The following is a 118,243-nucleotide window of genomic DNA, read 5'->3' on the forward strand; positions in this document are numbered from 1 at the left end:
CCCCCCCCCCCTCGTGCATCTCACTAACCCCCTGAGCCTCAGTTCCCTCATCAGTTCCAGGGGACTAATCATTCTAACCTCTTAAGATCATTACAAGGATGAAGTGAGAAAAATCTGTTTTAAGGGGCTGAAATCCATGCCTGACATACAATATGGGCAACTACTTTTGTTAGTGAGAATTTCTAGTGATGCTATAAAAATAGTGATATGTAAAATAAAAATAAAATGGACATCTGTTTGGGTTTCCTTTGCTTACAGTTATAAAGCTCCTGCTAACCTGAAACCATGGTGGCAATTGAGTTCTGTTTTCATTTTGGTTTTTTTTTTGTGATACCTCTGCCCACCTCCTGATAAGGCAAAGGCAATTATTTTTCTGTATGTTCTAAAATTTATTTTTAATGTTTGGTATAAAATTATTCAGGCGCTTACCCTTCCTCTCCCTCCAAGCATCAGTGAGCATCAGACTGAACAAATTCCTCTCTTATAAATTCTTCTGATAAGGCCTTTCTGTGCCTTTTAGTCTCACCTACAACCTTAACAGTCTTCTCTACTTCCATGGATCAGATTTTCAGTAAATAAAGTGGGAAATGATATTTAAAATGCACACAAATTTAAGTGACAAGTAACAGATTTTCTCCTCCTGAGAAAATGTCCGAGGCACCCCAGGGGGCTCACGGCACATCCTCATGCCCTGAACCAACAGGGAAAACTCAACATTCATCATAATGGATTTTTAACCTATTTGTAAATTTTAATCAAGTTGTTTTTCAGGCAGGTTTAGTAAATATTTGATTGGTGAGACTGCACATAACAAAAGACATCTATAAGCCCAGAGTCCAATGGTAGGTGGAAAATTAAATGATTCTCTAAGAAAATGGAAAGAATTCTGTTGGAGCCAATTAATACCAAAGAATGCAGAGGTCTGATGAAGGGGGAGGCTGAGTAGAGAGAGAGAGAGAGAGTGAGAGAGAGGCCAGAACAGATGTCCGAAGAGAGCCACAGAGAAAAGTGAACTGCGGAAGAGACCAGCTGTGCTCTGCCCACATCCCTAACTGGAGGCTGATGCAGGCACCGCCACAGAGCCCTCCCTGACGGTGACCCCCGTCCTCGGGAGCCCAGTCAGTGGGCCCACGGTGCTGGCCGTCAACACTGTTGGAGCAAGTCTTCACCGATGAGAGGAGGGAACTGGTGGATAAATGCTCCAGGTGCTCACCTGGAGAGGCTACTCAGAATTGTGTCCCACATGCTCTCAGAGCACAGCCGGCGTAACTGAGCGCCCTTTAGCAACCACAGTAACCACCCCAATCAGGCTCCTTCCTTCAGCGGTCCTCCCTTTCTCATCTGATCACCTCACTACCCACTCGCTGCTTTCTGGGCCACCCTCCAAGGAAACTAGTAACCCACAAATCCTTGTCTAAGGGGAAACCCGAAATAAAGATCTACCGATTTCCTAGAAGCAGGTGCAGGCAAATGGCTTTAAGGACCATCAGTAGTTACCTTCCATGTTAGGTCGGTTTCTCTAACAGTTCCAGCCCCTCTGTTACATCGAAAGTCCAGTGAAAACCTTTGAGACCCCACTGCCTCTGCAGAGTATATTTGGTGAAATAAGAACAAAAAAGGCCAACGTTCCCCCATAGAGGCATGTGAACAAAGAGAGAAGAGACGAACAAAGGGGCTGGGACACGAATGAGAGATTTCAGAGGATGCAGGCCTTGGAGTGGGTGGTGAGCAGAAGGAACAACAGTGTCCAAGATACCCCAAGATACACAGGGGATTGATGGAGGTTTCTCCTCATGTGGAGGATACTTGCTCAGACCCTTTCACTTTTCAGATGGAGGACTTGGGAACACACAGGTGGCCTCCATGTGGGCCTCATTCATCAGTCTATCAGAGTTTGTTTTCTCAAAATGGAAGAAGGAAGAAGGAGGTCCAGACACAAACACGAATCCCTTTCCTGTCAAGCAGAAGTCTAGAGGTAGCATTAGTGAGACAGAGGGCAAGTGCATGGAGGTTGGGTAAAGGGCAGGACTCCCTTCAAATGGGGAGAATGGACCAGGATTTGGAGGTGTGTTGACATTTAATCTAAGTACTGAAGACCTGGGGGATTTGCACATGTGGACGTGTGCAGTGAGGCAATCCGGGGAGATGCTTTGCTGTGAGCCCACGTCCATGTCCAAGGCCCTTACAGTAAAGGAAATGCACTAACTTTATGTAATGGGTGTGTTTAGGGACCTCATTAAGGACAGACCACAAAGACAAAATCATTTTTGATACATACGTTTTTACTTGAAAAAAAAATGTACATTTTGTGTCCAGAAAAGCAAAATCATCAGCTACAAGATAATCAATAATTCTACAGTCACAAAGCACTAAATGTGAACAAATTATCCTTTCTAGACATTTATTACCATGAATGATGGTGCAAAAGGGACAGTAGAGTTGGTAAGCTGAAGTGATCTGTATTGTATTGAAGGTGGCACATTTTTCTCCCCCTGTTGGGGGAAATTATAGTGGTCACTCCATCGTATGTTTCTTTGCCTTGTCTCTCTGTAGTTCCAGTAGTTCAATCTCCAAAGACAATTTATACAGCTCCATGGCCATTTTCACATCTGCTGGGTTAGGGAGACACTGCATGGCCGTTCTGCCTTTCTGGACATGTTCACAGCCTTCAGGGATCACCTGAAAGATATGAAGGTGCTGGGTGTGGTTGGGTGGCTTCTCTCCAAATCAAGAAGGAGCAGGGTTGGAGGGGGAAGGGGACCTCCTGACAATGACAGGACTACAGCTCAAAGCCAAGACCAAGCACAGGACTGCCCGGTAAGCAGGAAAACCAGAAAACACCTTGGGTCCCACCATAGTCCTTCCCAGAGAGATAAGGACCTGTTCTGAGACAGCTTCACAGAGGGCCTCTGTGAGGACAGAGGCTGTTTCTGAGACCATCCAGAAATGGAACACAGTATATTATGTAGTCTAGAAAAAGTCCCAGGTATCTGAGTCCCTCTTTTCCCTAAGGGGCTCGATTATTCCTTGTTCTCCAGTGAGAGAGGAGAGCTTGTCACTCCTACCTGACCACAGCACTTCAAGAAAGAAGAGAATTCCTTTGAAGGACTCAGAAATGACTCCTGACAAGTCAGATCGCACCACTGTGAGCTGGGACAGTGCTTGGGGGGAGGCCCCATTTTTAGGGTTGGCTAGCACAGGAGCTTTTCTTGAATCGTGCAACTTACCCACTCGCAGTTGGGCACCCCAGGGTACCAGGTTCTGTCCTCTAAGCAAGTGATATTTTGGGGACCAACCAGTTTATAGTTAGAGTCACACTGGATGGTAAGATTTGCAGTTTGAAGATATTGATCCTTATCCACGGACAGCTTTGCATGGGCTATTTCTGGTTTTGGACACAGAGCTACAATGGAAACACAGTTTTAAGCAATATGTGAATCTAAGGAAAAAGACAGGAAAATAGGCCAGGATTATAAGAATTAACTATCATAGGTGCTGCTAATTGTTTTATCTTTTGTTTTTATAACAGTAATATTTGTTAGCATTTTGGTTGAGCATTGGCCACAATTATATATCAGACTCAGGCTAAGCATTTTTTTTTAATTTTTTTATTTTTATGTTAATCACCATATATTACATCATTAGTTTTTGGTGCAGTGTTCCATGATTCATTGTTTGTTCATAACACCCAGTGCTCCATGCAGAACGTGCCCTCCTCAATACCCATCACCAGGATAACCCATCCCCCTCCCCCCCTCCCCTCTAAAACCCTCAGTTTGTTTTTCAGAGTCCATCGTCTCTCATGGTTCGTCTCCCCCTCTGACATACTCCCCTTTTCTTCCTCTCCTGTTATCTTCTTCTTTTTCTTTTTTCTTAAAATATGTTGCGTTATTTGTTTCAGAAGTACAGATCTGTGATTCAACAGTCTTGCACAATTCACAGCGCTCACCGTAGCACATACCCTCCCCAATGTCTATCACCCAGCCACCCCATCCCTCCCACCCCCAACCTCTCCAGTAACACTCAGTTTGTTTCCTGAGATTAAGAATTCCTATGCCCATCGACAGATGAATGGATAAAGAAGATGTGGTATATACACACAATGGAATATTATGCAGCCATCAAAAGGAATGAGATCTTGCCATTTGCAACGATGTGGATGGAACTGGAGGGTGTTATGCTGAGTGAAATAAGTCAATCAGGCTAAGCATTTTATGTGATTCAGCTTTGTGAGGCAATGACTGTTAGTTATCACTCCCATTTTTCTAGGAGAAATTTGAGATACAGACAGGTGAAGAAACTTGTCCTAGGTCTTCATACTTTTGAAGAACATGATAGGATATAAAAAAGGCATGTGATCCCAGGTTCTTAGCTATCAAAGCAAGTCTCCCGCATCTCTTGATCCCAGCCAGACACTGGCTGTGAAATGTTCCCTCCTGCTGGTTGGCTCCTATATGTAATAGAGACTATGGTGGCAAATAATCCCCAGAGTTGCTGATGGCAAAATGCTATTAACCTGTGTGCCTGTAAAAGTCAGACCTGACCTTGACTTGTCCTGTCCCCACAACACAGTAGGAGCCCCCCCATCCCCAGCCTGTAGCATGGGTAGCATGGCGCCTTGCACGAGGCTGTGATGGAAGTATCTACCACTTCGTGAGGTTTGGAATTAGCCCTTGAGAGCCCACATTCATGCTAAAGCAAGCTTGCATGAAAATTTTGCTACAGGCCGTAAATGAAATGGGCCACCTGCAGAATTTTTCTGGAAATATACAGGAGAGTGGGCATAGGGGTTGAATTTTATGACTGGGAGAAAGAAGAAGGGAGGTTGATGTTTATGTATTCCCTTTGTACTGTTTGCATCCTGAACATAGTCATGATTTCAAATAAATCAAATCAAATCAAATGCTTCCGTGCTTTTGTGACATTTCCACCCACCTGACTGAAAAGGGAGTTGGAGTTACCTTTACATTGAGGGACTGCAGGTGTCCAGTGTGAAGAACTGCAAGAGAGTTTGGACTCTCCAACCAGAGTATATCCTTTGTCACATTTATATATCACTTCATTTTGTATGAATACACGGAATCTTTCAACTTCTTCATAATATCCGTGGGCAACATCAGGAGGAAAATCACAATCTTGATGGTGAGAGATAAAAGTGAAAGAGCATGAGCTTGTAGAATGTAAAAAAATAACTCATCCCCGAATCTGTGTGTTTTGTAGGAGGCTCCATTCTGTCCTGTCATCTTCTCTGCTCAGAGGATCACTTAGCCAAACCCAAGACCTGGGCTGCCCTCCTGTAAGCCTCAGGCTGAGGAACCATCATGGCCCCATCATTAGACCACTTGGTGGTCATCTCTAATATCTTCAAAAGTATAAGGGGAATGGATAAAATTAATACTTTGTTCAACCCCCACATTGAGTTCTTGGCCTAGGGGGTAAAACCTGTCATATCCCAGAAGTCAAGTAGAAGCCATTGATCCTGCCTATCCCCATCCCCCTAGAAGCAAAGACAGCATATTAAAAAATATTAAAAGGCATATTAAAAAGTTAAAAGTGGCAGGGGAAATGGGGGCATTGTGCCACTCTTACAGAACTAAAACTGCCTCCCCATTATACTGCCATTTACTTCCCCAGTCTGTCTAAAAGAGAAGTTAGGATTCTGGGGAATGACAGTCGACTATGGAAAATTCAACATTTTAGTTCTCATTTCAGATGTGGTGTCTTTGGTAGAGTAGATTTTTGTTTCTTCGGGTAAGTGGGGGCCACTGGTTTAGCAGATGCCTTCTTCTCATCCCTATCACAAAAGAGGGTCAGAAAGTTTGCATACACACAGAAGGCTAAAATCCACACATGTGTAGCTTTAGCCCTGCAGTATGATAACTCACTTGCCCCTGTCATAATACAGTCTGGTGATACGATGATTATCTGGACACCCACACTGATCCAGTATGTCAATGGCCTCAGGTTAATTCTACTGAATGAGCAAGAAGAAAATAGCATGTTGAGATAGATAGATAGATGATAGATGATAGATAGACAGATAGATAATAGATAGATAGATAATCCATCTGGGTTTCTGGCGCAGATCTCCTAAACCCTTGTAAATTCCTACGTGCCTAGAACACTAAGAACATCTTTTGTTCTATTGAGGCAATTTTCAGTGGCTCCTGGATTAGAGTTGGCCACCAGAAAGATCAAGTCATGATGAAAAACCTAGAAGCTTAGAAATTTTCAGGCCTGCTCTCCTCTTCAAAGAGAGGAGAGAAGTAGGAAACAGTGTTAGTAATTGAGCATGCCTATAGTGAGCAAGCCTTCATAAAATCTCAGTAGTATATTGTTCAGGGGGTTGCCAGGTGGGTGAACACATCCACGTCCTGGAGGATGATGTACCCCGAATCCACAGGTACTTGGGACCCTCCCAGACTTCACGTTATGTATCTCTTCGTTTGTGTCCTTCATCATATCCTTTAACAAACTGGTATATATAAGTTAGTGTCCCCTGAGTTCTGTGAGCCCTTCTAGCAAATTAATGGAACTCCACAAGGAGATCATGGGAACCTCCAATTTGTAGCTAAGTTGAACAGACTTTGGTAGAAGCCCGAGGACCTACTACCCACAATTGGCATCTAATGTGGGGGGCAGTTTCGTGAGACTGAGACTTTACCCTGTGGAATCTGCCACTCTCTTCAGGTAGATAGTGCTGGAACTGTGGCAAATTATAGGACACCCAGTTGGTGTTGCAGAGAATTCTTTGTTGGAAGAAGAAAAAGAAAAACACACACACACACACACACACACATTTGGTCACCTGAAATGTTGTGAGTGTTCCGTGTGAGCAGTAAGAGAGACATACAAGAGAAACGCAGGAAGTGAAGGGGAAGACTGGGTTTTTCTAATTCCCATACTGACGCTCCAGATATAGAAGGTAAAGATTCAAGGGTTTGCCATATCAATACAATCTTCAGAGGTCCAGGGTTCAGGGCTTGTTAGGCTATCCCATCTAAACTAATGGGACATGCACATCACACCACAAAAAATGATGCATAACACCAAGTAGAACTTTCTAGACTCTAGAGGCAGTACATTCCATACTTGGGAATACTATTCCAGCTCATATGCTAGGTGATATAAAAGATAGCTGGGTTTGAGTGGGGCCCATGTTGGGAAAAGCCTCGGCAGCAAGTCCAGTTGCAGTGAAATTGTCCTGTTGCTTGAAACTTAGGACGCAGCAGAGCCTAGTATATTGAAGGTGGCTATAGTCAGAAAGCATGCAAGTATCAATGGGACTATCACAGCATATACCCTTGAGATCCTGAGGCAAGGCCATGCACTGCTGCAGAGAATTATGTGCTGTTTGAGATATAACTCTTGACATGCTGTTTGGTCCTGATAGAAACTGTGCCTGATATTGGGTCATGAAGTGAGCATGTGCCAAAAATCATGATCTTGGTCTATCAGAACCAAGTTATAAGGCCAGGCAGACAACAAACAATTCATTATAAGATGGAAGTTGTCATCTGGGATTGAACATGGGCAGATGACACAAGCAGCCCACACAAATAGGGAGCCTAGATCCTACTTGTGCCCATCCACTGCTGCACAAGTGCCTCTTTAGCTCATGCTTACGGCTATGTGGAGTATCCATTATAACGAACTGACAGAACAGAGGGAAGCCAAGCCTCATTCACAGATATGTATTTTGGGTATGTGTGTGCAAGTTACAATGAACGGAAGCTGCATTAGAGCCTGATCAGGGAAAGAGAGTAGTAAGGAAAAATCTTAGGTAATCTTGCCATTCACTTTTTTGGAAAAAGAAATGGGCTAAGGATAGATTAAATTAGCCTGGAATGCCCCAAAACGAATGGCTTATTTGTCTGCGGCCTTAAGGACAAAGATTGGAAGATTGGGCCCAAGGAGATCTGCGGTAGGTAGAAGCAGGTGAGTGGACGTATGGGAATGACAGGAAGTGCAAAGTTTTTATTTTGCGTGTTAATAGCAGCAGAGCATCCCCAGTAGAGTAGGCATTAAAAAATCAAATAGAAAACAATGTCTCAGCCAGTTGAAGGCAGCCATCCTCTGTCTTTGGCCTGACCAGTGCTGTCACAAGAGGAAGAGGAGCAAAGTGGTGGTATGGATGAAGAACAAGCATGGTAGGCACAACATGGACTCCCGCTTACCGAGGCTGTCACTGAATCTTCAAACTGCCAGCCACAATTCTGAGTCCCTAATATGATACCATCCCTTGAGATAACCACAAAGCCACTTGGTAGCAAGTTGACTATATCACATCCCTTCTCCCTGGAAGGGACAAATAAGTATTTTGACAGAAATACACAAGTATTCCAGGTATGGGTTTACCTTTTCTGCTTGTGGGACTTCAGTCAGCACTGTTAATCTGAAGACTATAGAGTGTTTAAATAATTGGCATAGAATTACACTATGTGCGACTAGAAGACCCACTCATAGCAAAAGAGGTGTGGTACTAAGACCGTGGCCATGGAATGTACCACTCACATTACAGACTGCATCATCCAGAACCTGTAGGCCTGTTTGGACATTGGAATGGCCTGTTAAAGGCACAGCTGAAGTGCCAGTTGAGAGGCAATATTTTACAGTGATAACACTTCACAATATTACTTTACAATATCTTCTGGAACACAGCACTCTGAACCACTTTAGGGCTCCTTTGGGCTCCTTCTTACACACTAGGCAAGAAGAAGCATCACTATCCAGCAGGGGTAATTGTTCTTGGTCATCAATAGATAGGACCACGGAAAAACAATGGGAGAGGTAGGATTGTATTTAGCACTTAAGTGCTCTTGGGGAGGGAGAGGTAGGCATTTCACACTGGGGGACAGTCTGAAGGAGAACTTAGAGACAGCAGAAGGAAGGGAGGAAGTTTGAGGAAGAAAGGAAGCAAGTTGTGAAAGATGGGTTCAAATAGATTTGGGTGGGTCTTGAAATGCAGATTAAGGCATATGGACAGAAAGAAGAGAAGAAAAGACAATAAATACCAAGAAACAGAAGACAATAATTGATAAGTTCAGCTGATCTATTAGATGTGGCCTATTTTTACTGATTTCAGAAAAGAAAAGAAAAGCAGGAAGGTCAAGGGAATGGGAATAAACAATGAGGAAGGAAACGAAAGTTGGACTGGGGGCTGGGCAATGCTTTTTAACGAATTTATCCACTCCAAAAATCATGAAGGGTATACAAATTCTTCCTAATTTGAAACCTTCCCTTAATAATCTCCATCACTTTGATATGAAGAAACATCAAACAAACTGCGGGTTGCTGGAGGGGAGGGCTGTGGGGGGATGGGGTAACTGGGTGATGGGCACTGAAAGGGCACTTGATAGAAGGAGCACTGGGTATCATATGCAACTAATGAATCACTAAATTCTACGCCAGAACCAATAATACAGTATATGTTAACTAACCTGAATGTAAATTTAAAAAAAAGAAAAGAAAAAATAACATAAAAGTCCATAAGCTCTCACCCTCATCACATGATGGTGTTTTGGGATTCCACGTGCCATCTTCTTGGCACCTAGCTTCAAACCGGTATTTCTTATAACACATATAAAAAACTCTGTCTCTGTAGAAATAAGCACAGCTATTCACAGATCTAGTGTTCTTTGAAATGATTTCACCATTCTCCAGGTCTGGTATTGGGCAACACATCTCTGAAAAATAGAAAGTGAGGTGAATCACTAGTAATCACTGCAATGAGGCACCTATGGATAATAAATTCGTTTCTGCTTGCGAAGATTTCACCACTGAAGAGAGACGGGAAACAGGAAAAGGACATTCTGGGTCTGCTTTCCCTGTCCCTGATGGTTAAAGTACTCCAACCTAGTCATTTCCCTTCAACTAAAGGATTTCGTTAGGAGCCTCCAAAATGAGACCCTGGATGAAACCTGCATGAAAATGTAAATTTTCAAAAGTATTCAAAAGTAATGACAAATAACATCCATTGCGTATGGTTTCATTAAGGTTACATCATTATTAACCTCTCTAATACCTTACACTTCCTCAGCCACAAAAGGAAAAATGTCCTCAAAAGTTTATATCCACCTGACAGCTAACACAGAGAAATAAATTTAAATTACTGCATATGGCCAAGATCTTTTTTGATGCCACATTTAAGAGAAATAGCAACTCAAATTCTTTCATTTTTAATGCAGTAAGAGCTGATAAAAAGAGACTTTTTATTCATTAGTAGAAATAGTTTCAGGTAGAACATATTGATATTGCTTGATGTAAGAGAAAATATCAGAGCAGATTAAAATGCCCTATTCTTCACATCAGGAGCTTGACTAGAACTACAATGGTTTTTTGGGCATACCTAAACACTCTCACCACTCACTTATTTATGAATAACAATAAAAATACCCAACATTCATGTTTCTAAATTATAATATTAATATTTATGTAATACTGTAGAAAATACTTAAATCATAATATTTAAGTCATAAGTCCAAATCCACACTGTATCAGATTTTCTGATAACTAGGATAAATATCATTTCACTTCTGCTTTTTAAATGGTTAAATATATCTTTATTAAATAATTAAATCAATGCCACTATAGTGGGTAACAAAAATATAATTTTAAAGTAGGTTTTTAAATTCCCAACAAACAAAAGTCCAGGGCCAAATGGCTTCACTATTCACAGGTGAATTCTACCAAACGTTTAAAGAAGAGTTAATACCTATTCCTCTCAAATTGTTCCAAAAGTAGGAGAGGAAGGAAAACTTCCAAATTTATTCTACAAGGTCAGTACTAGCTTGATACCAAAACCAGACAAAGACCCACACAAAAGAAAACTGTAGGCAGTATTCCTGATGAACAAAGATGCAAAAATCCTTAACCAAATATTAGCTAATCGAATGCAACAATACATTAAAAGGACCATTCAATCAAGTGGGATATTCACCAGGGATGGAAGTACGGTTCAATATTTGCAAATCAGTGAATGTAATACATCAAATTAACAAAAGGAAAAAATTTTAAAAACATATGATCATTTCAAAAGATGCAGAAAAAGCATTTGACAAAATACGCCATCCGTTCATGACAAAATGTCTCAACAAAGTGGGTGTAGAGGAACCATACCTTAACATGATAAAGGCCACATATGAAAAACCCATAGCTAACATCTTATTCAATGGTGAAAAGCTGAAATCTTTTCCTCTAAGATCAGAACCAAAGATGCCCACTTTGCCACTTTTATTCAACATAGTACTCAAAGTCCTAGCTGTAGCAATCAGACAAGAAAAAGAAATAGAAGGGATTCAAACTGGTAAGGAAGAAGTAAAACTGTCACTATTTGCAGATGACATGATACTATACATATAACACCCTAAAGACTCCACCAAAAAACTATTAGAACTAATAAATTCAGAACCGCTGCAGGATATACAATTAATATGTAATATTATATAGATTATATATAATATTAATTAATATGTAGAAATCTATTGTATAGATATATACAATATACCTATATCATGTATAGGTAGCAGAAAGAGGAATTAAGAAAAGAACCCCATTTACAATTATACCAAGAAGAATAAAATATAAATTTAACCAAGGAAGTAAAGGACCTCCTCTCTGAAAACTATAAGATATTGATGAAAGAAATTGAAGATGACACAAAAAAAGGAGAGATATACCATGCTCATAGACTGGAAGAATTAATATTATGAAATGTCTATACTACCCAAAACAATCTACACATTTAATGCAATCCCTATCAAAATGCCAATAGCATTTTTCACAGAATTAGAACAAATAATCATGTGGAACCACAAAGACCTCTAATAGCCAAAGCAATCCTTAGAAGAACAAAGCTGGAAGTATCACAATCCCAGATTTTAAGACATACTACAAAGCTATAGTAATTAAAACAGTATGGTACTTGAACAGACATTTTTCCAAAGAAGACATCCAAATGGCCAACAGACACATGAAAAAGTGCTCAACATCGCTTGGCATCAGGGAAATCCAAATCAAAACCTAGGTGAGATATCACCTCACACCAGTCAGAATGGCTAAAATTAACAAGTCAGGAAACGACAGATGTTGGCGGGGATGTGGAGAAAGGGGAACCCTCCTACACTGTTGGTGGGAATGCAAGCTGGTGCAGCCACTCTGGAAAACGGTATGGAGGCTCCTCAAAAAGTTGAAAATAGAGCTACCATACAACCCAGCAATTGCACTCCTGGGTATTTACCCCAAAGATTCAAATGTAGGGATCCGAAGGGGTATGTGCACCCCGATGTTTATAGCAGCAATGTCCACAATAGCCAAACTGTGGAAAGAGCCAAGATGTCCATCGACAGATGAATGGATAAAGAAGAAGTGGTATATATACACAATGGAATATTATGCAGCCATCAAAAGGAATGAGATCTTGCCATTTGCAACGACGTGGATGGAACTGGAGGGTATTATGCTGAGCGAAATAAGTCAATCAGAGGAAGACATGTATCATAGGACCTCACTGATATGAGGAATTCTTAATCTCAGGAAACAAACTGAGGGTTGCTGGAGTGGTGGGGGGTGGGAGGGATGGGGTGGCTGGGTGATAGACATTGGGGAGGGTATGTGCTATGGTGAGCGCTGTGAATTGTGTGAGACTGTTGAATCACAGCTCTGTACTTCTGCAACAAATAATGCAACATATGTTAAGAAAAAAGAAAAAGAAGAAGATAGCAGGAGGGGAAGAATGAAGGGGGAGAATAGGAGGGGGAGACGAACCATGAGAGACGATGGACTCTGAGAAACGAAGTGAGGGTTCTAGAGGGGAGGGGTGTTGGGGATGGGTTAGCCTGGTGATGGGTATTAAGGAGGGCACGTTCTGCATGGAGCACTGGGAATTATATGCAAACGATGAATCATGGGACACTACATCAAAAACTAATGATGTAATGTATGGTGATTAACATAACATAATAATAAAAATAAACAGTATGGTACTAGCACAAAAATAGACTCAGAGATCAATAGAACAGAATAGTGAGCCCCAAAATAAAGCCATGCTTATATAGTCAAGTAATCTATGACAAAGGAGGCAAGAATATACAATGGGGAAAACACAGTCTTTTCAATAAATGGTATTGAGAAAACCAGACAGCTATGTGCAGAAGAATGAAACTGGACCACTTTCTTACACCATACACAAAAATAAACTCAAAATGGACTAAAAACCTAAATGTGAGACCTGAAGCCATAAAACTCCTAAAAGGAAACATAGGCAGTAATCTCTTGGACGTTAGCATTTTTATGGATCTGTTTCCTCAGGCAAGGGAAGCAAAAGCAAAAATAAACTATTGGGATTACACCAAAATAAAACACTTTTGCACAGTGAAGAAAATCATCAACAAAACAAAAAGGCAACCTACTGAATGGGAGAAGATATCTGTAAACAATATATTCAACAAAGGGTGAATATCCAAAATATATAAAGAACTTATCAAACTCAACACTGAAAAATCAAGTAATCTGGTTAAAGAATGGGCAGAGTACCTGAATAGACTCTTTTCTAAAGAAAACAGACCTGTACCTCTGAAACAAATAATACATTATATGTTAAAAAAAAAAAAAAGATAGTAGGAAGGGAAAAATGAAGGGGGGTAAATCGGAGGGGGAGATGAACAATGAGAGACTGTGGACTCTGAGAAACAAACTAAAGGTTTTAGGGGGGTGGGGGGATGGGTTAGCCTGGTGATGGGTATTAAGGAGGGCATGTATTGAATGCAGCACTGGGTGTTATACACAAACAATGAATCATGGAACACTACATCAAAAACTAATGATGTATGGTGATTAACATAACATAATAAATAAAGAAAGAAAAAAGAAAACATACAGGTGGCCAACAGACACATGAAAAGATGCTCAACATCACTCACCATCAGGGAAATGCAAATCAAAACCACAATGAGATATCACCTCACACCTGTCAAAATGGCTAGTGTCAGAAAGAAGAGAAATAGCACGTGTTGGCAAGGATGCAATAGAAAGGGAATCCTTGTGCTCTACCAGTGGGAATGTAAATTGGTGCATCTAAGATATGTGGTAACCCAAGTGTCCATAGACAGATGAATGGATAAAGAAGATGTGGTGTATATATGTGTGTGTGTGTTATACACACACACACATACATACACCCACAATTGAATATTAGTCAGAAAAAATAATGATCTTGCCATTTGTGAGACACATGGATGGGCCCAGAAGGCCCACGATGGCTACATCAGACAGAGAAAAACAAATACTATATGGTTTCACTTATATGTGGAATCTAAAAACCAAACCAAACCAAACCAATAAACAAACAAACTTTTAAATGCAGAGAACAAACTGGTGGTTACCAGAGGGAGGAAACTGGAGGATGGATGAAATAGGTGAAGGGGATTAAGAGGTACAAACTTCCAGTTATAAAATAAATAGGTCACAGAGATTAAAAGTACAGCACAGGGAATATAGTCACAATAATGTAATAATATATGGTCGCAGATGGTGACTATACTTCTTGTGGTGGGCACTGAGTAATGCACAGAACTGTTGAATTACATTGTACACCTGAAACTAATATAACATTGTGTGTTGACTATACCTCAATAATAAGACAAAGAAGAAGAGAAAAAGATGGAGAAAAATAGAAGTTGGTTTTTAGATACGTATAAATAAACATTTATATAGAAAGAATTAGTGTATTAATTACAAGTCACTATTTTGTATTCATCAAGGAGAATCCTCAAAGGCTTGTATTTACCAATACTTTGTTATTTAAGTGGTGGCCATCATTGTTAAATATATTTTAATTCGGTAATTTTGTTAAAACTTTTCATTTTACTGCCCCCAAATGAGTCTAAATAACTGTAATTAAACTTGAAGTCTTAATCTTCCAATTGGTTGAACTACCATTTTTCATTACTTGTTCACTTTACACATTTTTCCAATTCCAGTCTGTAGAAAAAAGTTCCCTATATCCTGGGCCTCTGTGTCTTCACCTCTAAAATGGCAAGATTCTGATGTGCGCAAGGAAGCATTTTCTCCCTCTATTGTCAATTCCACTGAAGCCCGTAAACCTGCATCTGCCTGTCTCTCAGCTCCTCACATTCTCTCAAAGAGAAAAGACATCTTGAGATTGCAGAAAGTCTCCTTTTTATCCCTCTGAGGCCAGAGTACTGGGTCGGGGGTCAGGGTCTGTCTTCTAGGGCAGGTCACAAGACCCGGCTCCTGCAGTCCGCAGTCCCTTGGCTCAAAGACATGAGACACAAGTCACTTTGCAGCTGGTTAAGTTCACGACTGTTTCACAGACTTTCCTTCTACTAAGCACCCCAAAGTCGACACTGGGGAGGAAATGGCTGTGACAGAGGTCTGACTCTGGTAAATGTTGAGCCGTATTCTCCATGCTACTTTCACCAGTGATGAGGCTAATACTCAATCTGACTAACGCTTCACTTCTGTGTCTCTTCCGTGTCCACATCTCATTTGATTTTGAAATGGGATAAGGAAAGTTATAGTCATAGTTTCTCAGCTCCTCCAAGACTTCCATGATCCCTTCTGACAATAATACTTAACTCCTCTGTTGAATTATTATAATCCTAAATTTATCTTGAAAGATAAAACTGCATTCATTTTAAGATTAAAAAAAAAAAAGCCTAGCACATGCTGGGTGTCTAATTTACAAAAAGATTTAAAAAGCAGATACTCACCCTTACATCCTATGTGTGGGGTCCAAGTCAGATTTCTCTGACAAGTCACAGTGGTAGGCCCATCCGAAGCAGGTTCATAGCCAGAATAACACTTGTACCTCAACACAGTTCCAATATTATATATTCGCTCTTTTGTCGGCACGTGGTTGTTGTATGTTTCCCAGTAGGCATTTGGGATGTTCGGTAAGTCAGTACAACTATCTGCTCATAAAGGGAGAACATGGGGAAAAGACACTGGTCCTAGGGATGCAACAGTGATCATCAACAAGCCTGTCCTATCAGAGGATGCCATGCGTTCATTCAGCCAGGAACGGTCTTGCCATGGCTGATGCATCAGCCACATCAGAAAACAAACTAGCACCAAGTTCTCAATATTATTATTAACATAATTTTTCATGATCCACATGAGTTTATAGTTTCAGAGTGTCAAAATCGTAGTTAGTCTGTATAATATTTTTGTGGAAGTTGGAAAAAGGCATTCCTCCCCCCACAGGACCCTTTACTATTTATCTTTCAAGTCAATTATCGTAATGTAATGATTTTGTTAGAACAAAACAAGTTTCCTACCAACTGCAAGAAAATTGTTGAAATAAATACACAAATCCACAATGCCTACAATGTTAATGTCTCCCTTTAGGGTTGAAGTGTCCACAACCTGCACAACTGTATATGGCAGCCTTTTGTATAAGGCTTGCCTAGTGTACAGTAATCTTTCTTTTTTCCAACAACTAGAAAAAATAAAGACAATTATTGAACTAAATTTAAAATTTACTGCAGTTCAAGTGGCTTTAGGCATACAAATATGCCCCCACCAACATTTCTGGGTAATTTAGATGCCAAACATTGAACTTCCTTCATGGTCCATACTTACTGAGCTCACAAATGGGAGGAGGAGGATCCCAGTCATTATTTTCTCCACAATGGATTAAACTGCTTCCTTTGAGAATAAAACCTTCTTTGCAGTCAAATACCATGGAGTTTTGGTAAGTATAGATGGTTCTAAATCCAGAGATTACGTTTCCATTTTTAACCTCTGGCTTAGGACAGATGATTTCTAAAGAATCACAAGAAAAGACAAGTGAGTTGTAAAAGAGAAAAATGGCAATAAGGATATTACTTGCTATTGCTAATCCAGTTTCAACTATGACACAAAAGCCTAATACAGTGTACGTCAAGCAGATACAAGGAAGACATTTTAAAGTGAATATAATTTCAACTTTAAAAAGCCTCAGTAAGAGGAGGTCCCATCCTATCGGTTCTGTTATATGATCGTGAGTAACTCCGGCTTACTCAAGCAAAACCAGCCATCTACAACACATCTCTCAATGTCCCCATGACCCTCCCCTGACGGTGGCCTACTTTCCTGCATGATTTCAGTATGGGTCAGGGGCCAATGATGATGATACAGTGGTCAGGAGGAAGAGGCAGCCAGGCATCAGAGCTCTGTCCTCTCCCAAAGAACGAACTGCCCCCACCACCCCAACCCCACAGCAGTCAGTCATCCCGCCCCCATGTCAGTCCTGTCACCTTGATGACTCATGGCTATGGCTGAAGCTACCTTCGCCACTTGGCTGGTTGGTTGCAACAGGTGCCTATGGGTTGAGTTTTGTCCCACTTCCTTTGTTGTCCCTTCTGGAGCCAGACTTGTGTTTCTGAAATGCAACACTTTTACTTCCCTGGTTAAAGCTTTTCAATGTTTCCCTTTCACCTTTGCTCTGAACTCCTCAGAGGGACACATGAGGCCCTTCGTAACCTGGCTCTGCTGACTTTCTGTCCTCAGTCTCTGCCATTTCCACCTCTTGCTGTCTGGACTCCTGGCATTTTGAATTGCTTGTGGTATCATGCTTTTTCATCCCCTGATTTGACTGTGTTCTATGGTGAGTCAGAATACTAAGTGATACAGTGTAGGCACTTAGTCACAAAGGAAGGTCCCTCAGATTAGCCAACTAACAATACACAGTAGATTTTCTGATTTTTGGGTTTTTTTTTTTTTTTTGCTCTGTCCTGTAGGCACTTGGGGTGAACGTTGTAAGTGCTAACCAATATTTCCACTTGCTCTCCCTGAACAGACAAAAGGCAATATTCCTCAGTTCCCTCAAGGTAGGGTCCACATTACTAGATTGGGACAAAAGGCTGTAAAGCAACATGTGGTCACTTCAGACCAAAGCTCTTTTCAAAAATCAGGGCATAATTTGCTTTTCTCTCTTCACCTACTGAACAGTTTGAAAGGACATTTTGATGTAGAAGTACTACAAGATCAAAGCAACCCAGACTGCTAGGCTTATTGCTAAATTTACACCTAGACTACAGTTGCCCTAGAGTCCCCTGGACTTACAGCAGACTCTGTATGAATGAACATCAACTTTTACTTCACAAAGCCAACGAGATATCGGTGCTGTTTGTTACTGCACACTGGGCCATCATACATAAATATTGGTTGAGCAAATAAATGACTGCATTGTTACAGTGGTTGGTCTTGGAATCATTCCCGTTCCCCCAACAAATTCACCTACCTTTTTCTTTTAAACAAACCATTCAAGCCAAAATTCATCACTGTGACTTACTTTTACAAGTAGGAGGACTTGGGTTCCAGACACCTATTGTCTTATTTTCCACTGTGCAAGAAATGGAGGCTTTGCCTATCATTGAGAAGTTGGGGTCACATTTGTAGGTGACAGAAGAGCCATATGTGTAGAAATCTTCATGTCCACCGCTGTGCCTCCCATTGCTGATGTCTGGAGGAGGCTTGCATTTAGCAACTGGGAGTGAGTGAAGAAAAAGAAATAATCAGGGAAGGTACTTTTGCAAATCTACCATTCATGATGCATATTCTAATGGAGGGTACAAGAAGCAGCAAAGCTGCACAAGAGTTTTATTTTCTAGCATGGTTTAGGTTTGCCATCAAGCCAGAAAAGTCTTTACTTACTTATACATTGTGGGAGAGGATCACTCCAATCAACTCCTTTATCTTGGATCTCACAATAACTAGTGGCTGGGCCAATTAAAATATATCTGAATGAGATAGGAATCAAAGAGTTTAATGAAATTCTTCTTACCTTAAATTAAGCTGGATAAAGGGGTCTGAACAAATAAACTGGTTACTCAATAGTAAAAATGAAGAAATAATGTTTTCCAGATAACACTTCCCATTGAGCCTTCCATTCAGTAAAACTTTCATCACTGCAAAGAGATGTGTGTGTTTGTTCATTCGTTCTTTTATTCTGGACTCTATTATTGGGCATCAACTATATGGGGCATGGCATTCATCCAGAGCTCAACCAGGACAATGTAAGGTAAAAGACTCATTTGAGTGTGTTCTGCAATTTTGTCTAGATGACAGTATCAGCCAGGTTACTGGCCCCAAACTCTCAGGCCTCTGATATGCAGCCCCCTTCTGACTTTTGGGTGCTTACCCTCTCCAATACACCATTAACTTCCCCGTTCACGATCCCCATTTTTTATGGCTCTTGACAAATTCTAAGCTTTCTTTAGTTTGTCTTACTGCCCTCTGGGTATTATGGTAACAGAAAGAAAAAGCATTGTTAGTATGTCTTGTCTTAAAACGGTACTATCATCAAGGAATAAATGTACACTGTGGTTGAACACTAATGGAAATGTTAGCTTTGGCAAACTAGAGCCCCTGGGACTTATTTAATACTAGCTCAAAGAAAAATGAATCTTTTAATAAGATAAAAGACAAGGAGAATTAAACATTTCTTTATTTTGAAATTTCTAGGAAATGTAAGTTTCCTAAGCTACCCAGGAAACAAAGGGGAAAATATGGTTTCCAGTTATTCCAGTAGGAACCCTTTAGCATTCCAACGGCACCTCCCTTCTGAATCTTCGTGCTTTCCATCTCAGGAGCCATATGCCATAAGGGATAAATAAGGATACATGTGCGAAAATCAAACAAAAGGAAACATTAGAGGAAAATGTTAAACACAGGGGACAAGCAAAGGAGAATCAACACATACTTAGTTGGAGAACCTGAAGAAGGAACACAAAACAGAACAAAATAGCTATTTTAAAATGTATTTCAGGGCGCCTGGGTGGCTCAGTCGTTAAGCGTCTGCCTTCGGCTCAGGTCATGATCCCGAGGTCCTGGGATCGAGCCCCGCATCGGGCTCCCTGCTCAGCGGGAAGCCTGCTTCTCCCTTTCCCGCTCTCTCTGCTTGTGTTCCCTCTCTCACTGTGTCTCCCTCTCTCTCTGTCAAATAAATAAATAAAATCTTTAAAACAAATAAATAAAATAAAATGTATTTCAAATAAGTATTGCAGAAATAAAATAATACTTAATCTACATTTTAAAAGAGCAGCACATAGCAACAAAATGTTGAAGTAAATGGTCTGTAACAAAACAACTAAGAGTAAAATTACTAAAGATTATTTTGAGTTAAAGGCACTTGAAATAGACAAAGGAAGGCATTCTGACTTCTCTTTTCTTCCTGAAAGCAGGAGATAAAACTCATATGAAAGATGCTTTCCCCACAACAGAAGAAAAAGAATAATCTTATCACCAGAGATGGGGAGGTGAAGCCAGGAGAGATCTGTACAAACAGACCTTGTCAAAATAACTCTTATCTTCCTGCAACCTTCCATAGATTTTTGTTACTTTTCCACAATGGCTACTTTTTGTTCAACCTAGTATATAAGCAGAGGCCTACGAACACACGATATATACACATGAACCTATGCATATTAGGCTTTAGACCTTGTTTCTTATAGAAGCTGCAACTTTCCCCCCCAAGTATATTATTTTTCTTTTGACTTGGCTATTCTTTCTTCTTAAGGAAAAACTGTTTTAATGCTTCAAATTTATCAAACTCTCTTTTTAAAATGGTTTCTGGATTTTAGGTCTTCATTTCAAAGCCCTTCTCCAATACAAGATTTTAAACTATTTGCCTAGATTTCTTCTGCTACTTTTATGTTTTCCTATTTTTTAATGTTTAAAGCTTTGATCCATTTGGAGGCAATATACAATATACAGTGCAAGATATATATCCGAGGCTATATTTTCCCATATAACTTTCCTGTTATTCCAAAAGTCCATCTTTAGTTTACTGATTTGAGAGTGCTTTTTAACACTATATTAAATTCTCATATGTATCTTGTATCTGCATATGTTTCTAGTCAACACCATTGTTTTGCCTACATATTCATACACACATTTCATAGTGACATACTATCAAGGCTTTATAATATATTTTAATAACCTCTATGAGTAGGTTTGATATATTTAATAACCTCTATAAGTATATACTATATACATATATATATATATGAATATATATATAGGTTCATGTATGTATCTATCCTAGAAATTAAGAATACAAATTTCAAGAAATTAATTTTAAAAAAATAAGCAAAGGATATGCCAAATAGTTCACAGATCAATACCACTATCTCTTGAACACATAAAAATATGCTCAATCTCACTCATAAGAGAAATATACATTGAAACTATAGTAAGATTTCATTTTTACTTCTTAAATTGGAAAATTTTCAAAAATTTCACAAGTTTTCAAAAGATTGACAACACAGTTGGAAAGTCTATGAAGAGACAGACATTTACATACTCTGCAAAACATGTAACCTCTAAGGAGAGCAATTAGGCAATATCTTCCAAATTTTCAAATAGGTATACTCTGACACAGAAATCCCACTCTGGAAATTTACCCTACAGACATAATTACATCTGTACAAAATTATATATGTACAAAGTGATGCATCAGAGCACTGTTCAGAATAGCAAAACATTGGAAATATCTATGGATACGTCAAAAAGACTGCTAATCCATGATACATCACACAATCACATTCTATGAAGTTGTAAAGACAAATCAATGATGAACTTCTATGCACAAACGTGGAACTATGTTCTGTATATATTGATGAGTAAAAAATAAAGCAAGATTCAAAGCTACATTTGTTATTGGAAAGGTGTAAAATAAAAATATATACTAATTTTTAGCTTGTATTTGTAAAAGTAAACACTAGAAAGATACAAAAGAAACCAATAAATGTGGATCCCTGTTTAAGGACACACACACAAAAATGAGGTGGATGGCAAGAAGTAGAAGTGAGAATTCTCAGTGCATGTGGTTTTACATCATTTTTACTTTTGAAATATATCAGCTATTTATTAAAAATTAATTTAAAAGAATTGTTTCTAGATTGCTTCACACTCACCCTTCTGAACAAACGAATTCTAATTGTGATCCAAAGAAATGATCTGTCTTAGATATCACTTTCCCATTTTGTAATTCTCCTGGGTTTCTGCATCGTTTCTCTGACAGAAAAATTAAAAAGATAATTAGTGATTCCAACAACTCACAGATAAGGCATTAGAAGACTGATACGCTTTGACCTATGCTTCCGGAAAGATCCAGAGGCTGAGATCCAAACTTATTTCTGAACCTGACTCACTAAATTTTTACTTTGGAGGTTAAATGAATACAAAATTTGATCTCATATTTTTCTGGTACATTTCACCAATAGAGAAAAATACTCAGTTAAATCACTATGGTCATGGAGTCCGCAGTCCAGGATAGCTATTGACCAGGGAGCTATGCTCCGTTCTAGCTCGGTGGCATGTACTTTGTATGCAGGCCACTCAAAAATACATGTCCTTGGTCACAAAAGGGACAATGGAAAGTGTAGATATCCTCACTGTTGGAAGAACATTACAGAATTTATTCTCAACTATAAGTGAATCACAGAATCTTCTTCCAAACACAGCAGATATTTTGGTTGAGGTTTCTTTGGAAACTGCATTACCTCTCTTTAGCCACATAATACTTTATAACTTTGTAAAGAATGAATCTGGTTTTCAAAATATTAAAATTGAATTTGTAGTTCACTTACAAAAGAAGTGTTTGCTGAATTACAGGGTAAAGGATAAGCTTATCTTTCACTACAACCAGGTAGTTCCTAATTTCTCTTTTATTTGTTTTTTTGTTTACGCTTTTCAAAAAGTAGCACACGTATGTACATTGAAATCAGTGACTTGACAACTGGATGGTTTCTTAGTGACCAAAGATTCTCATTTGTACTCAGAAAACTTAATTCTTGAGACAAATTTGCAAAGAAGGGAAAAGCATAGATAAGAAAAATAAATGTTCATACTTACTGACACAGAATTCATTGTATCTCCATGTGTTACGTTGACAGGTAACAACCTGACTTGCAAAATTAACCTTACTGTAGCCAGGACGGCAGGTGTATTTCAGGATAGTTCCAGTGTTGAAGTGTGTCTCATTCAATTCAGTTGTTAAAGAAGCAAAGTATAGATTCGGTGGGGGACCACAACCTCCTGGACACCAAAATGACAAAGAGCGCCAGAAGTTATAGCTTGAAACACAGCATCTTAATGTTTCAGTAGTATGATTTTTAGAACAAGGACCATTCCTTTCTCCTCTAATCAAGAAAAATAATAACTCTTATTGTCCCCATTGTTCAATGAATCCAGTGAGTTATCAGTAATACACAACTGCTGATAAATGATAAAAGGCAGAAATTTTTCATCCCCTTTCTACTGTTTATGAGATAATTTATCGAAAGGATGGCAGATGTGATTTTATTCACCTATCAGATTCCTCATATCTGCTGACTCAGAGATATCTGAGCAAAGCCAACGGTTCCTACAATTTTCCTCAACAGAAACATAGTATTTCATCAAGAAAACCATATGTAAGATTGCCTGTCTCAGGAAAGGGAAACCGGGTGGCTGGGAGATGGGTAAGAACCACATTCTTAATTTGCACCTTTTTGCACATGTTGGATTTTGAATGATGCAAAGGAAGAAGCATGGAGTCCTTGAAACATAAAAATGTTAATCCTGCTTTCCTTGCAAGAATTAAATAGGGGACAAATTTACCTTTCAGGAGCCCTAAGAGAAGTCTATACTTACTTCTCCTCTCTCTTCTGGATAGACACAGAGGCAGTGAAAATTGTTCAGTCAGGCAGATAGATCACACTGACTTGTGTCGAGTCATGTTTGGGAGACAAATTGTTTTGGAAAATTCCTGGAGGAGAAAGGCTAGGGGAACGTGCCCAGAAAACTGCCTCTTCTATGGACAAAACAAATTCCCCCTAAATCCCAAATAATTCCAAATCCCCTTTAACTCCAAAATTCCAAATTCCTGGTCAAACCAACCCTTGTTGTGGCAGGTGGCTTTCTGCTAGAAGCTGAATCATCTGCTAGTGTTAAGAGCGAATGAGTGGATGATCTTGAATATTTGTCGCCAATCTGAACTTATCTCTCTAGTACTCACCAAGAACAGGAGCCATGAGAGTAGCGACCAAGGTCATTTGGAACAGAATTGGATCAGAGACTCTCCACAGCCTAGAGAAGGGCTGGGTTGCCATTTTCTCTTTTCTATGAAGGATCCCGTTTGGAGCTCTGGAGTTCATGACCTGATGATTCTTCCAGATTTTTCTGCCAAGAGACCTCAATTTAATAAGTAGTCATTGAATTCCTAGTTGTCATAAAGCACTAGGATAAATACTACGGGGTCCACATCTTCAAGGAAATTATGCCCTACGGTAGTAAAGCACATGCACACAAATGTTACAACATGACACAGGGAGTGTTAGCCTCTGCTCAGAGGAGAGATGGGGAGGTGGTTGCTTATAGAATTGTCCAAATCGGATATAAGGGTCAAGTTTAGGAATTTATAGATTCTACTCTTTAGGGAATAAAGAACCATTATTTTTCATTTTGGATTTTGTTTCCCCTTTGTTTACTTTTAGGCTAAGGAGTGATTCATTATTTTGCTTTTATTTTTATTTATTTATTTATTCATTTATTTATTTGTTATGTTCTGTTAGCCAACCTATAGCACATCATTAGTTTTTGATGTAGTGTTCAACGATTCATCAGTTGCATATAACACCCAGTGCTTGTACTTTTAAAAGATCACTGTGGCAGATGCGTACATGATAGACCGAAGTGAACAAAGAGAGGAGACAGGAAGGTTGAGGAAGAAGACCATTGTACCTGGCCAGGTGAGCCACAGAAATGGTCTGACCAAGGAAATGGCTGAGTTGGAGAAGAGGGAACAAATGTAAGACAAAATAATACTAAAAGGCAGGAAAAGGATGAGATAGAGAAAAGGAGTCAGATCTGTGTAGTATTGAGAGTTCCTCATGACAACTTGCAACAGAGGCAATAAACCATCAAGCCATTTGCAGTTTTAAAAGAATGGTTTATGGAGAGATATGTGTGTCTGTATGTATAGACATACATATATAGCTATACAAAGAAAAAGAAAAATATATGTGACTAATTGTACTTTCATATTTGATCTGACTATTTGAAGACTTCTTTAAAGAAAAATCATGAAGGACACTTTTCACCACCACTCCTGTTCCCTTTGGGAAAAACAATATATCTTAAATCTTAAATTTACTTTAGAAATATTCCTTGTCCTCAAAGGAATATATGAAGTTAACTCCCAAAGAAATACTGAATTTCATGATGATTTTATTCTGATACCTGTTAGATCCAGATGATTCTATATGCCCCAGGTGTTCATAATTCATACTATGCACATATCTGTTGAGTGCCGTCGATGTTTCCCTCAAAGATGTTTCTGTCCCACTTTACAGGAAGAGACAAATTTATAACGACCCTTCACACTACGTGGAGAGACCTAACTTCCTAACTGAGTAATGACTCATTTGATCTTATCTTTCCAAAATTCAGTTCTGATGAAGCCATTCTTCCACCTGCCATCAGTCGTGGGCCATCCCACCTGACAGACATCCTGGCCCCTGAGCTCTGGACACAGCCACTAGGACAATTCTGCTGAAAAGTAAATTCAATGTGATGATCCACTTACCAAATGTATTCGCTTACTAAAATATGTTTACAGAATTTGTACTGAATACACTGATGTGGTCTAAAGAGGTGTGAAGGAGCCAGGACCAGCATTTGGGGCCCTTACACATCCCTTTTCTTTTTTGTTTGCCTGCCCCTCCACTCCAGATCTCTAGGCTGTTCCTCTTGCCCTAACAATCTGGATGAGAAAGGAGACAGGTGGGGGTAAGTTTCATTCCACGTAGTGAAAACCAGTCCACTAAATCATCCATGAAATTTGCAAAATATGAAGTTTCTCCCATCCAATGAAAACTGTTATGAACTGTAAAAACTACAGAAATGAGTTTCTTTAATTTTTGATGAGTTCATAGACTTGGTTGAATTTCAGTGAAATTGAAGAAAGAGGTTTAAAAATACCAATATGCATTTTAAAATTTTGAAAAAATAAGCTGGAAATTGTTTTTAATTTTTAAAAAATGAAATAAAGTAAAATAAAATAAAAATACCAATACATTGGCAAAATAGAATTTAACTATAAAAACTCAAGAAGCTGACAGTATAAAGTGCAAATTCCCCATATGAATTGTTGCAGTTATTATGTTCACAATGAAAATATATACATTGGATATACTCCAGAAAATATTCTGAGTATATTTATAAAAACAGAGCCATAAAATTAAATCCTTACTTTTAAGAAATTCAACATAAATACTTAAAATGCTGCTACAAAGAATGCATTCATTAGCTGCGTTCAACAAGAAGATATTTATAATCACTGAGTATATTCAAAATGAATATTTAAAACGCTGTTCAGTAAATTGATCATTCAACGAACTTAGCAAATAGATTTCAGCGAACTGATCCTTCAGGAAAGAAGCTTTTCCATCATTTGGTCTGAGTCCCCGTGCTTTGATTGACCTGGACAATCTGGATCCCTGACAGCCCCAGACATTTTCCTATAACGTACCCCTGCCCATGTCACTTGCCCTCTTGTCTTTCTTCCTTCGTTGATTCCTACTCATTCTGCCAGTCCTTTCTCCAATGTCCCCTCCTTGCCTCCAGGCCAGTCTCCATATTCTAATTACAACTCGATGTTTATAATTTTGATTCAGATGTGGCTTATAACTGACATCTGAAGTCTGTCTTCAACACTAGACCACAAGGTCCTTGAAGTCAGAGGTGGGTTCTTACTTGCCTCTGCCCCACCTGGTACCTAGCATTGCACCTCACACAGTTAAAGCACTCAATAAATGTTTGTTCAAGTTACATTCAAAAGCACCTAGTGATAAAATGTTTTAAAGAGAAATAACACTGCTCCACATCCATATCTACTCTTAGAGTGTTACTATTGTCAAGGTCAGATTTTAATTGATTTTATTTATTTTTAAAGATTTTATTTATTTATTTAGTTGACAGAGAGAGAGAGAGACAGACAGGGAACACAAGCAGGGTGAGTGGGAGAGGGAGAAGCAGGCTTCTGGCCGAGCAGGGAGTCCGATGCGGGGCTCCATCCCAGGACCCTGGGATCATGACCTGAGCTGAAGGCAGTCGCTTAACCAACTGAGCCACCCAGGTGCCCCAGATTTTAATTGATTTTAAAGTTCTTAATGAGAACAGAGCCTAGTGACTTTACCCTAGGCTCTTCCCCATCCTTAACCTGAAGTCATCATATCCTCAACCATTCAACAGAGGACAGTGAGGAGTGAAGGAATGAACAAAACGAGTCTCCTCCCTCCACAGATTAGGACAGGAGATAAAAGGCAGCCATACATACAGACCCTACACTGGGCTGAGGAATTCCTATCACTCAGCTTCATGCTGAGGCCACAAACACACTGCTGGGGAACACAGGAGGACAGTATGTAGCCAGACCCTGGGGCATGGGCTCTGGAGTCAGATCCAGGCTATGTGGATTGAATCCTGGCTCCACCAGATGGGAACTGTGTGTCCCCGGGCAGGATACTCCACTCCTGTAAGCTTCAATTTCCTCTTTTATAAAGTAGGAATGATAACTATACACGTCTCTCAGAATTGCTGAGAGGTAGCTTGGCTTGGTGCACAGCCGGCACACAGAAAACATTTGAAAGAAATGTCAGAGAAGAAGGTGTTGGGATTGGGGTTGGCATGTGACCTTGATAGGACCAGAACTCCTGGAGTAAAAACACCATTATAATAATGATGTGTAATTGGGGTTGGGGCACCTGGGTAGCTCAATCAGTTAAGCGTCTGACTCTTGATTTTGGCTGAGGTTATGATCTCGGGGTCCTGGGATCAAGCCCTGAGTTGGGCTCCATGCTCAGTGCAAAGTCTGCTTGTCCCTCTCCCTCTGCTCCTTCCCCAGCTCTCCCGCTCTCTCTCTCTCATAAATAAAAATAAAATTTAAATAAAAATAAAATTTAAGAATGTATGTATAATTACAACGGCATTTCGCTGCATCACCAGGGTACTTCAATTAAACCCCAGTGCAGAGGAGAGCCCACTGGATTTAGATCAGAATCCATTGGTTGGGTCTTCACTGTGGCCTTTGGTGATGGTGAGACCCAGTGCCACACCCAGAACAGAGACTCTGGTGCCCACAGGGGACTGTCCTGGGCTTTCTTCTTCCCCTAGTTTTCACTGTCTTCCAGAGAGCCACTCACCTACTCCCATGACTTTGACCATCACCCGTGAATCACTCACAGACCTCTGGGCAGAACTATCTCCTTGTACAGTGTATAAAAACTTACATGCTTCATAAACTCAGTTGTTAATAAAAATCTTGTTCTGCCCTATTCAGTCCCATACATAAATTTTGAGTCTTTGAGCCTACCTCCTTTGCTCTTGTCACTAACTAGTGGAATTCCAGTGCTTAGCCTTAAAACTGTGAACATTTCTAAGAAACTATTCTGTCTTCCCCTGTAGCTGCGCAAAAGCAGATATCTGCATCCTAAAGATGACCTTGCATATGTTATTTCTGTACTTTAGAGATAATTACTCTGCCACTTGAACAAAACCTTTAACTCTGGAAAAGTCTATAATTCTAACTGGTGATCTTCACAAATTATTTTTTGTCCAGGATAACATGTAAATTACATTTCTGTTTTTGAGTGTGATAAATACCTGTGAGTTTTCTTTGCAAATCCAAAAATAAATTATTACACTTTTCACTTGTAATCCTGAAAGTAAACTCAAACTTTGCATGTTGGATTTCTCTCTATTTTTGAAAATATTTTATCTATTTATTTATTTATTTAGAGAGCCATGCAAGCAGGAGGAGGGATACAGGGAGAGGGAGAAAGAAAATCTCAAGCAGATTCGACTTGGGGATCGATCCCACGATAGTGAGATCATGACTTGAGCCAAAATCAAGAGTTGGGTGCTTAACCAGCTAAGCCACTTGTCAGATTTTTTTTTTTTTAATATCAGCTTTCTTGAGATGTAAGTGACTAAGTTGTAAGATACTTAAAGTGTGTATCATGGTGATTTGACATAGGTACACTTTATGAAAGGACTGTCCCCCCACCCCCCCACCACCCATCTTGTTAATGAACACATCCATCAGCTCACATATTTATCTTTTTCTTTTTGGTGAGAACATTTAAGTTCTACTCTCTTAGCAAATTTCAATTATACAAAAAGGTGTTATCAAATATAGTCACCCTGTTTTACATTAGATCCTCAGAACTTCTTTATCTTACAGATGAAAATTTATATCCTTTTACCAAGCTCTTCCTATTTCCCCCATCTCCTGCAACTGATTGTTAGATTTCTTATTTAAGCAAAAATCCTTTTTTTTTTTCAAGTTTAAGGTATAATTCCCAAGGTTCAGATCAGCTTTCCAGCTGCTTCCTTTGTGTCTCCCATGTACCTTGAATCCAACATATCCCCAATGAAACCCACTATCTTCTCTCCAACACACGTGACCTCTGTGTTTTCTGTCTCAGCTAAGGTAATCATCTCTATCCAGACTCCCAGACTAGAAACATGAGTCATCCTAGGCTCCTCTCTCTTGTCCCTTCCCATATTCAGTCTCCAGGTCCTGTCACGTTGGCCATAGCAGCACTAGAATCTGTCACTCTCTCCTACACCCCATTTCCATAGTCCTGGTTTACATTCTCATAATTCCCTTCACCCACCCTAGACCACTGCAAACGCCTCCAAACACTTGTAAGCCAGCTTCTTAGTTGACACTGCCATATTCCTAAAAAGCAATCTACTTAAAAACTCTGATGGTTCCAAATTTACTAGGTTTTCACACCTCTACTAACCCTCCTTCTGCTTCTACTCACTTAAAACACTGGGCTTCAGGTCGGAAGGAAAGATGGCAGAGGAGTAAGGGACCCTATTTCAACAGGTCCCCAGAATTGAGCTGGATATCTACCAGACCACTCTTGAGCACCCACGAAACCAGCCTGAGATGTAAGAAGATCTGGATCTCTACAAACAGAATATCTCAGGCAGTTGGTTTCGAGGTACGAAGCGGGGAGCCATGATTCCCTGGGCAGATATCCGAGGATAAACGGCAGTGGGAGGGAGCCTGGCCGTGGGGATCCTACACCACTGGTGATAGACAGCCTCGCTCGCTGGGGACAGGGCACAGACGCACAGGCCGGTAGGGGCGGGGAAAGGACTTTAGGGCAGCCCCCGGGGCAGAAACCCGGAGCAGCGGAGTCGTGTGGGCGAACTGGGAGCGGCTGGTGGTTTTAGAAGCACAAAGGGCAGAGACGTGCCCCCGACCCGGAGGCAGGACTGGGGGCCCTGCAGAGGGGCTCACAACCCAGGACGCTGCAGTTTATAGCAGCACAGACAGAAACAGAGATGGTGTGGCCTGGAGAGCTCACTGAAGAACAGACTGTGGTCTCTCTGCTCTGAGGCAGAGGGTTGGAAACGGTCTCTTCTGCTCTGACTCACGGAAGAGAGGCAGAAAGCTGCCAGGGAAAGCCGCCAGAGAACAAAAGCCCCCAAAACTGATTCCCGCTGAGCCCATCCCCCTCCACAGGTGGGCAGGGCAACTCCGCCCAAACAGGGTTGCCTGAGTAACAGCGCGGCAGGCCCCTCCCCCAGAAGACAGGCTGGGAAAACAAGAGGTCAGCAACCCTAAGGTCCCAAGAAAACAGGTGCATCTTGCTTGGGTTCTGGTCAATAATTTGGACTCTGTACATTCCCTCAAACACCCATCAACAGAATGACTAGGAGGAGGAGCCCCCAAAATAGAAAAGACTCAGAGATTATAACTTACGCTGCAGATTTACAAGTGGATGCAGATATACCCAAGATGTCAGAGATGGAATTCAGGCTAGCAATTGTGAAGACAATGGCTAGAATGGAGAAATCAATTAATGGCAACATAGAGTCTCTAATGGCAGAAATGAAAGCTGAATTGGCAGAACTTAAAAATGCTATCAATGAGATCCAATCCAATCTAGATAATCTAACAGCCAGGGTAACTGAGGCAGAAGAACGAATAAGCGACCTGGAAGACAATATAATAGATAAAAAGGGAAAAGAGGAGGCCAGGGAAAAACAACTCAGAATCCATGAAAATAGAATCAGAGAAATAAGTGACACCATGAAGCATTCCAATGTCAGAATAATTGGAATCCCGGAGGGAGTGGAGAGAGAGAGAGAGAGGGGACTAGAAGATATATTTGAGCAAATCGTAGCTGAGAACCTACCTAATCTGGGGAACGAAACAAACATTCACATCCTAGAGGCAGAGAGGACCCCTCCCAAGATCAAGGAAAACAGACCAACACCCCAGCATGCAATAGTAAAACTTGCAAATCTTAGAACCAAAGAAACCATCTTAAGGGCAGTTACGGGGAAGAGATTCCTTATGTACAGAGGGAGGAACATCAGAATAACGTCAGACCTATCCACAGAGACCTGGCAAGCCAAAAAGGCCTAGCAAGACATATTCAGGGTACTAAATGAGAAGAACATGCAGCCAAGAAGACTTTATCTGGCAAGGCTTTCATTTAGAATGGATGGAGAGATGCAGAGCTTCCACAACTGGCAGAAACTGAAAGAATATGTGACCACTAAGCCGGCCCTGCAAGAAATATTAAGGGGGGTTCTATAAAAGGAGAAAGACCCCAAGAGTGATATACAACAGAAATTTACAGGGACAATCTATAAAAACAACGTCTTCACAGGCAACATGATGACAATTAATTCATATCTTTCAATAATCACTCTCAACGTGAATGGCCTAAATGCTCCCATAAAATGGCACTGGGTTGCAGATTGGATAAAAAGACAGGATCCATCCATATGCTGCCTACAAGAGACTCATTTTGAACCTAAAGATACATCCAGACTGAAAGTGAAGGGATGGAGATCCATCTTCCATGCCAGCGGACCTCAAAAGAAAGCTGGGGTAGCAATTCTTATATCAGACAAATTAGATTTTAAAGTCTGTAATTAGAGACACAGAAGGACACTATAACATTCTTAAAGGGTCTATCCAACAAGAAGATCTAACAATTGTAAATATCTATGCCCCCAACATGGGAGCAGCCATCTACATAAGCCAACTGTTAACCAAAATAAAGAGTCATATTGATAACAATATGTTAATTGTAGGAGATCTCAATACTCCACTCTCAGCAATAGACAGATCATCGAAGCAGAAAATCAACAAGGAAACAAGAGCTTTGGATGATACATTGGACCAGATGAACCTCATAGATATTTACAGAACATTCCACCCTAAAACAACAGAATACTCATTCTTCTCGAGCGCACATGGAACTTTCTCCAGAATAGACCACATACTGGGTCACAAATCAGGTCTCAACCAATACCAAAAGATTGAGATTATTCCCTGCATATTCTCAGACCACAATGCTTTAAAACTGGAACTCAATCACAAGAAAAAATTTGGCAGAAATTCAAACACTTGGAAGCTAAAGACCACTCTGCTCAAGAATGTTTGGGTCAACCAGGAAATCAAAGAAGAACTTAAACAATTCATGGAAATCAACGAGAACGAAAACACATCAGTCCAAAACCTATGGGATACGGCAAAGGCGGTCCTAAGGGGGAAATACATAGCCATCCAAGCCTCACTCAAAAAAATAAAAAAATCTCAAATTCACCAACTAACTCTACACCTTAAAGAACTAGAGAAAAAGCAACAAATGGTGCCTAAGCCACACATTAGAAGAGAAACAATTAAAATTAAAGCAGAGATCAATGAATTAGAAACCAGAAACACCGTAGATCAGATCAACGAAACTAAAAGTCGGTTCTTTGAAAGAATTGATAAGATCAATAAACCACTGGCCAGACTTATCCAAAAAGAAAAGAGAGAGGGCCCAAATCAATAAAAATATGAATGAAAGGGGAGAGATCACAACTAACACCAAGGAAATAGAAACAATTATTAGAAATTATTATCAACAACTATATGCCAATAAACTGAGCAATCTGGATGAAATGGAGGCCTTCTTGGAAACCTATAAGCTGCCAAGACTGAAACAGGAAGAAATTGACAACCTGAATCGGCCAATAACCAGTAACGAGATTGAAGCAGTGATTAAAAACCTCCCAAAAAACAAGAGTCCAGGGCCTGATGGATTCCCTGGGGAATTCTACCAAACAAAGAAGAAATAATACCTATTCTACTGAAGCTGTTTCGAAAAATAGAAACAGAAGGAAAACTTCCAAACTCATTCTATGAGGCCAGCATTACTTTAATCCCCAAACCAGGCAAAGACCCTATCAAAAAGGAGAATTTCAGACTGATATCCCTGATTAATATGGATTCCAAAATCCTCAACAAAATCCTAGCTAATAGGATCCAACAATACATTAAAAGGATCATCCACCATGACCAAGTGGGATTTATCCCCGGGATGCTGGGGTGGTTCAACATTCGCAAATCAATCAGTGTGATAGAACACCTTAATAAGAGGAGGGAGAAGAACCATATGGTCCTCTCAATTGGTGCAGAAAAAGCATTTGACAAAATACAACATCTCTTCCTGATTAAAACTCTTCAGAGTATAGGGATAGAGGGAACATTCCTCAAGTTCATAAAATCCATCTATGAAAAACCCACAATGAATATTATCCTCAATGGGGAAAAGCTGAGAGCCTTTCCCTTAAGATCAGGAACACGTCAAGGATGCCCACTCTCGCCACTATTGTTCAACATAGTACTAGAAGTCCTAGCAACAGCAATCAGACAACAAAAAGAAATAAGAAGTATTCAAATTGGCAAAGAAGAAGTCAAACTCTCTCTTTTCGCAGACGACATGATACTTTATGTGGAAAACCCAAAAGACTCCACCCCCAAATTACTAGAACTCATACAGCAATTCAGTAATGTGGGCAGGATACAAAATCAATGCACAGAAATCAGTTGCTTTCTTATACACTAACAATGCAAGTATAGAAAGAGAAATTAGAGAAATGATTCCATTTACAATAGCACCAAAAACCATAAGATACCTTGGAATAAACCTAACCAAAGAGGTAAAGGATCTATACTCTAGGAACTACAAAACACTCATGAAAGAAATTGAAGACACAAAAAGATGGAAAAATATTCCATGCTCATGGATCAGAAGAATAAACATTGTTAAAATGTCTATGCTACCCAGAGCAATCTATACCTTCAATGCCATCCCGATCAAAATTCCAATGACATTTTTCAAAGTGCTGGAACAAACAATCCTAAAATTTGTATGGAATCAGAAAAGACCCCGAATTGCCAAGGAAATGTTGAAAAAGAAAAACAAAGCTGGGGGCATCACATTGCCTGATTTCAAGCTATATTACAAAGCTGTGATCACCAAGACAGCATGGTACTGGCACAAAAACAGACATATAGACCAATGGAACAGAATAGAGAACCCAGATATGGACCACCAACTCTATGGTCAAATAATCTTTGACAAAGCAGGAAAAAACATGCAATGGAAAAAAGATAGTCTCTTCAATAAATGGTGCTGGGAAAATTGGACAGCCACATGCAGAAGAATGAAATTCGACCATTCTCTAACACCGTTCACAAAGATAAACTCAAAGTGAATGAAAGACCTCAATGTGAGACAGGAATCCATCAAAATCCTAGAGGAGAACATAGGCAGTAACCTCTTTGACATCGCCCACAGCAACTTCTTTCAAGATACATCTCCAAAGGCTAGTGAAACAAAAGCAAAAATGAACTTTTGGGACTTCGTCAAGAAAAAAAGCTTCTGTACAGCAAAGGAAACAGTCAACAAAACAAAGAGGCAACCCACAGAACGGGAGAAGATATTTGCAAATGACACTACAGGTAAAGGGCTGGTATCCATGATCTATAAAGAACTTCTCAAACTCAACACCCAAAAAACAATAATCAAGTCAAAAAGTGGGCAGAAGATCTGAAAAGACACTTCTCTGAAGAAGACATACAAATGGCTAACAGACACATGAAAAAATGTTCATCATCATTAGCCATCAGGGAAATTCAAATCAAAACCACATTGAGATACCACCTTACACCAGTTAGAATGGCAAAAATTGACAAGGCAAGAAACAACAAATGTTGGAGAGGTTGTGGAGAAAGGGGACCCCACTTACACTATTGGCCGGAATGCAAGTTGGTACAGCCACTTTGGAAAACAGTGTGGAGGTGCCTCAAAAATTTGAAAATAGAGCTACCCTATGACCCAGCAATTGCACTACTGGGTATTTACCCCAAAGACACAGATGGAGTGAAAAGAAGGGCCATATGCACCCCAATGTTCATAGTAGCAATGTCCGCAATAGCCAAACTGTGGAAAGAGCTGAGATGCCCTTCAACAGATGAATGGATAAAGAAGATGTGGTCCATATATACAATGGACTATTACTCAGCCATCAGAAAGGGTGAATACCCAGCTTTTACATCAACGTGGATGGGACTGGAGGAGATGATGCTAAGTGAAATAAGCCAAGCAGAGAAAGTCAATTATCATATGGTTTCACTTATTTGTGGAACGTAAGGAATAGCATGGAGGACATTAGGAGAAGGAAGGGAGAAATGGGGGGAGGGGGAATTGGAGGGAGAGATGAACTATGAGGGAATATGGACTCTGAGAAACAAACACGGTTTTAGAGGGGAGTGGGGGTGGGGGGAGTGGTTAGCCTGGTGATGGGTATTAAGGAGGGCACGTACTGCATGGAGCACTGGGTGTTATACGAAAACAATGGATCGCGGATCACCACATCAAAAACGAATAATGTATTGTGTGGTGACTAACATAACATAATAAAATTAAAACAAAACAAAACAAAAAAAACACTGGGCTTCAACTTCATGAAGGTGCTTACCTTTCCCAAAATACATCCTGGATTTTAAAGATTTTATTTATTCAGACAAATTTAAATTAGAAGATTTTATTTATTTATTTGAGAGAGAGAGCAAGAGAGAGAGAGTGCAGAAGTGGGGGTAGGGGCAGAGGGAGAGGGATAAGCAGGGAGCCCAATACGGTGCTCAATCCCAAGACCCTGGGATCATGACCTAGCTGAAGGCAGACACTTAACCAACTGAGCAACCCACCCACCCCATCCTGGATTTTTTTAAACACTTGAAAGCATTTGCATATAATATCTCTTATGACAGATGCTCCTACCTCCAACCTCCTCACTTCCATAATGAAGAATTGTCCAACCCCACTGAGAAATATCAGCCTCTTCTATGCTCCCCTAGTATTTTACTGATACCTTAATCGTCATACCACATGGTATTGTATCTCTTCATTGTCTATTCACTTTTGCCTCCTAAAATAAATTGTGGGTCCCTTGAAGACAAATATGTTTATTCAGCTTCCTAGTGCTGACCTGATATTGTAACTGGCATGTAATAGTTATCCAATAAATGTGAAATAAATAAAACTCAATATAGTTTTATCCTCAGAGTGAGAATGACTAACTGCCTTATTGAGGACCAAAGGGAATAACATGTGTGAAATGCTTCGTAAATGTTGAAGAGATAAATGATACAGTGATCCCACTTCCCTCACTGGTTCTGAGGCTGTGTGGTGGCTCAGCAGACCAGGGGGCATCTGGAGTTCACCATCACTATGCCTTGTGGTCCCTCAGCAGAACTTGCACAGGATTCAGAGGACTACAGAGGATAGGGATGGAGGCTAGGACTTGTGAGTTAAGGAGACCCAAATTTGAGCCTCAGTCATACTACAGTCTAATTCTATGATCTTGAAGAAGCCATGTCAGCTCCTTGGGTCTCAGTTTCTCATCTCTCAAATGATGATGGTAAACTTAGATCATCTTTCCATTCCCTACAAAGTCTAGAATGCTATTAGCTGCCCGCTGAGAAGCTAAGACTTCCCTAGTAAATGCCCTCAGATTTCAATGACTTCATCATCTTTTAAATTCCTATAGAGGTGAAACCAACTCAAGAGCTATAGTCAACACGACAGGTCTCTGATGACAAATACTGTTGGCATGCGCAGTGCAGTACAACTTGAGAGGCACTGGGAAAATTCTCAGCTCCCAAATTTCTCCCTCCATTAGAGACTACTTTTTAAGTCCATGTACTTATTTTGTCTAAACTCCGCCCTTTTAAAGCTTGCATACCTCTGGAAAGGGTAATATTCTTATCCAGTCTCAGCTCCTTTCTTGCTGCTGCACACTCAATCACATCACTTTCAGATTCCAGAAAGAACTTGCTTCCACACTTTCGCCTCCTTCCTAAAATCTCTTTATCTATCAGCTTCTTCCTTGTGTGCTCATATTATATTCAAGTGTATCACTACACTTAATTCAAGCTTCTGCCCATTCTGGATACTGTATTTTTCATGCTCTCTGTACTACTGTATTTAGGGACAGAACAGGAGTCAGCTAAGAGTGGTTGAGGAGTTGAAATAAGAACAAGAATGGTACTGTGTCCTGCCCCACCAAGGGAGAAGGAAATTTCCAGAAGGAAGGGTAATCAGCATTGCCAGATTCAGAAAAGTGGGGAAGAGAAAGGAAGTGAGAACAGTTAAGACTTCTAGCTTCAGAAAGTAACTGGAGGCTGACCAACATTCTTCTTATTATTAAGTCAAAAGATATTTGCCGTGGATGGTGGAGAAGATGTGGAGGGGTTAATAAAATCTCCAAAGGGAACTGCATCAATTTTTAGAATGTAGACTAGGTCTACATTCTAAACCAGGTCTTCTGTGAACCCCTTTGGAAAGTCCGGTTTACCTCCTGCCTCAACTCCCCTGTGTGGAGTGATGGTAAAGAATCAATGAACCAGGCGCCTGGGTGGCTCAGATGGTTAAGCGTCTGCCTTCGGCTCAGGTCATGGTCCCGGGGTCATGGGATCGAGTCCCACATCGGGCTCCCTGCTCCTTGGGAGCCTGCTTCTCCCTCTGCTTCTCTCTCTCTCTCCCCCCCCCCCCCCCGCCTCTCATGAATAAATAAATAAAATCTTTAAAAAAAAAAAGAATCAATGAACCAACCCACTCAACTTTTAGATACAATAACAAGAATAACCTTTTACTTCCTTTCTGCTTCAGTTTATTCATGCCCCCATTTATAATAAAAAATTGAGGCTCAGAGGGATTAGAAGTACTTTTCAGGTCATACAACCCCCTAATGCAGGACTCCTGAAAAGATTTCTACTGAAAGTACCCCAAGTTTTTGTCTCTCTTGCCCTCCTTAAAGGGCCAAACCAGCAGCCTTTTCCCCAAGGTACCCCAAACAATCCACTGACCTGCAGGTAGCTGAGGAAGAAGTAGAAGACTCTATCGTGGTGCCTTGGGTCGTTTCTCAAGGGAAAAAAAACTGCCTGGATCTCTAATAGTTTTAGTTCCTCCCCAGATCAGAGTTTACCAGAGTACCCTGAAGCTAGCTAGTAATTGCACCACCGAGAAGTCCCTGAATTCCAGCCAGGTGGTTGACTGGTCAAGGATGGCTAAATTCTAATGGATGGGCAGAAACTTTCTACTGGCTCAGTGAATGATTAACAATGGAAATAAAGCACTGGTATTTACTTAATCTCCTTCCTGGGCACGAACCTCCTTCTTGATAACATGTTGCAATCGTTTGTTCTCTCCTCTGCCAACCATTTCCCCTAAGTGGAAAGGTAATATGAATTTGATGCCAGATTTGATTTTTCTTTTTTCCTAAATACAAGACAGACACATAAGATGCAATCCAGCTAACCTAGAAAACTTGGACACTGTAGGGTTGAGACTAGGTCCACCTTGATCCACTTTCCTTGATGCTAGGTCCAGCAGGCCTTCCTGGGGCTCATTGACTGATGACTTTGCCCTGTGCTGGTCTTCATTCCACCCCAAGAAAGTACAATGGTGGGGAGTTTAACAAATTTACCGAATTCCTGCTGGGCCCTGTTGCCTGGGACATGTTAACTAACTACCACCACCACCACGACTAGTACATGCTGGACGCCAAATGACTTTCAGAAGTTGGTCTATCATTGAGCACTGCTCCGAGAAATGCAACAAAGGGCTGGCATGTCTGTGATCACACAGATCTAGGAAGGACCCCAAGCCCTGACATTATCTAATTAAGGTCTTAATCCTCAGGATCAAGGTTTGTGAGCTAGGAGATTGCTATTAAAGTGCAGTTTTTCCTGAAAACCTCACTTTTTCTGTTATAAACACCAAAAGTCTCATAAAGGTCTCAGAAAAGAGTAGAGTTGAAGCACAACAGAAGCTTTGAAGCTCTGACAGAGATACGGGATTTGAGCTGGGCTTTGAATGAAAAGTGGAAAAATGATTAGATGAAAATGAGAAGACTATCACAGGTAAAGATAACATGGGCCAAATTACAAGGAGAGACTGATTTCCCAACTTGACAGGAATGATTGTAGAGAAGGATTCCAGATTGTGCCACGTCTTGAGAGCCAAACTGAGTCTTCAAAATACTATTTCCCAATCTGTTGGAGTGCTTTTCTTTACTTTCCACAGTGACTATTCCAAATTTTTCTCTCCAGGCCATGGAATGGGCTTCCTCTCAGCAAGTGGTCTTGCCTCCTCCTCTGCTAAACAATCATTCTCTGGTAGCTTCTGTTCATTCTTCTTTCCTAGTCACTCTTTTTTTAAAAAAAGATTTTATTTATTTATTTTCGAGAGAGCGAGCATGAGTGGGGGAGGGGCAGCAGGAGAGGGAGAAGCAGACTCCCTGCTGAGCAGGACCCTGGATTCATGACCTGAGCCCAAGGCAGACCTTTAACTGACTGAACCACCCAGGCACCCCTCTTCCAGTCACACTCTTGCTTCAGAAGAAGCAAGATGTTGCCCATCTTTGTTTTCTTATTTTCAGTGCATCTGAAATATTCCCTAAATCATCCTGAAATATTCCCTAAATCTTGCCAAAACTTCAAATTCCATTTTTGTTCTGTCATGAGATGTTTAACTTCTTAGGTTTCCTGCATTTCCTGTTTATTCTTTCTCATTAATCCCTCCCAACCCCTTCCATCATCATGGCCTTAAGATCTGGCTTCTTCCCTCCCTTAGGGACAAACCTCTTTCAGGCACGTCCTTATCTCCAAGTCCAATATTTCATTCTCAGTAGCCCTTAACACTGTTTATCTCCTTTCTGAAACTCCTCTCCTTTGGCTTCCATTACCCTGAACTTTTCTGATTCCCCTCTTTCACGAAACGCTCTTAGTCGTTCTTATCTCTTCTTGTTCTTTCTCATCCCTACGTGTTAGATATGTCTCAGGTTCTTCTTTTCAAAAATTTTTCTCTTCATTATCTTTAAAATTATTGTACCTGCTGTCATGGCTTTAACTATTCCTTATAAGAGGACCACCCCATAACTAGCTCTTTATCTCTGATTCCTCTCCTAACTGCAGTCTTAACATTTTTTGTTGCCCATCAGACATCTTACAATCACCTTACATGCAGCACATCCAAAGGGGAACTTCTCATTTCCTGCCCGGAAGCTTCACTTTCTGACCCCAACAATAATCAGGCTTCCAGGAATGCAATTTCAAATTCACCTTTAAACCCTTCCTCTCCCTCATCCTCCAATGTTCAGTGAGTTGATAAGTTGTTTTTATTTATTCTCCAGTGTCTCGCGTGTCTGATATTCTTTCTCTGTTTGTGCTGCCATCATCCAGTTCAGGTCATCATTGCCTCCTGCATACCGCAGTAGTGCTTAAGATGGTTTCTTTCTCTCTATTCTTTCCTACCCATACTACGTAATGTTGTGAGCAAAATCTGTGTTCGATCCTTACCACTTCTTTTCTTGTAAGTCTTTGATTTCCTCTCACTGCGTACCAAATAAAGTTTAAATTCTCTGCCCTTTAAAAGCTTCCGTCAACTGGCTTTAAGGTATCTGTCCAGCCTTCTTTCTCATCACTTCCCATGCTTTACCCAGGCAAATCCAGGCCGTGCGCCATTCCCTAAACATGCTCCATCTTTCCTGCCTCTCTGCACAACACGTTTTTAAAAACTTATTATTAAAAACTCAATTTAAAACATTAAAAGACTTGGGACACCTGGGTGGCTGAGTTGGTTAAGCATCTGCCTTTGGCTCAGCTCATGATCCCAGGGTCCTGGGATCGAGCCCCGCGTTGGGCTCCCTGCTTAGCAGGGGAGTCTGCTTCTCCCTCTGCCTCTGCTCTCTCTTTTTCACTCACTCACTCTCTCAAATAAATAAGTAAAATCTTTTAAAAAAATTAAAGAACTTTTAAGAGAATAAACACCTGGAGTTTCACCATCCTAAGACAACTGTTTTCATCTGTGCCTGTTTTTGCCTGGTCCTCCTCTACAAGAAGAAAGGTTTTATAGAAATGCAATCATAAGTTCTTATTAATCTGTATTCTACTTTTACTTGGGATTATATTTTTAAGATTTTCTGTTCATAATTATCACTGTAAGAGGTTGCATTACATTTGATGTGCCATAATTTACTAAAAATATTCCTGAGATTGGACATTTCAAATGTTCACAAGGTCTCCCCAGTATAGACAATATACGCAATAATAGAATGAATAGCTTCAAATTAAAAATCATTTTGCTCAAGTCAGACGAACCTGAGGAGTGGATTTACTTGGTTCAAAAGCTTATGGCTCTTTATGATGCTCTTACTACACTTCTCCAAATCTTCCCACTTGCCATGTCCTCTTCCCTAATCTTTGTCTCTCAGTCCTACTCACTTTTAAAGGCCCGATAACTGTGACTCTCCTTTACAATTTTACTGCCTCCTCCTCCCAGACAGAAGGCCCCCTTCTCAAAGCTGAGCTCCCCTAGCACATTGTTCTGTGAAAAGTGTTTATTTCATTCTAACCACCCTGAATTAATGGTATGTGTATACTTGTCATGTGTCTATTAATAGACTGTGGGGTACTTGAGAGTTTCTTATTCCTATTTCTTATTCTCCTTCATGATTTCATTGAGGGACATTCCATTATTTCAAGCTCTCTTCTGTATTTTGTTTGTATTTATCCAGATTTCCTATGTGTTTTGGTGGAGGTCAGAGTGAGAGATGGAAGAAGTTTGTCATATCGTCTCAATATGACATCTTGATAGGAAAACCTATTTCTACCTCAGGATTCTTGCTTCTCCTGCCCTCTAAAAAGAGGAAAAGAACATATTCACTTATATTTCACCATCTCAAATTTACCAGGCAGGGCTGGGTTTCATCCAAAGGTGGTAAGCAATATTACTGCGGAAGATTTAGAAACTTGGTTTCATAAACAGGATATAGGGGAGACTCAGAGTTTAAGTCCTAATTCTACTTTTGTCTCAACAGGTTATTTCAAGGATATAACTGTTCTGAACCTATTTTCTCAAACTGAGAGGTTGATTTTTGCTTCATAGGTTTTGGTTGATTTGAGGTTATTTTTTGCCTCACCATTCGTGTTTCATTAAAATATAAGACATACCCTTAGCTGTGATCTGAGCTTCCCATTCTCCTTACAGACAGGAAATTAGACCCTTCACTCCCCACTGTTGTGCTGCTAACTCTGGTCTTAAACAGACAACCACCACACTTGGTCTTCCCACATTCTGAGAACACACACACGGTGTTTTATGCAACTGCAGCTGATTTCTATGAAGTCGTGTTCCAGTCTAATGAGAGAAAAATCTGAAACCAGTTTTAGAACCAAGAGAAGATTTATTCATAGGTGCATTTCTATTACCCAGTCTGCTCAGCTACAATGTCAGGACAACATTTTTGCCTCCAATTCAACTTTCTTTATTTCCAGAGAATATTTCAGTTCCTCCATAGTTAAACCATTTTCCTTTAGTCTTTGCACAAAGTTCTCTATGGCTTTGCAAAGTTCTTTATTCTCCTGAAAGGCAAACTGAAGAAAAGGAAAAAAAATTTTAAGCTACAACTTAAGAACTGAGATCCAGCTGTATAGTCTGAAGCTAATCAGTAGTGCTTAGGTCCCTGACTAGGGGCTCAGAATCCAGTAGCTTAAATACAAATCTGGGTCTTCAACATGATAAATCATCTAAATCTTCTGGCTTTTAGATACTTATTATTATCCCAGCAATAAATATAAACTAAAAGAGGGATCTCAATGAAAATGATTTGTTCAGTGGTTTTTGGAATCTAGAAGAATTTTAGAGATTTTTCACATCAATGCATACAAGTCTAAGACATGAGTTTATAAAGCTTGCTCTGTAAAGTCCATGAGACAATAACTCCTACCAACAGGTCTCATGAAGTGTTTGTGATGATGGTGGCGAATGAGAACTTCCATATATAAAAATGTGAGTTAATAGTTTATGAGCCCTTGTCTAACCAACCCTTCAAAAACATCCCCCACTGAACAGATATTTACTGAGCATGCGCCAGCAATGATGCCAGGCCCTGGAGATACAACTGTGAACAAGACAAACGCCTACTACTTACGAGTGCCTTCTCAAACTCCGTCTGTGGAGTTGGTTTGGGAGCTTCTTGGATCAACTCGCAGACTGGAAGTGCACTGCTCCACTCCCCGTCAATGCACTGCTGGTCCCGTGTGCCCACCAAGTGGTACCTGAACAGAAATCAGAATGGCAACAACACTTAGACTTCCCACGTTCTAAACTGGGCAACTAAGCCTGGTTTTATATAGCTGTATTTCAGTATTTCCTACCGTGATAGAATCCACCTCCCTGAGCCTTAATGCATGCTTAAGTGATTTCAGTATTACCAAACAGTAATCAACTAAAACCACTCTCTTTGGGGGCAGAGAGGACCCAAGTGACAATTCAACCCATATGGAGAAGTGAGAAATTCTGAATATGTGTGTTTACACAGTTGTTGGGTGGGGAGGGTGAGGGAGGAAGCATGTCATCATTCAATAACTTAAAAAAGCATCTGCCATCAACCCTCTAAAAAGGAGTGGAAAGCTAGGGATAACACTCAGATAAGTCTTATGAAGGAGCTACAGCTTTTAATCAGAAAAACATAAGAGCTGATGGCAAAGTCCACTAGAAGTATATTATGACATTGAAATGTTAATGTGGAGACCTGACCCTGAGTTAATAAGACTGAAGCCAAGGAAAGAGTAGATCTGTAAGGTGGGTGATCAGGTAGTCTAAGTTAAGGTTATTAAGGTTCTATAAGTCATTCTCTTTCTTTTTCTTTCTTTTTTTTTTTAAAGTATATATATATATATATATATATATATATTTCAAGTAACTGCAAATAGGAAACCAGATTGGGGGGGGGCGTGGGCAGGCTGGAACGATCAATAAATCACTCTTTCTGCAGTTCCATATGTTCTATATTTCTCTGAGTTTTTGTTCTGAGATTCTTTAGAAAAATATACATTTTAAATATCTTCTCTAGGATAAATAAAAAGATCAGTCTATCTTCTAGAGATTAGGGAGAGCCGGCAGTGGGCTAAAGCAACTCTCAAAATCAGAATGAGCTCAGATTCCTGAGACAGTAGGAAATCTAGGTGTTAGGTGAGATGGACTGGGTCATTCCCCAAAGCAATGCTACCAGTCAATTGGCAAGATCTTGCATTTGAAAGCCTGCATGCACTTACCTGTCTTCACAGTGGTAAGTAATGGTAGAACCTGAGTTGAAATCTTTTCCTTCAAAATAGCCATGAGCGGGATTCCCAGGAGGGCCACAGTCTCCTGAGAAACAGGAGTACAAGAGTGACAGTCATGAGTTGTACTCAATTAACAGCACCCCTTAAATGTAACCGTACATGTGGGATCTGGGGGCACATTCTCCATTCATTTCCTTCTGGTCAAATGGTATTTAACCATGGGAAAGACCCCCTCCCCCTGCTTATCCTCTGAGTCATTAGCAATTTGAGAGTGCTATCTGATTGACATGAGCTTGACGAAAGGAAGTTTAAGTTGTAGAGACTGACAGTGGACAAGAAAAAAAAAATTAAACCAGAGGTAGAGGTGGGAGAAATAACTCCCTGAGACAGGAAATAAGTGATGTGAGTTCAAATGGAGGCTGACATTCTCTGTGGGATAGAATTTTGCGATATGAGAGCTTCAGAAACAAGGAGAATGCAGAGGGGAGCAAACAAGAGGAATCTATAAAGAGGTGGACAAAGTATTAGATGTTGTGAATTTCAGTTCTGGCTCTTCCACTAACCACTATTTCATCCTTCTTGATTTCCCTCCGAAGCTATAAGATGAGCAGTTTAAATAATATTATCTCTAAAGTCCCTTTGAGCTCTGACATTATAAGCCTAACCTTGGTGATCAAGATTAAAGTGTAAATTAAGAATGATTATGTGGGTGTATACTTACGGAAACATAAATACAAATAGTTGTATTCAACTATTCAAAACAAAAAGTTGAGCAAAAACAGCAAAGCATAAAAGAACATGTATTACTATAGTACATAGTAGATAATACTATGTATTATAATAATGCATACAAATAGAAATGTAATGAAGAAATGTAATGTAGCATATAATAATATTTTTGTAAACACACTCATGCATAAACATATATGAACAGAAAAAAAGGCTGAAAATTACATATCAAGGTATTCTGTTATTTCTGGGTAGTAGGTTTGTAGGTAATTAAATGTTTTCTTTTGTTTTCTGTATTTTTTCTACGACACAGGTGTTTTCTTCGAGCAGTTAATAAATAACTTTTAAAGAGCCCAGATGTCCATCGACAGATGAATGGATAAAGAAGATGTGGTATATATATATATATATGTATATATATATATATATATATATACGTATACACACACACACACACACACACACACACACACACACACACAATGGAATATTACGCAGCCATCCAAAAAAAAATGAAATCTTGCCATTTGCAATGACGTGGATGGAACTCTAGGGTATTATGCTAAGTGAAGTAAGTCAATCAGAGAAAGACAATTATCATATGATCTCACTGATATGTGGAATTTAAGAAACAAAACAGAGGATCATAGGGCAAGAGAGGAAAAAATAAAACAAGATGAAACCAGAGAGGGAGACAAACCGTAAGAGACTTTTAATCATAGGAAACAAACTGAGGGTTGCTGGAGGGGAGGGAGTGGGAGGATGAGGGTAACTGGGTGATGGACATTGGAGAGAGTATGTGTTGTAATGAGCACTGGATATTATATAAGACTGAAGAATCACAGACCTGTACCTCTGAAACCAATAATATATGTTAATTAATTGACTTTTTAAAAAAAGATCAAAAACTGAGTTCAAAAGCTGTATAGAGGAAAGGAAAAGAATTTAAATTAATTCATTAAGGAACTCCAGTTTATACAGTGCTCTTCTGGTGACTTTTAAGGGTACAGTTTTGAACTGAAGGAGATGATATAGATCTTGGGTCTAAGCAGAAAAAAATCTGTTTTACTCAGGGACCTTAGGAGCTTCCCCTAAAATTGGGCAATGAACTAACACAAAAAGACAGAGATTCTGCATTTCAGAGCTAGGATAGGAAGTATTGAATTAAAAGAGAGTAAAACAGAAAAGGCTGGAAGAAATAAATACTTTAAACTTGTGTCAAACTAATGATGATGGTATATGCTTGTAATTTAACTGCATGTTGTATATATGCATGTTTTAAGTAACCACAAACTCCCTAAAAGAGGCTAACTGTAGTTTGTGCTTTTAAACTGCCTATCTACTATATCCTTCACAAAAATTAACTCAAAATGGATCATAGGCTTGAATGTAAAATACAAAACTATGAAACACCTAGAAGATAATATAGGAGAAAACCTAGATGACCTTGGGTATAGGGAAGGAAGCCTTTTTAGATACAACAGTAAAGACACCATCCATGAAATAATTGATCAGCTGGAATTCATTAAAATTTAAAACTTCTCTGCTATGAAAGACTGTTACCCAAAATATACAAAGAACTCTTAAAACTCAACAATAAGAAAACAATCTGATTAAAAAATGGGCCAAAGACCTTAACAGACACCTCACCAAAGAAGATATACAGATGGAAAATGAGCATCTGTCATCAGGAAATGCAAATTAAAAGAACAATGAGATACCATTACACAACTATGAGAATGGCCAAAATCCGGAATGCTGATGACACCAAATGCTGACAAGGATGTGGAGCAACGAGATCTCTCATACATCACTGGTGGGAATGCAAAATGACATAACCACTCTGGAAGAGAGTTTGATGGTTTCCCACAAAACTAAATATACAAGATCCAACAACTGCACTCCTTGGTATTTATCCGAAGGAGTTGAAAACTTATGTCCCCACAAAAATCTGCACCTGATATCTATAGCAGCTTTATTCATAATTGCCAAACTTTGGAAGCAACCAAGATGTCCTTCAGAACTAACCAGGTGACGGGTATTAAGGAGGGCACATGTGGTCATTAGCACAGGGTGTTATACACAACTAATGAATCGCTGAACACTATATCAAAAATTAATGAAGTATTATATGTTGGCTAATTGAACATAATAAAAAAAAGGTGAATAGATCAATAAACTGTGGTACATGCAGAAATAGGGTATTATTTGATAAAAGAAAATGAGCTATCAAGCCATGAAAAGAAATGGAGGAAACTTAAATGCCTATTACTAAGTAAAAAAAAAAAAATCTGAAAAGGCTACATACTATATGATTCCAAATATATGATACCCTGGAAAAGGCAAAACTATGGATACAATAAAAAGGTCAGAAGATATGAACAGACACTTCTCCAAAGAAGACATACAAATGGCTAACAGACCCAAAAAAATGTTCAACATCAGTAGCCATCAGGGAAATACAAATCAAAACTATGAGATACCACCTTCCACCAGTTAGAATGGCAAAAATTAACAAGACAGGAAACAACAAGTGTTGGCGAGGATGTGGAGAAAGGGAAACCCTCTTACACTGTTGGTGGGAATGCAAACTGGTGCAGCCGCTCTGGAGAACAGTATGGAGGTTCCTCAGGATGTTAAAAATAGAGCTACCCTATTACCCAACAATTGCACTACTGGGTATTTACCCCAAAGATACAGATGTAGTGAAAAGAAGGGTCACATGCACCCCAATGTTCAGAGCAGCAATGTCCACAATAGCCAAACTGTGGAAGGAGCTGAGATGCCCTTCAACAGACGAATGGATAAAGAAGATGTGGTTCATATACACAATGGAATATTACTCAGCCATCAGAAAGGATGAATACCTACTGTTTACATCAACATGGATGGAACTGGAGGGTATTATGCTAATTGAAATAAGTCAAGCAGAGAAAGACAATTATCATACGGTTTCACTTATATGTGGAACATAAGGAATAGAGCAGAGGCCCACAGGGGAAGGGAGAGAAAACTGAATGGGAAGAAATCAGAGAGGGAGACAAACCATGAGAGACTCTGGACTCCAGGAACCAAACTGAGGGTTACAGAAGGGAGGGGGGGAGGGGGATGGGGTAACCGGGTGATGGGTATTAAGGAGAGCACGTGTGGTGAGGAGCACTGGGTGTTATATGCAACTAATGAATCGCTGAACACTACAACAAAAACTAATGATGTACTATATGCTGGCTAGTTGAACATAATAACAACAACAACAAAAAAGGTCAGTGGTTGATAGGGGTAGGGGAAGTAGAGAGATGAATAAATGGAGCACAGAGGATTTTTAGGGCAGGAAAAATACTCTATATGATATTATAGTGGTAGATATATGTCATTATGCTTATGTCCAAACCCACTGAATGTACAATACCAAGACTGAGTCCTTAGGTAACTATGGATTTGGGGTGATCATGATATATCAATATTGGTTCATCCTTGGTTTAAAAAAAAAAGGTACTATTCTGAGAAATGATGCCAATAACATGAATGTGTGGGGGTGGGGAGTATATGGGAAATCTCTGTACCTTTCCCTCAGTTTTATTATGAAACTAGAAGTGCTCTAAAAAATTAAGTCTTTAAGTAAATAAATCTGTAATGTTAGATATGTACCCTTCCAAATAAACTTAATTTTTTGTTTTATATTTTTAAATTTGAAATTCTGGTTAGAATGACATTGTAATACCAGTCTATCCATCCAGGATCATGGCATATCTTTTCTTTTATTTAAGTCTTATTTTATGTCCTTCATTAAGTTTTCATATAGTCTCATGAATGAAATTATTTTACATTTCAGTATTCATCTCATAATTATTGTTAGAAAGTCCAGCAATGGGAATTAAAGAGGGCACGTACTGCATGGAGCACTGGGTGTTACACAAAAACAATGAATCATGAATCACCGCATCAAAAACTAATGATGTACTGTATGGTGACTAACATAACATAATAAAATGAAGTAAAAATTTTTAAAAAAAGAAAGTAATATTATTGATTTTTCAATATTTACTTTTTGTCCAAGAATAACATTTTTTTGGTAGAATTTCTTGGATCTTCTAAGTTTATTTGGCAAATAAATATCCTGTGACCCACCAATCATTCTAGGAATCTAGACGACAGAAATAATAGCCTAGACATAAAAATATATGTATGTGTATCTATAAATATGATAACATTCATTTTAGCATTGTTTGTAATAGAAAAAAATACAGAAATAGAATAAACACTCATCAATACTAGAGATGTGGAAGAGAAAATGAGGTTATCTGATTGGTATCTTTGGATTTGCACTCACTGCTTTTGCAGACGGGTAAGGGAGGCATCCAGGTGTGGTTGGCCAGGCACTGACTCCAACTGCTGCCCTTGAGGATATAGTGCTCATTGCACTTAAAAGTGATTTTGTCACTCACACTCACAGGATCCAGGGAGCTGGGTTCACCATTCACCAGCACCGGGTCAGGACAGTGGCCCACTGAGGAAGAAAACAGGAAGTGATCTGAAAGGACACCGCTACAAAGGCGAGACCTCCAACTTCACTGAGAAATCAGAAGTCAGAACTAAAACAGTGCTTTTTAATAGCGACTACAAACGGCGCTGGTACCTAGTACCAAACTGTATCGATGCTGGATACGAAGAGAGTAGGTTGGCCTGAGAATGGCCAGGAAAGGTCTTGGTCATGCACTAGGGTGACAGTTGGCACTTGAACTTATTAAAAGTAATTAAGCATAGAACTGGAAATGATCAACAGTGTGTTCATCCTCCTGTTCAGCACTGCTGAAAACTCTTCACCCTATGTTTGAGGCAAGGGTTCCCTTCCTTCTCACCCAGTGAAATGTACACACCACTCATCGTGTTTTACTTTGTTTCATTTTGCTTTTCCCAGGTGAAAAAAAAAACAGGAGAGAATGCAGAGAGAGATGAATTTGGTCATATAAATAAAGGATAAACATATTGGTGTGGAGAACAAACCCAGTTAGTCCTAAAAATAGTAATAATAATGAGGATATTGACTAGTGACTCTCTGTCTCCACAGACACCACAAATGAGCTTTGTGAACTTGAGCAAATCACTTGGATTTCAGTTATCACCTTTGTAAATTAAGAACATAAATTTTTCCCAGTTTGAACATTATATAATGGATGAAAGAGAATATGACATATTTACTTCAAAATAATAATGCAAAACAGAATTATAGAAGATAAAAGATTAGTTATATGTGGATAATTGTTGAGTTGATTTTACTCTTCCGTCTTTTGTATATGTTTAAAATTTTTTTAAGACAATTTAAATTTTTTAAAATTTTAAAGGAGTATGATATTAAACAAATTATAGCCCCAAAAAAGGTAGTTTTAATATATGGAAGAAATTCTTTTCTTCCTGCAGGTTGATTGTGTCTATTAATTCAATCAATTTATTAATTAATGTAATCAGTACTGAGCAAGAACTGATCATGTAGCTTCTAAGAGAAGTTCCATCCTAGAGTGCTTTAAAAATGAATTCTTAGAAACTGAGAAATTTTTCTTTCTTTCTTTCTTTTTTTTGACAGAGAGAGACAGCGAGCAAGCAAGCACAAGCAGAGGGAGTGGCAGAGGGAGAGGGAGAAACAGGATTCCCTTGAGCAGGGAGCCTGATGTGCGGCTTGATCCCAGCATCCTGGGATCATGACCTGAACTGAAGGCAGATGCTTAACCAATTGAGCCACACAGGCGCCCTGAGAATTTTTTTCTTATGAAGTTTGAGCATGGCCTGCTGGAAGTAGGACGTGAAAGAATCAAGTGGGATAACAAGATATACAAAGAAACAGGAAGATCAAACCTACGTCGACATGTGGGAACAGGAGCATTCCACTCCGTAGAGGCATTGCAAAAAAAGGTTTTCTCTCCTACCAGGTGGTAGCCCTTGATACAAACGCAAGTCCCCAGAATTTGTCCTTCTACCTCCTCTATAACAATTATGCCATTTTCCACTGCGGGAACTTCTGGACAGCTCTCTGTTGGAAGGAAAAAGATAACAGAGTCACTTGACATATCATGTGCCGTGAGGAAGCCCTGTTAGACCGCCATCCAAGTGTCTTTTTGCTGGGTTATGGGTTCTGATTCCTTGTTCTCTTCCATGTCTATGTCCATCCACTCCCCTCCCTTCCCAATAATTCCCAAAGTTTTGTTTTCAAAAGGATAACTGGTTTCACTGAAATTCAGCCATAAGTTATTTACCCCTAAAGAAACAATCCCTTTTCCAAAGAGCATTCCTGGAGTGTATAACAGATAAGACTTCTCAAGATTTTGCAATTGGTACTTTTTGCTCCCAGAACAGAAAAGGAAAGTAAACAGTTAACCACCCACGTCATAGAGCAGAATCATCATTAAATATTTACTAAGCCCCTGTGGCACCTGGGTAGCTCAGCCAGTTAAGCCTCTGCCTTCAGGTCATGATCCCAGGGTCCTGGGATTGAGCCCCGCATTAGGCTCCCTGCTCAGGCGGGAGCCTGCTTTCCCTCTCCCTCCGCCGTACCCCCCTGCTCATGCTCTCTCTCTCTCTCTCCCTCTCTTGCTCTCCCTCCCACTCCTTGTCAAATAAATGAAATTTAAAAAAAATATTTACTAAGCTCCTACTGAGTACAGAGCATTAGGCCAAGTAATTTGAGATTTTTCAATAAATGAAATACATTTCATTAATTTAAATTTCATTAATTTAAATTTCATTAAAACCCTAGACAGAATGCCTCATAACCCATAGACCGATATCAAGTGCCCTATAATCCAATCTTAAGCATACGCACCATCTGAGGCAGAAATCAGCCGCACAACCACAAGATAGCACACAAACCGAAAAACCATCTTGTGATCAGTTGCTTGACCCAGGCTGGAATGAACCCAAACCAGACAACACCTGGTTTGGATCAAAATAGATCTTCTCACACCACTTAGGGTACCAACTACTTCTCTCCTAGAGAAGAGGTTGTCCTGATTTCTCTTCCTTGGAAGAATTAAAAAAAAAAATCCTACAGCAGGAAATATGAACAGATAGAGGAAATTAGTACAGGGAGGGTTTCTGCAGCAGGGGAGAGGCTGACCAGCTGCCAGTTTTAAAACTCAGTTTTAGAAATCGCCAGGGTTCCGTTATGCAAATCCAGTTGACAAGTTCCTTTGAAGTGTAGGCTTATCCTGCTACAACAGACTTGGACCAGGGGGTTTAGCCATGACCCTCACTTCTGTCAATATTTGCTAGTGTTTAGAGTCCAGCTTCTGCAACTCCCTCCAGCTTTTCAGGTTGGGGCGGGCGGACCAACCTCTGGTGCTTCCCTAACTGAAACCCAGCTCTGAGCACCACCTCATCCCCGTCTCTCACATACCAGGTGTCCTGGCAGCACCGAACGCTGAAAACTGGAAAAGCTCAAGGAAGTAAACTAACCTCACCTTGTCTCTGACCTTCTAGATCTACAGCTTCCCAGCAAGGAGCTGCTCCTGATTATGTCCAAACCTGAGAAAAACTCCAAAGTCCTACAGCAACACCTTGTCCGCGTTTGCCAGGCCTGCGTCAGGGTTCCCATTCTGTGGATCTTTGGGGGTCAGGATTTAGCCTGAGTCCAGAGTCAACCAAATGAACTGAGGGAGATGAGGGAAAAGCTTTGGTCTCAGGAATTAAAACATGTGAAATTGCTTTGGGGCTCCCGCCCTCTCCCTCATGACTATTACAACAATAAGTTGGTTGTCCCTGCTCCAATGATAAAATTGGGGGTAAAGTCCCTCCAAAATTTTAGGTTTTAATAAAATAATATAAAGCATCATAATAAATATAAAGCATAAGGACACAGTAAGGCCTTAACTGTTTTTCTCTTCTCTGTCCATTATCATTACTTTATGATGATTTGTTCATGTCTTTTTCCCACACGAGACTGTTAACTCGAGGACAAGGATCATGCCCTGTGTGTATTTCCTTCTCAGGCACTCCATAAAATGCAGAATTGTCTGCTAGGTAAATAAAAGCAATGCAGGACAAATAACAAGAATATAGTCATACAGAAACTCTACCACAGCTCCTCGAATCCATATTGATAATTTATCATTTATTGTATACTGCCTTTATGGTTTTTCCATAGCTTATCTTCACTTAACAAATACGTGAGTTCCTATAGTGCAAGCACCTTTTATTTTTTTTAAGATTTTTATTTATTTATTTGTCAGAGAGAGAGAGAGAGGGAAAGAGGGAGCACAAGCAGGGGGGAGTGGCAGGTAGGAGAAGCAGGCGCCCCGCTGAGCATAAAGCCCAATGCAGGGCTCCATCCCAGGACCCTGGGATCATGACCTGAGCCAAAGGCAGCCGAGCCGCTTAACTGACTGAGCCACCCAGGTGCCCCTGCAAGCACCTTTTAAAGTATGGTTCTCGAAAGAATAAGTAACATGACGCTCATATAAATATACAATGAATATGTGTCAAAGATTTTATTCAATCCATTAATGAGAGAAGTGTTAAGTTGCTACAACTAATTCAAAGAATTTGAGGAACAGAGATTTATGGGTTCAAGTCAAAGTCCTTCAGAAGTGACTTCTCTTTTTTTTTTTTTTTAAGATTTCATTTATTTGACACAGACAGATAGCGAGAGAGGGAACACAAGCAGGGGGAGTGGGAGAGGGAGAAGCATGCTTCCCGTCGAGCAGGGAGCCCGATAGGGGTCTGATCCCAGGACCCTGAGACCATGTCCTGAGCCAAAGGTAGATGCCCAATGACTGAGCCACCCAGGCGCCCCCAGAAGTGACTTTTCTAATTGATGTGAAACTGGTTAATATCACACATGGCAACAAACTTTAATATTTGGAATGAGCTTTCCTAACTGACGGAAATTAATTGAATCTCTACTGGACAAAATTCATTTGCCTTGTTATCAGGAATATTTGCATTGTTTTCAGAAAAGAATTATTTGCATTCCTATCCATTTTCTACCATTAACCTCTAGTCTTACAGAGTTATAAAAAGACTAGTTAATAGAAAATTGATTAAAATTACACACACCTATGAAATCAATAATCCCAGAGAGGGTCTACAAAGCAATATTCAGGAACCCATTGAAAAATTTCTCCAGTGATTTTTTTTTGTCTCCTTTGTCAGGTTTGGAGTAATTTTGCTTAACACACCACATATTCTACTTCTTGAGGCATACAAGTTCCCCAGCGTCTAATGTATATATTTGTACAACAAATTATTTTAAAAATAGTGAAAAAAATTTTGCTTACTCTTAAAATTTGGAATTTGTTTATTCCTAAATGAGAAATTCCTAAATTCCTAATAAAATAGAGCATTATTACAGGAAATAATTGCAAATAATCCTTCGTCTGAATGATTTATTTTAGATTCAGATTAGGGTTTTAGAAAGCATACCATATTATTTATAATATTGCCTTAGTAATATTTCTCTATGAAATGTAAAAATATTTACACTGAGATATATAGAGACTATAAATATCCTCACAAAGTTTAGGTCAGATTTTCCTGTCAAATAAATTGGAAGAAAACTTTGTTTTCAAAGCTTTTTGGATTTGGGGATTACATATAAGGGATTTTAGGATTATACATTTTATTACGAGTGTCCAAGCTTAGCAAAATTAATAAATGAGAATTCACACACTCTTCTAGACCTTTGGACATTAAGGGCAATTTGGTCTAATCCAGATTGTTTTCTGGAGAATTGAGGTAACAGTTCTCAAGGGCAGTTGTACTGACTGGTTTGCTTGCTCAACAAAAGAATGTGCAGAAGCAATTGGTGAAGAGATAAGGAAGTGAGCAGGGAGGTGAGCAGGGCCTAGGCTAGCACTAGAGGTGTGAGGAGTTAAACTGCAGTGTGTGTGTGTGTGTGTGTGTGTGTGTGTGTGTGTATGTGTGTGGTTTTAAGAGAATTGGAAAAAGACAACTTTAAGCTCTCTAGTAGGTTATGATTAGATCCCCTTTGGTCTTTGTCAAGATAATTCCAAAAAGATTTAAAATGCTTTTCCAACAATTTTTCTTTTTTTAATGTATTGAGTTGATGTTTCTTGAATGCCTCACCAAGAAAAACCTGGGCCAGAAAAGTAGTCTTTATGCAGATTTCATGAGACTAAAACTAACAGAAATTTTTTAAAGCTCTAATTTTTCATGAAACATTGTAGTCTGAGCTTTGTGAGTCAAGACAGACATGCGCTATGGCGAGAAGTTAGTGTGATCTTTGCGCTCCTTCCAGCTGACCAAAATGCAGAGAGGATTCCTGTAGCTCGAATAGCTACATCGTACTAGGGGGTAGATTCCAACACATTTTGAGGATGATGAGTGAACATGATAGAAGGATAGAAGGATTGTAAGACAGAAGGTCTTGGATGATTGAGGAAGCTCCATTCCAGCCCTAGGCTGCTTATCTCCACACCTCATTGTGGGGGAGAGTAACCTTCTGTCACATAAAAGGTGCTGTTATTCTGGGTTTGCTGACACTTTCACCTTCTAATCTGAAACACTGATCAATGCAAAAAAAATAAATAAGGCTCTACCAGGGTTTGAGTAAAATGACCCAGGAATTTAAATTTGGAAAAGAGTGGTTAATAGACTTTATTAAATTGTGCCCAGACTGTTTCCCTTTCCATCCATAAATTCTGAAAAGGCGACGGACAAAAGAGGAGACACTCTGACAAATGAAAACGGAATGTAAAATAAGGTAAGAAGATCACTAAGGAAGAAAATCCAAGTGGCTAAAGAAGCTGTTCTCTGAAAGTAGCCAGGATGCTCGGTGAAGGCACTACCTGTTCAGAGGTGAGGCCCTATTAGCTCTGGAACGCTGCTTCAGTGCTGCTTCGCAAGGGTTCCTATGCTTGTGAAATTATTTCATTTAATTGCGAGGAGACGCTCATCTCTCAAATCTGACCATGGTTTCGCAGGGAAGGTACAGCATACCACCAAGAGGGTATCGAGGTGCCCTTAGGAATTCAGAAGGGAGCTCGGCAGTGAGGTGTTCCACCTGTGGTGCCTGCAACGGTGTGGCACCGGCTTAATGAGAACAAAAAATGCACTTGGCACCCTGAGGTTAAGAAAAAGAAAATATCACCCCCCGCCCTGACCCCCACTGCCCCAGAGGTTAGCGATGCTATCTTGTTACAATCCATTCAGATTCCTAAATATTCTACAGTGTCCAGTTTTAAAAAGTAAGCATTTCCAAATCCCACATATTCTTCCTCTGCTTAAAAAAGTTAGTATCAAACGGATGGATTTTTTTTTTTTAAATGTCAGAGAAAAGAAAGGGAGATGGGGTGTGTGTACATTATCATCTAGCTCCTGCTTTGCTACCCTGCGGTCACGACACCCACTCCACTGAATGCGAAAGTGAAGTGTATCTACCTTTGGTGGGGGAGAGGGGCCTCAGCTTTTGTCAAATCCTCAGGTGAGTTCAAGACAATGAATGTAGGTTGGATGGTGGGAATACTTCAAGACCATAAAGCATGGTGATGGGCGAATGTCGGACTGCCACGGGAAGTGCCAGTGGGCTTGTCACTGACCAGGGCAGGCTAGTGAGGCTGGCCTCCTCACAGACAGTCCCCAGAGAAGATCCTGGAGAGGCTGAACACATGAGGGAATAATTAAGGCTACAGAAATAAGCCAAATAATGACCATCACCCAACACTGGAGCACTCTCTGAGGAGTCATATTCTAATTCTGGTATCTTTATGAAGTTTCCAGCTACATTTAAAAACAGCATGTTATATGTTTGTTGGGCCCTCACTGTTACACATCTTACCATTTACCTTGTTCTGAGGTAAGTCACTTAATAAGGGTGTTCATTCACCTATTTGTGAAATAAGAATGATCCCAGATGTGCTTTTCCTTCTACAAATGATGGTTTGATGGCCGGGTAATGTAACACCTGCAAAAGTGCTTGGAGATCTTTCCAAGGACAGGGGACAGGGACTTGGCTTTACTCACTGCATGAAAACCAATAGATGATCATTAAATATTTGTTAAATAAATTAATAAAGTTCCAGAATGTCAATAATATATGGCAATAATGATCCTATTGATATCATTTTGAAATGCTAATGTAACTTGATAAAGGCGGGAGTCACGAATTCAAGCACTAGCTAGAAATATATATATGATCTAAGAACTTGAGAATCATTTTCAAGAAGCTAGTTTCAAAGACATTTTGCACAATATTATTAACATTTTGGGTATGTATAATGCACCAAATGTTATCCTATTTTGTGGTGATTTCAAAAATTACTTACATCTTTAAATTAAAAATAACTTTTATTATATTTCTTATTACAAAGCAATACATATTACTGACATATTTTAGCATGATTTTATTTATCCAGGAGATAAACTTCTCTCCAGAGATATGCACCTCTTGGTTGATACTTATAACAAAAATAAATGAGAAAAAAAAAGTACTCAAAAGAAATCCATTGTGCCTTAACACAGTTATCATCCTTTTACAGAAGACAGATACCTAGACCTTGGAAATTTAATTTAAGGTAATACTATGGACATCACACTTAAAATCTCAAACTACCTAAATTTCTACCAAAAACCAGACAACACCAATTATCTTACATTCTGATCAAACACATGCAAACACTAATATGGGACTTAAAAATCTCATATGGATGAATAAATAACTAAATAAAAATATTATCTGATCATCAAGACACTGCGTTTAGATGCAGAAAGAAACCCGCAGCACAAGAACAAAATGATGACAGTACCACATGCTACAAACGGCCAGGTGAAAATCCCCTGCTAAGAGCAGAGTCAGGAGCCTTTCGGAAGGCAGCTTTGTGCGTATAAAATAAGCTCCTGGTTGCCGGATGCTGAACTGCCTGCAGCCCAGCTCATCACATCTTAGGTAATGGAGCCCCGTATCATCCACAGTATAAAAGAACCATTTGGGAAAAGCTGCATTTCATTACTCTTCTTGTTACGTACCCTCTTGCCCAGCAAGTGGGTATCTGCATGAAAGGGAAAAATTATTTAAAAAGCTAAAAAACTTACTATCCTTACCCAAAAAAAAAAAAAAAAAAAGAATTTTGCTTGTAAGATATTTATCCTTTGGAGCTTCTATACCCTCCTTTGGAGTTGTGACATGTTAAAATCACACCGACAGAGAATCACATTGATCTAGAGAATTACCTGGCTTATCTTTACAGGAAGCCAAATGACGGACCCCTCAAGGACTCATGTCTCCCTTGCCCTCCCCCCGTAGTGTTCTATACATAAGAGACCAGGAGACCCCACCAGTGACAATTAGCTAAGAGGCAGGCATCAGAAGACCCGCTGCTCTCGAAGGCACAGCCACAGCTTTTGTAGAGACCACATCATAGTGATAAACCCCACAGAAAGTCATGTGCCCCTGCACCTGGTCTGAAGCAAGAACTCCCTGGTAGAGTTGATTCCCAAGGAACCCTCTTTACTTCTTCAGGTAATGTCAATGGTGCCCTACTTTTCTCTCCAGCCCTCATTCCCAACCACTGGAGAACGACATTTCCCTCTGCCACTGTGAGGGGACACAGCATCAGGTAGGAAATACAGTAGCTACTCAGGAAAAGAGTACTTTGAAGATGGGGACCCATTCTGGGGAGTCTTGCAGTCAGATCCTGCCCTTACAGGGCCTGGAACAAGGAAAAACTTCTCTACATGAAAAGGTGGCTGACACTGCTCTTCCATTACCGCAGAAGAGACATTTCAGCGACTGAATTTCTCAGATACCCTCCACTCACCTGGTGAATTTGTCTCTTGTTTCCAACGTGACAAAAAGGGACGCCTAACATATGTGTATTGTCCTCTAGCCTGCCCGGCTGGAATGGACGCAGAGACCAGCTCTTACAGCACAGAACATGCTTGCTGCAATGCAGCCCTCTCAACTTGGAAACAAATCTGAAGAGGTGCATTTGCATTTCAGAAAAGAACAGGCCGCCAGGGATACAATTGCAAGTAGGAAGTTAAATGCTGAAACAGAACAAGACTGGCCAACTGGGGTCACACCCAGCAAAGAGACAATACACACTGATCAGTTCAGGCCGTTAGATGTTTTGAGGCAGAGGGAAGTTAAGTTACCCCGTGTAAGATATTCCCATTAGGTACGACAGGAAGAAATGTAATGTTTTTCCAGGCCTCATTTTGGTGGCTCCAAATGTCCAATCCCAGCTTAACTTCCTGATGGAGCCCCTGTGGAGCTGCCATCCCAAGCTTTGTGGTAGATCTTCGAGAGGTCTGGCCTCAGCCTTCACATCATCAGCAAAGCGATGTGAGGGACGCTGAAGAAGAGTGCCTGTGCACAGCCAACCCGGTCTCTGCCTACAAGCCAGAGAGGAAGAGAGACAAAGCAATTATACCACGGCCAAAAGACAAGTAAAAGTAATGCAGAACCCCTCCCCCCCTTCCAATGCTCCCCCACCGCCCATATCCCCACCTCCACACACATGCATGGACCCTCTGTTGTGCTGGCACACACCCTTTTACCCTTTAGCAAACTCCAACAGTATAGTCATGGGCTTCTTTCCCTGAGAAACCGACCTTTGTAACCATGTTGGACCAGGCACTTCTTCCAGACCTAGACTATAAGCTATATACCCAAGATAGGAGGTAGAAGCTGCAGGAAATCCTGTGGTAAAAGGAGAGCACACAGGCTACTATCAACCAAAAGACCATGCTGACAAAAACGGCACTGCTGTCACAGGCTACTTGGCTTCTGAGGAGGGTCTCTACAGTTGTAGCTAACCCAGTCTGTTCTGCAATCCGTCAGAGCAGAAATCAGCTTCTTCCCATAAACTGGGACTGAATGTTTTGTGAGGAATTCTTCCCCCTAGAGCAGTGTTTCTCAAGTATTAAATGTGCATCTGAATCACTTGGTAATCCTATTAAGTCAAAGACTGTGACTCAGTAGGCCCCGAGTGCATGTCTAAGGAGCTCCTGCAGCTCCTTTTGAGGCTGACAAGGAACTGAAGAGAGAGGCAGTGACACAGTTCCACCTGTATTTCCTGTCCCAGAAGTCAAATGCCATTTCATTCCGTTGACTGTAAGCTCTTTAGAAAAAGGCGGGTCATGTTTTAGAAGAACAGCCCACTAAATTCTAAGAAATCTCCGCATTTTTTTCTTTACAATAATGAGTTACATGTGGCTAACGGGAGTCATAGTACAGTTCGGGCAAAGGTATGTTTTTCTTAATTCTCGGAGAGGCGCCAAAAAGTCCACACAACTTCTACGGAAGTTCATGTGCCTTCCATAACGTCCTTCCCATCTTTCCCAGAAGGTGGTGGAAGAGAGCCATGCCCACACCAAGGACTCCAGTCACACCGCCAACTGGCTTTGGCTCCTCTGAGGCTCAGTCATGGAACAGCAGGAGACAGTTTCAAAGGTGGGGGAGTGGGTGGAGAACACAACCCAAAATATAAAACAAAAAACCCAGAAGCCTTCTCATAGGTTCAAGTTACTCAACAATTTTATTTACCCATTCTACACACAAACACACACACACACACAAAAGCACATTTCAAATATAGTTATACACACCTTATGTGGATCTGAGTGGCATATTTTGATATCAATGTCACCAGATTAAGTCAGAATGCTGGTAAGGACTCACATTCCTTTTTCACCAGAGCTGTGCCTAGGAAATCCGCAGGATAACTCTATACATGAGTTCCCAATTCAGTCCATTCCCTTCAACCATTTCCAACCCCCTCCAGGGGCACAGCTGGTGATCAGTCCTTTGCTTTTGCCACAGTAAAACCATCACCATATCAGAACGAACGGATTTTGTTATTTAAACACAATAAAAAAAAATGTACACAAGCAGTTCAGATACAAAAACATTGAGTTGATAAAGATTGGTCCTACCTAGATCCCCAGTGAAAGGCTGACTGGAAAGCATACCTTTGCCAACTCTTAAGATCAATTTTTAAATGCAAAACTTCCTTTGCATTTTTATTTATTAGATTTGAATAAGAGCCAAATGCAACAACAGCATTATCCGCTGCTATATCCTGTGACAGGGAAGCTGAGGACACAGAAGGTTCAGAAGCAGACGGTAAAAGGGAAGTCCTGCCTAGAAGTGGGAGAGTGGGTGGAATGCACGCAGGTAGAGGTAATAATTTCAGGCTTTGAGAAGGTACTTCCTTCACTGAGTTCACCAAATAACATACAAAAGTGATGTTCAACCTTCGTTTTCTACCAAATGATGATATTTTTGACTGCTCCTCTAAAAGAAATGTCTATTAAAAATCATAGGTACAGAACTTCCCCCTGAAAAAAAAGGTAAAGTGTTTACTTCCTTTCTTTGTAGGACACATGCAACGGACACAAGATCACAGTAATATGCATGTACTACTAACTGGGACAATTAGAGAACAGACTGTCAGATTATAAAACCCTACTGGAGTCTGTCAGTCAGTCAGCCAGTCAGCATACAGATTCTATCAGGGTCTGCCAGTCAGTAAGCATATGGATACTACTAGATACAGTCTTCTGGACACTATGCATCCAAATTAAATTCCTGGACATACTTCTGATGACTGTATCACCTCTCTGGGAAGTCAGAGATCCATCCTGCCAATGTCACAACCTGTTGTGGCTCAATTGTTAGATATTTTTTAAATTGAAATATTTTAAAACATGACCAAGTCAAAATACATCTTAGAAAACCTGGGTAAATTGACCAAATTTCTTGAAAACAAACACAACATGTCTTCTGAACTTGGCAAAAACAATGGAATGTCCGTTAAGACTGTATAACCCAGATATAGTTCTCTCAATCATTAGACATTCTTCCCCCTGTCCTTCGGCTACCCCAAGCACCAGTGGGTTTCTCCAGAACCCACATCTCCTACTCACAAAAAACCAGAAGATGGGATTTATTTCCAAAGTTATGTCATGTTTCTTGAGAATGCCGGTGCCTCTGCAGATTCATTTGTGGATTGCAAAGAGGAACACCCAGAACCTCACAGGAAACACTCGTCCATTCAGCTTGGGAATATAGACACGCTGTGTATTCCTAATTCTAACTTCTTGGGGGAGAAACAAACAAAAAAACCCTGAGACAATAAGATAGGGCAGACCCCCTACACAATGCATGTTTTTAAGATTTTCTAATTCTACTTTGCAGCTGAATGTAAAACAATCCCCTTATCAAAACACAAACCAAAGACAATACAGCTTAATAAGAACTAAATTCTAATGTGAGGATTACGAGACAAGAGAAGCTAGTTCTCTAAATCTGCTTCGGATTCCTCTTTCAAGTCTGTTACAAAATTCATCATTCAGCTTCCAAGCAAGAAAATGAAATATACAGGGATTTTCCTTTCTCCGTTTACTAGATTAAATAATTTAATAGATTAAATGCTAAAGCCTTCACCTATTTCTCCCACAACGAAACCAAAAGCCTCAGCAAAAGGTGCTCCGGAATCCATCCTTTCTTTGTCGACTCTATGACCTAGACATAACTATAGCAATGTGCAGATACTACCGATACACATTCCAGTAAAAAAGGAAGAGAGAAGGACAGAAAAGAAAGGAAGTGGAACTTCTCTAAAGTTTGGAGTAAGAGCTCTCTACCATTCTGTATTCTCCTGGCTTCTTTCTGCAGAAACTTCTCTGGAGGGATCTTGCGCTAAAAACTGAAGGATGCCGAAAGCCTTGCTACAGTGAAGTTTAATTTCTTGTGTCCCACCTGACACTAAAAAGACCACCTCAGGCTCCTCTTTTGGGGGAAGCAAACTAGCACGGGGGAGAGTGGAGAAATAAGGAGCAGGCTGAGGGCCACAGTGAACATCCCGGTGACCTGTGGCTCATGCCGGGGTTTATAACAGGGTAACACAAGGCTCGTGTGTTAGAGAATCCTCCTCTCACTAAGAGTATGCACAACCCAAATCCAAAGTCTTTGGATCAAAATGCTCCTGCTTGTCATTCGTTAGCTCTGAATTATTCTTATTGCACAGCAGGAAAAAAAAACCAAACTGAATGAATAATCATTTGGGCTAAGGATGCTGCCGGCCAAGTAAGGTTAGATGAAGCCACCTTGTAAAAGTGCCCCCCACACCACCTAGACCACATCTCATTCTCACCTGGAGGGGAAGGACTCTCACCTGCTACCCCTCTTTAGTCTCACAGGATGAGAGAAAAGTCAGAAGGAATCTGAACTCCCCTTCAGTGTCCACACTTACAGACTCAATGTGTTGCTCTTTTTGCAAATGTTCATTATAAACTATATACCCTGTCTCTAAAATAGCCTTCTTCAGGGCAAGGACCTTTTCTTCCACTTCTGTGCACCCTATCATCATCAGCCCCCCGACCCAGCCCAAAGCCCCGCAAAGACACCATGTACACAGAATGTAATGGCAAAACAGGAAGAGCAGGTTAGACACACTGAGGAGCAGAAGCTAGGCAAGCAGCCTTTGGAAACACTGTGATGTCCTACTCTACTCAGATGCAAGAATAAAGGACTCAAGGTCACAAGGCAGCTGCCTACGATGATAACCTTTATCATCCTACAGGTTTTATCTCTGTGCCTTTATCCAGAGTGCTGAAAATTCCCAGCTATTACCAGAGGACACTTATTCACACAGTGCTTTGTTCCACAACACCTTGCAGTGTAAAGGGTTAAAGATGGGACCAGAACCCAGAGTAACGCTCTAAAACACAGCAGCCTGCCTTCAAGGGGGTCACTTAGTGTAATACTTAGTGTATTACTTAGTGTAATACTGTGATCTGCTCACACGTCTAACTCCAGAGAATCGTCCTTTCAGAGCCAAAAAGAATTCAGAATTCTTAGGTTGACGCTCTATCCGAGGAAGTACTCCAGTGTTTCTCCCCACAACTGAAATGGAGCTCTAACCCTGAATATGAATCAGAATCTTCAGGGAAGTTATTTCAACGCAGACATGCCCAGACCCCAACCCCAGAGATTCTGAGTTAGTATTAAGCCTAATGTGGACTGGGGCATGTATGTGTTTCAAAAATTCTAAAGAGGATTGTAATGAATGCTCCTAGATGAGAACCATGACAAAAGGTCTTCTATTACCAAACCAAAAGACCCTTGGCAAATAGGTCACTTGCTCTCACTGGTTTCCTCTAAAAGACAATTGATAACTTTAAGGTGTGGATGCATTCCATCACTTTTAAAAATCTCATGAGAAATCTGACTTCCCTCTCAGAAAACTGCACATATATTCATGTTTTATATACCGAATTGGAGGCGCCACCAAGGAGCTAAGAATCCCCTGCTCTAAACGTTTCCTGTTTAACCCTAGAGAAAATAAAATGACAAAAGTGAATAGGCAATTCCAGATAATTAAGAGCTAGACCCCTCAAGGTGCCAAAGACTCCTGGAAACCAAGATGAGATAAAAGAATACACCAGTGAGGGAGATTAAATTCATGGCCAGGCCTTTCCACATTTGGGGGAGTGGGGGGAAGCACTGCTCATGCAAAAATTTTTAACGTAAAGAGGAGAGTGTATTGAAAATTACAGGAGAATAAAAAGCTCTAGTGAACTCTTCTCTGCCATCTGTCTGCCTTGAGCAATTCCAGTATCAGCGGTGACTCTTTAATCTAACTCTGTCCTTCTAAACAGCCCCAGAGGTCACTGGCCTCGGCAGGAAAGTTGCTGTGCTTGGCAAACCTGGGAGCCACTGAAAGAAGACATAACTGGCCTAGAAGAGCCCTGCAAGACCTAGAGAACGTCCTATTCTCCTAAACCTCATTCCACAGCCAAAAAGACCCATGCCTGGCTCCTGAAGTGAAAAATACCAACCAAGATATTTCACACATACTCAGAGCCAACTCCCCCAGAGCCTCAAAGACTTAGGACTGGCTCTCATGAAAGGAGGCACGAACTCTCACCCTATGTCCACTTGCGGGCTCCAGAGCATCTGTGGATGTTCTGCAGCCTGGGCTGACCCTTTCAGGACCTGGCTTGAGAGGAAAGGAGAAGGGGAAAAAAAAAGCTCCCCCAGTCTGGATCCACTGAGGCCCCCTGCAGAGAGCATCAACAGAGCCTAGACTTCTCTCTGGCCAACCACCCCTTCCCTCCTCAACAGACACAATGACAATGCCATGCATCACACCAGAGAATCCAAAGGGGAGGTGAGCAAGGGGGGGGACAAAGCAGGCAAGTAAGGACTGTGAGTAAAGCACACCTTGAAGAGACAAAGGTGAAGGAAAAATGGGCTTCTGTCTCCCCCTCCGCCCCACCCCCGCCTTTACCAACACAAGGACGTGAGGAGTTTAGACACCAGGGACAAGAACCAAGGCTATGGGGCAGGCTTAACCTCAGACCCAGCTACGCTAAGCACCCAGGGGAATGTATCCCTTTTCCTCCCCCTCCAGACCACCCCAACTGAGGACATGTCCTAAAACACCTACTGGTCAAATTGCCCCTGGGTGGGGAGATGCTTCACCCTGGAGAACAGCTAAGATCGGTCTGGAAACACATGAGCTCACGTTCTGTGTTAAAGTCCACGGTGGGGTGCTGGGGGTGGGGGCTGGAAGTTAAATGACTCCTTGGTGCTTAGAGACAAGGGCAGGAGGCCAAGCCTGGAGGGGACACACGGTTACACCACCGGAATGCTGACTTGGGTCTTCGGCTGGTCGGCCCCTTCTTGCGTGTCCAGGGCACGGAGAGGGCTGAGGGGCTTGAGGGGCCGGCTCCCAACACTGTAATTTCTTGGACGCCTTATTGTATTCGAACTGGACAGAGGCGTAAAGCTGTTCCTTCTCATCCTTACAGGGGTTTGGTTCTTGGGGAAGTTGTTCTGATTGGAAATGGAGGGACACCACACAAATGAAAGCCAAGCCAAAAGCTCACTCATAAAGGTTAAATAATGCTTGTAACCACAACCGTTTCCTCCAGTCCTGCTCCTCTGCAGATAGAGTCTCTCATAAGACATGGGCCATGGCCTTAGCCCTAGTCCCAGGAAGCTAAAGGGTTGTAGAAGGAGAAAGCTCCTTGAGCATCATACTCCAAAGGAGGAAGGAGGGCCCACGAAAACAAGGGGCTTATTTAAGATCACACAGATTATCAGGACAGACCTAGGAACAAACCCTACACCGCTTGACCCCACCTTATAGGCTCTTCTGGGTCCTACTTTCTAAAGGGAGCACTCCCTGGGGGAAAAAAAAAATCTGTATTTGACTTCGGCCAAACACTTCCCATATTTAACTGGATTTCCAGGAGCCAACTTTCAAGGTTAAGACTCATGAAAGGGGTACTAATTTTAAAAAGTAATAATTCCAACATTTCTTCCTTTTGGAAGTAAGCAGACTACATAGGACATGAGTTCTGGATGTGTTTCCCTTTTGTACATAAACAAAACCTGAGTCTCATGATGTCAAAGGTTCAAAGACTCAAGGTGGCAGGGGGCCTGCATGTTCATCTGCGGGAAAATACTTACGGTTGGCTTGTCACGGTGAGTGTTCACAGCCTCCACGTTGAGTTTAATTGTTTCCACTTTACATCCTGAGGAAACAGAGGAAAGAGAAAAAGGCCTTCAGGAAAAAAGCTCCAAGAAAAATTCCTTAGATTCAGTATGGGAAACATACCATAAAAGAATGTATATATTCCCAAATACACACATCTGTTTTTTATAAGACTTTATTCATGCATTAGAGAAAGAGAGAGAGAGATACAGAGCATGATCAAGGCGAGGGGCAGAGGGAGAGGGATTCGATCCCAGGACCCTGAGATCATGACTTTAGCCAAAGGCACACACTTAACCGACTGAGCCACCCAGGCGCCCTGATACATCCTTTTAAAAATGGAAAGCACTAAAGGAATTTCCCTGGTATACAGGGGTGATAAAGTTGAACTTCTAGACAAACTTCAGAGAAAATTCAAATAGCCTGACTTTCTTCAATCCCCACATCCTGCCCACTGCTAAGCTCATAGTTACCGTAGGCCACAGGAGTAAGTTTGAAGATGGTATGGAGGGGGCACCTCAAGTATGGTAGCTCATCTGAAAACAGAAAGACCAGGTGAGAGAAGTCTCTTAGTACTATGCATTAAGGTCAAGTAAGTGGGAGAATCTAAGGAGCTCATGAGTTCTCTTCACCCTGACCTAGAGTTGTACAATTCCTCCCCTAAACCCCAGACAATTATCGGAACAGCCACTAAAGAAGCTGCCCAAGCTACTGAGAGGCTAAGGAAGAAAAGCAGTCCATTTTAGATCCTTCCATGAAGGCAAAACAGAAGTGAGCAGGACCCAGTGGAAGGGAAGATTGTGGCCCATGTGGGTGTACCAAAGGCCAATCTGCAGGCTGCCCAGCAGCTCAGATAGACGAAGGGGAGAGGAGGGGAGGGGAGGGGAGGGGGAGAGGGAAGAGGAGGGGAAAGAGAAGGGGAAAGGGAAGGGGGAGGGAAAGAAAAGTCAGCAACTTCCTTACGGCTTTACCCAGAAACTGTCCTATGATGAATCCAAAGGATGAAGATGCTTCTGAGACACCACCCTCCTTGTAGCCAAATAACAGGCCGGGAATGTGCAAAACCACTTTTCTGATTCTGCCAGGAGGGTCAGCTAGACACTGGCCCTCTAGCCAAGCAGGATTAAGGAGCTCCAGCAGTGGCCACTCTCCAATGGGGGCTTTGGTACCAGAGGAGCAACTTCAGCGAGTAGCTGGCCCAGTGGCTGCTGGGAGCCCCACACTGCTGTCGGAAGAATGCACTCCAGTTTGAGTGGAAGAGGGGCAGGTTCTGTTGCCTGGGATCCTGGCGCCACCCTGAGTCCAACCCCCTTGCCATGAATGTGTCCGCTGGCCCTTCCCTCAAATGTCACCTGCACCCTTATCCAAGAAGTAGGCCAGCAGGCAGCGCATGACAGCCTGGTGGGAGATGACGAGGACGTTGCCCTGCCGCTCCAGCTCCATGATGACGGGCTCCAGCCGCTGCACAAGGTCCTGGTACGACTGTGGGGGAAGCGAGGCAGACTGGTGGGAGGCCAGGCACAGGCTAGCAGCCAAGTCGGTGGCTGGCTCCAGAGTCAGGAGGCCACTTCTCCTTCTTCCCCAGCTGGCTTTCCTCCTGGAGCTTCAGCGACTTCATGTCGCCTGCTAACTACCCCCAGCCCTGTGATCTCTTGAGAAGCCTCAGACCTTTCAAGAGCAACATTCAGATCAAGAAAACTACAGGTCAAAAAGAGGAAATGTGAATTCAGCCTGGGTCTTTTTTCCTTCCCACAAACAGACAGCACGTGAGGCTCTGAGGGCTTTCCTGGACCTCCGCCGTTGGTTTTAGTTACCTGGGCCTCCCAGGGCTCTAGACTACGAAGCCCCTCGGGCCAGCGAACAGCCTCAAACATGCGAGATGACAGGGAAATCATTCATACCCCATATATTGACTCGGGGCCTATACCTGCTTGGGTCAGGGTGGGACTGAGGGAGTGGAACGAAAAAAAGAAGTAAAAAAGAAAATGCTCATTCTACAATTAATCAACACACAAGACATCCTGTCACCCTTTTCCCTGGAGATCTTAATGAGATGTTCGATGGTCTAAGCTGAATTAAACACACTATGACCCAAAGTTGGAGGACAAAACTACATGATGCCTTGACTACCCTTTCTAGACCTTCCACATCCCATTCACTCCTTCCCCCTAATTAAAGCTAAACCCCCAACGGAGGGCTGGACAGTCACACCACGTGAGGGGAAATCTCACCTCCCCACCAGGGTACCGATACAAGTATTTCTCTTGATCTCGAAGTGCGAACTCATCCGGGTACTGCTTCTCAATCTGCGCATAGGTCATCTCCTCACACACGCCCTGCAGGGAGCCACACCGGCTGCAGGAGGGAGGCCACCCCATGCGGCTCCCCCCAAACAAGGGGGGCGGTACTAAGGAATCCTGGCTTCTTACTATGTGCCAGGCACTGTGCTGGGTCCTGGCCTGTACTGCCACCCACCCGCCCGGGCGGCTGGGACTGGCAGGGGGAGGGCCACTGCGCAGAGGATGTGGCTTCTCAGCTTGCTCCGACTACTTGCTCCGACTACTTCAGAGAAGTTAAAGGTCCAAGAAAAGTCAGCAGGATAAAGGGAACAGGAAGCAGGGAAGGAGAAACTGAAGGGACCAGAGAATTCTTGCAGAAGGCATAAAAAGGTACAGAGGAAGAAAAGAAAAAGAAATGTCTGCTTTTGTGCTCAAGGACAGAGAAAGCCAAGAAAAAAATTTGGAAAGGACCAAGTGATCTAAGCAGAAATTAAAGAAGGGAGTTGTTAGTTATTTCTTTTCCCCAGCAGAAAAATACACAAAGGAACAAAATGGAGCCGTGCTCTCCCCAGATGCCAGAGGGGCTAGGTCACAGACTGGTCTAGGCCCGTGACTGGCACAGGTGCTCAAACAGGCAGGAAGCCCTGACTAGGGTGCAATTGTTCCCTCTTCCTCCCCTACTACTACTACCTGGTAGTTCTACTTTTCTAGATAAAACTGCCCATATTGTGACTTGAGAGCTCCTGCCTGAATAAGAGACTCTTACTGGCTTTGCAGCCATCAGAATTCCTACTCACAGCATCGATCTCATTCAGAATCTTCCACTGCTCATAGGTCACACCCAGGGATTCAGCAGTCTGGATAGTCCTCTTTAGCTGGCTCGTCCACACTTTGAGGTCTGCTATCTCCTGTTCCTCCAGAAACTTCCTTAGAGCCTGGGCAAACTGGGGTTGGAGATAAAAATTTTAAAGGAGAGAAACATGCGCACACACGCGCGTACAGACACACACACACACACACAATTGCTAACTTGGCCTATAAAGGGCAACGTGTAGGACCATGGTCAAAATCCAAAAGGTGCTACACAGTTATGATAAACCCAAGAGGAAATGAACTTCCACTGGAGCATCCTGTACTGTGCTCAGCACACAAGTCATGCCCAATAAATACCTGACGGTTGAATTAACAGAAGTGGTTCCAAGTTACCACATTACAACACAGCCAGAATCAGTGGACAAGAAGAGGTCTTCCACATGTGCTGGATTTTCTGAAACCACAGCCTCAGCCCCAGTGGGATTTAGGAAGAAGTAAGGGGACAAGAGAGATGACCCCCACCATGCCTTTCCTCCAATTCTAAGCCTGGGAAATCCAGCCGGCTGCTGAATGCCTCACCTGCTTTCCCCGCACCGAGAGGCCCGAGTCACCCCCAATCTTCCCCAAGAGGTTGAATTCGCTCTCTCCATGCCGGCAAAGGTAAATGGTGCGAGGCTGCACGTGGATATTCATGAGGTAGTAGACTATCTTGCTCTGGATGTAGTCCTGGACTCTGTTCACTAAAAATCGCTGGCCCACATTTATCACCTTGATGAAAGAAAGATCCCTGCGACAGAGCAGGAGAAAAGAGAATCCCTGGGAATGAAAATCTGAGGATAACAGCGGGAAGGGAAGGATTCCCATAATTACTTGCAGGTTTGAGGCAGCCCCTTCCTCGTCTCCCGTCAACGCCAACCCACATTTTAAGGAAGCAACTGGTAAGAGACGGATTGCACCTCAGACCCAAGATGAAGTAAGATGTCCTGAACTTCTGGCCAGTCTACCATTTCTTCAAGTGCCTGTACTGTGCCATGTAGTTCAGATAAGTAGGATACGAAGAATCCAGGCTTTCCCTCACGGGTTAGACTAGGTGACCTGACAATTTTGCTAACCCTGAAGTTTGGTGAGAAGCACAACCCCCATCTGAGGCGGTCAAGCCCTGGCCAGGGGACGGCATGGCCCACAGGGAGGGCAGCAGGCAGCAGAATCTTAGAGATCTCTCCACGTCCCCCGCATCTACCTAATCCAGCCTCTCTCAGGGGTACTTCTGCAGCGGTTGCCTCATCAGAGAATTCTTCTCATTGTAAAAATGATAAATGCTAACTGGAATTTAAATAAAAAAAAAAGATAAATACTTATTCCAAAAAATTTTCAAAAAAAGGTAGAATGATGCAAATAAAAATCACCCAAATCCTACCATCAGAAATACTATCTATAAACACACACACACACACACACACACACACACACACACACACACACACACACACTGTTCTGGAATGTTTTTCTATATAGGACTTCTTTGTAGAAGAATATACTATTACACCATTTCTAGAACAGTGGTTTTCAACCTCTATATTAAGGAACACCTCCAAATACTAACATTCTGGGCAATCCACTTGAAGGAACTTCAAGACTCAAAACATTAAACAGACCACTAACACAATGGAACAGTGAGCTACACGGACTTATCTTGCCATCTGCTTGGCCGCGGGGCCATATCTTATTCAAACACAGCCGTTAACTGTATGGCCACATTCCCCAGGTTTCTGTGTGTACACATCTTTCTTCAACATGGACTTCACATTTTACTATGGCTCTTTTTTTTTCTTTATGTTCAGTTAGCCAACATATAGTACATCATTAGTTTTTGAAAAAGAAAAAAAAAAACGGATAAAATACATTGTGCGTGAATCTTTCCAAAAGGCCTGGAATTTTTACTATGGCTCTTGTACCTTGTGCACATCAAGTTAACCCCTACTGCATACCATATTGCTAGTAGACACTACCACAGTAATAATGGCTAGCACTCAATCAGACATTTTTGATGAACCAGGCATGTTCTTAAGGATTTTACATGCTTTATATATATATGTACACACATACACACACACACACACACACACACACGTATGTATATATATATACACATTTTATATACATTTATATATTTGTTACACATTTTTACTGATATGTATTTGTATCATATGTATTTATATACATAACATCATATATACATTATGTGTATCTGTATATGTACATATGTTCTATGTAAACATATTTCTATATTATGTTACTCTTTTGTGTGTAATATACGTAAACTTATATACTAATACATGTGTGTTACAGAATAGATATATACACACAATAAACTTCAAAAATTCATCAAAAGCTGATGATGACACATCTCTGAGGGGTGTCCTACAACACCTTAGATCAGAACTACTTGATTTTGCTCCCCAGGGACACCTGGCAATGTCTGAAAACATTTTGGTATGTCGTAGGTTGGGAGTATTACTGGTCTCTAGTGAGTGGAGGCCAGGGATGCTGCTAAACACCCCACAGTGCACGGGGCAGCCCCTACTGCTGTAATAAAGAATTAGTCAGCAATGCAGAGACTGAGAAACCTTGTTTTAGAGAACAGAGAGGAAGAACTGATGATAAAAAACACTTCACTGTTCAAGTGTAAGATGCAACCTACAGAGAAGCCACAAATCCATACCTTGTTTCTTTGGAATGATGTAAACATTATAGGTCTGGATGGTCAGAAGGAAGTTTGAGGACAGAGGGAGAAAGGCTCTTTTCTCAAATGAGACCCCTGCCTCAGGCCCTTCAAACCATGGCCTTAAACCTTACTTGTCATAGTTGTCTGGGTCAAGGGGTCGATAGGTGACTTTGTAGCACTCAATTCTCTTTAGGAAGTCCTCCATCACATTCTCCCTGTTTCTTTCAGGGTAGTCAGGGCTCGACACCTTTACCTCCTGGAATCATAGGGAGAGTAGGGCCTGGTCAGAGGTGTGTCCTTAACAGCCCTCCTACAAACAGCCAATGCTAAATAAAGAGAAGGAAGTCCACAGAAGGGCTCTTTCACTGGAGCATTGGCAATCCCCATTCACTGAGCACCCCCTCCCTGTCCTGTGACCCTGGCAACCAAGAAAGGAAAGACAACTGTGGAGTCATGTGCCTGCCCTTGGCTGAAGGACTGAGGCAGTCACACAGCTCAAACTGCTCCTGGGCCCCAATCCCTTTATGTGCCCTTCTGGGAACACAGAATGGGCTTCAATTTCTCCGTACGACCACTCAGAATAGGGTGCTTGATCTGACGCATGCCTGACTTGGACCAGATACCTCTTCTTAGTTGTTTCCAAGTTCCCACACTGCTAGGAGAGCACTACCATGATACCATGTCCACACGGCACAGTACAACCCATCAAATGTGCATTGGTTTATACTGTGACCATCCAGGGCATGAGACAGTGCACAGAGCACTGACCTGAATGTTAGACAGTGAGTGGGCAGATGACCTCCCTACGTGGTGGCCCTGACAGACAGTGAAGAGGCTGATCTACTCTGAGGACATCCCTAGGTCTCAGCATCCAGCTGATACCCAGAACACAGGGCCAAAACTCCTACGGCCTAAGTCTTGGCTTCCATTCAACAGCTCATTCTTACTTTATTCCTCAGAGTCTCGGTTTCTTCTCCTACGGGAAGAATGTGTAAGTCTAAAATGGTGCTCTGTCAAATCAAAAAGATCGCCCTGCATTGTTAAACGTGTCTATTTCTTTCTTTCATTGCCCAGTTGACTCTCCCCCCTTACCTACCAACACACACATAACACAAGGCAGAATGGACAGGGAGGTGGTGGTACGCAGGGGTGTCACCCACCAGGATGTTGGCAGCAATGACATCAGGATCATCACAGACAGATTCCACAAAGAATACCTGGCCAGGGAGGGGAGGCAGTGATAAATGAGTCAAAAGTGCCCAGGCTGTTCATTAACAGCCCCGCCACAGCCACCACACCCCCCCGGGGATTTTTTTTCACGAAAGTGGCCTTCAAGGCCTCTTCATTTAAAAACAGCTCCTACCACATCACCAGGGCCTCAGACATACAGGCTAAGAAAGGACCTGAAAGAAAACACTCAAGGACTGGGGGTATTTCCGAAGAAAAGAAAAGCGGATAGCCGACCCTGTCCTCCTCACCCACCGGAGTCAAAGAGATCCTCACGTCCCTCTTGACTTCCCACCGCCACTCATCCCTCTCCTCCAGCAGGGAGCCAAAGCCTACCTTGAAGGAATTCTCCTTGGCAAAGTTCAAAATCATGTCCCTCCTCTCCCTAGTCGTATTGGTGGCATCAAACACCTGGGGAGAGAGGCCGCAAAGTAGACAAGTGGGCAGGGAGAACTGGAATCCCACCAAGGCAGACTCCTGGTGAGGCTGTGCAGTCTCTCGGGTGGATATCAAGATGGGGAAGAGGCAGGGAAGGCTTACCGCGATCTGCCCGCTCTCCTCAGTGAGGTATGCCTTCACATCTTCCAGCGCCACCAGAGCACACTGTCTGCCGCGAGAACGGAGGACATCAGTGAGAGCAGTACCCGACCAAGCTCAGGTACAGCCAGAGACACGAACAGCTGGGTTGCGAGAGGAGTCACATCCCTTCCCACTTAGTTTTCCCAGCCAAAATTTTCCCCTAACTGGACTTTTCAGCTTCCCCACTGAGGTTTTTAGACTATCCTGTATTTTTCCCATTCCCCTGCCCCATGCATATAAAGTCTCACTCTACAGATTTACCCTACGAACACACATGCTTCTCCCTGAGCCTGTTCTGCTACCTACCCAAGCCCAACGTGACCTGTCTACCAAATAATCTCCAGTTAAAATCCCCAAAGGATATTTACTGACAGGAAAACCGAGCCCCGCCACGCCCAGTCTTGTGATGGCAGAGAAGGAGCTCACTGGGAGGTCAGGCCTAAGAAGACTCACTTGCGGATCTTCATGGCCTCCTCATTGTCGTGCCGGAAGAAGTCGTAGGACTTATAGGACTTGACTGCTTCACGCCGATATACCCCAAGATTAAACACTGCAGATGACACCAACAGCCCTCAGCAGTGAAACGATACAATGGCCCCACCAAAGGGGACTTCTTGGTCTAATGTCAGAGTTGCCAAGGAAACGAAAGAAAGCACCATGGTATGTTGGGAACAATACCAGATTTAGAGTCAAGTTAGATTCAAGTTCAGACGTATTAGTCCTTGAACAAGCCTTAAACTGTCTGAGTTTCAATTTCCTCAGCCACTTTGGCAATTTCACAGGAGTACTGCTAGGATTAGACAAGATGATCTATATGGAGGTAAAGCCCTATACCATCAAAGGCATGCCCTTAAATCTAGGCCAATCCACGCAGGCCAAGAGGAAACAAGTCTGTAAACAGGGAATAAATCCAGTAAATCAGGAATCAACCACTATTTCTGCCAGGAGCAGCCTGTAATCTTGATGCCAAGGAGAACAGATCTCCAGAGGCTTGGGAGGCCCAAGAACTAATCATTTCCCTTCCCAAGGAATAAATGACCTGCACCTACCTTTGGTGGGCACCCCAATCCAGTTGAGGTAGCGCGTAAGTTTCTTGGACACATAGGTTTTGCCCCGGGCTGGCAAGCCAATCATAACGATGAGAGTTGGGGAGTTGGTCATGTAAGATGCCCACGCTAGAGGGGAAAGAGAACAGAACTGAGCGACTAGGGGCTGCAGAAGGTTCGTGCACTGGGCCAGATACTTCATAGCCATAACCTCATTTAATTTTTACACACCTCCGCCAAGCCAGGGGAAGACTGGGATGGCAAATAGAGGTGCTATCAGGCCAAGCTCCTGAAAAAGCACTAAAAGGTCATGTAAATTTCCAAGAAGTACCCAAGTCAAGACACGTCTTCCCCACATGGGCAAAGTCTCCACAGAGGTACCTTAGACGGAAAGGGAGACAAAAGTGGCAAGGATTAGAAAGATGAGAACCATGGCACCTTCCTTAACAAAAGAATGTCTAATAACACAAGAATGATACAGCTGTGGAGGCACGCCTGTGCCTGGAGATTCCCCAGGGATGAGCCGGCCTGGCTCCTACAAAAAGTCCAACAGAGTTTCTATTCTGAGGATCCCCCATCTATCCCTTCAAAGCCATGAGCAAGAACTAGCCTGCCCACTGTAAAAAGACCTGGTCTCAAACTGTTTTGGCTTTTGTGCTCAGGACACAAGCTTAAGCCCGAATTTCTAAACCACAGTGAGATTTAGACTGTGGCAAAGCCTACTTGACGCAAGTTCTGACAAGACTCCTCAGGAAGCTTCATGGTAAAGCTAGCCTGCAAGGGCAGCGTGGCCAGCTGGCCTCAACAGCTGCGTAAAAGCAAGAAATCCAGAAGCAAGAACAGTCACTGGTCTATCGTTCCTGAGGAAACTTAGTTCAGGAATCCTCATGTACAGAGATAGGGCTCAGTGGACAGGTGGGGAAAACTAGATGGTCAAAGGTCAGGTGACTCGCCTAAGGATGCAGGATGGGTCATGGAAGAGCTAGCACTAGAATCCAGAGCTTGTGCTTCCTCCGCAGCCTGCTCACAGGGCTGGGCTCCTCCCTGCCCATCCTGCCACAGACGAGTGGTGGGAGAGGGGCCTCCACTGCTGCCCGCCCCTTCCCTGGGGCCCGGACCAACCGAGGTCCGGCAGGACGACTCCGGACTCTTGTGAGGGGAGGCCCCACCCAGGGATGAGAAAGGGAAAGAATCGTCTTGCTTTCCACTTCCTGGCACTGCCTTCTGGAAGGTGCCCTGCCGGGTACTGCTGCTTCTCTGTGCTGGGACAGGGTGGACTGTAAGGCTGAGAAACAACTGGGTAAAACTTAGGCGGTTGCACAGTAAAGTCATTCGCAACAGCTTTCACTGGAGAAGTGGGCAGAAGGGCCTGGGTAGAGGACAGACCTCAGAAGGAAGAGAGTTTCCTAGGGGTGTTGGGTAAGAAGTACCCAGAAACCAGAGTGGCCCCAAGTGGCGAGGGGGGAGTGGATGCCCAGACTCAGGGTCAGAGGACTTGACCTTTAGTCCTTTACCCACTGTGCACATGGACAATTCCTGGGCCTGGGCAGGGACTCCTCCAAAGCCGGCAAGGAGCAACGGAAGGGATTTTCATCTGTGTCCAAATAGGGAGCACACAGGCAGGCAAATGCCACCCTGCAGCCTCAGCTGATGTGAATCCCTGATCTCTGACTCCTGACAGGTCGGCCTGGGTACAACTGCCTCGCTTCTCAGTAGTAAAATCCTCCTGAGTCTTCACTTTCTCCAGCTCACCACCATGCTCTGCTCAATCCCCCATGATTTGTCTCATTACTTGCACTTCTGGGCCTGCTTTGTCCACAACTTCCAGCCCATTAGGCACTTCCCCTCCCTAAAGCTAAATATGAACTGAAGCTTGGGAGCTGCTCTAAAGTTGAACAGGGGACCAGCTGCTACTTGTTTACCTAACCTGGCAGAGAACACTAAGAGCAAAACAACAACAACAACAACAACAACAACAAAAAACAGGGATCTCTAAGGGTTCAAGGCTCCACACCTCCCACCTCTGGGCTTCTCATTTGCCAGAATACAAAACTAAAACACACTTCCTATTTCAAACTGCCACGTTGACATAATTAGGAACATTCTGTCCTGCCTGTTACAAAACAAAACCACTAGCACCTTAATTTGAATAGTAGATAGTTCAAGCTGGTTAATTTCAGAGACAATGTAGCATACCCCTTGGCTTATAATGGAAAGCTGTTTTAATCCTGAAATTCTCTCCTACCTTCTTTAAACAAGGTTTAACTCACTTTCTCCATTTTAAACTTATTCTCCCTCATGAACATACTTACAGGAATTGAAGGTTTGATAACTTCCCTACTACAAACAGAAACACTCAAACCCAGGGAAGTAAAAAGCTTGGCCCGCAATTCCACAGTAGAAAGTCAAGGTCAGGGCTTTGACCGGACTCCTGGTTTCATGACTGCCCCATCAGTCCCAGCCACCAGCTGCTGTCAGCACCTGGTCAAGGGAGCCATGTGGTAAGCATGACTAAATTTTCTAATTTAATCCTGAAAGGTAGTCTAGTAGGTCAGTGGTTCCCAGCCTTTTCATGAACAAGGCTTTCTTCCACTATTTGTTCTAAATAGGCCCAATATTTTTAAAATATGCAACCTATTAAAATGTGTTTCATTTGTTATTTTTTTCATTCTTGAGAAGTCATAAAACTGCTAATTATCTCCTGCTGTTTGATAGGCATGAGATATCCAAGTTCTGCGGCTAAACACTGAGAAAGTTAACGTTTTAATGAATCAGCGCAGCCCTTTGAAATATTAAAAATAGCTAATAATATAGAACTTCCACCCATGCCCTTTGAAATATTAAAAATAGCTAGCAATACAGAACTATTTAGGAGAATAAATTAGTAATGCTGATCAACATTTCAAATGTGTCTTTCCTCCTATTACTTCTGTAGGAAAAATTGCTAGCACACACATGCTAAGGTATATGGGCAAGGATGCTCCTGCAGCATTGTTTGTGATGGTGGAAAACCAAAAACAGGGCAAATGTCCACCAGGGGGAGGCTGGCATATCCCTAGAATGCAATACTATGCAGAAAGAGGTAAATCTGGATTTACAGACACACACACACAAACCCCTCCACAATATAGTAAGTTAAAAAAAAAAAAAAGGAAAATAGCAGAACAGAATACAGTATGAACCTGTTTTCATTAACAGAATACACCAGAAGATGTCGGGAAGAATCAAACTTAACAGGAACAGGAGAAATTGTGAGAGATTTTTTTACTTTTCACTTTCTCTCTGTTTTGTTTGAATTTTTCATGAACACATACTGCTTTTGTCACTGGGGAAAGGTACACATGGGAACTTGTCTGTTTCAGACCTACTCAAAATCTCAAAGAAGAAAAGAAACAAAGAAAAGCATATACACACTCACTGCTGTCCCCACCTGCCTAATTCCTGAGGTGCCTTTAAGATGCCCTGAAACCAGTCATCTGAGCACCTTACAGGCACCTCGGCCAGCAACCGCCCATCACCCCCATCCCTGGAGCAGCTGAAGTTCCAGTAATGCTCCTTTGGAGGTTTTGGCTCCCTGAAGTCCTTCTCCAGTCCTCCAGCTCAGGCACTTCCCAGGGTGAAGCCAGCCAACACAGGTGTAATTGGCAGCAAGGGGATAACGGCTGAGCTATTAATAAAGCAACTGCTGGGTGTGAGCACTAAGCAGCCAGGGGAGCATGCTCCAACACACAGGAAAGCAATGGAGAGAAGTAAATAAACAAACGTGTATTTTCATGACTGTATTTCTCCTTTGACTATGGCTGCAGGAGTCTCCCAGTCCAACCCATGAGGGAAGAAGAGAAGGGGGTAAATGAATGATGGTGGAGTCAGGACAACCTCTCCCTCCACCCCCCAGATGCTCCCAGTTGGGGAGAAGAGGGTGGAGCTTGGAGAGGAGAAATCAGAGCGCAGAGCAGGAATTAGAGTCTAGAGGATAGAAAGGAGACCTGGGATTACTGCCTCTTTGACTATCGAGAGCCCTCAACGCAGAAAAACTGCAGAAGAGTTTGAATGGCACGAGGCAGGTTTCTGTGGAGAATACAGCTGACGCCGGGCACTGTGCAGCCCATGTCGCCACCTACTCTCTGTACTCTTTTGGATCAAATGTCCCAATAACACAAATGCACCTCTCTTTAGTGCTCCCAAATCTGGGCTATGATATTGTCAAGCAAGAGGAGAAAACATTCTTTACTGAAAACCTAATTCTTCATAGGGCTCTTATACATAGTGAGCTCCCAGCACAGCCATTTACAGTATAATTCAATTTATGTGCAATGAAAAGTCACCAGCAAAAAAAAAAAATAATAATAATAATACGCTTTAGCTCTATAAACACTCTTCTAAGTGTTTTCCTATATTTACTCATTTAATTCTCACATCGCTCTAGGGGAAGATAGTATCAGTATCCCCATTTTATAAATAAGCAAACTAAGGCACAGAGAGAATAAGCAACTTATTCAAGGGCACACAGGTAGGAAGGAGTAAAACCAGGATTCAAACCCGGGCAGTCTGACTCCAAGGGCTGCACTCAAACATCACGCTATACTAGTTATCTCCCATGGGGTACTTGCCCTGGGTACCTGGCTTCCTGCCCTGGCAGAGGAAGGAGACCCTAATCATACAGGTGTGCCAACCCCAGTATCACATACAAAAAGCTGCCTCTGTTGCAGTGCAAAGCTTAGCAAGCTTCATCAGTGCTAGATAAAAAGAGATTATCATCATTAATCATGAGACTGACAAGTACACAACATCAAGGTCGAGACTCTGGGGAAAGCTTTGAAAAGGACATGATTCCAGGTCTCATGCTGGTTGGCTGTTTCCACCTGCTATATACATGACCACTGAAGTGAGAACTGACTGACAGGGTTCCAGAGGAAAGGTGCATCTGGAAGCAAGGGCAAGGGTCAGCATTCCTTGAGGTTCCCCCCAAATTGTAAGGGCCAGTTGCCCAGAACTTTTTGCCCATACAGGCTACAATGAGGGTTAGGAATGCAAATGCAAGGGGAGAAGAAATGAGGCTTCATTTCTCGGCAAACCCACCTGCTATCTCTGTCTAAAGAACTGGCATGGAAACGCTCCGGTGAAACCTGTCCCCACAGGAATGAACCTATAGGAAAAATTGCTTGCAAAGTGCAAAGGCTAACCCTGTGGAAAAGCAGGGTGCCCAAGTGAGAGTGAGAGGTCAGATGTCAGACCTGACTCCCCCTCAGGCCTGCTGAAATGAACTACTACTGGCTCTTACTGCAATTTCTGCAGTGAGCAGCACCTTCACAAAACGTAGCCCAAAAAATGAAGGGAAACTGTTAACAGTATCAGCCCTAAGTAATCCCTGCACCTGCCACTCTGCCTTAATCACTGAGTGTGTAACTTTCAACATCAATCGAATGTGCAGATCCCTCCACGAGACAGTCAAAGAAAGCAGTAAGAAAATGTGGGGATATACCAGCAGTCTGGCCCCAGTGATAGACACTTCACCGGGCCTACTTGTTTCACACAAGAAATTCCCCTTGTAGACTTGGTTTTAAATTCCCATGTCAAAGAATTCTCTCTCACTCCCAACAAGCATCAAAAGTCTAGGATTACAACTATATTCCCAAGATAAAAGTCTGGGAGGGAGCAGCCCCTCCTCTTTCCCCAGACTCACAACATTTCTTCTCTGACATTCGAAGATTGGAGGCTTTGGTTTCATAGCTGTTCTGTTCTGATGAAGATGCAGTATTCCCAGACATGGCAGTTCTTCGGGAAATGTCTGAAAGGGACAAAAGGAATGTAAGGAAGGAGACACACCTCAAAACACCCAGGGAAGAGGACGGGTGTAATAGAAGTGAAAGAATCCTGGGCCGAGTCCAGTCCAGCCCTCTTGCTCTGGGTTAATAGCTACATGCTCTTTGATAAGTCCTGCCTAGCCCTGTTTCCTCATCTACAGACTCAGTTGTACTAGAATCTTGCCTTTTTAATGCTGACTTAGGAGTTGCATTCACATAAATTAGCTCCTTCAATCCTTCCAATAATCCTTCCATAAGGCATATTTTGCCACCACTCTTACTTTCCCCCAATTTACAGGTTGAAAAACTAAGTTTAATAAAATTAGGTGGCTTATCCAAGTTCCTTCCTGACCTCAGACTTTAGTTTAAAAAACTGGGGAGAGTAATGGCAGAAGTCGGGGGTGAGATGGGTTGCAAATAGATCGAGTTCATTTATCATACAGTCATTGCAGTCCAATGGCAGGATCTATTCCTGACAAAAATGGGAGAAGTGGGGGAAATCTCAAACATGTTCCCTGAAGGAAAAACTGTAACTGGACTTCGTGACGACCCTAGCGCGTCACCATTTCTCCTCTGGTGTTCCCATTCTCACGCCCTTGCTCTGCACCCTCTTCCCACCCATCCCTTGGCTCACAGTCTATAAGGATAATGGGGCCAAAGAGGTGGTAAATGACTTCCCCAAGGTCACCTGCTTAATAAGAAGTCCTGACTCGAACCGGGGTGGGATACCCTCGCGCTCACGCCCCACACCCAGACAAGGGGCTCGTGAGGACCGAAGGTCCTACTGCTTCAAGGACCTTGCACTGTTCTTCCACTGACCACACAAATCCTCCAACCCAAGCACCAGCCGCCGCTCCCGGTCCCAGAACGTCTGCACTCCCAGCAATGCCGGCACTTCCCCGAAAACGGCAAGGCATCACCATCCCTCACCTCATCCCGGTGCACGCAGCTCCCCGCCCTCTCCCGCCCGCCCCGGCCTTTCGAGGCGTCGTACAGCCACCGCTCACCCTATGATCCCTCCTAAGCTCCCTCCCGGCAGCGGCCCCGGTACTTGTCCCGTTAGGCTGCGGACGGGAGCTGACACACTGTGGCCCGGGCCCCGCACACCAGTAGCCGGCAAATCACGTGCCCCCGTCAGGCTCCGCCACACGGGCGTCGGTCCTCACCTGGAGAGAATCATCGGCCAATCCAGCGCCCGCAGGCTCCCTGGGGCGGGGCTCAAATCGGAATCGCTGACGCTGACTCCCGAAGGTGGAAGAAACTGTGAAGCCGAAAGATCGCAAGCTCCCAAGTTTCCTCGCACTGTGGAGGTTGGTTGCATCGTTGCTAGGCAACTCATCGGGCTGGGGGCGGGGTTAATGAAATGCATGACGTCTTTTTCATACTCTCGCGAGAGTGGACGGAACAGACGTCTTGAGGGGATGTGACTTTTTCGTGACGGGAAAACGTTGTGGAGGTTAACGCTTTCCTGCCTGAATCCCAGAGGGACCTCGTTAGATCCATAAATTGGAACGTAAACTTTAGAAGGTGGTGCTTTGCTAAAGTAAGATACCACCGTACTTGAGCTGATTACACCTTAGGGTGTTTGCATCTCCTTCCCATTGTCCAGACACTGTAACGTAAGAAAATCAACTACTCTTACTGCTGAACTGGGAACTTCCCTGGACACATCCACATACTCCAGTGGTCTTCTAATTGTTGCCTTTATTCTCCCTCTACCTCCTACGCTATACCATCTGTTCTGGTCTCCTTGAAAAACCAGAAAAGGAAAATTGCTTCAGCAAAAAATCGGGTCACAAAAGGGGGCAAAAGAGGCAAAGCTTCCATATAACTTAGAGGTAGAGAGAGGCTTTTATATAGTAGAGGTGAGTTTGCATTATTTCGAGCGAACTTTTCACAGTTGCCCCCAGGCCCTTCTGATGATGCTTGATGCTGTTCATAAACCCACTCCACGCAGGCGTGCTTCTTCAGATCCAGGATGTAAAAAGAACAAGGAATGTGGATTTCTTGGAAAAGAGATAAATTCAGAGATGTCTTTATTCCTCCTTCACCTGGGGATTAAATTCATCCTTTAAAACAGCTCAACTAGTATCTCCTTTTTGAAGTTTTTTACAACTCCCAGTGTGTATGTTATGGTTGCCTTATCTGCACCAGTACAACTGCCTTTATCCATTCAGCAGGTATTTATTGAGCACTCATTTGAGGCACAGTCCTTGGTTCTAAGGGATACAGGGTTGGGAAAGGTCACATAATCTAGCATTATCACGTGGCTGTGAAATTCAATGGTTATGTACCTTTTACACTCCACCCTCTCTCCCCATGACAGTACTTGTAATACTGAAGGCAGGAATGGAGTCGTCTTCATATTAAGCCCAGGGCCTGAACTGGAATCCGGATGACACACATTAGTCCTCTTCTTTCCTCCTCCTTATACGGCTACCACCCAAATGTAGCAATTGCCCTAGGCCCAGATGCTGACCTCATACTGCACTTTCTGATGTGGCAAATGGACGTTTTCAAGTTACAGCGTCGAGGTGGCAAGGCCAGTCCGGCTTCCTTAACCTCAATGAGTCAATGCTTGCTGCAGCCATGATTCCTAGTCACGAGTGTTTGCTTGTTTTTGACAGGTCTTTTGACTCACTGACCATTCTTGGCATTCGTTTGCGTTCTGAACTATGACTCTATTTCTCACGGTGACGGTGTAGTTGGGAAGCTCCAATTTAATAATTTCCGATCTCACTAAGTGCAAGGTTACATTCCGATGTACCCGATTCAGGAACTCCTTCCTCCGCCCTCTTTCCTTGAGCATATATGCTGCCAAAGCACAAGGCACCTCACTCACTCTACAGGTAGCAAAGCCGCCTGTACTTTAGGAATACGGATAAATCTCCATCCTTTGGCTCCCTGGGGTTCGCCGCAGTGAGTTAGTTGAGAGTTCGCGCTTCTTAAAGTGCTAAGGCTTACGCTGCAAGAAAGTATCGCGAGATCTGTGGCCACCAGCGATTTCTCGCGATGTTTGGTCCGGCAAAGGGTGGCCATTTTGGAGTCCATCCGGCGGCTGGTTGCCCCGGCGGCGTCGGCCAACCTGCTGCCGGGACCAAAGCTGGCCCCACGGGTGTCTGGCCTGTGGGCAGCTGGACCGACACGATGTGGCGGCTCCGCTGCAAGGCCAAGGATGGCACCCATGTTTTGCAGGGGTTGTCTAGCCGAACCCGAGTGCGGGAACTCCAGGGCCAAATTGCCGCCATCACCGGGATCGCCCCCGGCTGTCAGCGAATCCTCGTCGGATACCCGCCCGAATGCCTGGATCTCAGCCACGAGGATACCATTCTTGGGGATTTGCCCATCCAGTCAGGTGAGGGAATTGAACCTGGGACCAGGGAAAGCCCTGGGAGGACAGAGAGGGGCGTGGGGGAGAACAGAGAACTGGTCTGTGGGTCAGTTGGGTTTGAGAACGGGGATAAGGATAGGTTAAAGAACGGAGAACTCTGACGGAGACCGGGGCAAGTGTGGGCTAGCAACTCCTCGATTTTCTGTATGGTTGAAAGAGAGAGGGAGGGCCCAACCTATATGAGAAGCCCAGAGCCTCGGAGTCTCCCCTTCCTCAGTTTGTTTCCTAGCCTACCTTGAAAATGTCTCATTCATTTTGTTTTCCTTCTGCATCCACAAAAGTCTAAAAAACTAAGATCTATTTTTTCTGTCCTGGTGGCTCTTTCCCCTATAACCTGAAAGAAGATAGCAGGTCTGAAGGATTCAGGACACTTTTTTGCTTCCCCAGTTGGTTTTTGCAGTCACCTTCTCATATACTTAAGATAAATAGGTTATACTCATTTTAGAGTATGGTTTTACACATCCACTGGAGGCCCTTTCAGATTCTAAACAATTGCAGTTATTTCTGTCCAATATTAAAACTTGAACAGCAATATTGATCATTAAAAGCTTTCAGCTGTTGTATCAAGGATCCTGTAAACACTAAACAGGGTGGGTATGTTAAGTTTCAGAAGAACGAGAACCCCCTAGTGGTCTAGTCGAGGGTAAACACTTTTTGGAAGATTGGTGCTTTTAAAATGCAGAGAGGAAGCATTAAGGAAATTTTGTTCTTGAAATGTATCTTTTTAAGTTAAGTATAAAGGTGTATAACCAGGGATCCTTCTCTAAATTGGTATGCAGCCTAAAATGTTTTTCTTCTTTGTTCCGTTTTCATCTTTATGGAGATTGAGTGAACAAGAAGTGTTACTGGTTGCCTGTTTGCAAAGCTGTATTCTCCCTAGTAACCCAGTTTATACTTCAACTCCTCTGTTTGTAATTTACAAACTTGGCTAGTGAACAACCAATTTCATCTGTAATTTCTCTGCAGTTCTGGATTTGTTTTATTTTTAACAGGCGACATGCTGATCGTTGAAGAAGACCAAACCAGGCCCAAAACTTCACCTGCATTTACAAAACATGGTGCTCCTAGTTATGTCAGGGAAACTTTGCCTGTGCTTAGCAGAACTGTGGTCCCAGCAGACAACTCTTGCCTCTTTACCAGTGTATACTATGTTGTAGAAGGAGGAGTCTTGAATCCAGCTTGTGCCCCTGAGATGAGACGCCTCATAGCACAAATTGTAGCAAGTGATCCAGACTTCTATAGTGAGGCAATCCTGGGAAAAACAAATCAAGAGTACTGTGACTGGATCAAAAGGGATGATACTTGGGGAGGAGCTATTGAGATATCAATTTTGTCTAAATTTTATCAGTGTGAAATATGTGTAGTGGATACACAGACAGTAAGAATTGATCGTTTTGGGGAAGATGCAGGATATACCAAAAGGGTCCTGCTTATATATGATGGCATCCACTATGATCCACTTCAGCGTAACTTCCCTGACCCAGACACCCCGCCTCTGACCATTTTCTCCTCTAATGATGATATCGTTCTTGTACAAGCACTGGAATTAGCAGATGAAGCTAGAAGAAAGAGACAATTTACTGATGTAAACCGCTTCACCCTGAGATGCATGGTATGTCAGAAGGGATTAACTGGACAAGCAGAAGCAAGGGACCATGCCAAGGAGACAGGCCATACCAACTTCGGAGAAGTGTGATCTATCCATGTGGAGGATTGCCGCCTACTACCTCACAGATCCAGAAGGCTCTGGGTTTTCCAATAAGCTATTCGTAACCCTAAAGAACAAAAGGACACAATGCTTAAACCGTCTTTTTAACTTAAAGCCACTAAGACACTGAAATTCCTTGTTAAGATTAAAATTAGTGTGCAAGTTTACAGATGTGTGTCTACAGTGGTGATACATGCCCTTTCTCTGCTGGGGTGACAGAATAGGTGGTCCTTGCTACCTACTGACATTACCCTGAAGATTTGAATTTTAGTACTATAAACTAGCACCCAGCAGCATTTACCTGTAGAGGAAAACAACTTCGTATTTTGAGTAATGCGGAAGGCCTCAGTAGAGGCCACTGGACTTAAACCACAATGTCTCTGTAATTGAGTCCTTTTAAAAACTCTGATTGAATTAGTTTCTAAATTCTGAATTGATTCCTCAAATGAAGATACTCAGAATTGTCAAAACCGATTTTATATTACAATTTGGTAGCCTTTATAAATGTGTACTTAACCAGTTATAAGTACATTACAAGCAATTTTTACAGGGATGAGTGTGTTCCTTGAGAATGTTACCTAAGGAACAGATAGTGCCCAATTTAGGATTTCTAGTATATAAAAGTAGAATGTATGAGGGAAAAGGTGCCTGAGCAGCTTACTAAAGCTTTAAAAGACCGTTGGCCTCGTGTTTTAATGCAACTCATTTATTGATGTTCGTCACGTTAGATAAAAATTTTAAATTAAGCAGGGTATTTATTTTTTTAATTGAAGTTTCTTGAAATTTGCTGATTTTTGGTTTTTTACCTAAAGATTTGTCTGGAGGGATTAACTTCCTCAGCTTTTTCTCCAACTCCTAAAAAAACAGCCTTTGTCTAAAATGATAATACTGTGCTTTGATTTGGTTTTTGTGAGATCTTTTGTTTACCTAAATAGTATTTTTTTCCATGCTAGCCTTATTTGGCCACTAATGCTCTTTTGAATAATTTCACATTTCTGCAAGTTAGCACTTTGCCTATCTACAATCTTGTACTTTGATTTTTGAAGAGTTTTAAAGTAGTTGGGATAATAACATTGAATGAATTTGTTTCACTTCCAAAATACGACAATTTTTAAATCCTTGCCTTATTCAGCTTTTTTGAAATTCTGCTTCTTCCTAATATTAGATGTGTAGTCATTTGCTTGGTGGGCTAAGCTGCAAGGCACACCCTCTAAAATTAGCTTCACTCAGATCTTCCAGATAAAAGTTTTCTACCTCTTTTTCTTAATTCTTCTGAAGATCAGGGATGCTAAATTATAATTTGTTATGTATTATCTCACAAAATGTGAAGAGGCTTAATGTTGTGAAGTTTCGTTATCTGGTCTCTTTTTTTGATGAAGTATCATTTACAAAACCAATGGTATACTTTAAAGCACTTCTCTTTCAGCATATCTTCTTGGTGAATGTTTTAAAATTGAGATTTACTTTTAGCACTTTCACTTGGTGGAGGTGGCCATATAAAAAATTAAGGAGCATGTAAACAATTTAGTGGACAAGTTCCTTTAAGGAAGAATTCACAAAGTATGCTTGAAATCATTAGGTGACATTTCTTGAGTACCTATTTTGTGAATAGCTGCTTTAGGCATTATAAGTTATGGTCAGTGTAACTTAAAAGAGTTTAATTTTCTATTTTACTGAGCCTTAAAAATAGCACTTGTGAGCTTGCGATACTTAATGTTTGGCAATCATAATATATACAGATGACTATGTTTGAAGATCTCTTTGTACCTGGCTGTCATTTCGGTCTAAAGATTTTTGTATCTCTTATTTCCCTCAGAAAATAATTACATTTAAAACTAGAAGTTAAGAGTATATCACTGGGTAGCATCCATCAAATTGAGCTTTAGACGTCATTATGCATAGAGCTAGTTCAGGAACCAAATTTGACGTTTGCTTACTGGAATTTTAGAGAAATCTGTTAATGCAACAAATATTTATTGGGTAATTTACAATGTACCAAGCAGGTATTGATATGTTTTCCAACATAAATTTCTGTCACTTTAAAATTAAGTATATTTTACCTACACCGGATTAATTTAACAAATAGAAATAGAACCTGATATTTTATAAAATTAAACCCCTTCATTTTCAGTGTTTTTGTTCCCATATTTAAGCTTATACTTCTTAGCAAGTGTCAAGTATTTATTCTGGGGATCTTACTCTATTTTACTTGTTACCTTGGTTGTCCATTCACCAACTGGACACCGATAACTCAGTCAAATGGCTCTCAGTAATAAGTTATAAATTAATCAGTTGCTGAAATTCAGCACTAGGACTTGAATGTTCTGATCATGGAAAATCCAAGATGATGCATTATCTGCAGACAATTTGATTTAGTTATTGAGGATTCAAAACCTAAACTTGTGCTCTTTCTAAACTCAAGCTTGTAAACCTCACAGAATCTAAAGATTTTTTTACTGCACTTATTAGAGTCTTGAAATTAGTTTATTAATGTGTGTAAATTCTAATCTTCAGAATTTTGAAAACTATGGAGTTAGTACTTGCAACAGGATCAAAACTTTTTCTTAAATTTGCACTTGAGCAGAATGAAACCCTTCTTCCTATTTATTCCATTTTTGAGTGCCATACAAGAACAGTTTTTTAATTCAAATGAGGAGAGTTTACATTAGTGGCTGAATGAATGAAGATTGCGCTTTCCTGTCCCCCACCCTCTTTTCTCTTATTCTTCTTTCTCTTACTCTTCTTTGGATTTAGAGATCCGATGTAGGGCGGTGAAGATGCACTTCTCGGTAGAATGTTTTCAGAGGTTAAAATTACTATCCCTGGTAATTTTGTGATGTGATAGCCATATAAGGACATCAGTGTGGTACATCTTTTGTAATCGTTCCTAGTTGATTTCTTAATTATTTCCCATGAAATATTATTAATATTATTATTTCCATGAAAAATGAGCGTAGTCGAGGGGTACCCTTGAAAGTTTGGCTGCTGGTCAGCTTGACCCTGTTGGCAAAAACTAATACAATCATGCCAGTTGATTATTCCATGAAGTTCAAGCCCCAGCAAAGTCATTATCAGGACTGCAGTAATGTGTTATCTCTCTATAAATGCCCCTAAGTGCCCATGCCCAACTTGCTTATCTAGCATATGCTTTCTATCCTGTGTAGGCATTAAAACATCTATGTTGCAAGTTGCCCTAGCTAAACATAGTTTTCTGTGTCTTTTTTGAAAAAGTTAGAATGAGGAGTATGTAAAATTAGCAGAATAATTGTTTTCTTTATGGATCAGGTGGCCTTCTTAAACTTTCATATATTAAGATTTATGTGCTTTCATGTGTTAAGACACACGTTTGTTATTATTTGCAGCACTTTAAAAAAAAAATGAAGTAAAAGTTTACATGTTAGCCCTCTCCAGGGATCTTGCTAAAGGCATTAAAATATAATTCTTGAGCTGCTAACAATCAGCTCTTCTTAACAATTGCCATCAATGTATAGTGTATCCAGTGGTACAACATTCTGGTTTTTGATAATAGTGGAACTTGATTTCAGTAACTTAGGGGCGTGCTCTGTGCCCTAGCATTCAAAAAGTTACCTGTTTCTATAATATGATTATTCTTTCTCATTCATTGTACAGTGCAGTATTCAAATTTGTCCTTGTAGCACAAAGATGACTATACCAATTTGGAAAAGATCAGATTCTTAAAACTCTTCATTTGTTTCTAGGCAAACTTACTTTAAGGGAGCTGATTTCTTAGCCTTAAAGGTGTCATTTTTAAGTCTAAAGTGAAACACTTGATTTGAATAAGCTAGTTCATTAAAGATGTTTTCTCACTAAGAGTTATAATATTGCAATACATTTAATTCAGCTTAGACTATAAAACTTGCCCGATTCTGGGAAAGGGTTTTATTTGTTTTTTTTCTTTTCCAAAACTTAGCTGGCATTTTGTTTACAGTGCTTTGAATATTTGACTTTGAAGAAATTGTTGCATTGATACTGAGTTGAGTGCTGATTCAGGTCTTGGTCCATATGAATTTAAAGGAGATTGCTATTTGAGATTGAAGAGAAAGGGGGATAAAGTACCACTTAAACAGAAGAGATGCTCAGTTGGATACATTCCTTAGTCATGAATAACGCTTTTTGAAAAATTTTTCAAGCAATGCATTGTGTCCTCCTAACCCTCGCCCATTTCTTGGCATAGAATGTAGCAGGGCCATAACTGAGAAGCTTGTCGTTAATGTATAAACCATGAATAGAAGCATTTTGCTGTGATGCCTTTTTATACTTGTCTTTTAAAAATACCCACATCTGGGAGCTTAGGGATGTGAAGATATGATTTGGTTAAGTTGTGGGTAACAGGTTAACCTAAGAAAGGTTGAGAATTTCTACTAAGATTACATGAGCCCAATCTTAGACCTGGTATAGGATATGCAGTAAGCTGTAACCCATAAGTTACTTGAAAGGACCAGGGGCACCTAATTCTTGTCAGGTTTCCAGTTCACCTTGGTGCCATTCATGACTCAAGCTGTTTACAGGACATATAATTTCCTTAGCAAAGAGTAATCTTTTCCCTTTAAAGAAGTATTGAACTCAGCTTAAAATGCAAAATAAATATATAGAAGTTTGTTAAAAGGGATAGAGAATGAGAGTAGGCCTCTCTTTCCTCCACTCCCTGATGGAGTGGAGGCGAGGTGGAGATTTCCTGAAGCAAGAAGGAAAGCCTGGGTTGTCAAATTTAGAGCTTAGAACATGACTTGAAAAAGTAGTAGGTAAGGACAAAACAGAAGGAAGTTCTGTTTCTTGGCCTATTTTTCATCATTAAGATGGACAGTGTTTTCTTGTTTTAAAAGTGTTCTTTTGTCTATTTGCCAGCATCTTTTTCACAGTTAATGCACTGCTGCCACCTGGGAAATGTCTGATTTCATTTTGTACAACTTTGTGTGGTTTTGCCATTGTTATTGAGATGAAGCGATTTTATTTATGAGGTCTGTGATTTTAAATACCTAATGCTGTATGAAGTGATTTGTTTTGAAGAAATAAATGATGTGAAAATACTGTTGTCTGAGCATATTTTGGGGTGAGGACAGGACCAGTGAACAGCCGCTGCACTCAAGTTACATATTCATTACCAAAAGCTAGTGGACCACTGCTTTGAATAGGGTACCAACATCTGCCAAATCTCACTCTGTAGGTGGAATCTTAATGACTTTGACAGGAGTAACTAAACGTGTTTTCTTCTTCTTGACACCAGAGGGCATTTGAAATTTTCCTTCCTTGACTCCAAATTTTCGGGTATGCAATCAGCTCCCGAAAGGTGTAAAGTCAGTGTCTATTGCTGAGTAATTGTGGGAAACCTAAGTGGTGCCTTTTTGTTTATAATAGACTAAGATCTACAAGATCTTAGATCTGTTTGGATACCCCAGCATCTCTGTGGAAGAATTCTAATCTTACTTGAAACAACACTGGAGTTAGTAGAATTGACCGGAATTTAGACTCTAACTTGAACTACTTATCCTTTCCTTCTCACTGAAGCTTAAAAATTCTGGAAGTGGAACCATGATGTAATCTAATCAGTTTGTGCACCAGGACAAAATACATTTGGGGGAGGGAGGTGGTCGGCATAAGTCTAACCTAAGAATAAGACAAGCCAAACCTCATTAAAAGGTCTGTAAGGAGTCTCATGGGCTGTGTGATGGCAGCTTGTTGAACAATTAGCTGTACCCTTAAAGCAGTGCTTCTTAAAGTGTGCTCATCATATTACCTGGGAACTTGTTAGAAATGCAAATTCTCAGAAATCCGAAATAAATGAGGCCAACAATCTGTTCTGATTCTGATGCAGGTTAAGTTTGAGAACTACCATTATAACCACGGTTTAAATGAGTCCATATCAACTTCCAGAGACCACTGATGATTTAGGTCAGTCCCATGGCCTTGGCCTCATGCAATCCCTTTTAATCTACTACTTAAAGACAGTTATTAATTTTACAGATAATATATAAATTCTCTCATAAAGAAATAATGTAAAACTCATATATCCAGAAGAAACTGATAGTACAATGAATGACAATTCAAAACTCTCAACAGGCTGAAAAACCCCAGGTTTGAATATTCATAAATGTGAAGCCCTGCCCTGAAGTTCTAAAATAGTCTATTATGTGAGTCCAACACAGGTAAAACCTGGCTCTGTAGTTGATCTGATGAAGAAATAGCAATGATATTTTAACTCAAAGTCTATCCCAACAGGGTGATGTGACTTGGGCCACAGAAACAGTGGCATTTTAATAGTTAAAAAATCTAGGGGAAAAAAAGGAAGCAATAGTATTAATGTAAACTGCTTTAGTCACATTGCATTGGGGGTTTAGATGAGGGTTTTACATGTAAAACAATGAAAAACTAAAGTTTGGCAGCTGTCATACGTGATAGCTGAAGGAACTGGAGAAGAGAAACGAGATAGGTCAATGTGACAACTTCACATTCTGGGAAGCATTGTGTGAAAGATGAAGTAGATTTATTCTCTAGAGGAAAGAACAGACCAATAAGGGGTGAATATTGCAAAATAAAATTTACCATGAAAACCTAATACAAATACTTGAAGCTCAAGTATTGTGATAAGCCCCCTGCGTTGTGAGAAATAGAGCTAAAAGTAATTAGGTCCCTGACATCTTGAAAATTTTGTTTCAAGGGCTAGTTATGAAATAAATACTTACAAAAAGAACTTCTTCTCTAGGGGAAAAACAATTTTTCCCTGATTTGTTTTTTCCTCTCTACCATCCCATTAGCGTTTAGAAAGGAGTGCTTTGTGCTGATTTAGTAATCCAGCAGGGGCTACAGAGAGGACTTACATATTCGGCAGTAGTATACACTATCCTTGTCTTACTATATCTCTAAGTCAAAAATGAGAGGTTCAGGAATAGAAATATAGGCATCCCAAATACTTTTCCTATTTAAAAAATTGGTTCTAATGTGGATTGCCTTTATCTGTATTGTTTATAGATAATTTTGAGGGTATTTGTCTGATGGAATCAAGTGCCAGAGTATCGTGAACATACTTCCCTAAGCTCACTAAAGTTATGATTTCCCTATGTGTGAGTTAAAAAAAAAAAAAGTGAAGAATTCGTGAGCAACAAGCTCTGAACAAATCCTTTCTCTGCTTTTGTGACTGCCTCTTACCTGCTTCTCTGCCTTTCTGTCCTCTAAAATTCCTTCTGTACACCAAGAAGAGTTTTCTGATCTTATTGATGGCATTTCTCTGTATTCAATTGTTGGGCTTCATTAGTGAATCTTTAGACATTAGAGCAGGTGTCACAGTGACTCAGCCATGTTCTAAAGCCCTGCAATTGAATAATTGCCGTGGGTTGAAAGCTATGAATTTGAAGTTTGAAGCTTACTGAAGCTTACTTCAGTCAATGCTGAAGTTAAATACAAAGTATGGACAAAATTATTCCTGATAATCCCTAAATCGGCTCATAAAGTAGAGCATATAGATATCAGCATAACAGTAAGTCTGACACAGCTTGTGTTGAAAGAGTTCATGCTCACTCCTCCAGGGCAGCTCTTTGAGTTCCCAACCTACAGCAAGGGCCGTTCACTAGATCCCATCCATTGGTGGATCCTGGACTCCAATCCCTGATCCCCTGCTTACATGAAGCTGTCAGAAGCACCCCTCAGGATCTCAGCCACCCATTCTGGAATAGAGAAGTATCTCCAGGGGAAAAGTCCCAAATATTGGGTGCCCCACACCTGACCTCTATCTTCACCCTGTTCCAAGACTGGAAATTCTTCAAATTCTGCACTATATTTTTAGATCCCCACTGCTTCAGCAAGGGAAGTTTGTTTGAATTACCTAGTACAATGTTACATGATATGGAAGTCCTCAGCAGCACCTTTCACGTGATAAACAAGAAACAGCTGCCATAAAATCTGTATTTAAAAAAAAAAAAGAAGGAGGAGGAGAAATAATCTTGGAAATATCAGGTATGAAGCAAATGATGTGATAATATGATTTTTCTGTCATCAATGGTGGAGGGATATCGTAAGAATTTGTCAGTGTTTTTTTTTTTTTAAAAAGTCCAGACTTTTTTCAAGTAACCATGAATATTTCTAGCACAATTCATTTCAATTCTGTTGGATATTTATATTGAATTAAGTAGAAAATATGTCCCTTATGGAATAAGAATAATTGTCTCTAGCCATACCACCCTGAATGTGCCCGATCTCATCTGGGATAAGAATAGTTTTTTAGAGTCTATTATATAGGATATTTCACAAAATTATTCATCCTAATTGTGCATGGGACATTACACCTATTAGAATTCCAAACTTTCTTCTACTGTGACTTAACTCTTTTGCATTGGAATTGAGAAGTCTTTTTCTTAGGAATTTTATTGGCTTGAATTACTTCTCTTGGAGCTTGAATATTATGGAATAAACTGATCAAACCAAGGTTTTAAACCAACGAAACTATGGAACAGACTCTGAATTATGTTGACTTCTGCCAAAGTGACCCTTCCCATTAGATCCATCCTTTATGATCCAGCCTTATTTTTCTTACTCTTAATCTATAACAATGAAAACTGAGAAAATGATCTTGGATTTGGCTATAAGCAGCTAAAGTCATAGTTCATCTGTGATAAATTGTTAAGCAGTTTAATTTAACAAGCCCTTATTGAGCTATTTCTTGTACACTGTCAAATACCTTAGGATTTGAGAAGGGTAGTCATTTATTCAATAAGCATTTTTGAAAGCTAAGTTTCAGGAACTGCCCTAGGTGCTGGGTATACATGGGTTGGGGGGACACAAACAATGCTATAAAGAATTAGAAATACAGGTGTTATGAGGAGAATAATGGGGGGGGAGATTATAATTAAAAGTGGTGAATCTGGGAAAGTCTTTTTGAGAAAGTGACTAAGTTGAAACCTGAAGCATGAATAGGAGTTAGTCATTTGAAGAGTAAGAAGAGCATTCCAAGTAAGGCGTATAGCATTTGCAAACCCTATATTGCAGGAGGAAATGAAACATTTTCCAGGCCAGTCTGGCCATAGTGTGATACACAGGAAAAGAGGGACATTAGATGAAGTTTTTAGAAGCAAGCAAGGATCCAGATTTGCATCATCAATAAGCTATAATAAGCACCTACCTGAATACAGGTAAGTATTCAGGTAAGTTTCATTGGTTTAAAACCTTGGTTTGATCAGTTTACTCCATAATATTCAAGCTCCAAGAATACTTGCCACATTTTACTTGCTTGTTCATTTTATATGTGTGTCCCCAAATAGTTTGTCCCCAAGGGCAGGGACCAGTTCTCCCTTACTACGATTGTATTCTCAGTACCTAACAATGTACTGGCACATAGTGGATATTCATTACATATTTGGATGAATGAACATGTGAATGAATGGAGTCAACGTATAACTTAAGATAAAGTTATCCTAGGGTGCCTGGGTGGCACAGTTGTTTAAGCATCCAACTCTTGATTTCGGCTCAGGTCATGACCTCTGGATTGTGAGACTGAGCCCTGTGTCGGGCTCTGTGCTGGACATGGAGTCAGCTTAAGATTCTCTCCCTCTGTCCCTCCCCACCTCCCAGCTCACGCCTTCTCTCTCTCTCTAAAAAATAAAAAATTAAATAAAAATAAAAAAATAAAGTTATCCTAAGATAACTGGGAGGACATTATAGCATATTAAGGAAAGCATCAGATTTATGTTTCTCCCAAGTTCTTTCAACTGCTCTATAGAGAATGGATTGAAGGGGGCAAGAATGGAAGTGGAGGACCAGTTAGGAGGAGGCTGTTGTAGTAACCTTTTTAAGTGATGATGGCAATAATTATAATAGCACTTGTTGAGTGCTTACAATGTTGTGAGCATTTTTCATGTATTATCTCATGTAATCTTCACAGTAACTCTATGAGATTTATTGAAAGGCATAAATTCTGAAGGACAAAGAGATGGTGGGATTAAAAAACAGCAACAAAATTTTGGAAGCTAGCCAGCAGTTAACTGACCTAGCAGATTTGAAAAAGCTGATCCTATGCCAGCAACCCTACTTTTTCCATGGAGATCCCCCTCAAAAATTCAAGAATTGGTGGCATTAGTACCCCTGAAAACAGAGGTGGGGGAAAAAATCAGGAAGATGGGTAAAGAGTCTGGTTAAGGAAAACTAAGACCTCTCCGATCTTCTCTTCCACTCAGAGCAACTGAGAGCTTGCTTGCTACATCCCCTTTCAGGGTAAGTAGGGTCTCTGTACTAAAACTAAGGGGATGAAGTGATGTTTTTATACGCTAGATGCTGAGAGCAATAACCTTCCTCTGCCACTAGGCTCCAAGAACGCGAGCTGCCAGAATTATGCCCTTCAAGAAGGATATTGGAAAACTCTTCTCTGAGGATTCCAAACAGGCCATTTTGATACTAAAGATATTGGCATCAAAGATTTTCCAACCAAATGGTCCTATGAGATCACTCTCTAGCAACGTCTACAGTCAACCAGCCCCAGCTGTGCCTCAAAATTTAATTAGCTTTTTGTTGGCAAATTCTTAAATTTGAGTGGATAGCCAAGAATCATAAGTACAACTGAATACATTCTTTGATAAGAAACACAGAAGCCAAAACAAACAGGAAAAAAAAAAGTAACTTGGAGAAAATAGAGACTATAGAGGCAGAAAAACACCAACATATTTACATATATGTTCTTAAAATAATAAGAGAAAATTTTGCATCAATGAAACTGGAGAAAATGTAATAAAAATTCAGAGAACAAACAATAATTCTTAGAAATTGAAAATGCAATAGAAAGTTTTAGATAAATTTTAAGAAATTGCTTAGTAGCAAAACAAAGAGGTTGAGGTCCAGGAGATTGTACAATAACATCCAAATAATAGAAGTTCCCAAAAGAAACAACAACAAAAAGAGACAGAGAGAGGGGAAATGGATAGTAGGAATTCATCAAAGAAATAATTCAAGAAAATACGGAATGTCATGAATTTCCAGACTGGATTTACTGAGTATCCAGAATATAGACTTACTCCAAAACACATCATTATGAAAACTCATAATACTGAAAACAAAGAGAAAGTCTTAAACTTAGAATCATAGATGCTTTGGGCTTTGCAATAACAGCCCTGAAAGCTAGCAGATATTAATCTAAAATTCTGTATCCTGACAAGCTATCAATCAAATGTGTGGCTAGAATATCAATACTTCAGACATGTACGATCTTATGCACTTTCTCGGGAAACTACCGGAAAATATGTTTTACCAAACTGAGAGAGCTAACTCAGGAAAGAGGGAGATATGAGATCCAGTTACTCCAAGAAAAGAAAGAAGTGAAAGGATTTTTTCCAGTAGGATGATGAAGACAGATATGAAAATGACAGCCATGCAACAGGCTAGAGAAAAACCTATCCAGATGGAAGTAAATCAGAATGCTCTGGAAAATGTTTCTTCACGATGAAACTAATGGTATACTGCATTTGAAAGTATTGAGAGGAGACCTACACAGTGGGCAAGAATGGAAGGACAAAAAAGATAAATAGAAAAGGAAAAGTACACATAGTATCTCAGAGCCCACCTGTCATAGCATTTATTTACATGAAGAAGCAGAGAATCAAACCAGACAGTGGCTCCAGAAACACTACACCTAAGTGTTGTATATTTGAATGCTGATAGGCATTATTATTTTTTAAACTCTTTTTTAAAAGATTTTATTTATTTGATAGAGAGAGAGAGAGAGCACAAGCAAGGGAGAGGGGCAGAGGGAGAGGGAGAGGCAGGGTCCCTGCTGAGCAGGGGGCCCAACAGAGGGCTTGATGATCCCAGGACCCTGAGATCATGACCTGAGCTGAAGACAGACACTTAACCGACTGAGCGACCTGGGCACCGCCTGATGGGCATTACTTTAGTAGAAAGGTCAAAAAGATGATGTAAGAGAGAGGAATGCAAGGATAGAGTTTGTGAGATGAGATCCAGAGCACACATGGATGATGCGGTTTTATCGGAAAAACATTTTCTTTGTTGTACCAAAAGAGAAGAAGAAAATGGGTGCAAAGGAAAGCAGTTTTGTAAAAGTGATGGGAATGGGAAGGCACAGGGTAATAGTATGTCAAAAGACAAGATTTAGAAAAAATAATAAGCAAATCTGTGGCAGTAGATGGCTTGTCTACCAACATGATCTCCAAAAATGAAGTTTTTAGGGCAATTTTCTTAAGTAAAGGATTTCAGTTGCTAAAATGTTCATCATCAGTTTTGGCATTAATATATAACTACTATAATACAATAGAGGAGTTATACTCAGAAATATCTGATGTTCTTCATGAATTCAAATTTTACAGGGAGAAAAAGAGGACAGTTGCATCCTAGTGGATTAAATTCAGAGATGTATATGCTGTGTTAGGAGAGTACAGTGAAGCAGCACCTAACATTCCTGTCCAAAAGAGGGTGGAACTTGAGTTGAAACTTGAAAGAAGGATAAGACTAAGCCAGGAGGGCATCATAGGAATGGGTGCAAGCAGAGGGTACGGCATGTGCAAAGGCCCAGAAACATGAAAGCATGGCAGTTTCAGAAATATTAGATGGGACGGTAATAAACAATATGGATGAATATGTGAGAGGAGAAGCATGTAAGGCCTGCTCATGAAGGTCTTTCTGTGTCACATGGGGACTTCGAATTTAGTCCTGAATGCTATGAAAATGCATCCAAGTATTGAGAGGATCAACAACTCAGATAATCTATAGATCCATCTATAAATGGAAGATGTGAAACAAGACCTTCGTGTAGTCTCTTCACATCTTCAGTGGTCCACGGCCAGATAACTAGTGCAATCCTGAGCAGACTAGAAAGCACGAAGAGCTGGAATGATCTCACAGGAGATAGGGGAGGACTCTACGAAGCACGGAGTCTGGGTGAGAATATGGCGATGCAATTAGCTGGCATGGGGAAAGGGGACAAGTTTGGGGTCGGGGGCAGGGGGACAAGATCATCTCAATTTTGAACACATTAAGATTTGGCATTACTTACAAAACTCTCTGATCCTAATAGATGACCTCAGATCTCAAACTTTCATTAGCGCTAGAAGGTAAAGGATTACTGAATCCTCCAAATTTCCATGGTAGGTGGGCCGAAGAGATACTGATCTCAAAAAAGAAAGAAAAAAAAAAGCTACTCCCAAGAACTACTTAATGATTAATTTCAGAATTTCTTCATCCAAACCCACTTAATTACACCCTTTAGTTCCCCTTTAATTATTTTAGGCTTAACACTAATACCACTTTGGTAAGAAAACTTGGTGATCTATTTGATGTCTTAATATGGCCAATCAATTCCATGGCTTATAGCTAAATTATAATCACCTTCATCTGAACCCTTCCCTCGTTGTCTTCTCTTTAAAGCCAGCTCTTAGTACTACTTGAGGAATAAAACCTCCTCTTCCCCTGATAGGTTGGAAAAACACTCAGACCCAGCATGCAGTATCACCGTGAACTTGGTGGGCACCTTTGTTTCTTAAGGATGGTGATAAAACATGTTCAAAGTCCCTTCATTTTTCCTTTGGAGAGGAAAGGGAGAAGAAAGGCACTGATAGGATGTGACTATAATGTGAATGAGTAAGTATCATGAATGGTTAGAATGGAGGTCTACAGCTATTTTGCAGAGAACTCAACTTTATAATGGACCCAAAGAGGAAAGATTAACCAACGATTATGGTACATTTTGATTTTGAAGTTGTGTGTGTGTGTGTGTGTGTGTGTGTGTGTGAAATGCGCTTGCGTAGGGGAAATGAGCTACCTCAGTAGGAGATCATACTGAGGAAGGAAACCATACACTAGCCTCTGTCTGTCAAGATGACCATACCACAACAACATACAGGATGGAGAAGGCAGGAGGACAGAGGTGAGTCAGGTGAGCTGGGCCATAATTAGTTTTCACAGAGTCAGGTCATCAAACAGGAATTCATATACAAAAAGCAATGACACTTTCCTCCTCAAATGATGACCTACATCAACTGTGGAGCCTTAGTCCTTCAAGCGTTTCTGATTTTGGAAGGCCTGTCTTTCCCCTGGTCCAGATCTCCTTTCTAGTTCTCTTGGAACCTTTAGAGACTTGGTATTTTTCCAAGCAAAAACAAAAAAAGCAAAGCAAAAAAGATTCCAGGGTAAAACATCTAAAGATATGGAGAAGGAAGAACATTCAAATTCAGGATAGTGGTTCAATTCAGTGGGGCCATATGTGTGTTTTGAGGAGGTAGGAGGGAAGGGAGGGCAAAACTTGGAAGTAACTTCCGCTGTAATGTTCTATTTCTTGAACTGGGTGTTGGTACAGTGGTGTTTGTTATGCCCGGGCATCTGAAATATTTCATAATTTTCAATAAGAGATGTATGTCTAAAAGGAAAGAGAGAACAGAACAATCATTTTGCCTATGTCCCTCATTCTACCTGTGAAAAGAAAGGAGCCCTTCCTGATTATACTAATTTTATTATAAACTGAAAAACTGTGTTTGTTTGCAAATACGACTATGCTATCATCTTTGAAGTTAATGCTCATGAGTCAAATTCATTTTTCTAGCAAATGTTCAAATCGCGCACCTATGAAGCTAGATCAACTTCAGTGATTCCATCCATGGGTGTAACTCTAGTTGCACTGAACTCCTGCGGATGTGGATGGAGGCGCCTTTCCTGTTTTGTATCTACTATGACATCATACATGTTTGAGTGACACACCATGAAGAGAAGTCGCCACCCTTCAATGCTCAGTCAGCTCGTTACCCATATGCTGCTGATAGGGTACTTGGTTATCTCAGGCTTCCACCTTCCTCCTCACTAGTCCTTCCCCATTTCTTCTCTGTCTTGGCCCCAGCATCATTGCACTTCCTATTTCCTACCCAACCGTGATCACAGGAAAAGAAAAGATTGAAAGGCATGTGTCATCTTGTTAATAGAGATATGAATGACTACAATACGGCAATGAGATGGGAAAGGATTAATCTAATCGTTAGAATTAGGCCTGCAAATTACATTTCCTACATTTGGAATTTACATTTGGAATTTCTCCAAAACAGAGGCGGACTGGCATCATACTGACGCACGGCAAGCTGGACATTGTACTGCCTGAATTGAAATCCCTGCTCTGCTACCTCCTAGCTAGTGATCTTATCCAAGTTATTTCATCACCCTGTAAAATTTGTATATTAATAGTGCCTGCCTTTTGAAGTTGAAATAAAGATTAAATGAAATGATGCATGAAAATGCTTAGCACAACATAATACCTGGTACATAGCAAGAGCTCAATAAATGTTGGCGATTATTATATGCTTTGATTTTAATTTTTCTTCCTACCCTTTTGGTATCAAGGATAACCTCTATGTAGGAAAATCGAGCTTCCAGGCAAAAGTCCTACCTGGTAAAAGTGGCCTCCATACCTGGAGGGAGGTGTTTTCCTGAAAGCAGTGGTTTCTTCCACCTACTTCCTTCTCCCTACTCTCATCAGGTCGTTTTAACAACAGATGCAAAGAGTCTGCCTATGGAAGGAGACAGGTCACTACACTGGTTGGAAGCTTATTTTGTTTTTAGGTCTTCAGATTCATTGCTACCTTCCAGGAACAGCTAAAAGAGACCAGAGACCCAAATGACAGCATGCATGTTCCCTCCCTTGAGGCTGTCCAGCCACTTTTTCATCAGCACAGGGGCCTCTTGGGGGAGAAAACAGTTTCATGACCCCCAGAACTAAATGAGGTTAAGAAGGTCATTGCCAAGCAGTGGGGGCAAGGGTGTCTCAGCTCCAGCAGGCTTACACCCCTTTTCCAGCAGTCCTGAGTGGAGGTGCTAGTAGTAAGAGCCGCTAAGAAGAGGCTTGACGGTGAAAGTGCTTCTGCACAGCTAGAAAAGCTACTGACAAAACTGGCCCTAGTGGATTTTAACTTGGAGAATTCCGGGGAAAACCTACCTCCAAGAAAAGGAAAGCAGTTCTAGATAGAAAATCCCGTTTCAAACAGACACAAAGAAAAGCATACTGCCCGTCTGTGTTTGTTCATATTAAAAATTTAAAATAATATCTTTTACCTGCTCCCTCCCTGCCAACTATCCTCTTCCAGTCTGAGCCCAAACGTGTCTCTTCTTCCAGCCTTCCTATTTCTTTTCTTTTTTTTTCTTTATTGGCTTTAACCAGGGGAAGGGGAGGGCAAGAGATGATTGGCTCCAGGAGAGCAGCCTGGCCCTGCCCATCCCCCTCCCACGCCCTCCCCATGGAAACAGCTGGAATGAGAAGTGGGGAGGGAAGGCTGGGATTGGCTGTGAGTCAGTGGCAGGGTGGGGTGGGGCAGCACAGATGAAACATTTACCTGTCCAGGTAAGTCTGGAGGAGGTCAAAAGAAGAAAACAGTGGAAGGCAGGGGAAGCAGTCTGTCTCCGTCTCTGCCCTTGGCAATAAAAGGGTATTTCTCTCCTTTCTTCAGCCCCTCATCCAGTGAAGGTGAGTTAATCACTAACCAACTATTGCTTATTCTGCAACAAGAAGGGGTGCTTCGTGGGAAGTCAGAACCACAGGGTTGTGGGGAGCCCTGTGCACCCCAGCCAAGGGGCTTTCCTCTCTGTTCCTCAACTCTGTTAGGCCAGTCTGGGAGCAGAGTAGACTGATAGCTTCTTAAGTCTGGAATGTTTTTGTGAAGACCAGGGCTGAGATGCATATTTTTTTCATCTGCCTATTTCGGTTGGATAAGCATATTTTGCAGACAACAAGAAAAATAAAATAGGTTTGTTTTGGAAATTTCCATCTCTGAGCAATTGAAACTGAGTTGTGATTTTGAAAAGGAAGAGTTAGAGTACAGGGAGTTAAAAATGGGAGATCACCCAGGGGAGAAAATTGCCTTAGTTTCTCCATTGCATTTCCAAAAGGAAATTTTCCCCTGGCTTTATCAACTCAACGGCTATCTTTATTTAAATAAAGGGTGTAGTGTGTGTGTGTGTGTGTGTGTGTGTGTGTGTGTGTGTGTTCAACAATGGTACCGTGATAATGGAGCTCTCTGTGGACAAGCGTGTAAGGTATGAGGTGTGCTAGGTTGTTGTAAGGGGATGTGAGGCTCAGAAAACTCCAACTCAGACTACCAGTTCATCTTTGGAAAACCCACGGATAATCTAGTTAAAAGGTTGAGTTTATTTGGATTCAACTCAGTTAATGTTCCAACTTTGCCTGCTATTAAACACAGAGACTGGCAAACAGAAAGCCGCTCACTGGGCTGTGCCAGGACCCCACCCACATTAACACTGCACGGTAGTACCTTGAAACTGATAGGAGTTCTCAGTGGGGCTCGGGCCAAAGTAGGGTGGCGGAGTCCACAGACAGAAGAACCAGACCACTGTGGTGGCTTGGCTTTGTCTTCCTCCAGGTGTCCCACCTGACAGAATGTGTGGCAGGTTTACCTGCACAAGGAAGCTGGATGTCAAAGTCAATTCAGAGTAGCAAGTCAGCTCTCCATTATCCACCTGGCGCAGGGAGGTGTTAACATTCTGGTCCCTAACTTGGCCTCTTTTCCTCCTGCTGCAGGAAAGAGCGAAGTGGGAAGACCCCCGTGCCAAGCTCCCAGGGCCTGGCACCTGCAAGCCCTGAGCAAATGTGGGTTTCCAGTCCTGGCGACTGGAGCTTTCAGTTTTAGCTGAGCCCACACCACAGAACCAGGCCACCAAACTCACTGACTGAGGGCTGCCGTCAGGGGTGAACTTGTCAGTGATAAGATAACCTGCAGTGTCAAACAAAGCTCTTCTGTGCAGAAGATAGGTTGACCCACCCTTTGCCTCAAACCCACCTGTGAAATAGGAGATTATAACGTTGACTAAACACACTCAGAAACTTGGCCATGTGCTCATAGAGAAGCATATACACGCAGTGCAACTTTTAGTCCTCTTGGCATTTTTCTTAGGATGTTCCCCAGCCCGAGGCATATTTCTGGGTAGTCAGCAAGAAGGAGAGACACATGGTCTGAGAGAAATAGGAAATCTCTGATTAGTGGGGAGAGAAGTTGAGCTCTTGAAAGATATGGGGGTGGGGTCACGGGAGGAGGGTGACAAGGGGGATTTGGGCCTGTTTAGAAGGTACAGAGAGGCCGAAGAGGAATGGGGCTGGAGCCCTGAGCACCCCCGCTCGCCCACCCATGCCAGGACTCCTCATGCTCTTTATTTACTTTCCTCCAAGACTTGGCTGGTTTCAGTGGAGTAGTTAATGTTTAATGTCTTTTGCACAGGTGGCCCTGACTATAGGCTGTACGTATTTCATAACCCATTTCCTCCTCCCCTCAAATCCTCCAAAGAGGTCAAGGGTTAAAAGATACCAAACTCTCACCTTGAGAGTTTTGCTTGTTTCTCAGGCTTCTTATCAGGTTGGAATACCTCAGGTTTCGATGGCTGACCTGAAATAGTCCCCAAGTTTCAAGGTTGTAAAGTTGGTGGAAGGAAATGCAGCATCCAGGTCAGGCCAAAGTGGTGAAGGAGAGTGGAAGGGTGGAACAAAGAGAGGAGACTCTTTTTTTTTTTTTTTTTAGATTTTATTTATTTGAGAAAGAGCGAGTACAAGCAGGGGGAGTGGCAGAGGGAGAGGGAGAAGCAGGCTCCCTGAGGACTCCAGGATCATGACCTGAGCTGAAGGCAGACGCTTAACCGACTGAGCCACCCAGGCGCCCCAAGAGAGGAGACTCTTAATGGTTCTGGCTCTTTGGATCAGAAAATGAGGCCTGGAGACAAGATGCAAGCGCCTTAGAGCTCATTTGGACTTGGTTTCGGGTTCAAATTCAGCTCTGCAAGGATTCCCTAGTGCCTGATGACACGATCTTCCGTGACATTTGGTGTCATTTGTTTACTCTGGAAATATCTGTCGTGGGGGCAAAAAGCTGGCCTGGAATCATAAAGCGGAATCAGATGATTTCGAGGGTTTAAGGTGTGAAGTAGAAGGAGAAGGGTGATCTTAGGGCTTTTAGTGTATAGTTAGGGGTGGCTGATGACCCTTCTTTAGGTCCACGGCCCTCTTGCTTCCCTGGAAGGGCTGCAATCCACATGCTTTTATAAGTCATCCCCTGTTTCCCTTTGGAAGGGGAAGTGGAAAGAGCCCCAGATTTCCTATCTGTCAAAGGAGAAAATATCGCATCTTGCCTTAATTATCAGGCTATTTTGAAGATCTCATTAGCATATCGAAAGCACTCTGTAAGCTATACAGTGCTATGTGGTTTTGAAGCAGTGCAATTCATACTGTTTCTCTCTCTTCCAGCTACTTTAGTTACTTCCAGCTACTTAGTTCCAAAATGGGAGTGTGGTAGGTTGCCCTGGGAGGAAGGAGAGGCTAGCTAGCTACCATACAGTCCGAAGAGTACTTAGAAGAACAAAGGTAGTAATTGTTTTTGAAAAGAAGAGGCAACATCTGGTCACCCATTCACAGAGAATATTATATTAACTACAGTGATTAATACAGTATTAATAATTACTGTATTAATTACAGTATTAACAATTAATAATTATGATTTTACAGAAATATTTTAAGAAAACTAGAGCCAAAAACTAGACCCTTGGATTTACAATGACTACTTGGAAACCATGCCTTTGCCTTATAAGTTTTGCTTGCTCCATGCCTCTTAGGTGCTCATAAATGTTAGTTTAACTGAAGCATTGCCCCAATTCCATTGAGCCATATATCCTCAGGGAAATAAAATACATAGGAAAGAGTTTATAGTAATAGGGTAAAAGCCAACAAAAAAGAGGTCTTCCAACAGCTTAACTCAATAGTTACTAGAACAGATGACAAGTTTATTTGTCCAGCATTTTTTGAGTGTCTTCTGTGTGCCTAGGCTTATGAGCAATGGATCTCTTTGACTGGAATGGCCTCAACCCTACAGAATGTTAAGAATGAGTTAGTACCTTCTGGATCTAAACAGTCATGAACGGAATGGATGGCTGAGGTGACTGATTTCCATCCATATGATTTCTCATGTTTCTGTTTCTTTGGAGTTCTGGGGATTGGGAAAGTAACCTCATGAAGAAATCTGAAGGACTACTTTACCCGATGTTGATTTATTGGTGGGCTTCTTTGGCGTCTCTGTCCCCTCTGGTCCTGTCTCTATCTCCTGAGAGGGTCTGGACACTTACGAACTCCGTGTGTCTGGCTCACTGGGATTTTTTCCTCTTCTTTCCCCATTGTTCTGCCCCTCCCTACCTGCCCCACTTGCAGGCCTCCCCCAAAGCAGGAGAGGAGCTCCATGAGGCCGCGTGGGTTATCGGCTCTACAGGGTTGGCAGGCTGACTCACCCAGCACAGCCCAAACCTGACTTGGCGCTGGAAGGAGTTATTAGCAGAGGCTGAAGGGACAACCTCTCTGGGATCCAAACCCCAGGTCCCAAGATCTATTTCTATTTCTAGAACACAGTTTTCCTAGGACATTTTATCTAGTATTGGGAGGGTAGGAAAGGTGGTTAAAAATATAGCATGGTGTCACAGGAAAAATAGGGATTCAGAACCGGACAAACTGGATTCTGATTTTACTCTCCCCAAATTCTCAATTTGACCTTGCAACTGTCTTTTAAACTAAATTCTTCCAGGATTTCATTTTAACATAAGAGTGTCACCTCTGGCCTTTTCAGACCTTGACTGAGATTTTCAGAAGGAAGATAGTACTACCTTCCTTTGCTATTACTGTTGGTACAATGAACTGGAAACTTTTTTTTCCCTAAGAGTTGGAGTCGGGGGGGAAGCTACGTAGGCCATTTCTCTTGTTCATTTGACAAAGTTTAGGGAACTTCACTGGAAATAAACGCAACATTGAGGGGTGGTGCTCAAGAGGGAAACTGGGTTTGTGTCAGCCTCTGGGCTCATGTGCGTGCCTCCCAGACTGGGGAGGTGATTGATGGTGGCTGTGGGGGTGGGCGTGGGCGTGGAGGTGAGCGTGGGGGTGATGGTGATGGTGATGGTGTTGGCTCGGCTGGCAGCTAACTGATACTGCACAATATGTTTTATGTGCAGTATATCAGTATTTGTTCCCGACAACCCTATGTGGTTGGTACTATTGAGGACCCTGTTCCTTCTCTCCCATTTAACCCAAACCCTTCTTTTCTAAACTCTTGTTGCCTTACTTCAGTTTATTTTGATCCTAGATGGATCTTGCCTTTTTCTTATTACAAGAACAGTAGCAGTTCTTACCTTATTCATTAAGTATTTACTACCAACTAAGCTGTGCTAACCGTTCTCATTTAACACCACATTCACCCGATTTAATGAGAAAAACGGAGTCGAAGAGTAACTTGCCTCAAGTCACATAACTGGAAATGGTGGAAGTGGGATTTGAATCCAGATCTGACTGCCTCCAGAACCCTTGTACTGTTTGGAGTGATGGAAATGTAGGTTAAGCCCCCTGATTCAGAGAAAGAAGGCCACTAGGAGCGATGGAATCTCCTTTCTGACTAGACTGCTCCCGCCCCCACCCCCTGCCAGGCCCTCCCCACCTGCGCTAAGTCCACCCTTCTGCACGTGCCCTAGCCCGCTTCTGTGTCCTTCCACGCAGGCTGGGAGGTTTGGGTGACGGCTGTTCACGGCCCCGTCCAGCTCTCTGTTTGCTGGGCGTCCCTGCCGCCACGCTGCTCCAGGGCTTGGGCAGAGCCTTGCCAGAGAGCCTCAGCTCGGCTCACACGTGGCTTTGATTATTCTCTTTTCAGGCCGGCTTGGGACACTCTCCACTTCCCTCCACTTCCCCTCTGGGAGCCCTTTTCACCGTACCCCCGCACCTTGCTTCGGGCGATGCCCCAGAGGGAACTGTGGCCAGCGGGGCCTGGCTCGGAACCCGTGACCCGCCTGCATCGGCAGCTGTGACAGCATCATGAGCACCACGTCCACACGCTCTGGATCTGTACGTACTCCTGGTCCTGCCGCCTGGCCGGCTCTCTGCACGCCCACCCCGCCCCACCCCTGCCCGGCCCTGCCCACCACCGGCCCCACTGCTCCTCCGCTTTCATCTTCCTCCTCAGAGAGTGAATCACACCAGTTGGTATTTCTCCTCTGATTCACCCTGGTTTTCTAGAGAATAAGGTGGGACCGCCCCAAAGAGCAAGAGGACAGATGAGACTTGCTCCCGGTTTTCATTGATTGGGGACTAAGTTGAGGTGAGAGCAAGGGCCAGTGATCTGAGCTCCTGGTGGAAAGGATGGATGGTAGATCCCTGGAGCACAGGTATTCCCGAAGTCTCCTGCAGCAAGCTACATTCCTTTTAGGAAGATCAAAGAGAAAAGAGTGATTAGGAGCCTGGGTTCTGGAGCCAAGCAGGTCTGAATTCTCTACCTATAAGCCGAATGGCCTTGGGCAAATTACTTAATTTCTGTAAGCTTCAGCCTCCCCAATTTTTGGGTGGGGATAATGTAAACACTGAATTCATAAGGTCTTCTGGGAGAGTACAAGACATGCATATAAACCACTTAGCACATGCCTCTATGTAGAAAAGAAATAGTCTATCTCTATGAGCAGCGATTCAGAATCTTCCAAAGTCATTGTGTTTAACAGTGAGTGTGGCATGTAGTAAATTGTAATTTTTCTGGAAATGAATGTAAATCTTAGTTGCCGTAGGCTGATGTGAAAGAGTGAAGCCTGCCGTATGTCCAAATGTAAGCATGCCTTTGTTCTTGCTGTTCATCACGTACATAATAACCCTTGAGAATTTATACTTTATTGCTTTATATCCTATAGAGGTACTTGGAAATTTAAGGATTATAAGGATCTCTACCAAATGTCAAAGATGTTTAATATAGTCCGTGAGTTTTGATATGTAAAAATTGAGTAGAGAAAGCAGTGCACAGACACACACACACACACACACACGCACACACACACACACACACACACACATACACGTACACATACACTCCAAAGCGCCCACAATCTGCATATCATTTCTTTTTGATCTGAGATGATGGGACCCCAGAGACATCTTTCTGTTTCTGTTAGGCTGAGGCCAATATGAGTAGTTACATACTACTGGACACAGAATGTGGCAGGGATTAAAGGTTTTCAAAGTGCATCCTCCACAAAGGAGAAATTCAAAGTTAGATTATCTTTGGCAAGGCTATTTTAGGAAGAAAAGGGCAGTAAAGAAGATTTTGTTCAGGGAACCCCTGGAATTGACTTCAGGGCTTCCAAGGGCTATATGTGGGGCTTCCTTTGACATGTAAGCCTCACTTTTGTCAACTGACAGATGGCTCTTTAGGAGCCAGGGGAACTGGTAGGGTTATTCCGAAAACCATCTCCCAGGATATATTTAGGGCTGTCTCAAAATCTTCCCTGGCCATCTGAGCGGGTCTGGAGAATATATAACTCTGAAGTATCTCAAATATCAGGAAGAGGGTTGAGATACACGCCAGGAAGGGACTCAAGCCAAATTTCTTACATTTCCATTTGCCCTTTTGGTTTTCCCTTCAACCTTCAATTTTAGAGAGTGACTATTCTCTGGATCTTGCTGGCCTTGTAGAACATAAGCAATAACCATTTAAAATGGCCATAACACTTTTTCCCAAATATCCCTATATGCTTTTTCATCATGACAATTATTTATCTAATATCTACTTGATATTTCACACGAAGTTGCTTTCTCCTCCTCCCACACCCATCCAGTTTCTCTCCCCTCCCCCCTTCAAGTTAATATTTGCTTAAGAAATGCTCACTTATTTGAATGTTAGCCAGAGCCAAGTGCCATCAAGAAAGTAAATACACAAAGGAAAAAATCCTGTATGGAATGCATTTCAAAGTCAAGTATAAATTATTTAGTAAATGTATCTGTGGCTAGTCATGCCACTGTTCCCATTGGCCTGACAGCCAGTGGTTGGCGGCAGTTTCTTGTTTGTCCTCATACTGTCCTTGACATAGCAGATTACGGGTGCAAAAGTCCTTTGAAAAGTTAAAAACAATACCATTCAAGTTTAAGGTCAAATCATGACGTTGTCCATGTCACTTAGGGCTAAATCAGAGACACACAAAGTGAAGCGCTTGACACAGGTCACACAGAGGAACTGGAATTAGAACCTGGGACTGCTTCTGATCTGTTCCCCTAAGCCTTCCAGCCAGGACTGGGCAAAAAAGGTCAGTTGCCATCTGGCTGCCCAGCGCTGGGTGCTAGCGGGCCAACAGCCCAGCAGTGTCTGCCCTGTCCATGCCTGAAGTTTCAGGAGGCAATCCCTGCAGTGCACACTTGCAGAGAAGCCTCTCGGAAAGGTTTCCAGCTCTTCAGCATTCCTTCATGTTCTCAGCCCCACCAGTTTCTGTGGAGCTCCCTCTCACAGCTCCCTCTCCCTCTCTGTCCTCCACGCCTCATTCCAGAGTGATAGCAGCTACGACTTCCTGTCCGCTGAAGAGAAAGAGTGTCTGCTCTTCCTGGAGGAGACCATCGGCTCACTGGACACTGAGGCTGACAGTGGACTGTCCACTGACGAGTCTGAGCAAGACACAGCTCCGCAAGGCCCCCGAGCTCTGCCCATAACCCAGCCTGCTCCCCAGGGTAAGAGAGACTGTCTGGGGTGGCACCTCTCGCAAACCCAGGAAACCAGTACATCTTTATGGCTGCTTGGCACCTCGCTTGCCCTGCGCTCTAAGGGTCATGGGCAGAAGGAGCAACAGCATTCCTCCCACGCTCCTGGCCAGAATTAAGGTCTTGTCCTGGAGAGGAGGAGGGACTGCTGACAAGCCAGCTTCCTCTGTCTTTCTATGAAGTATCATAGAAGGCCTGGAGGGAAAAGCGTTTGACCAGCTCCCATTCTTTCACAGAGTGAGTCTGAAGAGACACGACCACAGAGGTGGGGGAGGCATTCGGGGAGCAGCGGGTGGTTGCTCTGGGGACACTCAGTGAGTCTGGAGAGCTAATCTGGATGATCCAGGAGGATCAGGTTGCAAGAGATAAGAGGGAAGCGCTCCTTTAACTTCAGTGGGTGGCAACTCGAGGCTCCTGTGAGAGAGTGTGGAAAGCCAGTAGTAGTGAGGCTCCATAGAAGGGGGACAGGGTGACACACAAGTGTGGCCATGACGGTGGGGCCATATATCCTAGAGTGAGAGGGCACTTGACTCCCGAGGACAGCCCCACTGGTATCGGGACTGCAACCATGTATTCATTCATTTAGCGAATCTTAATTGACAATGTGTTAGACCCTCTGTGGAGATAGAGCAGTAAATGGGGGCAAGGACTGCACTGCTCCCTGAGACTGAGTCCGTGGCCCAGTGGGCCCGATGCACCTGCCTAGCTTGCTGGAAGGAAGGAGCCCATGTCACTCTCTGGTGTGGGGACAGCTGGAGCATCAGGAATCATTCAGGTGCTTATAGAAAGTGAAGGTGGGGGGCACGTGGGGGGCTCAGACAGTTAAGCGTCTGCCTTCGGCTCAGGTCATGATCTCAGGTCCTGGATCAAGCCCTGCTCAGTGGGGACTCTGCTTCTCCCTCTCCTTCTGCCCCTCCCCCTGGCTCATGCTCTCCACCTCCTCTCAAATAAATAAATAAAATCTTAAAAAAAAGAGAGAGAGAGAGAGTGAGGGTGGAGGAAGGCAGAAGTCTGGTCAAATCAAGAGCACATCGGCTATTGATGCTATTCATGTTCAGTGCTTCCCCTGGACTCCGTTACCTGGGCGCCCACCCCAGGGTAGCTGGAGGGCCTGTCCTGAATCTCTCCCCAATGCCACTGTTTCTGTAGATGGTTAGGAAGAGCTCGAGGCAAGGACGTGGAGTTATGTGAGGCTGCTCTTGCCCCAACCCTCATGAAAAATTAATCCTCGGCTGTTGGGAATCTGCTTAGTGTCCGTCTGTCAGTCTAAATGATATCCAGGCTACAGTGTGGCCCCTTTAAGAGCAAATAATCAACAAAAAACAAAACCCATTGCTAGGTGGAGATCAGAGTTCAGGAATTATTTGCTTTGCCCTGGGCAGCAGGGTTCTCACCTCTGTCTACTCTTCTTTGCCTGTTCTCCGGGACCCTCACAGGATATCCAGGGGAGAAGATCATTCAGCAAGGACCAGAGCCAAGGAGAGGGACTCAGCCCAGCTCAACCCATCTGCCTGAGCCCCAAGGCCTGGGCCTCAGGTGTGGCTCCTATAGCCTCCCCAGAAATATCCACATTGGCAACAACCAGAACCTCAGGAAAAGCACCACCCAGACTAATAGCCACCGCCCAGGGGAACCAGAGGGGCTCGTCTCCAAGCCTAAGAAAGAGCAGGTCAGCCAAAGCTGTGAGCCCAACCAGGCTCCGGCCGGCCCCCAGCCGCCTGCCCGGCAGTTGGACACGGTGCCCATCCCTCCGCCAGAGGCCTTCCAGGACGGCCAGCACGAGCCACGTGAGCAAGACCACCTGCCCCCGGGGCCCGGGCAGCAGAGCCGCGCCTCACTCCGCCCCCAGGAGAGCAAGGAGACTTCCTCAGAGGCCATGTCCCAAAGGGCCAATAAGAAAGGCTCGTCGGGGGAACTAGGGCAGCCTCGGCCTCCTCCCGCCACGTCGTCTCAGAATGTGAGAGCCAAAGACGCTCCCGTCCCACCAGGGGGGGACCCCAGTGCCCGGCTTGCGCCCCTCACAGCCTCTAAGCCCAGGAAGCTGCCCCCCAACATCGTTCTAAAGAGCAGTAGAAGCAGTTTCCACAGCGAGCCCCAGAACTGGCTGTCCCGCCACTCAGAGGCCGGCCCCGGAGACTCGGGCCTGGCCTCGTCCTCGCTGCAGGAGCAGAAGAAGGCGCGCCGAGAAGCCCTGGAGAAGCTGGGGCTACCCCAGGACCAGGATGAGCCCAGCGCCCACTTAAGTAAACACGCCAGCTCCACCCGACTCCAGGCCCCCCTCCAGGCTCGGGCTCCGGTTCAGCCTGCAGTTCCAGCTCAGGGCACAGCCGCTGTGCCCACTAGAGGAAAGGCTCCAGCCCCAGCTCCGACACGGGGACCTTCTCCGGGGAAGGCCCCGGCTCCCACTCCTGCTCAGGGGTCTTCTCCAGACAAGGGTTCAATTCCTGCCCAGGAACCCGCTCCAGGGAAGGCGCCAGCTGCCAAATCCATGCCAATTCCTATCCCTATGGCCCCCGGGGTAAGTAGGCCCCTGACCCAGCCAAGGCCAGACCCAGGGCTGACTCTCCAGGAGAGCAACATCCCTGGCCTGAGACAGATGAACTTCAAGTCCAACACTCTGGAGCGCTCAGGCGTGGGGCTGAGCAGCTACCTCTCGGCTGAGAAAGACCCCAGCCCCAAAACCAGCACCTCTCTGGGCAAAGACTCCTTCTTGGACAAGATGTCTCCTAATGTCTTGCGTAACTCGCGGCCCCGCCCTGCCTCCTTGGGCACGGGGAAGGACTTTGCAGGGATCCAGGGGGGCCAGTTGGCTGACCTGGAGCGGGAGCAGAGCACCAAGCGCCTGTCCTACCAAGGACAGAGCCGTGACAAGCTGCCTCGACCCCCCTTCGTCAGTGTCAAGATCTCCCCAAAAGGCATCCCTGATGAGCACAGAAGGGAAGCTCTGAAAAAGCTGGGACTGTTGAAGGAGTAGTCACTGGCCCCCAGCATAGCCCCACACAGCCCCTGCCTCAGCCCCTGCCATACAAGAGGAGGCTCGGGGTCTTTCCCACCCAACAGCTCACAGCTTGGGCACGAGCGGGCTTCTCTCCAGGGCTTTCCTCTCTCTGAGGCGAAGGGGAGGGAGAGGTAGGTCTCCAGGCATACACATACGTTTATATTCAGAGTGGTTGTGTCAATGAGTGCCTCCCCAAATCATCCTGAAGGTGATTTCCACAAGACAGTGTGTGTGTGTGTGTGTGTGTGTGTGTGTTTACTAATAGGCTGTATATTTCACTGAAGCTATTTATATGACGCAAGGAGTCATTGCTCAGAGTTCTGCTTGTGTTGGAGATTTTCTTACCCTGAGTAGAATTCAGCCCAGCCAGAACTGAGGGGACAGGGGTGGCTAAGCCTGAAAAAAAAAGTCAGATGAGACGATGGATGTGCCAGGGGCATTAGGCAGATGCCGGGTCGTATGAAATGTGGGCCTCCCAGAATCCCCGCATGGAAGGAGACTGGCTCCTACCTTGTAGGATCCCTCTCTCAGTTCTGAACTTCCGGACGGGGCCCAGGAGGAGTAGCTTTGTCATCTCCTCCCCCACTCTACCTTCTCACTGTCCCCAGCCCTGAGGACAGGACACATCCCTGTAACTAAAACTCTGTTAACTGGGGGTGGGAGGGCTCTGGGTGGCCTGAGGAGGCAGGGTAAGTGACCACCCAGCACGCTTCCACTGGGAAAGATCCCGGCCCGGGGGCCTGGCGAATTTATCATCGCAAACGGTGCAGTGATCCCTGACGCTGCTGTCCCTAACCTCCTGCTGCCTACCTCAGCCTGCACATGACTGACCCCAGGGCTGGGCCAACCCTGAGATGGAAGTCTAAGCCCTGAGGCTTTAGAAATACGGAAGAACTATTTGAGGCCTTTGTCTCGGCTACTGCATGTAGTTTTGTCTGTTTCTATGGGAAGGCAACCCAGTACATTCTCTGCTAGTTATTCACAGAATATCTGAGCTGGGAAGAATTTTAGAAAGGAAGGAGACTCTCATGTCCCACACTGTTGGGGAAGGGAAGTGACTCATCCGTGGTCATTCTGCCATCCTGTAACAGAGCAGGGACCCTGGCTTCTCATTCCATGCTGTCTGCCGCCTCCCTCACACGGCACCCTCAGGATCAGCAGTCAGAGTCAAAGGTTCAACCCTCAGGCCCTTCAAGATCCTAAGGTGTCTTCTGAAACATCAGAGATTAAATGTTGCTCAAGACCATATTGAGTGTTGTTTTTTCTACTATGTCTTTGGAAAGTAGCACTATAATAACTCATTGTGAACCCCAATTTCCTGACCATGTTGTGCAACTTGACAAAATGCCAAGAGAGGGTAATAGGAGTGGGGGGTATCGGTTTGTGGATACACGCTTGGAAATGAGGCACAGCTAGACATGACCCCTGTTTCCCCTAAGGAAATAAATATCGTTCACGGCCGTGGCTGGTGCAGGATCCCCAGAGGTGAGGGGCAGATAAGGGGAACTGTAGTTGGAAAGGTGCTCGTGAGGTCGGCTGAGCATTTCTGGGCTGCATCCTTAGGGAACCAGCACTGTCAAAGCATAGTATTTCTGAAAATGTTGAAAAAATTAAGGTACGGACAACAAATGGCTGCACCCTGTCATGGTATGTGGGGTGTGGGTGTGACAGTTTCTGTATACACTCTCACACACACACCCAAAATCCTGTGGCCTTCCTCGCCCTGGGTCAGGACCTGGTCTGTCAGAGCTGATAGGGACTCGCACAGCTAGCCAAGCCATTCCTTAATACAGACTCCCCCAAAGAGAGAAGGCCCCCTCCTGGAGGACTGGTTTGACACATGCTGTGTTTGGTTGAACTGCTTCATGTGTGTATTTCAGGAGAACCTAGGAATGATCACTTTATTTTTTTTAATTGCCCTGATTAATAGGGAAACTTGGTGCTACCCATAAAGTAAGACTTGGGAGGAAACCAGGGCCCTCGCATCAACACAGGTGGGTGAGGAGTACCTCCTCTTAAATCCTCGCTCCCAGGTAAAGGTAATTATTTCTCCAACAAACATACTACATACAGCTTGCCTTCTCACTCTGCGTCCTCAGCTGGTGACATGCCCATTCCCCCAGCAACTCCCTTCCTACTTCCCCAGGTCTTTGCCCTCCAGAGGGCATGTTTTACTCTTAGGATGGTCTTTGGGATTCAAGAATAGGATAATAAACCCAAACCCAGCTGTTCTCATTTTGAAGAGGGGCAAGGGAACCCAACTAGGGACATTTGCCATCCTGAAGGTGAGGCTAGACCGACAGAAGGAGTTTTATCTATCCTCTTTTAGCCATATAGGATTGCTCTTCATTGGATGGAGGCGAGAGTGGGGTCACTGCTGTGTTTGTCCCTTTTTGAAAGATTTTGGATAGAAGTTGTCAAGGCCATTCACTTGATTTTAAAAAACCCGTGTGACAACTCTACTTCCACTCGGCCTTGTAACTCGGCTCTAGCCTGCTATAGTCTTGCTGCTACTGGGAACAAACTATCTGCCAGACAGAGGAGCTGGCTTCTCCTCAGCCTGACACGGTGGGATCTGTGCCCTTAAGTGTGTTGACAGCTGCTTCTCTAAGTCACCCCTCATGTGTTATCCTGGGAGTTCTGTACCCCTACTTGGTGTGGCAGGGCCAAGTGCTATCCTATACAGAAGTCGGGGGATGGGCCTGGTCACCTCTCAGGTGCCTCCCTCCATCATGGGAAGTATGGTCTGGCAGAGGCCATCCTGAAACCTGGCTTTGCACAGGCTTGCAAAAGTAAGTATTGATTCCATGGAAGAAAGGGCAGGTGGAGGAGTGAAGAGCAGGCCCTACTTGATGTTATGGGTTAAAGCTGGAGGTGAAGATTTAAGAGTCTACAATACGTATAAGCGTGCGAGATGAACCACTCCATCCCTGATTCGTGATCACATGTGTAGGAAGAGGAGGATCATACTGTCAAAACGTGAAACTCATAGGCTAGAGAAGGTGGAGACCAGTGGGATGGGCAGGAGAAATCATGTCCATCTCAGAATCTAAGGAGGAATGGGACTGTAAGCTTCCCATGCTCTTTTCCTCATGTGAATGACTACAGAGCATATAGAGCTGGGCTCAATTTGACCTCCATCACTTACCAACATGGGAACCCTAGGGCTGTCACTCTAACTTTCCAGACCTTAGATAATAATACCATCCTTTCAATATCATTGAGGTGAACAAGTGATATAAAATATATAAAGCTCAGTGCTTGACATAGTGTAGATACTCAATACATGATAGTATTGTCTTCTGCATCTTATTTCTTTCTTCTCAAAGGGACCAAATGGAGACAGGGTTGGAAGCCAAGAGCTCACCCAATTCAGCTCTGAGAGGAAATAGGAGAGATCTTGCTGCAAGTAAAAGTCCAAAGTACCAACTAGGCTTTGCCACACCCTCCAGGTGACTCAACTTCACCCACGCCAGGATTCCTGGAATTGGAGAAGAAAGGGATCAGTGTGAATATGGTGTTTGTGTCTCAGTGAAGCCAGCTTCTCTATTTCTAAACCCAGCTTTTGATTTATCATCAATGTCTTGTTGCCCATGACCATGTAGTTTACTTTTTTTTGCTTCCTTCAACTTCCTTTTGCTGTGTGGTTCAGGAAACTATATGTTGTTCTATAGTTACTCATTTTTAAAATGGAGAAAAAGAATAAGCACACATAACAAGGGGGACTGATGGCTCAAATCAGGAAGAGATAGAGACTAGAAAAGGTTTCAAGCTTCCTGGGGCATTTTCTAAATAAGGTAGGCATCTTTCAGGAATGAATCAGGCGTTAGTTGGCAGGAAGCAAGAAGGTGTGTTGGATGACTCTGCACATCCCTTGGGATATCAGGGCCCGGGGAATCGCAGGAGACATTGCCATCATCACTGCCACCATCTGCCACCACCATCATCATCATTGTCATCATTGACCCTTGGCATGTAAGTGAGGTAAGAACAGGTGACGTTCTAATTCCAGGCTGCCATTCCCTCTCGCTCATGGCCTATCTGGATCGTTGTCCTTATTTAGCACTTGCCATGTATCCAGGTTTCAAAATAATCTGAAACAGAATGGTATCCTGGCAAAGCTCTGGACCAGATGAGCTTTAGTGAGTCACTTCATCTCACTCATAAAATGGGGAACTTGGACTGGACTACCGCCTAGATCCATGCCAGCTCTGAAACCTATGTTAAAACGAGTCCAAGCAACTTAATTAGAAACACAAACACTCTGCCAAAAATAATCACAATTTAGTCTGAGGTAAAATATACCTCATAGAACCTAAGACCTGGAAGAAAAGTTTTAGATTATCTAATTCAACCTCCCACTCAAAAAGGAATTACATCTATAAGTGGATAAGGATATAGTCAGAAAGATGTATGTCTGAATGGTTGGGTAGATGGATGGATGGATGGATGGATGGATGGACGGATGGATGGATGGATGGATGGATGGATGG

General features: G+C 42.4%; 5 protein-coding genes across 8 annotated transcripts; 2 read left to right on the forward strand and 3 right to left on the reverse strand.

The window, feature by feature from the left end:
• Window positions 1-2,261: 2,261 nt before the first annotated feature.
• C4BPA (complement component 4 binding protein alpha) lies at window positions 2,262-38,416 on the reverse strand. 2 transcript variants are annotated; one of them, XM_073884488.1, is made up of 13 exons: window positions 38,225-38,416; window positions 34,579-34,681; window positions 24,005-24,168; window positions 22,861-23,043; window positions 21,921-22,020; window positions 18,658-18,743; window positions 18,296-18,490; window positions 16,603-16,785; window positions 15,732-15,932; window positions 9,501-9,686; window positions 4,962-5,135; window positions 3,228-3,403; window positions 2,262-2,679 (listed from the first exon to the last, which is right to left on the reverse strand). In XM_073884488.1, exons 2-13 carry the CDS (start codon window positions 34,641-34,643, stop codon window positions 2,515-2,517), a joined length of 1,878 nt encoding a protein of 625 aa, XP_073740589.1. In that variant the 5' UTR covers window positions 34,644-34,681; window positions 38,225-38,416; the 3' UTR covers window positions 2,262-2,514. The 2 variants fall into 2 exon arrangements, with proteins under 2 accessions (XP_073740589.1, XP_025710793.1); XM_025855008.2 differs by lacking the exon at window positions 34,579-34,681 and having other exon boundaries at window positions 38,225-38,414.
• A 4,167-nt stretch (window positions 38,417-42,583) lies between these two features.
• On the reverse strand, window positions 42,584-52,408 carry C4BPB (complement component 4 binding protein beta). Its single transcript, XM_073884514.1, has 6 exons — window positions 52,029-52,408; window positions 51,069-51,239; window positions 49,545-49,721; window positions 44,477-44,570; window positions 43,351-43,477; window positions 42,584-42,793 (listed from the first exon to the last, which is right to left on the reverse strand). The coding sequence occupies exons 1-6, from the start codon at window positions 52,084-52,086 to the stop codon at window positions 42,650-42,652; spliced, it is 771 nt and encodes a 256-aa protein (XP_073740615.1). The 5' UTR covers window positions 52,087-52,408; the 3' UTR covers window positions 42,584-42,649.
• A 5,141-nt stretch (window positions 52,409-57,549) lies between these two features.
• On the reverse strand, window positions 57,550-82,486 carry PFKFB2 (6-phosphofructo-2-kinase/fructose-2,6-biphosphatase 2). Of its 3 annotated transcripts, XM_073884511.1 has the most exons (16): window positions 82,309-82,486; window positions 81,022-81,126; window positions 75,342-75,467; window positions 74,746-74,842; window positions 74,254-74,320; window positions 74,050-74,124; window positions 73,647-73,703; window positions 72,618-72,742; window positions 70,341-70,548; window positions 69,746-69,892; window positions 68,901-69,005; window positions 68,022-68,151; window positions 67,143-67,205; window positions 66,645-66,709; window positions 65,826-66,005; window positions 57,550-59,554 (listed from the first exon to the last, which is right to left on the reverse strand). In XM_073884511.1, the coding sequence occupies exons 2-16, from the start codon at window positions 81,104-81,106 to the stop codon at window positions 59,492-59,494; spliced, it is 1,593 nt and encodes a 530-aa protein (XP_073740612.1). In that variant the 5' UTR covers window positions 81,107-81,126; window positions 82,309-82,486; the 3' UTR covers window positions 57,550-59,491. The 3 variants fall into 3 exon arrangements, with proteins under 3 accessions (XP_073740612.1, XP_025710796.1, XP_073740613.1); XM_025855011.2 differs by lacking the exon at window positions 65,826-66,005 and having other exon boundaries at window positions 82,309-82,481; XM_073884512.1 differs by lacking the exons at window positions 65,826-66,005; window positions 81,022-81,126; window positions 82,309-82,486 and adding an exon at window positions 75,570-75,711.
• A 1,504-nt stretch (window positions 82,487-83,990) lies between these two features.
• On the forward strand, window positions 83,991-91,289 carry YOD1 (YOD1 deubiquitinase). The gene is made up of 2 exons (XM_025855148.2): window positions 83,991-84,497; window positions 85,526-91,289. The coding sequence occupies exons 1-2, from the start codon at window positions 84,155-84,157 to the stop codon at window positions 86,227-86,229; spliced, it is 1,047 nt and encodes a 348-aa protein (XP_025710933.1). The 5' UTR covers window positions 83,991-84,154; the 3' UTR covers window positions 86,230-91,289.
• An 11,275-nt stretch (window positions 91,290-102,564) lies between these two features.
• CUNH1orf116 (chromosome unknown C1orf116 homolog) lies at window positions 102,565-115,015 on the forward strand. Its single transcript, XM_025855195.2, is given in 5 exon segments — window positions 102,565-102,688; window positions 107,901-108,036; window positions 108,038-108,091; window positions 110,545-110,722; window positions 112,189-115,015. Coding segments are annotated over 4 exon segments (1,824 nt in total). The 5' UTR covers window positions 102,565-102,688; window positions 107,901-107,982; the 3' UTR covers window positions 113,727-115,015.
• Window positions 115,016-118,243: the final 3,228 nt, after the last annotated feature.

The sequence above is a fragment of the Callorhinus ursinus genome, unplaced genomic scaffold, assembly GCF_003265705.2.
Source record: "Callorhinus ursinus isolate GAN/ISIS: 27379988/994484 unplaced genomic scaffold, GSC_fseal_2.0 scaffold57, whole genome shotgun sequence".
Taxonomy (NCBI): domain Eukaryota; kingdom Metazoa; phylum Chordata; class Mammalia; order Carnivora; family Otariidae; genus Callorhinus; species Callorhinus ursinus.

Bases quoted from the DNA above. Each gene is read 5' to 3' on its own strand.
- PFKFB2 (XM_073884511.1), bottom strand. From the start codon at position 81,106: ATGTCTGGGAATACTGCATCTTCATCAGAACAGAACAGCTATGAAACC. The intron at 74,843-75,341 runs GTAGGTGCAGGT...TGTCATCTGCAG, and splicing joins GATTGGGGTGCCCACCAAAG to TGTTTAATCTTGGGGTATAT. The intron at 66,006-66,644 runs GTAAGTATTTTC...ATTTCCAATCAG, and splicing joins CTCACCGTGACAAGCCAACC to AACAACTTCCCCAAGAACCA.
- C4BPB (XM_073884514.1), bottom strand. From the start codon at position 52,086: ATGGTTTTTCGGTTTGTGTGCTATCTTGTGGTTGTGCGGCTGATTTCT. The intron at 51,240-52,028 runs GTGCGTATGCTT...TCCTTCCAACAG, and splicing joins GCTGATTTCTGCCTCAGATG to AGAGCTGTCCAGAAGTTCCC. The intron at 43,478-44,476 runs GTAAGTGCATGC...ATTTCTGTTCAG, and splicing joins ACTTACCACTGTGAAGACAG to GTACCACTTGGTGGGCACAC.
- C4BPA (XM_073884488.1), bottom strand. From the start codon at position 34,643: ATGTCAAAGAGGTTACTGCCTATGTTCTCCTCTAGGATTTTGATGGAT. The intron at 9,687-15,731 runs GTGAGTATCTGC...TCTATTTTTCAG, and splicing joins CCCACACATAGGATGTAAGG to AGATGTGTTGCCCAATACCA. The intron at 5,136-9,500 runs GTGAGAGCTTAT...CTCACCATCAAG, and splicing joins AACACCATCATGTGATGAGG to ATTGTGATTTTCCTCCTGAT.
- YOD1 (XM_025855148.2), top strand. From the start codon at position 84,155: ATGTTTGGTCCGGCAAAGGGTGGCCATTTTGGAGTCCATCCGGCGGCT. The intron at 84,498-85,525 runs GTGAGGGAATTG...TATTTTTAACAG, and splicing joins GGATTTGCCCATCCAGTCAG to GCGACATGCTGATCGTTGAA.